Below are 113,740 nucleotides of genomic sequence, written 5' to 3'. Positions count from 1 at the left end.
TTAAAAAAAAAGCATTTTCAGAACGTTTTTTATATGTACGTTTGTAGATTCCACCGAGGACCTGGGAGAGACCGGGGTCGAAATTCTCCCACTGAACCATGAAGCTCACCGGGTGTGACTTTCGGACCAGTCGCTGCCTCTCAACCTAGCCTACTTTGCAGGGTTGTTGTGGGAAATAAATGAGGACTATGAGCTTGGAGGTAGGGACGCGGGTGGCGCTGTGGGTTAAACCACAGAGCCTAGGACTTGCCGATCAGAAGGCTGGCAGTTCGAATCCGCGTGACAGGGTGAGCTCCCGTTGCTTGGTCCCTGCTCCTGCCAACCTAACAGTTCAAAAGCACGAATCGCAAGTAGATAAATAGGTACCGCTCTGGCAGGAAGGTAAACGGCGTTTCCGTGCACTGCTCTGGTTCGCCAGAAGCGGCTTAATCCTGCTGGCCACATGACCCAGAAGCTGTACGCCAGCTCCCTAGGCCAGTAAAGCGAGATGAGCGCCGCAACCCCAGAGTCGGCCACGACTGGACCTAATGGTCAGGGGTCCCTTTACCTTTACCTAACTTTCAGATTGGGAAAGGTTATGGAAATGTGATTTGAAATTCCCGGCACATTGTACGCTGAAAGGAAACTATATGAAAATGATGTGCCGGTGGTATTTGACTCTTAGTAAGGTGGGGCACGGGTGGGGCTGTGGGTTAAACCACAGAGCCTAGGACTTGCCGATCAGAAGGTTGGAGGTTCGAATCCCCGCAACGGGGTCAGCTCCCGTTGCTCGGTCCCTGCTCCTGCCAACCTAGCAGTTCGAAAGCACGTCAAGTGCAAGTAGATAAATAGGTACCGCTCCAGCGGGAAGGTAAACAGCGGTTCCGTGTGCTGCTCTGGTTCGCCAGAAGCGGCTTAGTCATGTTGGCCACATGACCCGGAAAAACTGTCTCCCTCGGCCAGTAAAGCGAGATGAGCGTCGCAACCCCAGAGTCATCCGTGACTGGACCTAACGGTCAGGGGTCCCTTTACCTTAGGAGCTTGGAGAGTCCAGACTTCAAATTCCCTCGTCCAACCATGGAAGGGCAGACCTGGAGCTGGGGCTACTGAGCATGCACAGAGTGCCTTCCCACAGTAGTCCAACACAGCAAAGACAGCCAGGGTTAGAGAAATACACTGATTCCTGGAAGACCTCACACCTCTGCGCCGCCCCCCACAAAAAAATCACCTTTCATTTTGGAAATTAATAGCATTCAGGAATATTTTTCTTCCATGGTCTTCCAGGACATCCTCTCACCTCCCCCTACTTGAGAGTAGGAATTGGGGGGGGGGGAGCATGAGGGGACGAAATGTACCAGACAAGGGGCTGCGTTGTGAGTCTGAATTCGACAGCTGTGTCTCCTTCTCCCTCTGAGCACCTTAACAGATATTTTCATCAGCGTCTCCATGGCAACCGGCAGCACTCACATCTTCCATGACATTGCAGTTTCTTGTGCCCATGCTTCCTTGGAGAGGGGCTGCGGGGATAGGGGGGGGCGAAGTGTCTGGGGGATGGGGACTCCTGAATCCAATCACAGAATCGGGGAATTGTAGAGTCAGAAGGGGACCCCTGAGGGTCATCTAGTCCAACCCCCTGCAATGCAGGGATTGCCACTCAAGAATCCCTGACAGGCGACCTTCCAACTTGGATTGGCACAGCAGTTTCCTATTGCCTTATGGCTCTGGGGAGACATGCCAACCGGAGCTGACAGAAGTACTGTTTTGGGGGGACAGGGGGCGGGCAGGTTTGGGGGACTCCCTGGTCCTGAATGGGGTAACTGTGCCCCTGAAGGACCAGGTGCGGCTTAGTCATGTTGGCCACATGACTAAGCCTGGGAGTCATTTTGGACTCACAGCTGTCCACGGAGGCGCAGGTCAGTTCTGTGTCCAGGGCAGCTGTTTACCAGCTCCATCTGATACGCAGGATGAGACCCTCCCTGCCCGCAGACTGTCTCACCAGAGTGGTGCATGCTCTGGTTATCTCCCGCTTGGACTACTGCCATGTTCTCTATGTGAGGCTACCTTTGAAGGTGACCCGGAAACTACAACTAATCCAGAATGTGGCAGCTAGACTGGTGACGGGGAGCGGCCGCCAAGACCATATAACACCGGACTTGAAAGACCTACATTGGCTCCCAGACCGTTTCCGAGCACAATTCAAGTGTTGGTGCTGACCTTGAAAGCCCTAAACGGCCTCAGTCCTGTATACCTGAAGGAGCGTCTCCACCCCCATCGTTCAGCCCAGACACTGAGGTCCAGCGCCGAGGGCCTTCTGGCGGTTCCCTCCCTGTGAGAAGTGAGGTTACAGGGAACCAGGCAGAGGGCCTTCTCGGTAGTGGCGCCCACCCTGTGGAACACCCTCCCATCAGATGTCAAGGAAATAAACAACTATCTGACTTTTAGAAGGCATCTGAAGGCAGCCCTGGTTAGGGAAGCTTTTAATGTTTGATGTTTTATTGTGTTTTTAATATTCTGTTGGGAGCCGCCCAGAGTGGCTCGAGAGGCCTAACCCGGAAGTAGCATCCCGGGTGGTGAAACCCGGAAGTAGCGTGCTCTGTTACTTCCAGGTTGCCACGGAGCACAACCTGAAAGCGCTCAACCTGAAGCACAGTCAACCCGAGGTATGACTGTATATAGACGGCATAATTGGAAGTAATCACTTGCGGGCAGTGACTTTCCAGGGGGTTGGTCTAGATGACCTTTGGAGGTCCCTTCCAACTCTACACTTCTACGATTCCACTGGCAAGACCCAGCCGTAAGTGCAGCTCCGGGGTGTGGGGAGCACTTACAGTCTGCCCTGTCTACGCCCTGCTGCTTCCACAGGCTTTCCGAGTGTCCGAGGAGAACCATAGCGCCGTCAGAATCAGGGCGCCCATGAGCTCGCTAAGCAGCCTTTCCTTTGCTGAAAAATGCTTCCCCTGATGGGGAGAGATAGACGAGGCCCGGAGCAGACGGGGAAACTATTGCACGCCTCTCGCTGGCAACTTGGAGGCGGCTGGCTCACTGACAGCCCAAATCTCGACACTTTCACGCAGGCTCAAGTGCTCCTATTATTGGACCCTGACGTCTCCCACCTCCCGTTTGCCAAGCCCAGGTGTTGATTTATTCCAGCATGAATCCAGCCTTGAAAACGGCGTATCCTGGCTCACGCCGGAGTTCAGCTAAACGGAAATCCATATAGCTATTTTGCAAGCCGAAAACTGACCCCGCCGTGGCGCTTGAGAGCTGGAGAAGCAACGGTTTAGTGAATCTGTTTGACCCAGAAGGTGGGAAGAAAATTCTGAGGTCAAGTGTGCACAGACGGCGGCTTTTGAAACCTCACCGATGTAGAGCACTGGCTTCAGTCAATGGATTAACAAGGCCTCCCTGGTCTTTGGGCTCGGCGGCGGAGATTACAGAAATGTTTATGAGCATCCCAACTTCTCGGAAAGAAGGTCGCTTTTTTAATAAGAAGGAAAAACTGTCAGCACACACAAGTTGGAGAGGCAGAAGGACAGGAACGCAGTCGGTAGAGAAGGGAGCAGGTCGTGTGTTGTGTGAGCAGCTCGCACCTTGATGCATCAGTCAAGGTGGTAATAAAAGTGTTGGGATTGAGGGGTCAGTCTGGATGGCCCCCCGGGGTCCCTTCCCGACCTGCAACCCTGTTGGTGGTGAGGTTAGAATCTACAAGAGGAAACCTGGCGAAGCGGTTGTGATAAGAATTTTAAAGTCTTAGATATATAATAAATGCTCACAAATGTACCAACCAAGCGCGTACATAGATCAGCACAGGAAGACCGACCTGAAACCAATTTTGATTCCCAAACTGACCAAATGTTTTCTCTGCAAGGAAAATGGAAAAGCCTCCCCATTGTCTTTTCCTTCACAAATCCTGTCTTAAGGGTATGTCTATATATGAATAGGGTGAGCCTGTGACCTGGCCCAGGAACTAAGTATTTATCATTACAAAAGACTGGCCAGGCTCTCCAGGGTATCCAATCAAGTGAGCATTAACAGGTAACCTGCCAGACAGGAGGTAAACAAAGCATTCAGATTTCTGCTGTAGACCGCCCTTTCTGTGATGTAGGTATGATGTATGGAGGGGTGGTCTGGAGCTCCAGGGCAGGGAATTTAAAATGTCTATATAAGGGCAGACATACGTTTGTTCTGGATCCTCCTCCTTTCCTGCGTGTGAGGGGAGCACCCTGTTGCAACAGATCAATAAAGATCAGGCTTACTAGCTCCTCTGCTTCTCAATATTCTCTGCTTGGCCTCTGTTCTTTTCTCCTACCAATAGGGAACCTACCGTACGTAAGGACTCTGTATGGGCTCTTGCATACCCCATAAGCGAAAAAGGGCAGATTATGTTTACAACGGAAAGGGGACGCGGGTGGCGCTGTGGGTAAAAGCCTCAGCGCCTAGGGCTTGCCGATCGAAAGGTCGGCGGTTCGAATCCCCGCGGCGGGGTGCGCTCCCGCTGCTCGGTCCCAGCGCCTGCCAACCTAGCAGTTCGAAAGCACCTCCGGGTGCAAGTAGATAAATAGGGACCGCTTACCAGCGGGAAGGTAAACGGCGTTTCCGTGTGCGGCTCTGGCTCGCCAGATGCAGCTTTGTCACGCTGGCCACGTGACCCGGAAGTGTCTCCGGACAGCGCTGGCCCCATGCCTCTTGAGTGAGATGGGCGCACAACCCCAGAGTCTGTCAAGACTGGCCCGTACGGGCAGGGGTACCTTTACCTTTACCTTTATGTTTACAACACGGTCAGACTGGTTGCTTTATGAAGAGACTGCTGGATCAGGCCAATGGCTCACCCAGTCCAACATCAGTGTCAAGCAGATACCCAACAGGAAAACCGAAATCAGGATCTGAGCACAACAGTAATAATCTTCCCACCTCTGGTTTCAAGGCCAACAACTTGGAAGGCTTTAAAAGAGGAATGGAAAAGTTCATTTAGGAGGCTATCTAAGGCTACCACACACACACCCCTTATCCAATGAAAATAGGGGCATCCTATTTAATAATAATATGGGACGTGGGTGGCGCTGTGGGTAAAACCTCAGCGCCTAGGACTTGCCGATCGCATGGTCGGTGGTTCGAAATCCCGCGGAGGGGTGCGCTCCCATCGTTCGGTCCCAGTGCCTGCCAACCCAGCAGTTCGAAAGCACCTCCAGGTGCAAGTAGATAAATAGGTACCGCTTCTAGCGGGAAGGTAAACGGCGTTCTGTGTGCTGCGCTGGCTCGCCAGATGCAGCTTGTCACACTGGCCTGGTGACCCGGAAGTGTCTGCGGACAGCGCTGGCTCCCGGCCTCTAGAGTGAAATGAGCGCACAACCCTAGAGTCTGGCAAGACTGGCCCGTACGGGCAGGGGTACCTTTACCTTTATTTAATAATAATAATAATAATTTTGTTGTTTAGTGGTGTCCGACTCTTCGTGACCCCCTGGACCAGAGCACGCCAGGCACTCCTGTCTTCCACTGCCTCCAGCAGTTTGGTCAAACTCATGTTTGTAGCATTGAGAACACTGTCCCACCATCTCGTCCTCCGTCGTCCCCTTCTCCTTCTGCCCTCCATCTTTCCCAACATCAGGGGCTTTTCCAGGGAGTCTTCTCTTCTCCTGAGGTGGCCAAAGTCTTGGAGCCTCAGCTTCAGGATCTGTCCTTCCAGTGAGCACTCAGGGCTGATTTCCTTCCGAATGGAGAGGTCTGTTCTTCTTGCAGTCCATGGGACTCTCAAGAGTCTCCTCCAGCACCAGAATTCAAAAGCATCCATTCTTCGGCGATCAGCCTTCTTGATGGTCCAGCTCTCACTTCCATATATCACTACTGGGAAAACCAGAGCTTGAACTATGCGGACCTTTGCTGGCAAGGTGATGTCTCTGCTTTTTAAGATGCTGTCTAGGTTTGTCATTGCAAACGTGATTGCAAAGGTGATGTCTCTGCTAATAATATAATAATTATATTATTATATAATAGCAGTATTAGTAGTAGTAGTACAGCAACACCCTGCCCATCTGACTGTGTGGCCCCAGCCACTCTGAGCGGCTTCCAACATATATATAAAATCGTAGTAAAAGCTTCCCTGTGTCTTCTAAAGGTTGTACAGTGACTTATCTCCTTGGCTCGGGGCTCGCATAACAACTCCATGCCCTTCAACATTTCTCTCGTGAAAATAGGGATCTCGCCGCCCCCACAGTGCCCACCTCTTTCCCCTTCCACAAGAAAGGATCGCTCTCTCGCTCGCCGCGTCCTTCAGGAAATACGCCAAACTTCCAACACAGAGAAAACAGTTGTAAATAATCCTGCAGGTCTGGAAAAATAAACTGCACCAGTAAATCTGCCCGTCCGGGAGTCTATCGATGCTCACCTCTTTTTTTCCCCTGTCACAGACAGTAAATCATATTGACAGCTGAATAATAAGCAGCCGAGCGGCTATTAATGCAGACTGATAATTATTTGCTGCAAAAAACACACACACACAAAAACCCCAATTACGCTTGATTGCTATGGGCTTTTTTTTAAAAAAAGAAGGTGGGCGGTGATCAATCATTTTTCCTTTTCAAATGAACAAAGGAGGGGTCAGGTGCCCGCCTCTGCGCCAAGGTAGGTTCGCGACCCGTTGTTTATTGGGTGGGATGCTGAGTATATAGAGCCTGTACCACAGGGAGGAGAGGGAAATGGAGAAGGGCAATGACAGCCCTCTGTGAAAGGGGGTTGGGCTGGATGACCTTTGGGGGTCCCTTTCCAACTCTACAATTCTTGGAATACACTCACGAGCAACATTTCTACCCACTTCAAGTTCTGCACGATTCGATTAGAGCTCATCCAGACATTTGGAAGCCGGGTTTAAAAGGGATTGTTCTGTGGCCCTGTCCTCAGCGACAAAGCTCCCAGCATGCTCGGTTTGGGTTCCCACCCATCGGCATGGCTCACTCACTTGAGCCCGTAGCCGTCAACTTACAGATTTGAAAATAAGGGACCAGCAGCCTCGAGAATAAGGGATCAGCAGCCAAAATAAGGGATTTTCTGGCCAGAGGTATGTTCAACCTCTGAGCCCCTCCGAGCCAAAGGCAGAAAGACCGGCCAGCAGCCAAACGAAGCCTCAAGCAGTGGTTCCCACAGCGCAGCAACCCGGCAAAGGGGATGCAGCAAGGAAAACCACCGTCACCTCTCCGCTGGGAAGCGCTGAGCAAAGGCGAGTCCCCAGGCAACGTGGCCGATTTGGTTGGCACAAGGCATGCAAGCTCCACCCCCCAGTCGTTCTGAGACTCCTTATTGGGTGAGCAACGCAGCCAAGCAACACAGTTGGAGCCTCCCTCCTCCCTGGCCGGCAGGGAGGGAGGGAGGGAGAGGAGCTGCTTCCTTTGAAACCCGGGAAATTTAAGGGACATCATCGATAAGGGACAGTAGCTGGACACTGCGCTGGGATAAGGGACTTTCCCGCCAAATAAGGGACGGTTGACAGCTATGCTTGAGCCACCAAGATCCACTTGCACCTGGCTGCTGGATTAGGGCAGTGGTCCTTCCTGTTCTCACAACAGCCAACCAGGTGCCCCAATGGTAGGGTAGCCATACGTCCGGGATTTCCTGGACACGTTCTGTTTTGGGGGCGCAGCGTTCCCCTCTGGGTGGATTTTTGCAATTTACATGAAATGTCCGGAGGCTGTTATTTTTTATTTGGGGGGGAGGGGATTATGTGCTTTGGAATATGGCAACCCTAAAATGGGAAACCAGCAAGCATGACCCAAGCACAAGAATGACTCTCCCCTCCTGTGGTTATCTATTGTTTGTAAGCAGCTTTGGAATTATTATTATTATTATTATTATTATTATTATTATTATTATTATTATTATTACCCCGCCCATCAGGCGCGAGGCAGTGGAAGACAGGAGTGCCTGGCATGCTCTGGTCCATGGGGTCGTGAAGAGTTGGACACAACTAAACAACAACAACAATATCTATATATCTATATCTATCTATTTATCTGTCTATAGATATATCTATATATTTCAAATACAGTGGTACCTCTGGTTACGAACGCAATCTGTTCCGGAGGCCCGTTCGCAACATGAAAAGAGCGGAACCTGAAGAGCTGTATCTGTGCAGGCGCACGGTGCAATCTGGCGCTTGTGCGCATGCGCAAAGTGTGATTTAGCGCTTCTGCACATGCGCAAGCGGCGAGACCCGGAAGTAACCCTTTCCAGTACTTCTGGGTTGCCGCGAGACATAACCTGAAAGAACGTAACATGAAGCAAACGTAACATGAGGTATGACTTTTGACCCATAGAACAAATCTGTTGCCAACTTCCCAATCACACACAAACACGTTTAGCACCTGCCTCTCCAAAGCAAGCTGCCTCAGAAGGCAGCGGCCTCACCTTTACTGGAAAAATGTAAAGAGAGCTTGGATGACCACTTGTCAGAGATTCCTGCATTGCAGGTGTTATGTACTGAAGTTCTCACCCTGGGCCAGCAGGGGGATACTGTAGGTAGTTTTCACTCAGGTCCACATATGCAAATAAGGGATTGAAAGTGACGTTCAGTGATTGGATAGTTACAGAAAGCGGTTACTGTTGCGTTGTAGCGGAGCTCTATATAAGGAGGCTGGCTGAACCCTTCAGTCCAGTTCTGTTCTGGCCTGTGAATAAACAAGAGCTGTCTGAAGAATCGCTGTGTCGTCTGATATGTTCACCCACAACTTGACAGCAGGGGGTTGGACTAGATGACCCCCGGGTCCCTTCCAACCCTACAATTCTAGGATTCTAGTGTTGGCAAAGCTGGCCGCATTTCAACGCAGCCCCTGCCCCCTCTCTCCCACCAAAAAGTAAAATCCCTTTTCCTACTCCAAATGCATAATTCCTCCTGCTCTCTTGGCAGCTTGATGAATAGGGGTCTTTAGGACCTGACCTTCCCTCTATTTTTGCGGAAAGGACTCTTTCCTCAGATGCTCATCTGGGGTGGCAGGGCCATTTGCAGAGAACCTGTCCCTCGGGGGGGGGGGGGCAAAGAGAGAAGATGCTTCCATGATGTGGAGAGGGAGCTGGGCTGCACAACTGCAGGGAGACAGGAGTTGTAGCAAACCGCAAAGCGGAGGCGTTTGAGGCAGGAGAAATGGACCCGGAAGCAAAGTGGCGAATAAATTGTCCGCTGAGTCCTCTCCATCTCACAGGCTCCAACCAAATACGCACAAATTGTCTGGGGTTGTGCTCTCAGCTTGAGAGGAAACAGAGGCTCAGACATTGGAAAATGTGGCGGTGCCAATTTATAGCTCACCTTTTTCTGCAAATAGCTCAAAGCAGCAGACAGGGTCCACCGCCTCCCCATTTTTACCCTCCAAAGCAGCCCTGTGAGGCAGATTGGGCTGAGAGGCAGCAACTGGGCCTTCAAGGCCACCTGGAGAGCTTCATGGCTGTTGTGATTCCTGCATTTCAGGGGGTTGGACTAGATGGCCTTTGGGGGTCCCCTCCCAACTCTGCAATTATATGATTCTATAACATAACTGGTAGGAGCTGGCGTCTGCATGCAGAAGGGAGGTTGCCGTTCAGCCACAACAGCTTCTAGGACCCACGCACCTATTGAGCCGCCTCTCTTGGTCTGCCCCGTGGAGGACCTTAAAGTCCACAAATGACAACATTTTGGAGGTCCCAAGGTGGTTAGATTGGTCTCAACTAGGGCCAGGGCCTTTTCAGCACTGGCCCCGACTTGGTGGAACGCTCTGTCCCAAGCAGTGGCGTAGCGTGGGTTGTCAGCACCCGGGGCAAGGCAAGTAATTTGCACCCCCTAACCCGTGGATTTGCGCACCCTAACCCTAACCCCCAGATGTTGCGCCCGGTGTGGCAGGCCCCCCCTGCACCCCCCACGCTACGCCACTGGTCCCAAGAGACCAGGGTCCTGTGGGACTTTTCCGCAGGGCCTGCAAGACAGAGCTGTTCCGCCTGGCCTTTGGTTTGGACTCAGTCTGACCCTTATGTTTCCCTCCCCTTAGGGTTTTGATCTATGGGCTACTTTTAAAATGAGGCTGCATTTCAGTACTGGCCCCGATGTGGTGGAACACTCTGTCACAAGAGACTAGGGCCCTCTGGGACGTGACATCTTTCTTGACATCTGGGTTGGACTCAGTCTGACCCTTATGTTTCCCTCCCCTTATGGTTTTGATATATAAGACTGCATTTAAAATTGCATTTTAACCTGTATTTTAAATTATTATGTTTTTATTGTAATTGTATTGGTGTTAGCCGCCCTGAGCCCGGCTCTGGCTGGGGAGGGCTGGGGAGTACAAATAAGAATAATAATTATTATTAATTATTCTCCGATTTGCAAATGTGCCCTTGTGAGCCCAGCAAAGGCAAGCAATCCAAATATTTTGATTCAGACCTCCAGCGTAAGAAAGAGTCCACCTTCGCATGGTTTGTGCGTGTTTTATGCAACGCTAAGGCTTTGGGGTGTGAGAACTCAGGGATGCTTCTGACCATGTGCAAAGCGCTTCTCCTGTACACTGAGAGTAATGGGAAGATTTGTTGTATTTTTCTTTGTTTTTTTATTTTTGCTTAATGGATTTTAATTCTCTGTTCTTTCTTTATTTTTATTTTTTCCTTTTTGTATTTTATCTTATTTTTGTTTAAAATGATGTTTTTTGTTTTCTCTTTTTGTACCTCTAAAAATTTTAATAAATATCTTATAAAAGAGAGAGAGAGAGAAAGAGAGAGAGAGAGAGAGAGAGAGAGAGAGAGAGAGAGAGAGAAACTGCACCCAGAGCCAGAATCTGGAAATCTGGAAAGAAGTCTTTCATTCAGAGCCTTTGAAGGAGAAATGTGCTCAGAGGGAAGAAGAGTTAACAGAAGATCTAAGTTCCTCTAAGGTCTCAGGTTCCGCAAAGCCGCTGGACTCCCAATTTGAGCCTGAGCTGGCAAGCCCAGCATAGTTTATTGTCTTCCTTGGTCCTTTGGATTTATATTCCAGCTGCCAAATACAATGATTTTTCAGCTGTAATTCCTGCATTGCACGGGGTTGGACTAGATGACCCTTGGGTACCTTCTGACTCTTCAGTTCTGTGATTCTATACAAATGCACCTGGGTAGTGGGAATTCTCTGCCTCCGGGGTCTTTTTCTCCCCTGAAAGTAGGTCAAAAGCTTGCAGGGCAGCCGGGACATCGCCAGCCAGTTGCAGATCGCCACCACGAGCCACTCAGTGACCTGAATTTAAATGACAGGTGTCGGGGAAAGTGAGGGCTCAGTCTGATGATGGCAAGATCTGAGGGCGAAGGAGGAGATAAGAGAAACTAAACCAGGCCAGGCACTTTGGAGAGACGCAATCGTGGCAGAATTTGTCCTCTTTCTTTTGTTGCAGGAATTTATATATAGGTTGGGGGGGTTGCCCCTCCAGCAGATATCATGCCATTGCAGCCCACTACTAAAATCAGCACAATCTCTTTTGTGATTTGTCCCCACAAAACACTTGGTCACAGTTTCTTCCTATCTATTCAAAGGGCCTTTGCTGCATGATACCAAATGTAAGAATTCATTGATAAATGCATCTATGTACTGGCTCACTGGAAATTCATATATACATGTGAGCTCAGCTCCTCAGCAGCCCCTCTGCCTGAATGAATCCCTGGCATCCTGATACCTGAGTGCCAGACAGGTAGCCATTCCAGAAAGAACAAACCCAGATGAAGACAAAAGGGTTTGATGAACTTGGCTGGGAAACAGGGAAATGTAAAGATCTCTTTTGTTACACTTGATGGGTGTTTGGTGGAGGGCAAGAGGAACCATGGGGCAGGGTCCAGTATGCTCAGATTACTGCCACCAGACCTCCCCTTTCATGATGTAACCATGATGTAGTTGGGGGGGTGTAACATGGGGATTAGTAAAGGTAAAGTGACCCCTGACCATTAGGTCCAGTCGTGACCTAATGCTTTATTGGCCGAGGGAGCCAGCATACAACTTCTGGGTCATGTGGCCAGCATGACCAAGCCGCTTCTGGCGAACCAGAGCAGCGCACGGAAACATCGTTTACCTTCCCGCCAGAGTGGTACCTATTTATCTACTTGCACTTTGACTTGCTTTCAAACTGCTAGGTTGGCAGGAGCAGGGACCGAGCAACAGGAGCTCTCCTTGTTGCGGGGATTCGAACCGCCGACCTTCTGATCAGCAAGTCCTAGGCTCTGTGGTTTAACCCACAGTGCCACCCACGTCCCTAAAACATGGGGATTAGCAGCTAATAAAAGTTTGGGTTTTCTTTTGTTCGGGGCTTCCATCTTGTTCCACCTTGTGGCAGGTGGGAATCCTGTTGTGACAGTCTTCAATCAAGACCAAGCCTACTTGTATTCCTGGCTGGTGTCCTTGTTTTTTGTCCGAGGGAGCCCTCAGATTTCTCCGTTAACACATTCTAGAAACTGGAGTTTGGTTTGAAGAAGGAATCCGTTCATTTGTAGCCAGCCAGCCTTCCCCAGAAATTTTGGAGCTGAAAGGGAACCCAAAGGTCATTTAGCCCAACCCGCCTGCAATGCAGCACCCTCTTCTTCCAGTGGCCAACCAGCTTGCCAACCCAGCAAGCAGGATTCGACCACAAGAGCCCTTCCTGTTGTGGCATTTGAATATAGACTGCATTTTTAATCAAGACTTATATTGGCTTATATCTTGATCAGGTTCCTAAATTAAATGGGCTTAGATTTTCAAATGTTTCATGCCAGGCAGAAAGAACCTTGGCAAGAGGTTTTTCTCCTAAGACAAGGGGGCCCCACTGATTTATAGCAGAAAAACAATTCTCAAAGTCATAAAAAGGGAGAATTACATATGCTGCCCTTGCAGACTGAGAAAACACAATTAAAGGCAAGGGTAAATAGTAAAATAATACCAGTGTGCCTCCCAGTAAAATGAGCCAGATCTTCTTTCTAAGGTTGAAAGGCCAAGAGCAGTGAAAAAGGCAACTGGCTTGGCTAGAAGAAAAGAGAGCATTTTTGGGAAATTTTCTAAAGCTGTTGGGAAGAGCTAATGGGAGAAGCATCTAGCTGGCTGGGAAAGGAGGGGGAAAGGGGGGAGGTGTAAACTGAAGAGGCTTCTTTTTAAAAGCTGTTTTTACTGAGTTCCTTTTTACTTTACAAAGGCTTTATTCTTTTAAAAGGCTACCTATGATAAGTGAATGAAATATATTAGCTTAAATATATTGGCTTAAATGTAATTATGCAAAGGATTTAAGGAATGCTAGATTCTTATTTCATATGGTTGTAAGAGTTGTATTTATCCTGAAATTAAGTCAGCCACCAGCCTAGCCCCCCTGCCAGACAGAAGACGCCATCCAAGCACTCTTGAGATATATGGTTGTCAGGCATTTGTTTAGAAACTTTCAAATGAAGGAAATCTTTCAATATTGATGTGAAACTCAAGATCCTTGACATCTGTTGAACATAAAAATGTAAGATTAAACATTTGTTTTAGAAGGCAATAGGGCAAGGAGGGCAAGAGGTGAGCTAGTAATTAAGATTCCATGTAAGATATATTATTACTTATTTGTCACATATATAGCTCTTTGTCTCCCTTATAAGGGCAAGGAAGTGGGTGTATCTTTTGTGGGTGTATCTTTTGTGATTGGTTCTACCAAACAGCCAATAGGAATTTCAACCAGGCTGATTGGACAGAGGCAGCCACAGGAGGAGCAAAGGGGGCTGGATTAAGGGAATATAAGTGCTGGCCAGGATGGCAAGAGGCCAGGCCAGAGCTTGGTAACCATATACCACTGAGCCTCTCATTTATTTGTCTGACAAATAAATTATTATTTTAATTTCTCTATTGCTGCGTTGAATATTTCATTCCAGCTAAGCGTTAACCACAAGCAGGGTGCTACATTTTATGGTGCCTCTGTGACTCGGATAAGTGGTCTGCTGGAACGCAGCCCCTTCGCCCTACTGGGCAGGGTACAAGAGAGAGGACCACTGCTTACCCAGCGCGCACTGGTAAATTTTTCCAGGGGGAACGCAGAAGACTCGTCTGTCTGATACCCTGCTCACTGGCGGCGACGGACCGGGGGAAACAGGGAACCAACCAAGGGTAAGTGCACAAAGGGATTTTTGGCCCTCCAATTAATTGGGAGGAAGAGAAGTCTTGATCAAACTTCTGCGTCTCAGTAAGGGGAAACTGAGTACGCTAGGTGGTTGGGTACATCAGATGTTGGTCTGGTGGAGGAAAAGGGAAAATTGGGAGGTAGAGTGTGGTGAAGTATCTAGCGCATTGTATGTGTGAGAAAGTACAGAGCAATCTGTAGCTGACCTGAGTGTGGAGTGACTGAGTGGATACTTCACAGGGCCATACAATGGGAGTTGGGGGTTCAAAGGGGGAAAATACACCTCTTGAGTGTATGTTAAATAATTTTAAGAAAGCCTTCTCAGGGGCATATGGAGTCAAAATGACGCCAGAGCGCTTGAGAACGTTATGTGAACTAGAATGGCCAAAACAAAATACTGAATGGCCATCTCAGGGAACTTTTGATATAAATTTAGTAAGCAAACTTTGGTCTAACATCGCCAAAGAAACTGGAGGGTGCCCAGAACAATTTCCATATATAGATTCCTGGCTGAGCACATTAAATAAAAATCCTCCATGGATAAGGGAATGCAAAGTCAAACGATGCAAATTATTGGCTGTAAAAGCCGAAGCTAGGAAAGGAATCTTGCCAAATAAACTCAAACCCATTTTTGAGGGACCAGAGGAAGAGGTGCTTCCACCTCCACCCTATGCTCCACATCGAAGGGAGCTTAATTCAAACACTCCGCCAGTTGTAACCCCAAGGCAAGAAAGTGGAATGAATAATGGGAGTGGAGTCACAGAGCTTGATTCCTTGATAGATTATGATAAATATCTTCAGGAGGCATTGGAGTCCTATAATAAAGCCCAAGCAGAAGTGGTTATTCCACCTGTGACTCCTAATAGACCTGCATCTACAGTCTCCTTTAGTGGAACAACTGATTGCCCACCCCAAACCCCTGTACATCCAAGTCCCAGAGAAATATTACAGAAGTTACAGGGAGACCTTAATCGGTCAGCAAGCAATACAGCCAGGCGTATAAAGCTGCTAAAAGAACGCCTTGGGACAAATACCATCCCCTATGATTTGAGGCCCCTAGAGCAAAGCGAAGAGAAAGATCACGTAGTAGCCCCTCTTAGAAGAGTATTTGATGCACTTGAGGAGCCTGCGCTGGTTAATGGGCAACCCGGACCACGGCCACCTCGAACTTCGACCCTGCAATATATTCCATTCACAACTACAGATTTGATGAATTGGAAAACACACACCCCATCTTTTGCAGAAAAACCTCAGGCTATGATGGACTTGGTGACTTCAATAGTAAATACTCATAGTCCTACTTGGACAGATTGTCGCCAGCTCCTAAATACTCTTTTCACCACTGAGGAAAGGAGAGACATAATTGAAAAGGCACAGATATATTTGCGTGAGCAGGCCAGAGTGGGAAATATTTTTAATATTGACCGTCATCTCCAAGATAACTTTCCCTTGGAAGATCCTAATTGGGATCCAAACAATGGAATTCATCTGGCCAGACTTACCACCTACCGCCAGACACTTGTGCAAGGTATCCGCAGGGCATGCCAGAAGCCCACTAATATGTCTAAAGTCTCAGAAGTAGAACAGAAACCAAATGAGAGTCCAGGAGACTTTTTAGAGAGGCTGCAAGAAGCCTATCGTATATGGACTCCTTTTGACCCTGAAGCCCCTGAAAACAGCAGAATGATTACTGCTACATTTGTGGCCCAGTGCGCTTCTGATATTCATAAGAAAATTCAGAAATCAGAAGGATGGGAAGGGAAGTCCTACAAGTAAAATGGAGACTGCATGCAGCATATAGGCCTCAGAGTTCAGGGAAAACTGAAAGAATGAATCGGACTCTGAAAACCCAATTGGCAAAATTAACCCAGGAAACGGGATTGGGATGGGTAGATGTGTTACCCATAACACTGTTTCGTGTTCGGTGTGCACCCACAAAAAGACTTAAGTTGTCACCTTTTGAGCTCCTGTATGGGAGACCGCCCTCCTTTGTTCAGGATATTCCAGCTGACCTTAAACAAATAGGAGATCATGTGACACAGGGACAAGTGCAATCTCTCTCCCGTGTTTTTGTTTCTCTTAACAGGTGGGCCCTCGAACGCACGCCGTGCAGCATTGCCGAGCCGATTCATCAGTTCCAGGCTGGCGATAGCGTATGGGTGAAAGAGTGGAAACGTGATCCACTTGCACCTAAGTGGCGTGGACCTTACACCGTCTTGCTCTCTACTCCAACAGCGGTGAAGGTAGCTGAGGTGACCCCCTGGATTCATCACTCTCGTTTGAAGAAGTCCGAAGGCAGTTGGACGTGCAAAGGTGACCCCTCTAATCCTTTAAAACTAACTCTCTCCAAAAACCCCTGTATCTAGCCCTACCGGGAACGGGCTAGGTCACGGGCAACATTTGACGACCGGCCTGCTGCAGCCACAACCTGGAAGCTGGCTGACCTGCGCACGCCTGAAGCTTGAGGAGCGTCTGAACCAGCGACTGTGAACGGAAAGATTCTCTAATACAATTGATTGACTGCCCCCTTGTGGAACAATTATCAGAGATATTACTCATTGGGGATCCTCGGGATATATGTTTTGGTCTTGGTGGTACCCCATTTCTGTCACTGGGGGAATTATATTGGGGCTAATAATTATTTGCTATCACAATAAGGTAATCTTTTGTGGAAGGAATGCATATACTAGACATCAACATGATTTTATTATTAATCCTGATCCCTTGGGAAGGGGAAGGGTCCTTGAATCTGACCAAATTGGCTAAATATGGATTCAGCCATGACCACAATATGTGGGTAGGCTTAGCTGAGATGGTAGCCAATGTTGCAAATAGGACCAATTGCCTTGTTTGCTCTCTTGGGCCAGATGATTCAGAGGGAGGTATGCCCTTATTACCGATACCATTAGATGCCATTGGTATGGTAAGCGAAATGCCACACCAAACAGAAATACAGAATTTCCCCGGATGGAACTCAACTAAACCATTACGAGTTATACCTGTACAAGGGGAATTCTGTGTACATAAATCATCAGATGCAGCTGATTCTCCCATGATAGGCTCTTCTCATTGTCACTATACTTGGGATTATATTAAGAATAGTCATACCTGGGCACACGGTACTACCTATCGAACTCGGAATACCTTGCCCTGTGCACCTCCTTTTATTCACGCATGGAAAGTGGTGTGGAACATAACTGTGACAGAAAAAGGCAATCTAACATACTGCACTGTGAACTCTCTACCTCTTTTGGTATTTCGCCTTCTGTACTCCACGTACCAAAAACCTCAGACCCGATGGTTGTGGTGGATATGTGGAGAATGGGCATACAAAAAGCTCCCTTCCAAATGGAGTGGGACTTGTTTCTTGGGTTGGGTATTACCACCAATGTGGATTATGCCCACTAGTTCGGCCAGGCGAACACGAAGGAATGCTGATATTTCTCATATAGCAGGAGGAAGTACCCAAAGTTGGAGCGGTACTGATGATTGGCCGCCAGAGCGCATTATAGCCTATTATGATCCTGCCTCCTGGAATCCTGGTGAGCTCATACAAGGGGCACGGGATCCTATTTATAATCTAAACAGAATAATTCGATTGCAAGCAGTAGTGGAACTTGTAACCAATGCAACGGCCCAGAGTTTGAGACTTATTGCACAACAGTTGGATGAAAGTAGAGCCGCCATTTTGCAGCTGAAAATGGGAATGGATTATGTACTTGCCAGGCAGGGAGGCCTATGTGGAGTCTTGAACTTGACAAGGAATGCCTGTTGCTTTAACATTTCAGATAATGGTGAGGCAATCCGTGTGTTGGCCACAAAGATGGAGAATATAGCACATGTCCCAGTACAAACATGGGAAGGATGGGATATGGGATGGCTCACCAATTGGTTACCTAATGTCGCAGGACTCAAAGGGATACTATTGTCTTGCTTGTTTTTCTTGACAGTAGTGGTAATGGTTTTATGTATGATGCCATGTATCATTTCATGTTTTAGAAGTACAATTAGCAAGATGGTTTCAAATGAAACTCTACCTCATATCATGGCCCTATACAGAGCTTTACCTCAGGAATATGATGAAGGTCAAGCTATCAAGGACACTTGGGATGAAGGTCCTTGAGCTTGAAAGGGGGGAATGTGGCATTTGAATATAGACTGCATTTTTAATCAAGACTTATATTGGCTTATATCTTGATCAGGTTCCTAAATTAAATGGGCTTAGATTTTCAAATGTTTCATGCCAGGCAGAAAGAACCTTGGCAAGAGGTTTTTCTCCTAAGACAAGGGGGCCCCACTGATTTATAGCAGAAAAACAATTCTCAAAGTCATAAAAAGGGAGAATTACATATGCTGCCCTTGCAGACTGAGAAAACACAATTAAAGGCAAGGGTAAATAGTAAAATAATACCAGTGTGCCTCCCAGTAAAATGAGCCAGATCTTCTTTCTAAGGTTGAAAGGCCAAGAGCAGTGAAAAAGGCAACTGGCTTGGCTAGAAGAAAAGAGAGCATTTTTGGGAAATTTTCTAAAGCTGTTGGGAAGAGCTAATGGGAGAAGCATCTAGCTGGCTGGGAAAGGAGGGGGAAAGGGGGGAGGTGTAAACTGAAGAGGCTTCTTTTTAAAAGCTGTTTTTACTGAGTTCCTTTTTACTTTACAAAGGCTTTATTCTTTTAAAAGGCTACCTATGATAAGTGAATGAAATATATTAGCTTAAATATATTGGCTTAAATGTAATTATGCAAAGGATTTAAGGAATGCTAGATTCTTATTTCATATGGTTGTAAGAGTTGTATTTATCCTGAAATTAAGTCAGCCACCAGCCTAGCCCCCCTGCCAGACAGAAGACGCCATCCAAGCACTCTTGAGATATATGGTTGTCAGGCATTTGTTTAGAAACTTTCAAATGAAGGAAATCTTTCAATATTGATGTGAAACTCAAGATCCTTGACATCTGTTGAACATAAAAATGTAAGATTAAACATTTGTTTTAGAAGGCAATAGGGCAAGGAGGGCAAGAGGTGAGCTAGTAATTAAGATTCCATGTAAGATATATTATTACTTATTTGTCACATATATAGCTCTTTGTCTCCCTTATAAGGGCAAGGAAGTGGGTGTATCTTTTGTGGGTGTATCTTTTGTGATTGGTTCTACCAAACAGCCAATAGGAATTTCAACCAGGCTGATTGGACAGAGGCAGCCACAGGAGGAGCAAAGGGGGCTGGATTAAGGGAATATAAGTGCTGGCCAGGATGGCAAGAGGCCAGGCCAGAGCTTGGTAACCATATACCACTGAGCCTCTCATTTATTTGTCTGACAAATAAATTATTATTTTAATTTCTCTATTGCTGCGTTGAATATTTCATTCCAGCTAAGCGTTAACCACAAGCAGGGTGCTACACTGTGGTTTCCAGCAACTGGGATTCAGAAACACTGCTTTTAATTCCCGACTGTGGAATCCAAACTCCCTGAATTCAAAGCAAGGCAAGCAACAGTGTGGCTGAGCCCTTACTCAGAGTATGCCCTGTGGAATTGAATGGAGCTTGCTGCCAGGTGTCTTAAGGTTAGGATTCCAATCCTGGTTGCAGGATCCGACCAGTGCAAGGATTTCTTCTTGCCCATCAGGGATTTCTCCCTCTCCAGGGGAACCCCAGAACACATTTGGGGTTGGTGTTTGCAAGGTGAGGAAAGGGGGGGCGACCCCCATTGCACAACCAGAAATATCTGCGCTGATGGGACGCATTTTTACAGCGCTACGGTGGATGCAATCCTGATTCTTTTCAGTATCACCCAGAGATGGTAGCAACGCTGCGACGATGCCATTGCAGTAAACGCATGTAAAGGTCTTCTGGCCCCTTTCCAGCTACGTGCAACAGAAGCGAGGCCATTTTTCTCAGTCGCACTTCATCAAAAGAGGCAGGTTTTAGTCACCAAACATCTCTGCCGCAATAAATCTGCGGCTGTTTAAGGCTCCAGGGGCTCTCAGTTGCTTCAGTCTCCAGTCGTATTGATTTGGGTTCTGCTGCGTATATCTCTGCAGGAGCGGGGATGGAGATGCAGGATTAAATGCTTAATGACATAAGGAGAACCATGCAGGATCAGGCCCATTCAGCCCAGCATCCTCTTCTCACTGTGGCCAATCAGATGCCCGTAATGGGAAGCTCAACATCAAAAAAAGCTAAGATCGTGGCCACTGGTCCCATCCCCTCCTGGCAAATAGAAGGGGAAGAAATGGAGGCAGTGAGAGATTTGACTTTCTTGGGCTCCATGATCACTGCAGATGGTGACAGCAGTCACGAAATTAAAAGACGCCTGCTTCTTGGGAGAGGAATTATGCATTTGGAGTAGGAAAAGGGATTTTACTTTTTGGTGGGAGAGAGGGGGCAGGGGCTGCGTTGAAAGGCGGCCAGCTTTGCCAACACTAGAATCCTAGAATTGTAGGGTTGGAAGGGACCCGGGGGTCATCTAGTCCTTTTGATTTTTTTTATTCCTTTACTGTCTTCTACTCAGTGCAACCACAGAGACAGGGAACCAGGCAGAGGGCCTTCTCGGTGGTGGCGCCCGCCCTGTGGAACGCCCTCCCATCAGATGTCAAGGAAATAAAGAACTACCAGACTTTTAGAAGATATCTGAAGGCAGCCCTGTTCAGGGAAGCTTTTAATGTCTGATGTTTTATCATGTTTTTGATACTCTGTTGGAAGCCACCCAGAGTGGCTCGGGAGGCCCAGTCAGATGGGCAGGGTATAAATAAATAAATATCATCATCAGGGCCCTGCAGGATCTGATTTCTTTCCGCAGGGCCTGCAAGACAGAGTTGTTCCGACTGGCCTTTGGCTTGGAATCAACTTGATCCCCTTCCCCTCTTTCCTTTTCCCTTTCTCCTTCTGTGATGGAACTCCTATTTGGGGACTTCCCTGGCTTTTTTCTGGCCCATGTAGGACCAGTCTGGATAGTTGGCCTTGGTGAAGACTTGACGTTTTTCTCCCCAAAAAAGCTTTTGATTTGAGTTTCTGCTGAAATGAGGCTGCATTTTAATGTTGTATTTTAATCTTGTTTTTAAGTTGTATTTCAATCAATTGTTGAACCTGGTGTCGGCTGCCCTGAGCCCGATCTTGGCTGGGGAGGGCAGGGTATAAATAAATATTATTATTATCATCATCAAATCATAGAGTTAAAAGTTGGCACGCCTACTTATGGTTGGAGAAGAAAAAAACTCATAAGGGTTTTGATAATCACATTTTCAGGAGCTCCATATTAGAAATATGGGAGAGGTACAAAAATATACTGGAACCTAAAGTTCCGCACTGGTTGTCACCATTAGAGATATTGAGTGTAAAGAAAATTAATATGAGAGGAAATTGGATAACTTATGGTGAGTTAGTAATGAAAGAGGGGGAGAAATGGAAAATGAAGCCATATGAACAAGTTAAAGACTATGTGTATGATTGGTTGCATTATCTTCAGGTAAATGAAAGGTTCAAAATGGACCTCAAAGAGAGGGGATTTACAGAGAAAGAATCGAAATTTCAAACGGAGATAATTGATAATGATGTTAAGATATTGTCAAAAAATGTACAAAATACTTTTGGAATGGCAAACAAAAGATGAGGAGATAAAGTCGGTCATGATTCAATGGGCCAGAGATTTTGGTTATAATATACAATTGGATGATTGGGAAAAGGTATGGAATGATAATATGAAATTCACTGCATGTACGGCGTCAAAGGAGAATATTATGAAAGTGGTTTACAGATGGTATATTACACCCGTAAAGTTAGCAAAAATGTATAAAACATGTAATAAGTGTTGGAAATGTAAAGAAAAAGAAGGTTCATTTTTTCATATGTGGTGGGAATGTAAGAAGGTAAAGGGTTTCTGGGAAATGATATACAACGAATTGAAAAAGATGTTTAAATATACGTTTGTTAAAAAACCAGAAGCCTTTTTGTTAGGAATAACAGGAAGAGAGATAAAAAGATGTGATTATAAACTGTTTCAATATGCAGTTACAGCGGCAAGAATACTAATGGCCCAAAAATGGAAACAAGAGGAACTACCGACCTTGACTGAGTGGAGAATGAAACTTATGGATTATGCAGAATTGGATAAAATGACTGGAAAAATTAGATATCAGAAAGATCACAAATTCATTGAGGACTGGGGAAAGTTTACGGAATATCTGAAAACTGTATGTGATGAACAGACAACGCTAGTGGGTTTTAAAGAGGCTTTGTGATAAACCAAGGTATATTGTAAGAAAGAAACTGAGATGGAAGGTTATTATCAAATCGGCAATACTACATAGAAAATGTGTAAAGATATGAAAAATGGATGATTGAAGGAGGTACTGGTGGAAGTTCAAAAACTGTAAATTGGTAAACATGGTTGTCAAAATTATTTGTTAAAGAAAAACTTAATAAAAATTTATATATAAAAAAATAAAAAATAAACAGTGTAAGTGTTGTACCAAAAAATAAATAAATCATAGAGTTAAAAGGGACCCCATGGGTCATCTAGCCCAACTCCCTGAAATGCAAGAATATTTTTGCCCGGGGGGGGGGGCTCGAACCCCCAACCTTGTGACTGAGAATCTCACGCTCTACTGACTGAGCTCATAAAGTCCTGTGCACATTTTTGATAAGCCAACCCACGAAACCCCCATCCCGAACCGCTGTGTGTTTCTCCCAGCCTGGGCGCTGCCTTTCAGCATCCGAGCTGAAACCTGGCAAGACGGAAGGGATTTTTTTACTATTTGTCAGAGCCCTCCATTACATTTATTATTTGTTTAAAGCTTGCTTTATAGAGGCTGGCTCTGATGCAACTGCTCCGTTGCAGCGCTGCCTTTGGGGACTGGCTAGGAAACCAAATACATGATGGGCCACCTTAACTCCTGACACCGGGGAGGGGGGAGAGGAGGAAATGGGGGCAGCAGAAAACCCAGAGACTTTTCCTCGCCTTTTCCACCACGCTGGAACCATCACGCCTGTCAGCCCAGCTAATTCATCCAGACTGCTTGCGTTTCAAAGCCAACCAAGTCGAAGGAGGGCTGCCACCTCTGGGAACACCCCTCTCCCGCTCCCCACAGACCCCCTTGGGCTCTCCACCTGTCATGGCAAAGCTTTCTGTGGGGCTCTGGCCCCCATAGCTGCTCCGTTGCCTTAGAATCACAAAGTCAGAAGCGGAATCAGTGCGGGGGGGAGTATGCAACTTCAATGCCCAGAGCAGGAATTATCCTTCAAAACATCACGGGGTAGTAAGAGCCTAAAAGGGCCTGTGGACAACTTGGCGTGCGGTCCGTGCCAGGAAAACTCAGCCCCGGGTTCAAAATTCTGCGCAGAAGGAAAAAAAACGAAGTCTCGGTGGCGGGGAGAAGAAGAGAAGCTGGATCCTGTATTTACAGCAGCCTAATTTATTGCAAACATGAGCTGGATTATGGAGAAAGCTAGAGAGTTCCAGAAAGACATCTACTTCTGCTTCATTGACTATGCAAAAGCCTTTGACTGTGTCGACCACAGCAAACTATGGCAAGTTCTTAAAGAATTGGGAGTGCCTGATCACCTCATCTGTCTCCTGAGAAATCTCTATGTGGGACAAGAAGCTACAGTTAGAACTGGATATGGAACAACTGATTGGTTCAAAATTGGGAAAGGAGTACGACAAGGCTGTATATTGTCTCCCTGCTTATTTAACTTATATGCAGAATTCATCATGCGAAAGGCTGGGCTGGATGAATCCCAAACGGGAATTAAGATTGCCGGAAGAAATATCAACAACCTCAGATATGCAGATGACACAACCTGGATGGCAGAAAGTGAGGAGGAATTAAAGAACCTTTTAATGAGGGTGAAAGAGGAGAGCGCAAAATATGGTCTGAAGCTCAACATCAAAAAAACGAAGATCATGGCCACTGGTCCCATCACCTCCTGGCAAATAGAAGGGGAAGATATGGAGGCAGTGAGAGATTTGACTTTCTTGGGCTCCATGATCACTGCAGATGGTGACAGCAGTCACGAAATTAAAAGACGCCTGCTCCTTGGGAGAAAGGTGATGGCAAACCTAGACAGCATCTTAAAAAGCAGAGACATCACCTTGCCAGCAAAGGTCCGTATAGTTAAAGCCATGGTTTTCCCAGTAGTGATGTATGGAAGTGAGAGCTGGACCATAAAGAAGGTTGATCGCCGAAGAATGGATGCTTTTGAATTCTGGTGCTGGAGGAGACTCTTGAGAGTCCCACGGACTGAAAAAAAGATCAAACCTCTCCATTCTGAAGGAAATCAGCCCTGAGTGCTCACTGGAAGGACAGATCCTGAAGCTGAGGCTTCAAGACTTTGGCCACCTCAGGAGAAGAGAAGACTCCCTGGAGAAGACCCTGATGTTGGGAAAGATGGAGGGCAGAAGGAGAAGGGGACGACAGAGGACGAGATGGTGGGACAGTGTTCTCGAAGCTACCAGCATGAGTTTGACCAAACTGTGGGAGGCAGTGGAAGACTGGAGTGCCTGACGTGCTCTGGTCCAGGGGGTCATGAAGAGGCGGACACGACTCAATGACTAAACAACAACAATCCTTCCTTGTTTTGGGAACGCTATACTGTTGTCATCAGAAGAGTCCTTCACGATCACAGATCCTCCCAAGTGTCCCGATTTCCCAGGGACAGTCCCCGGAATTACAGAAGCCGTCCCGCTTCTGTGCTATTTCTTTGACCCCAGACTCTCTCTCTTTCCCTTTCAGAGGGGCATCCCTATTTTTTGTCTGAGAAATGTCGGAGAGGCTGCAATAGGGTGACTCTTATTTTCACCCGAGGAATATTGGAGAGGATGGTCTCATTCCAAGGGCCCATCGAGTCCAGCATTCTCTTTGCAGACCAGCTAACCAGAGGCCTGAGGGAAACCAGCAAGCAGAATTCGAACGCAAGACTCCACGCCTGCAGCTTCCAGCAACTGGCATTCGGTTGGTAGAGCATGAGACTCTCAATCTCAGGGTCCTGTGTTTGAGTCTCAGGTTGGGGAAAAGATTGCTGCATTGCAAGACGAGATTATTCTCGTGCCTCCTTCCAACTCTACAAATCTGTGATTCTGTAGAGTTGAGAAGCACTGCTGCCTTCTAGGCAAAACATAGCCATTGTGGCTAGTAATAGCCACTGATAGCCCTCTCCTCCATGAATTCTGTTAAACTCAATTCTTCTGTTAAAGTCACCTGAGGAATGTGGAGAAAGGCAGTGACTAAGGGAGTGCGGGACACTTTATAAGGTTGACAGTGGTATCTTGGTTCTCAAACACCTTGGTTCCCAAACGCCGAATAACCAGAAGTAAGTGTTCCAGTTTTCTGAACTTTTCCAGAAACCGAACATCTGGTGAAGCTGCTGGCTATTGTTTCCGGGGCACCTGCACCAATGAGAAACCGTGCCTTGGCTTTTGAACTTTTCGGAAGTCAAATGGACTTCCGGAACAGAAGTTATCTAGTTATCTCTAGTTATCTCCCACATGGACTACTGCAATGCGCTCTATATGGGGCTATCTTTGAAGGTGACTCGGAAACTACAACTAATCCAGAATGCGGCAGCTAGACTGGTGACTGGGGGCGGCCCCCAAGACCCCATAACATCAGTCTTGAAAGACCTACATTGGCTCCCAGTACGTTTCTGTCAGGGAACTGTCATCGGACAGACAGGAGGTGGAGAGGCTCTCAGAAGGCAGGAGAGAGTCAGCAGCGGAGGAAGGCACCAGTAGGGGGAAATCGGGAAGTCTTAAGGAGAGAGAGATGGAGGCATGGCTCAGGGACTCTTCTAGCAGTAACAGCGGAGGAGTTTCAGATCCTCCCATAAGCACCCCCACTCCTCGCCGGAAACTGTCGCGCCGAGAATCCAGACGACGCGTTTCCGTCAAGGAACTTTTATGTTGGAATAGATTCCGTAGACGCCCACTGTCGGATTCTACCAGCGACTGACGGAGCCATGCTTTGGGGGCTCCGTTAGAGACAGAGGTTGGTTGGCTAGCCAAAACCCAGAGGGATCAAGCTTTACGCACAAGCAGCTCATTATCCCATCATAGTTTCCAAGCACAATTCAAAGTGTTGGTGCTGACCTCTAAAGCCCTAAACGGCCTTGGCCCCATATACCTGAAGGAGCATCTCCACCCTCATCGTTCAGCCCAAGCACTGAGGTCCAGCTCCGAGGGCCTTCTGGCGGTTCCCTCACTGCAAGAAGCCAAGGTACAGGGAACCAGGCAGAGGGCCTTCTCGGTAGTGGCACCCGCCCTGTGGAACACCCTCCCATCAGATGTCAAGGAAATAAACAACTATTTTACTTTTAAAAGACAACTGAAGGCGGCCCTGTTTAGGGAAGCTTTTAATGTTTAATAGGTTATTGTATTTTAGTGTTCTGTTGGAAGCCGCCCAGATTGGCTGGGGAGACCCAGCCAGATGGGCGGGGTATAAATAAATTATTATTATTATTACTATTATTATTGGCGCTTTTGTTTTTGCTATCTATTTTGCATTTTCGTTTTAGACACTTTTTCGGTTAATTTGTTTTTGTGACTGTGCGGAACCAAGTTCAGCTACTGATGGATTGAATCTGCGACTGCGGAAATGGATAAAAAAAGCCCCCAATCCAAACAACGACAGGTAAGAAAAAGAATTATTTTTAATGTTTATCATCTACAATACTACCTTATTTATTTTATAGTACAGTACATTGTTTATTGCTTTCGTTTTAGGGATCGACGGCCTTGTTAGATAATAAAATTCATGTTAAATTGCTGTTTTGGGGGTTGTTTTTAAAAGTCTGGTACGGATTAATCTGTTTTGCGTTACTTTCTATGGCAAAGCGCGCCTTGGTTTTGGAAAGGACTTGTGGAACGGATTAAGTTTGAGAACCAAGGTACCACTGTACACAGCATGCTTTGTCACATGGCCAAACGGGGGTGTGGCCTACTGCAATGAACCCGCCCCCATTTTGGTCACATGCACAGGGCTGCAGTGTTTGGGAAACTTAGGAGGGAGGGAGAGAGAGAGGATGGCATTTTTGTGGACAGTGCTGATTTGGTTCCCCTTTTATTGCCAGGCTTCAGCCGACGGAGTTTGGGGGGTCATTATTAAGAAACGGCTTGGTTCATGTTATCCTTTACTCGTTCTGGAAAGAAGCATAGCTGTCAACTTACAGATTTGAAAATATATGCAGTAACAGCAGCAAGAGTGTTACTGGCCCAGAAATGGAAACAACAGGAAATACCGACTGTGGGAGAATGGAGAATGAAGCTGTTGGACTATGCGGAGCTAGACAAACTGACAGGAAAGCTCAGATACTTAAGAGACCAAAAGTTCATCGAGGACTGGGGGAAATTTGTGGAATATCTGGAACATATAAGTGAGGGACAGATAACGCTAGTGGGGTTTAAAGAAGCACTGTGAAAGATTAAGAAATATTGTCTAAAGGGAATAAAAAGAAAGATATAAATAATGTCAATATAAAATTAAGAAATGCGTAATTTAAATAACAACCATGGATGATTTACGGAAAAGCTGAAGTCCTGAAAAGGAATAAGTTGTGAAAGTTTGATGTGAAACTAATATGTTTTTTGTTTTTTTGTGTTTGATGTAAATTAATAAAAATTCATTTTTTATAAAAAAAACAGATTTGAAAATAAGGGACCAGCAGCCTCGAAAATAAGGGATCAGCAGCCAAATTAAGGGATTTTCAGAGCCCAGGTATGTTCAACTTCTGAACCCCTCTGAGCCAAAGGCAGAAAGCCCAGCCAGCAGCCAAACAAAGCCTCAAGCGGTGGTTCCCACAGCGCAGCAACCCGGCAAAGGGGATGCAGCAAGGAAAACCACCGTCACCTCTCTGCTGGGAAACGCTGAGCAAAGGCGAGTCCCCAAGCAAGGCGGCCAATTTGATCGGCACAAGGCATGCAAGCTCCACCCCCCAGTCGTTCTGAGACTCCTTATTGGGTGAGCAACGCAGCCAAGCAACACAGTTGGAGCCTCACTCCTCCCTGGCCGGCAGGGAGGGAGGGAGAGGAGCTGCTTCCTTTGAAACCCGGGAAATTTAAGGGACATCATCAATAAAGGACAGCAGCGGGACACAGCGCTGGGATAAGGGACTTTCCCGCCAAATAAGGGACGGTTGACAGCTATGGAAAGAAGCCACACAGACACAGACAGACACCCCTTTTTAGGGAGCTTCCCGGTGCCACCCTGTCCATCGCTGGTTTCCAACTCTGTTTATTAGAAAATTGCGGAACACGGTTTAGAAAAACGGGAGCGAGCTTCGTAGAAAAGAAAGGCGGGGGTCCACGAGTGAGAATCCAGTAGAAACAGCACATGGGTGAGACCTCGGCAAGCGCGGAGCGTAACTCTCCCACCCCGCGGGAGGCGTGAAGGAGGGTCCGGGGCAGGGGCTGCTGGCCCCACCCCTCAAATTGTTATGGGCAGCACCATTGTGAAGGGAGAGAGAGCGGAGGAGTGATGTGCAGTCCGGAAATTCAACCTGGGGAGGGAGAGAAAATAGGAAAAGGCCTTTAGATCCCGCGATGCTCTGAAATGCGGGCAAAAGTCACGGAAAGCAATTTTTGGGAGGCAAGATGAAAATCTTCCCCTATAAGAATCTGGGCTCTCCCTCTCTCCTATAGAGGCGATGCAATGAAGCTGAATGCTGAAATATTCAGGGCAGGTAGCACAAAGGAATTCTTCGCGGAGCACATAGTTGAACTATGGAACTCATTGCCACTGGAGGCAGTGACGGCCACCGGCCTGGATAGCTTTAGAAGAGAATTAGACATGTTCATAGAGGAGGCAGCTATGCTTCTGAACACGAGTTGTGGGAGAGCGTGGGATGTGTGGGATGTGAAACACAAGAGCAGTCAAGTACAGCCAAGAGAGGACAAAGGGACTGTCTCTTTATGAGATAGTTTCCAGGCGTATGTTACTTTTCTAAGCAAAGTCTGCCATCTGATTGTGAACAGAATGTGAGTAAATTCTTTTTTATACTTTTATAGAAGACTGTGTCGTGTCTTATCTTTTATGAGGGAATAAGGGGAAAATACCAGAACAGTTATTATAGCCTGAGCCTGAGCTAACGCATCCGCTGTCAGTTTAAAAAGGGGAATGTTACTCTGCTAAATTGTGAACTTGCTTATACTCTAGGAAGGTTGTACTTGACTGCTCTTGTGTTTCACATCCCACAAAACCATGCAATGAAACCATTAAAAAGATAAAAAAACAGGTTTCTTCATAAGGGAGCCGTTCCACTCCCTTTTTTTGTTTCGGTCACCCTTTTCTGAACCTTTGCCAACTCCACAATATTCTTTTTGAGATGAGGCGACCAGAACATTGCCCTCCATATTATTTTGGGCTACCACCAGCTGGCACTTGCCCCGAGGCATTGTGGGAAAAGAAACATGCCACGTAGCACAAGATGGCCGACAGAATGGTCAAAGCGGCCTCCGTGCTTTCTACCCACAATGCCATGGGGTGATGGAGCTGCTGGGGCACTGCGTTCGGGGCAGGATTCGCACTCGGCACCAAAATTGCCCTTCTGTGTGCCACAGCTGCAGAATCGCAGACCACCCAGGCGAACTGATGCGTCGCATTTCGAAAACGGGACCCGAACTCACCTCCCAGCCTCTTTGCGTGGCCCCCCCTGGCAGCCCCAGCTCAGCCCCCGATCCAGTCCACGAAGGCAGGACTTTGCTCCTGCTGCTGATTCGCTGCCTGGCGAGAGGCCGGGAGGTTGGAGGGACGCGCAGGAGGGGTGAGCTGCAAGTCCCAGCTCCGATCTGAGGAAAGAAAAAGAGAGAGCGCTTGTTTTAAATCTGGGAGTGGGGTGGCTTAATCCCCCTGGGAGACCGTTCCTCAAAAGCCATGTGCCCAGAACTGGCTACATCATCATCATCTATTAATTATACCCCACCCATCTGGCTGGGCCTCCCCAGCCACTCTGGGCGGCTCCCAACAGAATATTAAAAACACGAAAAAACATCAGACATTAAAAGCTTCCCTAAACAGGGCTGCCTTCAGATGTCTTCTAAAAGTTTGGTAGTTGTTCTTCTCTTTGACATCTGGTGGGGGGGGTGTTCCACAGGGAGGGCGCCACTACCGAGAAGGCCCTCTGCCTGGTTCCCTGTAGCTTTGCTTCTTGCAGGGAGGGAACCGCAAGAAGTCCCTCGGATCTGGACCTCCGTGTCCGGGCTGAACGATGGGGGTGGAGACGCTCCTTCAGATATACTGGACCGAGGCCATTTAGGGCTTTAAAGGTCAGTACCAAACTTTGAATTGTGCTCAGAAACAAACACATGTAGGTCTTTCAGAATTGGTGTTATGTGGTCTCGGCAGCTGCTCCCAGTCACCAGTCTAGCTGCCACATTCTGGATTAGTTGCAGTTTCCTGGTCACCTTCAAAGGTAGCCCCACGCAGAGCGCATTGCAATAGTCCAAGCGGGAGATAACCAGAGCATGCACCACTCTGGTGAGACAGTCTGCGGGCAGGGAGGGTCTCATCCTGCGTACCAGATGGAGCTGGTAGACAGCTGCCCTGGACACAGAACTGACCTGCGCCTCCATGGACAGGTGTGAGTCCAAAATGACTCGCAGGCTGCGTACCTAGTCCTTCAGGGACATAGTTACCCCATTCAGGACCAGGGAGTCCTCCACACCCGTCTGCCCCCTGTCCCCCAAAAACAGTCCTTCTGTCTTGTCAGGATTCAACCTCAATCTGTTACTCCTCAGTTAGGGAAAGGCACTCGGCACATGCCCAGATTTGCCTTAGACATGTGGAGTCGGTCGGGACCCCCAAAGTCATCTAGACCAACCCCCTGCCATGCAGGAACCATGGCTGAAGATTTCCTGACAACTCGTAGAATTCTGCCATTCTGCGATGTGTTTGATTTGCTTCAACAAAATCTTTGAAAAACCAATGAATATATTTTTTAAAAATTGTTTTTCCCCAACTGCAGTTTACCCCCCACAGTGCTATGGTTCCCACCCTTAGCAAAACTAGGATTCTTGGGAGAAAAAACGATATGCTTTAAGAGCATGGTCATCCCATGCCAGGCTCAATTCGGTTTAGCTTTTAATGCGTTCTTCTCTCACGAGGCTCTCTTCTGTTATTTGGGTTATACGGGTAAGATTTAATAAAAAAATGCTTTTTCCCTTTTTCTTTTAAAGGCCCAAAGGCAGGAACGGGCAAAGAGCTGCCTGGAGGCAGGCTTGAAACCAGTCCTGGTCTTCCATCCCTCTGCGAATACAGATGGCTGAAGCCTGCTGTATTCAATTACCCTGCAATAGCCCATCCGCTATTGATTTAGAAGCCAAGAGCGGGGTTGGTCTGGGCACTAAAACTCATATATATATGAGCAGCGAGCGCAATTCTCCACGTACTCATTTTCTGTGGACAAAATGATGTCACCAACCCACAATGGTGGGGGGGGGGGCATCAGCCTGCTAGGGGAAAAGAAACTCTGAAGTTTGCAGAAGTACAATGGATGGATGGTGGCTAACAGATTGAGGTTGAATCCTGACAAGACAGAAGTACTATTTTGGGGGGACAGGAGGCAGGCAGGTGTGGGGGACTCCCTGGTCCTGAATGGGGTAACTGTGCCCCTGAAGGACCAGGTGGGCAGCCCGAGAGTCATTTTGGACTCACCGCTGTCCGTGGAGGCGCAGGTCAATTCTGTGTCCAGGGCAGCTGTTTACCAGCTCCATCTGGTCCGCAGGATGAGACCCTACCTGCCCGCAGACTGTCTCACCAGTGGTGCATGCTCTGGTTATCTCTTGCTTGGACTACTGCAATGCGCTCTACGTGGGGCTACCTTTGAAGGTGACCCGGAAACTACAACTAATCCAGAATGCGGCAGCTAGACTGGTGACTGGGAGCGGCCGCCGAGACCACATAACACCGGTCTTGAAAGACCTACATTGGCTCCCAGTACGTTTCCGAGCACAATTCAAAGTGTTGGTGCTGACCTTTAAAGCTCTAAATGGCCTCAGTTCAGTATATCTGAAGGAGCGTCTCCACCCCCATCGTTCTGCCCGGACACTGAGGTCTATCGCCGAGGGCCTTCTGGCGGCTCCCTAACTGTGAGAAGCAACGTTACAGGGAACCAGACAGAGGGCCTTCTCGGTGGTGGCGCCCGCCCTGTGGAATGCCCTCCCATCAGATGTCAAGGAAATAAGCAGCTATCTTCTCTTTAAAAGACATCTGACGGCAGCCCTGTTCAGGGAAGTTTTTAATATTTGATGCTGTATTGTTTTTAACTCTTGATTGGGAGCCGCCCAGAGTGGCTGGGGAAACTCAGCCAGATGGGTGGGGTATAAATAAATAAATTACTATTATTAGTAGTAGTAGTAGTATTTATTACAAAAGCATATTTTAGAGGGAGGAAACTGGGGGGTGGGGGTGGGGAGACCCTATAAATCAGGGGTAAGCAAACTAAGGCGGGCTGGATCCGGCCCAATCGCCTTCTAAATCCAGCTCGCAGACGGTCCAGGAATCAGCGTGTTTTTATATGAGTAGAATGTGTCCTTTTATTTAAAATGCATCTCTGGGTTATTTGTGGGACATAAGAATTCGTTCTTTTTTCCCCCTTCAAAAATATAGTCCGGCCCCCAGCAAGGTCCGAGGGACAGTGGACCGGCCCCCTGCTGAAAAAGTTTGCTGACTCCTGCCCAAGAGGCTCAGTGGTTTAGACCACAGCGCCACCCGTGTCCCTCTATCTTAAAATATCCAAAGGACTGTCACATGGAAAACAGACCCGAACCAATGGATTCAAATGATGAGATTCTGACTACGCTACAGGAATGACTTTCTGCCAGCCGTTCGACGGTCAAACACCCTCAGAAAGCGGCAGACTCTCCTTCACTTTAGATTTTTAAACAATAGATTTCGTGTCCGAATGCCAAGGATTATTTAGGTCTGATTTCTGCGTCACAGGGGGGCTAGACTAGATGACCCTCGGGGTCACCCCCCCAACTCGGCAGTTCTAGGATTCCAAAATGCATTATCAGCAGCAGCTGCTGCTGCACACTGCACAATCCCTTAGTCTGCATGCACAGACATGCCCCACTCTGAAATTCAACTTCGGAAGGCTCCAGGGGACTTGATATTGTTAAGAGAAGTGCTGAGATATTGCAAATGGAAACGTCGGCAACAGGATTTGGGTTGCGGATGCTGTTGTTCCAAAGAACTTTATTGGATTTCCCCCAGCCATGGGTAAATCCAGATTAAATTGGTGGAGAGGGAAAGAAGCAGCGTTGTCTATTATTATTGTTTTATTGCATTTCTGTCCCAACTTTTCCTCCGAGTACCTCAAGGTGGTTTAACGTTGTTCTCCCTCTCCTCATTTTATCCCCACAACACCCCTGCGAGGTAGACTGGACTGAGAGGCATCAGCCGGACCAAGGTGGTCAATTTCATGGCTGAGGGGGGTGGGATTCGAACCCTGGCCTCCCATGTCCTAGTCCAGGGGTCAGCAAACTTTTTCAGCAGGGGGCCGGTCCCCTGTCCCTCAGACCTTGTGGGGGGCTGGACTATATTTTTTTTTGGGGGGTGAACAAATTCCTATGCCCCACAAATAACCCAGAGATGCATTTTCAATAAAAGGACACATTCTACTCATGTAAAAACACGTTGATTCCCGGACCGTCCGCGGGCCAGATTTAGAAGGCGATCGGGCCGCATCCGGCCCCCGGGCCTTAGTTTACCTACCCATGTCCTAGTTCAGGGGTGGCAAAGTTTACCGGCCATGGGCTGGATCACTCCCATGGCGATCATCCATGGGCCGGACCAGCACAGCGCAACGCAGGAAAATGCATCTGCGCATGTTGATGGTGCCGCAAATTGCGTCTGCGCATGCCTAGACGGCGGAAATTGCACCTGCACAGAAGCGATTTTTGGCGTCTGGACATGCGCAGACGGGATTTTTGGCGCCACTCGGCGAGTCCCCACACCACGCTGTGCCACGTTAGCGCAGTGCCGAGCAGGCGACTCAGTTCGGGGGCAGCTCGTGGGCCAGTAAAACTGTGTTTGTGGGCCGTATCTGGTCCATGGGCCGCATGTTGCTAACCCCTGTCCTAGTCCAACGATCTGACCACTGCAACACACAAGCCGGTTTTTTGTTGCCCAGAATAGCAAAACCCTTGTGCACTTGGGGAACATCCATCCCATTAAAAATTTAAAAAACTCATCTGTAGAGAATTTACCCCCTTCCCCAGGAGAAATGCAACTCACCCCAACAAATGGGGTTTAACAAAACAACTCTACGATTCTATGGCATTACTAAAAATATGGCATTTACTGAAAAAACCATGGGACTGTTCCTAATAAATGCATTTGGAAGATGGACAGAATAATGCTTTGATTGCTAAATTTATGGGACTCCGGCTGCTGCGAAAATGGATGGACGTGGGAAACAGACCTAGGATTTGGGCCCCTTGGAAGAAGAAGACCATCCCAGCCATGGGGAACATCATTAGAACATAGAGGAAGAGTCTATACTATGGCATCAGACAAATGGCCCAGCTAGTCAAGCCTCCTGTTCTCACAGTGGCCAAATACCCCTGAGAACCGAGGGATCCAGGTAGAATCATAGAATCATCGAGTTGGAAGAGACCACAAGGGCCATCGAGTCCAACCCCCTGCCAAGCAGGAAACACCATCAGAGCACTCCTGACATATGGTTGTCAAGCCTCTGCTTAAAGACCTCCAAAGAAGGAGACTCCACCACACTCCTTGGCAGCAAATTCCACTGTCAAACAGCTCTTACTGTCAGGAAGTTCTTCCTAATGTCTAGGTGGAATCTTCTTTCTTGTAGTTTGGATCCATTGCTCCGTGTCCGCTTCTCTTGAGCAGCAGAAAACAACCTTTCTCCCTCCTCTATGTGACATCCTTTTATATATTTGAGCATGGCTATCATATCACCCCTTAACCTCCTCTTCTCCAGGCTAAACATGCCCAGCTCCCTTAGCCGTTCCTCATAAGGCATCGTTTCCAGGCCTTTGACCATTTTGGTTGCCCTCCTCTGGACACGTTCCAGTTTGTCAGTGTCCTTCTTGAACTGTGGTGCCCAGAACTGGACACAGTACTCCAGGTGAGGTCTGACCAGAGCAGAATACAGTGGCACCATTACTTCCCTTGATCTAGATGCTATACTCCTATGGATGCAGCCCAGAATTCAATTGGCTTTTTTAGCTGCCGCGTCACACTGTTGGCTCATGTCAAGTTTGTGGTCAACCAAGACTCCTAGATCCTTTTCACATGTACTGCTCTCAAGCCAGGTGTCACCCATCTTGTATTTGTGCCTCTCATTTTTTTTGCCCAAGTGCAATACTTTACATTTCTCCCTGTTAAAATTCATCTTGTTTGTTTTGGCCCAGTTCTCTAATCTGTCAAGGTCGTTTTGAAGTGTGATCCTGTCCTCTGGGGTGTTAGCCACCCCTCCCAGTTTGGTGCAATCTGCAAATTTGATCAGGATGCCTGCGTTGAGACCTGGAGGTTCCATACGAAAGTAAGAAGAGTCTGGTTGCAAGCGCAGGCCAAAGGCCCACCTAGTCCAGTCTCCTGTTCCCACAGTGGCCAACCAGATGCCCCAATGGGAAACCCACAGGATTTGAACACAAGACCCTCTTCCCCTCCTGTGGCTTCTGGCAACACAGATGCAGAAGCATTGCTGCTTCTGACCATGGAAGCAGAGAACAGCCGTCCTGGCAAGCAGGGTGGATAAAAATCAATTTTTAAAAAATAAAAAATTGTATTTTTAACAAAAATTAATCCGATTTTTTAAAAAAATTAAACGGATTTTTTAAAATTTAATCTGATTTTTTTTAATCAGTGTTTTCTTTTTAAACGGATTTTTAAAATAAAAGGTTTTTGGAGGAAAAACATCTTTCTAAAGATTGTTTTCTATTTAAGTTCCATTGTAGTCCAAAGGCTATTCATCAGGAAATCAGGATTTGTTTTAAGTTTTCCTTGTGTGCTTAAAACTCAGTCTAAGGTGTGTCAGTTAACGTCAGTTAACAAACATGGATACACACACTATAATGTTATTGCTTTAGTTAAATGTTTAAATTGCTAGTAAGGAAATGGTTGTTTTTCTCCTTCCAACAAAGTACAGCAGAAAAGTTGTCCAAATATAAGCAGTTAACTTATTAAACCTTGCCATAATTTCATAATTATCTGGTCTACGTATTTCTAATCGTATAACCAAATCAGTAATTTTTGATAGAACCGTAAAAACTACTCTGAAAATTTATCGTTCCCTCATCTGGTTGTAAATATTAAGATTATACCAGCAAGAATGAGTCTGGGGAAAAAAAAAAGAGATTTAAATCAAGCCTTACTGACTAATGATTTAAAACGTGATTTAAAATGTGATTTCAATTGATTTGATTTAAATCAAATCCACCCTGCTTAGCCTTTGATAGTAGCCTCTCTTCCTCCATGGGTTTGTTTGATCCTCTTTTTAAGCTGCCCAGGTTGGTGGCCATTGCTGTTTCCTGTGGCAAGGAGTTCCGCAGTTCAACTACGCTCTGCAATTTTGCTCTGCAGTGGCGGATGGGATGTGGGGGGGGAGAGAGAGAGAACTTCCCACCTCAGGCTCCGGTCTGGCCATGCCTTGTTCCCACTGGGGGCCCCCAAACAGAGCTCAGATCTTGACGTCCGTCCATTCGCCGCCATTCTTCCTCTCGCCAGAAGGTGGAATCAGCTGGGGATCTGCAGGGAACAGAGACAACCGGGGGGGGGGGGCGTGTTAGAGGAGAAGCCTTGGGTGCCCCCCCCCCTTTGAAGGGTACACCCGCTCCTCTGATGTGTGCCAGGCAGGTCTGTATGCTGGACTTGCAGCTTCTCCCCCTTTGCACGGTAAAAGAAACAGCACCTGATGAACTTCTGCCTGCCTTACAGCAGTTAAAGATTCAAGAGAGCTCTTCAAGCCAGGAAGCCACACAAACATCAAGTTTCGGGTCCATAAGCCCCGGGGATCTCTTCCCCCTCGTCTATCCTTCTCACTTCTTCCATCCCTGGCCAAAGAATCGCATCCCATTTTCTCTCTGCCGCCACCCCAATCCTACACTTTGCAACAATTTCAATCAGCTGCAATCAGCTCCAATTTTCATTAAGCTGCCTTGGCTGGGACGGGATGATATGGGATGGGGGGGGGGCAACTCCAATCTCTTGCGGGAGTGCAATTAGTGCCAGCACCCTCCGTTAAGAGTTTGGGCGTAATCTTTGACACCTCCCTTTCCATGGAGGTGCAGATTGCGGCTATAACAAAGGCGGCATTTTTTCATCTCCGCCAAACTAAGCAGTTGGCTCCTTACCTCTCTCACCCTGACCTAGCCACTGTGATCCACGCGACGGTCACCTCCAGACTGGATTATTGTAACTCGCTCTACGTGGGGCTGCCCTTGAGACTGACCCAGAAACTCCAGAGGGTGCAGAATGTCGCAGCGAGACTCCTTACGGGGTCCTCGCTGCAGGATCACATTCACCCGGTGCTATACCAGCTGCACTGGCTCCCGGTGGAGTACAGGATCAGGTTTAAGGTGCTGGTTTTAACCTTTAAAGCCCTATACGGCCTAAGACCCTCGTATCTATGGGACCGCCTCTCCTGGTACGTCCCATGGAGGACCTTACGGTCTGCAAACAAAAACATCTTGGAGGTCCCGGGCCACAGGGAGGTTAGGCTGGCCTCAACTAGAGCCAGGGCTTTTTCGGCCGTGGCCCCGGCCTGGTGGAACGCTCTGTCACAAGAGACTAGGGCCCTGCAGGACTTGAGATCTTTCCGCAGGGCCTGCAAGACGGAGCTGTTCCACCAGGCCTTTGGTCAGGGCACAGCCTGACCCCCCTCCTTTGGCAATCTTTGCAGAGCTCTGGCCCAGTGGTTGCCATCAGTTTGATTTGAGTTAATTTTATAATGAATGATTTTGGTATGTTGTACTATTTTATTGTTGTTAGCCGCCCTGAGCCCGGCTTCGGCTGGGGAGGGCGGGTTATAAATAAAAATTATTATTATTATTATTATTATTACTTTTGGTGTGGCTTTTCCTCTCCACAAGCAGAACTGCATTGCTTCTAGAAAATCAGTTCTGTGAAATGCTCAGAGCAGCCGCAGGTATTTAAAATCACAACGGAAAAGCAAAAACGTTCGGATTTTGAACCTGATTTTCCTCCAAATGCAAATGTACAAATGCAAATGTTTGAGAGGCTTAGCCTTGCAGGCCTCTCATGAATAGTTTGGGCAAGATTCACATATAAAACCTTGCACGCGGTCGGGTGCTCAAATTCCGGATGCCATTGCATGTCAGTCATTAAAAAAAATATGAAACCCAATATCACTGCAGGTCAAATGCAGCCATCAAAAACTGAGTGAATGCCTTTCCCGCAGCAGTGCGTGGAAGGTCTGAAGAACGGGGAAAAGGAGGAGAAGGAAAGTGTAAAAGGAAAGGGAGCAGCCATATTCCACATCTCCAATTGCAGCCAGCCGTTCAAAACCACTTGCCTTGGGACGAGGGGAAGAGAGCCATTCAGAGACGGCCAAATTTTGGGCAGAGCCCGCTGGTTGCAAACCCCCTGAACCAAGAAAGAATCATGTGAGAGACAGTGTGACTCTTCTCCTGTCACAGGTGAGTGCCGGTCAGCAAGCACACAGTTCAAAGACGGAGCTACCGTATTTTTCACTCTATAAGACACACCAGACCACAAGACGCACCTAGTTTTTGGAGGAGGAAAACAAGAAAAAAAATATTCTGAATCTCAGAAGCCAGAACAGCAAGAGGGATGAAAGCAGCAATCCCTCTTGCTGTTCTGGCTTCTGGGATAGCTGCGCAGCCTGCATTTCCTCCATAAGACGCACACTTACTTTTATTTGGGGGGGGGGGGAGTGAGTCTTATAGAGCAAAAAATATGGTAATTCTTTATTAGCAAAATAAATATATATATCCACAGACTTGGTTGAGTGTCAGGAACTAATGAGCAGAGCAGCTCATTCCTCCATGAAAATCAGTTGCTGATACTGAAAGACCTAGCCTCTCCACAGCCATCTAAGTCCCCTCCTCTCTGGGGCTTCCCCCAAGCAAGCGAAGATTGCGCCTGCATGAAGCCAACCTCTCCTACGCCCTTTTCATGCCTCTCCTGGTTCTGGGAGACCAGCCGGGAGGGGAGCTTGTTGCAGCAGGAGGGGGAGACACCTTTGACTCTTCCCCAGCAAGACTCTGTTAGTTTCTGTTTGTGCCACTGGTGCAGTGCTTGGAGTCACAGGACTCTGTTCACATTCCAGAGGCATTCCAGACTGTTGGAAGTCTCACGGAAGACAGGAGACGGATATGATGTTTACTGGTTTCCTGTTCCTTTGTTTTTCAGTTGCTCTCTGCTTTCACAGAGAGAGCATGTTTATTTCTTTTCTGTCTGCATAGTTAGGAATAAAATTCTTTGCAATGTAGCTCATACTATCTCGTCCTTCCCTGTGCTGGATACTCTGCAAATGGGGGAACGTGCTTGGAGCCTTATCAGAGGCTCAGGTTGTTAATCACGTCGGAGGTGATTCCAGAGGACTTGAGCTCGGAGGAGCTTGGTCAAACGCAAGTCCGACAGACTCATCCCTGCTTCTTGGTCTCTCCTCTCCAGCCTCTGCCTCTGATTCTAAGTCCTGTTGCCCTTTCATCTTCTAACACGTCCTCCGCCCCATCTTCTCCCTCTTACCACTCATTTTCATCCCACCACCACTCTCCAGGCTCTGAGCCTTCTCCCTTTGGGGGTTCCCCAGCTGGTTCATCCCACCATTTCTCTGCATCCTGTGGGCATTTATATATATACAGTGGCACCCCAGGTTACAGACGCTTCAGGTTACAGACTCCGCTAACCCAAAAATGGTACCTCGGGTTAAGAACTTTGCTTCAGGATGAGAACAGAAATCGTGTGGTGGTGGCAGCGGGAGGCCCCATTAGCTAAAGTGGTACCTCGGGTTAAGAACAGTTTCAGGTTAAGAACGGACCTCCGGAACGAATTAAGTTCTTAACTCGAGGTACCACTGTATATAATAAGGTAAAGGACCCCTGGACGGTTAAGTCCAGTCCAATGCAACTATGGGGTGCGGCCCTCATCTTGCTTTTCAGGCCGAGGGAGCCGGCGTTTGTCCACAGACAGCTTTCCAGGTCATGTGGCCAGCAGGACTAAACTGCTTTGGGCACAACGGGACACTGTGACAGGAACCAGAGCACACAGAAACACCGTTTACCTTCCTGTCGGAGCAGTACCTATTTATCTACTTGCAATGGCGTGCTTTCTAACAGCTAGGTTGGCAGGAGCTGGGACCAAGCAACGGGAGCTCACCCTGTTGTGCAGATTTGAGGCAAGCCCAAGAGGCTCAGTGGTTTAGACCACAGCGCCACCCGCATCCTTTGGGCATTTACAACGCAGTCAAACCAGCAATGCACATTTGTTAGATAGGCACATGACAGGAGCTGACACTCACAGGCTTTTCCTGTAAGTTTGCTAGAGGGAATTCTGTCAGAGTGTCCCTGACAGAAGGAGGGCACAGCTATCTATATTTTCTTACCTGTCTTTTCTTCTCTTAAAGGTAAAGGTAAAGGGACCCCTGACCATTAGGTCCAGTCGCAGATGACTCTGGGGTTGCAGCGCTCATCTCGCTTTACAGGCTGAGGGAGCTGGCGTTTCTCCCCTTCTGCAGACAGTTTTTCCGGGTCATGTGGCCAGCAGGACTAAGCCGCTTCTGGTGAACCAGAGCATCACACGGAAACGCCGTTTACCTTCCTGCCGGAGTGGTACCTATTTATCTACTTGCACTTTGACGTGCTTTCGAACTGCTAGGTGGGCAGGAGCAGGGGCCGAGCAATAGGAGCTCACCCCGTTGCGGGGATTCGAACCGCCGACCTTCTGATCGGCACGTCCTAGGCTCTGTGGTTTAACCCACAGCGCCACCCGCATCCTTCTCTTACTCTTCACCAAATCATCAATCCAGGCGTGTGAGAACAAATGCTAAGGCTCAGCCTCCATCTTAAGCAAGATTAAAGCATTTCTTTGTAATTGAATTACCATTTTAAGTTTACCCGAAATGAGCTGCTGCATCTGCTACTCTCCAACAAGTATTCTGAGTGAGCAAACGTTATTTTTACCTTTTACACGGCTGTTGGTGCGATTGTTGTTCTAAGGGGGAGGAAAGGTGGGGGGGGGGGGGACGAGAGAGACCAGGAAAATCCAGCCTGCCTTAGGGTTGCCATATTTCAAGAAGTAAACAAATCCGGACACAAAAAGTTATTGAGCTTTTTTGGGGGAAATTGTTGCAATTTTCTTGGGAAAGTTTCAAAAACAAACCTGGACGTTTTGCTGATTTCCAGAAATTCCACCCCCCCCCCCCGCTAATTCCGTCATTAGAATCCCGGACATGTCTGGGGAAATCTGGTGTGTGGCATGTGGGATGTTACATCACTGTAGCAGTCAAGTTCAACATTTCCTGTTTGCCCAGAGTGGACACACAGGGGGATGTTACTGCAGACAGGAGAACTTCCTGTCACACCTGGTCTGGAGCATCCTCCCCCTGCCTGTGACCAGGTAGATGGGTGTGTGACCCTGGGGACCCCATAAAAGGACTGGTCACACAGACATCTGCCTTCTCTTGAAGCTCTTCATTTCTTCTCCAGATTTTCTTTTGCAGTCTGCTGGTTCTCAGCCAGCAGTACATGGGCTCAATCCCCAAATGGAATAGAATCACACTCTCTTCTGTGTTGTTGTTGTTTAGTCGTTTAGTCGTGTCCGCCTCTTTGTGACCCCCTGGACCAGAGCACGCCAGGCACTCCTGTCTTCCACTGCCTCCCGCAGTTGGGTCAGAATCATGCTGGTAGCTTCGAGAACACTGTCCCACCATCTCGTCCTCTGCTGTCCCCTTCTCCTTGTGCCCTCCATCTTTCCCAACATCAGGGTCTTTCCCAAGGAGTCTTCTCTTCTCTTCTCCTGAGGTGGCCAAAGTCTTGGAGCCTCAGCTTCAGGATCTGTCCTTCCAGGGAGCACTCAGGGCTGATTTCCTTCAGAATGGAGGGGTAACTACAAGCTAAAGCCTGCCTTCAGGATCATACTGTGAACTGAATGTAAGTAAACTTCTCATCATTACTTTTAAAGAAGACAGTTGTGTCCTTATTGTTTTTGAGAGGGAATAAAGGGGAATTTACCAGGAATAATCCAATCTGGACAAGAGAGATTCAAATGAATCTACCAACTAGCTTCTAGCAACATACAGGTGAATGTACTCTGCTACCAGCTCAGTGTAGAGAGTGAGGAAGGATAATATTTAATCAACATATCCTCTCCTACTATCCGCAACATTCCCACATGGCAAACATAGCATCCCGGGTTTCATAGACCAAAAGGCTAAACTATCCTATGCAAGCTTCTCTTTTAAGCTGAAAAGCGATGCAACCTGCTGAACCCACAAGCGCAAGGAAGGAAGGATAATTATCTAAGAAATCCTGGCACCTATTCACATCCCTACACATCTAACAAGACCATGACAGTAACCCAGTGAGGAACGTCTTGCTGCCTTAATGTCACCGCTGGTACAGATCACACCCCCTACTGCCTGGTCCTCGCTTGGAAAGGCAATGTAAGGGCCTGCCCCGAAATTGCAACCCTATTCCCTGTGGGATGTGATCCATGAAAGGCAGTCAAGTACAACATTCCTTGTAATGCTAGAGAAAACATGCGAGGGAATGTTTGGTCCAGCCAGTCGAAACTTCCTGTTCCTCCTGGAGCATCCTTCCTTTTGCATGTGATAGAAGGTGGGCGTGACCTAACCGGTCCAGGTAACAAAAGGACGAGTCACGCAGCACCCCTCTCCTGCGGTACTTGAGGGTCGATTCCAAAAGATCCCGCCTGAGAAACGTCTTTGCCCCTGTGGAGACGGCAGCACCGAAACAGCGGCCCACGTCCTCCTGTCTTGCGCTCTCTACAAAGACCTGAGGAACGAGATCACCACCCCACTCGTACTAACCATCCCAGGGCGCTCAGCCACTGCTGCAATGTTCTTTCTGCTATCAGATCAAAACGAGCAGATAACAGCAAAGGTTACTAGGTTCATAGCAGGGGCAATCAGAATAAGGGCCACTATCTGACGGCTGATTCAGGACTTTAAATTGTGCTCTTATATCAAATTCCTTTTTCTGCGTATACTGTCATGTTTTACTGTTGCTATGGCCATTGGCTAATGCAAATAAAGTTTTATCTATCTACATTTGCAGCACCCCTCTCTCTTTTTTCCATCTCCTTTTCATTCTGCAAACTTCCTGGGATGTACTGCTGGCTGCCAGCCAAGCAGTCCCTCTGGTCATCTCCCTTACGGGGTAAACCTGTTTTTATACATTTGTAACTTTAGGCAAACCTCTCCATTCCTAAGGAAACCAGCCTTGAGTGCTCACTGGAAGGACAGATTGTGAAGCTGAGGCTCCAAGACTTTGGCCACCTCATGAGAAGAGAAGACTCCCTGGAAAAGACCCTGATTTGGGAAAGATGGAGGGCACAAGGAGAAGGGGACGACAGAGGACGAGATGGTGGGACAGTGTTCTGGAAGCTACAAACATGAGTTTGACCAAACTGCAGGAGGCAGTGGAAGACAGGAGTGCCTGGCGTGCTCTGGTCCAGGGGGTTACGAAGAGGCGGACACGACTAAACAACTAAACAACAAACTTTAAGCCTAAAGCCTGCCTTCAGGGATCGCACTGTGAGTAAACTTTCTTTTTATTGTATATGAATAAGACTGTGGTGTCTTTATTCTTTTAAGAGGGATTCGAGGGAACTTGCCAGAAACGTACAATTCAATCTGAGACAGACTGGATTGTATAATAGTGAGAGGCTCACACGAGCCTGCGACCAGCTATCTGCTGTGCGTGTAAAAAGGGGAATGTAAACTCTGCTAAGTAAAGGAACTTGCTAGAGCAAGTTAGGAAGAATATTAATAAACAACATATCCTCTCCACATTCCCGACTCGCTTACCTTGCTCTTCTGCTCTGGACACCTCTCCCCCAGGCCCAGAGGGGTTGCTATGGAGGTCCACATTAGTTCGTGACCACCTCCTTCTCCGGGGAGACGGCGCCTCCTCGGCTCCCGTCTCCGAGGGGTGGCTCCTGGGGCCTTTCTCGCTGTCCTTGCCCAAAGCCACCACGCTGCAGTCCCTCCTCACCCGGGCGGCCCCCGAGACATCTGCGACCCCCCACCCCTCGGGTCTGGAGGCCGAGCAGGGCAGGCCGGCTCCGTGGGGCTGGTTCCCGTTGGTCTGCGAGTAGACGTTGCTGACTTTGGCTTTCTTGTGCTCCTCCTGCCCGCTGTAGACTTTGTACCGGATCATGAGGATGATGATGAAGACCAGGACGGAGGCCACGATGATGCCCCCGATGATGATGATCATGGTGCCCCCCAGGAACTGGGTGTGCAGCGAGTGGCACTGGGGGGCGTCCTGGGGGGTGCTGAACTGCACGCAGCCCAGGCTGCGGGTGGCCGTCAGAGATGTCACCCCGTCATTGTAGACTGCCAGAACGCACAAGTTGTAGTCCCGCCCAGCGGCCAGGTCCTTCACCAGGAAGGCTTTGGTGGACGAAGGGATCATTCTGAGATAGGGGGGGGGGGGAGAGAGAGAAAAGGAGTTATCAGGGCTCATCCAAACTTACCTTTTACCCCGCACCATCTAGGCACAGGTCCGCACCTTCCTGGTTTGTGGCCAAGCGTTGTTGTATTATTATTATTATTATTATTACAATTATTTTCAAAAATAGACAAACAAACAGACATTTGACAATCTCACATACATAAACACAAATGAGGAAAAAAGAAAATAATACACTCCTGAGCCAGTGTGGTGTAGTGGTTAAGAGCGATAGACTCGTAATCTGGGGAACCGGGTTCGCTTCCCCGCTCCTCCACATGCAGCTGCTGGGTGACCTTGGGTCAGTCACACTTCTCTGAAGTCTCTCAGCCCCACTCACCTCACAGAGTGTTTGTTGTGGGGTAGGAAGGGAAAGGAGAATGTTAGCCGCTTTGAGACTCCTTCGGGTAGTGATAAAGCGGGATATCGAACCCAAACTCCTCCTCTTCCTCTTCCTCTTCTTCTTCTTCTTCTTCTTCTTCTTCTTCTTCTTCTTCTTCTTCTTCTTCTTCCTCTTCCTCTTCCCTCTCCCACAGCTCGTAGTCTCTTAAACTTAGAGCTCTTATTGTATATTGCATCTTATATATCTTAACGTTAATGTTCTTAATACAGTGGTACCTCTGGTTGCGAAAGGGATCCCTTCTGGAGCTCCATTCACAACATGAGCAGAACATAACCCACGTCTGCGCATGCATGTGTTGCGATTTGCCACTTCTGCACATGCGCATGATGTCATTTTGAGCGTCTGCGCATGCGCGAAAGGCAAAACCTGGAAGTAATGCATTCTGTTACTTCCGGGTTGCCGCAAGACACAACCTGAAAACACACAACCTGAAGCAACTTTAACCCAAGGTATGACTGTATAGTTAATTTTTTCTTATTTTCCTCTACAGTGTTTCCTTAGAACAGTGTTTAGTCATGTACTCTACATAGCATTTCCATTCTGCCTTCAGTTTCTGATTTGTCTGGTACCTTATGACTGCTGTTAGTCTCGCCATATCAATAAATTAAGATAATTTACAAATCCAGTCCTCTTTTGTGGGTATGGTGTTTCCGTTTCAATTCTTTGCAAGTACAGTGGTACCTCCATTTATATACGCTTCAGGTTACAGACTCTGCTAACCCAGAAATAGTGCTTTAGGTTAAGAACTTTGCTTCAGGATGATCAGAAATCACACGGTGGCGGCAGCGGGAGGCCCCATTAGCTAAAGTGGTGCTTCAGGTTAAGAACAGTTTCAGGTTAAGTACGGACCTCCTGAACGAATTAAGTACTTAACCTGAGGTACCACTATACAAGTCTAGCTGCAGCTATTGCATAAAAAATAACCCTTTCTTATCTTCTTCTTCTTCTTCTTGTTGTTACACCATCACTTTCCCCAGGAAAACCTGCTCTTTAATGCTGAATTGGAGCAAAAGGCAATTCAAGTTTTTCTGCAGGTTGCCGAGAGAGTTAAAGAGCGGCTGACTCGAAAACTCAGGAACCAAGAGGACAAAAACTTTACAAAAGAATGGGAAATATATATAACTTATCTAAGAGACCACTGTAAGCAGATGGAAACATTGGCAGGATTTTGATTTCACTTGCAGTGTAACAATTACCATGGATAATATAGATTGATATAAAAGTTAAGAGTTTGGAAAATGCGGTTTTAAATGGGACTCCAGGGGTGGGGTGGGGGAAAGTCCTGAGATCAGGGAAATCTCAGGATATTTTTATATATTTGGAGGGCCAAGTTTGGCCGTACCTGCCCTAAGAGGAAGGCACGCTTGGCAAACGCTCACCGGGATCAACTCCCGCCGGGAAACCAGTGTCCCCACTGTGGAAGTACGTGTGGATCCAGAATCGGCCTCCACAGCCACTTACAGACACACTGTTAAAACCGTGTTTATGGAAGACAATCTTGCTCAGCTACAAGAAATCGCAGAAGAAGAAGAAGAAGAAGAAGAAGAAGAAGAAGAAGAAGAAGAAGAAGAAGAAGAAGAAGACACTTTTTCTCTTAGCTACAGAAGTCCCAAGTGCTACAACCTTTCCTCCTAGTAGAGCCTCTCCATAACCCTCGATCAATTTAGTCACCCTTTCATGAACCTGTACCAGGGGGTGAGACAAGCTAGAGCCATCAACATCTCTCTAAGTTTTAATGTTTTCAAGTTGTATTTTAATCTTGTTTTTCAAGTTGTATTTCAATCAATTTGTTTTTGTATCGGTTGTTAGCTGCCCTGAGCCCCGTCTTGGCTGGGGAGGGCAGGGTATAAATAAAATTTATTATTATATTATTATTATTATTATTATAAGCCTCATGCATCTTGTGGCAGGTAAAGGTAAAGGGACCCCTGACCATTAGGTCCAGTCGTGGCCGACTCTGGGGTTGCAGCGTTCATCTCGCTTTACTGGCCGAGGGAGCCGGTGTACAGCTTCCGGGACATGTGGCCAGCATGACTAAGCCGCTTCTGGCGAACCAGAGCAGCGCATGGAAACGCTGTTTACCTTCCTGCTGGAGTGGTACCTATTTATCTACTTGCACTTTGACATGCTTTTGAACTGCTAGGTTGGCAGGAGCAGGGACTGAGCAATGGGAGCTCACCCAGTCACGGGGATTCGAACCGCCGACCTTCTGATCGGCAAGCCCTAGGCTCTGCGGTTTAACCCACAGCGCCACCCGCGTCCCATCTTGTGGCAGAGAGATCTGCAAATCCATTGTACCCTGCTCAAAGGGAGAGTTCCCTTTCGACTCTCCTGCCTGGATGTCCACGTTGGAGTCTTGCTTCACAAGAGAGGAGGGGAATGACTTCTCCCTGGACATTTTCCAGCTCCACAATGCCCTTTTCTGAGGCCGGGCGACCGGGTCTCCCCCATGCCTGGCCTGCCTCCCTCCCCACCGCCTCGCATCAACACAGCCTCCAGAGTTCTGCGTTCCCACGCCTGCAAGTGGGATTTGGAGAGCCGTGCAGGCAACATGGCTGCGTTCCGCATCGTAAGTAGGTCACTTAACATTAGCCGTTTCTTTCCGGCCAGCCAGGCTAGTTCTGGGCCATCTGCCAGGGCACGGGGAGACGGGGGGGGAAGGGGAGGCATGGCTACCCAGGGGACAGGTTCTGACAGCCTCTCTGCCTCCTTGCAAATAAGAGGAGCAACTCAGCAGCTTCAAGGGGGGATGCGTGCAGGAAGAAGGAAAAACAGAAGAGGAGGACGGTGCAGGGAGGCGAGGTTGTATATTCCACGAAAGTCTGGGCAAAGGCGGGATGGGTGGGAGAGCGCACCTGCCTTGCATCTAGAACGCCCCGGGTCCAGTCCCCGTTGGCAGCCTCTAGCTCCTGGTCTGAAATCCTAGGCAATTCTCTCTCAGTTCGTGCAGTCGCTACTGGAACAACAGAGTGACATGCTCTAAGGTCACGTCCCCTGTTCCTCTCAACTATTAATGGAGGAATCTGAGGGCTCCCTTGGACATAAAAACAAGGACACCAGCCAGGAATACCAGAAGAAAACAGCAGCCAGTAGGCTTGGTCTTTATTGAAGACTGTCGTGACAGGACTCTCACCTGCCACAAGGTGGAACAAGGTGGAAGCCCTGAACAAAAGAGAACCCAGACTTTTCTTAGTTGGGTGGCACTGTGGGTTAAACCACAGAGCCTAGGACTTGCCGATCAGAAGGTCGGCGGTTCAAATCCCCGCGACGGGGTGAGCTCCCGTTGCTTGGTCCCTGCTCCTGCCAACCTAGCAGTTCGAAAGCACGTCAAAGTGCAAGTAGATAAATAGGTACCACTCTGGCGGGAAGGTAAATGGCGTTTCCATGCGCTGCTCTGGTTCGCCAGAAGTGGCTCAGTCATGCTGGCCACATGACCCGGAAGCTGTACGCCGGCTCCCTCGGCCAATAAAGCGAGATGAGGCCGCAACCCCAGAGTCGGCCACGACTGCACCTAATGGTAAGGGGTCCCTTTACCTTTACCTAACCCCCATGTTACCCCCCCCAAACTACATCACTCATCCATCATGGTTACATCATGAAAGGGGAGGTCTGGTGGCCGTAATCTGAGCATCCTGGACCCTGCCCCATGGTTCCCCTTGCCCTCCACCAAACACCCATCAAGTGTAACAAAAGAGATATTTGCATTTCCCTGTTTCCCAGCCAAGTTCATCACACCCTTTTGTCTTCATCTGGGTTTGTTGTTTCTGGAATGGCTACCTGTCTGGCACTCAGGTGTCAGGATGCCAGGAGGGGTCAAGTTCACTGCATGTATGGTGTTAAATGAAAATGTTATGAAAATGATGTATAGATGGTACTTAACCTCTGTAAAACTAGCAGAGATCTACCATAAAAGTGATAATCTATGTTGGAAAGGTAAAGAAAAAGAAGGTAAAAGACTTCTGGGGAAAGATTTATAATGAATAAAAAAAAATGTTGAAATATACATTTATCAAGAAACCAGAGGCCTTTCTTCTTGGAATAATGGGTTTGGTATTGCCCAAGAAAGATGTTAGATTGTTTTTGTATGCCACAACTGCAGCTAGAATTTTGTTGGCCAAAAATTGGAAATTACAAGACGTACCAAGAGTGGAGGAATGGCAGATGAAGATGGTGGACTTTTGGGAGCTAGCTGACCTGACCAGAAGAGTCCGCGACCAGAAGGAGGAGGAGTACCAGGAGGTATGGAAGAAAATTAAAGACTATTAAAGACTATTTATCTAAATGTGCTAAGATAATCTAAATAGAATTGCTTGCCAGTATCAGATTGGCCTAGGATTTAAATATGGGATGTTATAGAATAATATGTTTAAAGTTAAAATGAAAAGAAAGAAAGATGTTAATTGACTGTGTAAATTTTATGTGAAAATTGTTTTGGAAAACTGCTACAATGATATATATGGAAACTCAGCCAGGGGGATTTGAGGAAGTCACCTAACAATGTTAACAAAAGAGGAATTATTACAGTCAGGATCTATGTTTGTTTGTTTGTTTTTTGATGTTTTCTTTTTATATTTGTTGATATGTTTGCTATAAATTTGGAAAATTAATAAAAATTTTGGAAGGAAAAAAAAAAGGAAGATGATTTCAGGATCCGGGTAGGTTCATATGTAAAGAGGCGGTCCTTGAGGTATTGCGGTCCTGATCCGTTTAACATGCGCTGGCCCCCCAATCTTGGGGACAACCCGGCACCTCTGCCTCCACAAATTTGCCCAGCTCTCTTTAAAGCCATCCATATTTGCTGGCCATCCCTGCCTCCTGTGGCAGAGAGTTCCGCAGGTTAACGAAACATTAACCTTCCTTTTCTCTGCCCTGAATCTTGCAACGTAAAATCCAGGAGTTCTGGTGTCACGAGAGAGGGAGAAAAGGGGCTCTTTTTTTCCATTCCAGGCATATCCAGCTGAGAAACGACTGAGTTGTCGGCATCACGGAATCGCTGCATCGCTCTCTAAGGAGACGGAATGAGCCACCTGTTGGGTCTCTGACTGAGTCACTCTTCCTGTCAGGAGGCACATCCGACAGGTGACTCACACAGACAGAGGGGGTGGGACGCTCTGGGGAGATGTTGTTTTCGTCCTCACCACACTTCAGAAGCAACCAGTTTCAGGTTTTAAGGGTGACGAGGGACCGATAATTTCGACGCACAGTAGATCAATCCCAACGCCGCCATCTGAAGTTCAGGGAATGCTACCTGAAATCACTCCATACTGGGGGTCATTAGAAAAGAAATTGAAAATAAAACTGCCAATAACATAATGACTAATTCAGCCAGCTAGCCCTGGTGATTATCTAATGCTTATTAGATGGATTTCCCCTAAATTGATTTCTGAACTTTGAATTTTATTGTTATTCGTGTTTTTATACTGTATTTTATGCTGCATTTACAATAAATTTGTTGTTAGCTGCTCTGAGCCCGGTTTTTGAACCAGAAGGGCAGGGTATAAATAAAAATTATTATTATTATTATTATTATTATTATTATTATTATTATTATACAAATCTCCGGTGAGACTGCATTTGGAGAACTTTGCACATAATTCTGGTCGCCTCCCCTCAGAAAGGATATTCTAGAGTTGGGAAAGTTTCAGAAAAGGGCGACCAAAATGATGGAGGGAGTGGAGGGATTCCTCTGTTAAGAACAGTTGTATCATTTGGGACTTTTTAGTTTAGATAAAAGGAGAAAGGGGCGACAAGATGGAAGTTTATTAAATCATGGCTGGAGCAGAGAAAGAGAGGCGTTTTTCTCCCTCTCTCCTCTAGAGGAGGCGCAATGAAGCTGAATGCTGAAATATTCAGGACAGGTAGTGCAAAGGAAATCTTCACAGAGCACAAACTATGTAACTCATTGCCACAGGAGGTGGTGATGGCCACCGACCTGGATAGCTTTATAAGAGAATTAGACATGTTCATAGAGGAGGCAGCTCTGCTTATGAACATGAGTTGCTGGAAACCGAAGAGGAGAATGTGGGATGTGAAACACAAGAGCAGTCAAGAACAACCTTCCTAGAGGGAACATGTTTACACATGGGGAGGGATGTTTGTCCAGCCGGCAGGTAAACTTCCTGTTTCCTTCTGGGCTGGGACAGACTTCCTCTGCATGTGACTAGAGGTGGGCGTGGCCTCACCTGTGCAGGTAACAACAAAAGCACAGGACAGGGCAGCCATCTCTCTCTCTTTGACTAAATGCATCGAAGAAGCAACATCTGCTTAGCCAAAGATACTCTCTTGGGCCCCAGCCAAGAGAGGACAAAGGGACTGTCTCCTTATGAGATAGTTTCCCGGTGTATGTTACTTTTCTAAGCAAAGCCTGCCTTCTGGAATCCGATTGTGAACAGAATGTGAGTGAGTAAACTCTTTTTATACTTTTATAGAAGACTGTGCCGTGTCTTCTCTTCTATGAGGGAATAAGGGGGAAATACCAGAACAGTTATTCTAGAGGCTTTGGCGAGCCTGAGCAAACGCATCCGCTGCGAGTTTAAAAAGGGGAATGTTACTCTGCTAAATTGTGGAACTTGTTTACACAAGTTGGAAAGGCTATAATCAGACAATATATCCTCTCCTGCAACCCTGAACATTCCCACAGGAAGGGACCCTGAGGATCATCTAGTCCAACCCCCCGCAATGCAGGAATTTGAAGCAGCCCCATACTGTGGGAATGTTGAGGATAGGAGGAGAGGCTATATTGATTGAATATTATCCTTCCTCACTCACGCTAGTGAGCTGGTAGCAGAGTACGTTCCCCTGTATATTGCAGGAAGCTAGTTGATGGATTTGTTAGATTCACATGATGGATGGATTCACATCCGCTGTGAGTTTAAAAGGGGGAATGTTACTCTGCTAAATTGTGAACTTGTTTACACATGTTGGAAAGGCTATAATCAGACAATATATCCTCTCCTGCATCCCTGAACATTCCCACAGAGGGGGCTCTTGTGCTCAAATCTGGAATAAGGGTTTCCCACTAGATGGGCCATTGACTTGATCAAGTACCCAGGCTCTTCTTATAGAACCTCCAGGTCCAGAGGCAGTCTATCTTGATTCTAGGTTGTTTGGGGTTTTTGGCCCCCATGAGAACAGGATGCTGGACCGACCCAGTACCCAGGGCCGTCTTATGGAACCTCCATGTGCAGAGTCAGTCTATCAACATTCCTAGATTCTTAGATGTATTAGGCTGGGCCAGATGGGCCCTTGGCGTGATCCAACGGGCTTTTCTTATCTTCTTATCTTATCTTAAGCTCCCACTATACGTTTTCTCTGTTCCTGCAGAGCTGCCTTCATAATTTAATAAGCCTCCGCCGTGTGCTCCCTGCCTGCCCCGATCAATGCCGCCTTCTCTCGGAAGGAGCAAGGAGACCCTGGTTCCAATTAGTTTATTTAAGAGCTGGGCTATTATCAGGACCGATCGCAGCAGCTGCTTGTCTCTGATACGCTCTTCTCTCTCTCGGCTGCTGAAATCTGCCTTTTTTGTGGGGCATCTGTTTTATTTATGCTTATTCCTCTTCTAATGTTTAGCGTCCTATTGTTTCCCCCCAGCTGTCTCTCTAAGTCACCTTGAAGACTTTTTTGCACGCTGTCAGAAGTAAGGGGAGCAGGCTCCACAACTTGGCCAGGAGGAAAGTGCCTTTGGGAGAGTCAACGCGGGAAGCTAGGGAGATCCTTCATGCTGAATCAGAACACTGGTCCATAAAGCCCAATACTGCCAACACGGGCTGGCAGAAGCTGTCCAGGATTTCAGGAAGGAGCCTGTGCTGGTCCTGTGGTTTTGCGTGAGGTGTGGTCTGAGTCCAGTCTGAGGTCGGCGGTGCAATATTGTGGCCGTCCGTCAAAGCTCAAGCTGGGTCCAAGCAGGGAGTCAGGCGAGGTCAGAAGCTCCGGCAGGACAGGGTTCAGACAGGAACTGGCTACCAACAATGTTGCTCCCGCAACCTGGGACTGGGGCTGGCTGGCTTTTATCTGCCCCGAGGCATAGGGCGGCCCCGGTCCACAGGTGACTCACCTCTCCTGGCCTGGAGGCGAGCACTCCTCCTGCGGGAACTTACTTCCCTCCGCCTCTCTGCCCTGAGCCTCTGCAGCTCAGGAGAGGCTGGAGGGTTCCTGGACCCAGAGGCAACCTCAGCTTCCCCTGACGGGGCTGAGAGTGGAGGACCTGCAGGCAATGGGTCCTCCATCACCTCCGGAGCCAGAGCAGACTCAGCTAGTGCCTGCGCCTGAGGATCCAGCACAGGTGTGGACCCTTCAGGCTCATGCCCCAGCCCTGGCTCAGCTGGTTCTGGAGGCGGAGAATCCTGTGCAGGCTGGGATTCCTCAGGTTCAGCCTCCGAGTCCGAATACCAGGCCATCACAGAGCCCCTGCCATCGTTACCTGGAGATTCCAGCAGGAATTGAACTTGGAACCGTCCTTCTTGCAAGACAGTTTCTCTGCCACTGAGCCACCGGTGCCCTGTGTGCGATTGTGCGCGTGTGTTCAGCAATTTCCCAGAAGCCGCGATCAAATTCCATGCCTAAATCCAGCACCGTGATGAAGCTTGATATGGTGACCTGCATTAAAATCGTGCAAATCAAGGCCCTGATTGCCTTTGCATGAATTATCCTTCCTTTTCTTCTCGGCTTCTTTGCATAATTCATTCTGCCTCTGAAGCGCCAGGAGAAGGAGAATCACAGTCTCCTGACCCCCAACCACGAAGCTTACATAAACAGTTCCTCCTCAGGGCATCTGAGATTCAAAGCCTGCTTCTGCAAACCTAGGGACTAGAAGCTTTGTCTTGTTTTTTTAAAGGGGCCGAGATCCTTCGGAAACCGAACTGCTGCAGTTGCCCCTCAAATCTTGGCATGTGCCAGCAGCATAAGAACATGGGTAGAGCCTGTATGGTCCGTATAGTGAAAGCTATGGTTTTCCCAGTAGTGATGTATGGAAGAGAGAGCTGGACCATCAAGAAGGCTGATCGCCGAAGAATGGATGCTTTTGAATTCTGGTGCTGGAGGAGACTCTTGAGAGTCCCATGGACTGCAAGAAGATCAAACATATCCATTCTGAAGGAAACCAGCCCTCAGTGCTCACTGGAAGGACAGATCCTGAAGCTGAGGCTCCAAGACTTTGGCCACCTCATGAGAAGAGAAGACTCCCTGGAAAAGACCCTGATGCTGGGAAAGATGGAGGGCGCAAGGAGAAGGGGACGACAGAGGACGAGATGGTGGGACAGTGTTCTCGAAGCTACCAGCATGAGGGAGGCAGTGGAAGACAGGAGTGCCTGGCGTGCTCTGGTCCAGGGGGCCACGAAGAGTCGGACACGACTAAACAACTAAACAACAAGAGCCTGTATACTGGATCAGGCCAATGGCCCATCTCATCCAGCATCCTGCTCTCGCAGTGGCCAAATACTCCTAAGAACCAAGAGATCCAGATAGACTGTCTGGAGGCTCCGTAAGAAACTAAGAAGAGTCTGATTGCTAGCTCAGGCCAAGGGCGCATCTAGTCCACCGTCCTTTTCCAGTGGCAGAGTTGGTTAGAGCATGGTGCTCATAACGCAAAGGTTGCAGGTTCACTCCCTGTATGTGAGGGATGTAATATCAGTCAAATACAACATTTCCTGTTTGCCCAGAGTGGACATGCAGGGGAATATTGCTGAAGGGCTTCCTGCCACACCTGTTTGGGAGTATCCTTCCTCTGCATGTAACTCGCTCTACGTGGGGCTGCCCTTGAGACTGACCCAGAAACTCCAGCGGGTGCAGAATGTCGCAGCGAGACTCCTTACGGGGTCCTCGCTGCGGGATCACATTCACCCGGTGCTATATCAGCTGCACTGGCTCCTGGTGGAGTACAGGATCAGGTTTAAGGTGCTGGTTTGAACCTTTATAACCCAATACGGCCTAGGACCCTCGTACCTATGGGACCGCCTCTCCTGGTATGCTCCACAGAGGACCTTACGGTCTTCAAACAAAAACATATTGGAAGTCCCAGGCCACAGGAAGGTTAGGCTGGCCTTGATCAGAGCCAGGGCCTTTTCGGCCGTGGCCCCGGCCTGGTGGAACGCTCTGTCACAAGAGACTAGGGCCGTGCAGGACTTGACATCTTTCTGCAGGGCCTGCAAGACGGAGCTGTTCCACCAGGCCTTTGGCCAAGGCACTGTCTGACCCGCTCCTTTGGCAATCCTCACACAACTCTAGCCCAATGGTTGCCATTAATAATAATAATAATAATAATAATAATAATTTATTTATACTCTGCCCATCTGGCTGAGTTTCCCCAGCCACTCTGGGCGGCTCCCAATCAGTGTTAAAAACAGTACAGCATTACATATTAAAAACCTCCCTGAACATTAATCTGATTTGAACTGATTTTATAATGGAACGATTTTAGAATGTTGTATCATTTTACTGTTGTTAGCCGCTCTGAGCCCAGCTACGGTTGGGGAGGGCAGGATATAAATAATTTATTATTATTATTATTATTATTATTATTATTATTATTATTATTATGTGACCAGGTAGATAGGTGTGACCTGGGAGACCCCATAAAGGAGCTAGTCTTGAGAACATCTCTTGTTGTTTTTTGTTTTTTGAATAATAAATTTTATTAGTATTTTCCACACAACAACAAAATAACAGAAAATAACAATACACAAAACACAAAAACAAGCATGCAAAAAAAAACACAAATCCAAATCCTATAAGTTAGTAATATAAACACTAAAAAGAAAAAGAAATATTGACTTCCACCAATCCCACAGCACCTCCTTTACCTCTCATTGTGACTTCCTGTTTTCCTGATCATCTCTATCCTAGCATCTAGATATAAATCCCTCTTTCTTCTCCTTTCACTTCACAAGGTTATTCCAGACTCAGCCAGATTTCTGTCCTCGAACCTTGGCTTTTAAGGTATTCATTTAGGCACTCCCATTCCTTTTCCACTTCACTTTTTGGTTTTGTCTTATTATATCTGTCAATTCGGTTAATTCTAAATATTCTGAAAGCTTACATCTCCCCTTGATGCCTTTTGCTGTGTGCTGGCTCTTACCTTTCCCGCCCCGACCTGGCCACAGTGATCCATGCGACGGTCACCTCCAGGCTTGATTACTGTAATTCGCTCTATGTGGGGCTGCCTTTGAGACTGACCCAGAAACTCCAGTGGGTGCAGAATGCTGCAGCGAGACTCCTCACGGGGTCCTTGCCACAGGAGCACATTCATCCAGTGCTTTACCAGCTGCACTGGCTCCCGGTGGAATACAGGATGAGGGATAAATACGCTTCAGAGTAAGTATTTTCAGGTTGCGCTCTGCAGCAACCCGGAAGTAACGGAGCACGTTATTTCCAGGTTTTGCTGCTCGCGCACTTGCAGACGGTCAAAATGACGTCACGCACATGTGCGGAAGCGCAGTTGCGTCTTACGTTCTGTTCAGGATGCGAACGGGGCTCTGGAACAGATCCCGTTCGCATCCCAAGGTACCACTGTACACCTGGAAACTATCTCATAAGGAGACAGTCCCTTTGTCCTCTCTGGGCTGGAAGCCAAGACAGCATCTTTGGCTAAGCAGATGTTGCTTCTTCGACGAAAATAGTCATAGAGAAAGAGATGGTGGCCAGTCCTATGCTTTTGTTACCTGCACAGGTGAGGCCACACCCACCTCTAGTCACACGCAGAGGAAGTGTGTCCCAGCCCAGAAGGAAACAGGAAGTTTACCTGCTGGCTGGACAAACATTCCTCCCCATGTGTAAACATGTTCACTCTAGGAAGGTTGTACTTGACTGCTCTTGGGTTTCAGAAGGAAACAGGAAGTTTACCTGCTGGCTGGACAAACATTCCTCCCCATGTGTAAACATGTTCACTCTAGGAAGGTTGTACTTGACTGCTCTTGGGTTTCACATCCCACATTTCCAACTCTGCAGTTTTATGAGAGCCAGTGTGGTGTAGTGGTTAAGAGCAGTAGTCTTGTAATCTGGTGAACCGGGTTCGCTTCCCCGCTCCTCCACATGCAGCTGCTGGGTGACCTTGGGCCAGTCACACTTCTCCGAAATCTCTCAGCCCCACTCACCTCACAGAGTGTTTGTTGTGGGGGAGGAAGGGAAAGGAGATTGCTAGCCGCTTTGAGACTCCTGAAGGGGAGTGAAAGGCGGGATATCAAATCCAAACTCTTCTTCTTATGATTCTATAATTCTATATGATTATTTCAGTGGCCAAATACCCCAAAGAACCTGGGGATCTAGACAGACTGCCTCTAGACCTGCAGGTTCCGTAAGGAAAGTTTAAAAAGCCTGGCTGCTAGATCAGGCCACTGGCTGTTCTCACAGGGGCCAAATTGATGCCCAAAAGGGAAGCAGGATACGACCACAGGAACACTCTCATCTCCTGCAGTTTCCAGAAACTGCCATTCAGAAGTGTCGCACAGCATAGCCCTGTCCACAGTTCTTGGCATTTGCTGGATCCTTTCAGTGCTGACCGAAGCCAAAAATCCAGCTGGCTGACCGCACAACCTGCCCTTCCCCTCCGGCAAGGATAAACAATCACAAACACGGAGATGTCTTTGAGATGAAAAGGCCCCTGGAGCTCCCCCGCTACCGGATTTCCACTGATCGCAGCGTGGTTCCCCTGCTCCGGCAGCTTATGAATTATTCTCCTTCAGCCTCCAGAGGGGAGGATTTCAGAAGGTAAAACAGCAACTTTATCTGAGGCCAACTTCAAAAGGCAGGAACTGGGCACCCAAAGGATGACGGGTACTCGCTCCTCTCGTTCGCAGGCTGCCACGGTCGGCGGAGCCAAGGTGAAATCGCACAAGGCGGAAAGGGGAAAGCCGTATTTCGGTGGTGGGGAAACTTAGCCAGCATGGGGCACCCACAGGTTCTGACTGTGTGACAGTTTTTTCACCAGCGACGGCTTCTGTGTCTCTAAGCAGAAAAACCTGGCCTTCTGCTGATGGCAAGAAGGGGCAAGGGCTTTCCTCTCGGTTGCAAAAAGTGTCGCCTCGAATAAGATTCGGGACAGGTAAAAGAAGCAACCTGTTCATGCAGCACAGAGTTAAACTGTGGAACTCACTGCCATAGGAAGCACTGTAGGAATGATCACTGGGTTGCGGAGCACACTCCCGCCCATGGGGAGCCTCAGCTGTATGCACCATAGCTGTCAACCGTCCCTTATTTGGTGGGAAACTCCCTTATCCCAGCGCCGTGTCCCGCTGCTGTCCCTTATTGATGATGTCCCTTCAATTTCCCGGGTTTCAAAGGAAGCAGCTCCTCTCCCTCCCTCTCTGCCGGCCAGGGAGGAGGGAGGCTCCAACTGGGTTGCTTGGCTGCGTTGCTCACCCAATAAGGAGTCTGAGAACGACTGGGGAGTGGAGCTTGCATGCCTTGTGCGGATCAAATCGGCCGCCTTGCCTGGGGACTCGCCTTTGCTCAGCGCTTCCCAGCGGAGAGGTGACGGTGGTTTTCCTTGCTGCATCCCCTTTGCCGGGTTGCTGCGCTGTGGGAACCACCGCTTGAGGCTTCGTTGGGCTGCTGGCTGGGCTTTCCGCCTTTGCCTCAGAGGGGCTCAGAAGTTGAACATACCTGTGCCCTGAAAATCCCTTATTTTGGCTGCTGATCCCTTATTTTTGAGGCTGCTGGTGCCTTATGTCCAAATCTGTAAGTTGACAGCTATGGTCTGCACGTGTGACCTTGGGGTGTGGTGCACCCCCCCCCTCACAGATAAGGCCACAGCTGTCTGAACATCTTGCCCTCTGTCTAACCTTTTGCCGTCTCAGTAGTCTGCCGTGTCCTGTCTGTGACCTTTGTCTCTGAGACCTTTCCCCTGTGCAAGGGGAAAATGACGGGGTGGAAACGGGTGCCAAAATAACTTTGTACCACCCCATGGTCTCGGGACTGGAAGATGTGCAAAGGTCACAGCCCAAAAATGTACCGTACTTTTCGCTCCATAAGGCGCACCAGACCACAGGGCACACCTAGTTTTTAGAGGGGGAAATCAGGGGGGGGAATCCGCTTCTCCCAGAGCTGCTGGGGAACCCCATGTTCCCCCCACCCCTGCCCCAAAGAGCAAAGAAGCCAAGACAATTTTCGCGGCAATTCGAACTACTGACCTTCTGATCGGCAAGTCCTAGGCGCTGTGGTTTAACCCACAGCGCCACCCACATCCCTTAGGTAGTCGGTCTATAAGGTGCTACTTATTATTATTATTATTATTACTATTATTATTATTATTATTATTATTATTATTATTATTTCGACTATGTGAACAGCGTATCACATCAAATGCAACTCTATGAATGAAAAACAGAGATGCTATATAGGTACCTTTGTTATCCATGAAAATCTTTCAGTAAAAGCATAAGGTAAAGGTAAAGGTACCCCTGCCCGTACGGGCCAGTCTTGACAGACTCTGGGGTTGTGCGCCCATCTCACTCAAGAGGCCAGGGGCCAGCGCTGTCCGGAGACACTTCCGGGTCACGTGGCCAGCGTGACATCGCTGCTCTGGCGAGCCATTTACCTTCCCGTTTACCTTCCCGCTGGTAACGCCGTTTACCTTCCCGCTGGTAAGCGGTCCCTATTTATCTACTTGCACCCGGAGGTGCTTTCGAACTGCTAGGTTGGCAGGCGCTGGGACCGAGCAGTGGGAGCGCACCCCGCCGCAGGGATTCGAACCGCCGACCTTTCGATCGGCAAGTCCTAGGCGCTGAGGCTTTAACCCACAGCGCCACCTGCGTCCCAATCAGTAAAAGCATACACGCACACAAATATATATATATATATATATCTCCTCTCCTAATGTCTAAATCCTCTCACTTATATGCTGCCTCTCCTCATTTAACTGCCAGAGATTTTGCCTGCCTCTCAACAAGAACTGCCACTTTAGGGAACCCAGCGATGCTCACCTGTAGACTAAGGTATCGTCCGAAGAGCTGTTGTATTGGATCTGGTACATCCGAATACCGGGCACGTGCCACTGGGGGTACCAGCGGATCAGCACCGAGGAGGCCGACACCTCCGAGGCCGCCACCCCCTTGTCCTGAGAGGCCCCCGTTTCGTTGGCACCGGCGGGGAGGGCGCCCTTAGCCGGAGTCAAGATATCTGAGGGCCCCGCCGCCTCGGGGAGTTTGGGGGCTGTGCCGTTGGCGAGGTGCGGCAAAGGGTTGACCACCAGCTCGATGGACGTGGTGGCCTCCCCGGCGGCGTTGGAGGCGATGCAGGTGAAGGCCCCAGTGTCCTGGACGGTGGCGATGAGCACCTCGAGCGTGCCGTTCTCGTAGGACGTCGTCCGAGAGGTGTTGGCCACCACTTTGCCTTCTGGCGAGACCCAGTGGATGGAGGGCTCGGGGTCGCCCACGCCGCGGCACCGAAGAACCGCCTCCTCGCCTTCCGTCACTACCAGCCGGCCAGTGTATCGGGTGATGACCGGCGGCTCGCAGATGAACTCCTCCTCCGGGATGGTCCAGAAGTATTTCCCCAGCAGGTCCGGCGGAGAGGCGCAGGTCTCCAAGTCGTCCTCGCGGGTGAGCCTCCGCAGCCACAGCAGCTCACAGTTGCAGTGCAGAGGGTTGCCGCCGAAGCTGAGGACCAGCGAGGACAGAGGAGACCCCTTGGATTTGGCGTAGACAGGAATGCGGAGGAAAAGAGGGTCCGGGGGAATTTTCTTGAGCTTGTTGGACGTCATGTCCAAGCGGGCCAGCTTGAGAAGGTTTGTGAACACCCCCTCGGGGACGTAGTCGATCAAGTTGTGGTCCAAGTTGAGGGAGTTGACGTTGTTGAGCCGGCGGATGGTGTCCCAAGGGACTTGCACCAGGTTGTTGTAGGAGAGGTCCAGGTCTTCCAGGGTGCCAGCAAAGTCGTCGAAGGCCCCGGGAGAGATGTCCTGGAGTTGGTTGTTGCTGAGGATGAGGTGGCGAAGGTTGGGCAGCCCCTTCAGCTGCTCGGCGCCGATCAACAGCAGGCGGTTGTTGTCCAGGTGTAGCGCGCGGAGGCTGCGGAGGTCGGCGAAGGCGTAGGGCAGGATCTGGCTGATGGTGTTGCGGGAGAGGGTGAGGTGGACCAAGCTGGTCATGTTGGAGAAGTCCTTGCGGCGGACGACAGTGATGAAGTTGTCCGTCAGACGCAGCTCCACCGTCCGCCGGTCGATGACGGTGGGCACAAAGAGGAGGCCCGTCCGGGTGCAGAGGATGGCCAGGGAGGGAGAGAGGTTCTGGCACATGCAGCGCTTGGGGCACACCTGGGCACGGCCCAGGCTGGTGCTGAGCACCACCAGGACGCAGAGCAGGAGCCGCTCCATGGTGCTGCCGTCAGAGGGAGGAACTGCGGAGAAAACAGAGGGGGGGGGAGAGGGGAGAAGTTAGAAGGGGTCGACACCATGGCAGCTCACAGGACTTTACAAGGAAGGGAGCTCAGCTGGGTCACATAATTAATAAATAATAATAATAATAATAATAACAACAATAATAAGAATAATTTATTTATACCCTGCCCATTTGGCTGTGTTTCCCCAGCCACTCTGAGCGGCTCCCAACATAATATTAAAAACGATAAAACATCAGACATTAAAAGCTTCCCTAAACAGGGCTGCCTTCAGATGTCTTCTAAAGGTCAGACAGTTGTTTATTTCCTTGACGTCTGATGGGATGGCGTTCCACAAGGCGGGCACCACCACCGAGAAGGCCCTCTGCCTGGTTGTGGCGTTTGCCCACCTAGGTGTGTGACGTCATACTGGGGTCATAAGGAAAGGGGTTAACTAATTGTAAAATGGCTAACCTGTAGGAACCCAAGGGGAGCACTTAGAGTTAGAGTTGTTAAGAAGTCAGTCTGGAGTTAGAGAAAAGAGAGGGAGGATAAACCTGTGGGTTGGGCTAGTTTGATGCGAGAGGGTGTGAGAATCTGTTAAGAGGAATCAGTCAAACAGTTGAGATAATTAGTCAGAAGGTATTAGGAAGGTATAGGCCGGTAAAGAAACTAAGGTTAAGAAACTGACAAGAAAATTATCTGAGAAACCATAAACTTGTTAATGCTTATAAAATAAACTGGTTTATTTGGTTTAATTTTAACAACTGTCTGGACTCAGTGTGTACCCGAGAGTAATGGGTTGGTGGCAGTGGTGGGATGCGAGCACAGGGATCAATAGACCGTCAAACATCCGGGGACCCTGTGAGATTGCCACCCTGGTTCCCTGCAACCTCACTTCTCTCAGTGAGGGAACCGCCAGAAGACCCTTGGATCTGGACCTCAGTGTCTGGGCTGAACGAAGGGGGTGGAGATGCTCCTTCAGTATTCCAGAGTTTTAGGGGTGGAAGGTTCCCCCAAGAATCATCTATTCCAACCTCCTGCAAGGAATCGCAGCTATAGGTTCGCTTAAAGATGGCATCCAACCTCTGCTTAACAACCTCCAATGATTTGTAGAATCGTACGGTTGGAAGGGACCCCAAACGTCATCTAGTCAGAACCCTTTGCAATGTGGGAATCAAAGCCGAAGAATCGTATCCATCCAAGCTCTGCTTAAAAACCTCCAAATTGTTCTATATTATCCCAAAGGGGGGAGGTTTCTACACCAGCCTAGGGACAGGGTTTTTTCTGTTGCTTAAATGTTACAGTAAAATGGGCCTCTCTTTGGAATGTCTGGCTTAGGCGGGTAAAAGATAAGAGCAAGGTTGAATGGGTGTTATTGTGGCCCCAGACCGGGGGGGGGGGGGGAGACTGAAGACAAGGAGGCGAGTTGAAAGGGAGGAGGGTAACGCAGGAGACAAAGCCCCATCTTAATGCTATTAGTATAAATCACATAGAATCATAGAATAGAATCATAGAATCATAGAGTTGGAAGAGACCACAAGGGCCATCGAGTCCAACCCCCTGCCAAGCAGGAAACACCATCAGAGCACTCCTGACATATGGTTGTCAAGCCTCTGCTTAAAGACCTCCAAAGAAGGAGACTCCACCACACTCCTTGGCAGCAAATTCCACTGTCGAACAGCTCTTACTGTCAGGAAGTTCTTCCTAATGTTTAGGTGGAATCTTCTTTCTTGTAGTTTGGAACCATTGCTCCGTGTCCGCTTCTCTGGAGCAGCAGAAAACAACCTTTCTCCCTCCTCTATGTGACATCCTTTTATATATTTGAACATGGCTATCATATCACCCCTTCACCTCCTCTTCTCCAGGCTAAACATGCCCAGCTCTCTTAGCCGTTCCTCAAAAGGCATCGTTTCCAGGCCTTTGACCATTTTGGTTGCCCTCCTCTGGACACGTTCCAGTTTGTCAGTGTCCTTCTTGAACTGTGGTGCCCAGAACTGGACACAGTACTCCAGGTGAGCTCTGTTTTACATGTGAACATGTGTCAAGGTTCATAGCGTGGCGAGGCTGGTGCAGGAAGGAAAGGGGGGGCAAGCCCATGTAAGGACATAGGAAGTTGCCATAACTTTCGGTTTACAAGAAATCAGGTGGTATTGTATTCTGCAAATCTATAAAAAGGGGGCGCACCCTGACTGGGTGTGCAGGTTGCGAACCTATCGCCCTGTACCTTTGTTCTGCATATATGCACTTCAAATAAAATCCTGTTAATAACCTGCAAGGATGTTTTGCCGCTTTGTGTGAATCTGTGTTCCGGGGACCCAATAGCAGATGTGGTTGGTCCTTCACAACTAATCATAGAATTGCACAACTGAAAGGGACCCAAAGGCCATCTATTCAACCTACTGCAATGCAAGCAGCATAGCTAATCACAGTCAGGCCAAAAACTGGGAACCTCTCAGTGGAAAATAGCCCCAAATCTTACACCGGGCGCTTGTTATCACTCACTCTGGAATTTAGCTATAAGGGATAATTTGAGGTTTCAGCAGGGACTAGAAAATGCATGCACTTTTTATACAATTGAATATAGAGTGAGGTCCTGATTTTTGAGCCAACACTCATCACAGCCTGGCAAAAATATTCCCCACTTGGCCTTTGTTATTTTAACTCATGAGCAACTGTACTCATCCTATATCCCTGTTTGACAGCTTTGTTTTTCATTTTCAAAATTTTCATCTGTTGTTCTAACCCTTCTCTCTGTTTTATACACATTACAAAAGGAAACTTCAAAACTTTACCAAAAAACATTTTAAAAGAGAGAAGAATCCAGCTGGTTCATAGAGTTGGAAGGGATTCAAAGGGTCATTATCATTTATTATATTTTTTTTCCTATTTATTATATTTGTATTCCAGCCTTCACCCACAGATCGCAGGGCCCTTTGCAGCAGCATAAAAATACAAGATAAAAACACAAAATACAGAATCAGTTTCAAAAACGGCACTTTGAATTGGGCCCGGAAGCTAATCGGCAGCCAGTGCGGTCAGGTCAGGATCGGTGCGATATGCTCAGACCGTCTTGACCCGGTGAGCAACCTGGCCGCTGAATTCTGCACCAGCTGAAGTTTCCGAACTGTCTTCGGGGGCAGCCCCATGTATAGCACATTGCAGTAATCTAACCAGAGCATGGACAACATAAGTTAAACTATCCCTGTCCAGATAGGGGCACACCTGGGACACCAGCCAAAGCTGATGGAAGGCCACTGAGCCTCAAGCAACAGCAAAGGGTCCAGGACAGGGGTCAACAAACTTACCGCACCTCAGGCCGGTGTCTCCAGCGCCGATTGCGCGGCGGGCCGGATGGTAGGAGAGCGCGTGCCCAAATGTGTGCACATACGCCATTTCCGGCGCACTTCCGGTTCGGAGGAGCACTGGAAATAGCTTGTGCGCATGTGCACGGGCCTCCTCCGACCCGGATGTGCACCGGAAATAACGGCCGCGCATGCGCAAATAATGCTTGCGCATGCACACAAGCTATTTCCAGTGCTCCTCCGAACCGGAAGCGGGGGTCGCTGCGAGCTGGATAAACGAGTCCCTTGGGCCTCATCCGGCCCACAGGCCTTAGTTTGGAGACCCCTGATCCAGGAGGACCCCCAAGCTAAGCACCTGCTCTTTCAAGAGCAGGCGACCTCCCATTCATGCGGTAGGGAAAGTTCTTCCAGATATTTACAGTGGTCCCTTGGTTCTCAAACGCCTTGGCACTCAAACAACTGAAAACCCGGAAGTAAGTGTTCCGGTTTGCGAACTTCTTTCGGAAGCCGAACGTGCTCCGTTTTGAGTGCCAAGCTTCTGATTTGAGTGCCACACTTCCATTTTGAGGGTTATGCTGAGCTCTGTCTGTTGCTATTTATTTTGCGGTTTTGTTCTGGCTGCTCTTTTCGGTTTTGTGATTGTGTGGAACCCAGTTTTATTGCTTTCGTTTTATGGATCAATGGTCTTGTTAGATAGTAAAATTCATGTTAAATTGCTGTTTTAGAGGTTGTTTTTAAAAGTCTGGAACAGATTAATCCATTTTGCATTACTTTCTATGGGAAAGCGTGCCTTGGTTTTGGAATGCTTTGGTTTCGGAATGGACCTCTGGAACGGATTGTTTGAGAACCAAGGTACCGCTGTAGTCGGAATCTCTTTTCTTACTCCACTTTCCACGTGGCAGACCTTCAGATATTTGAAGACAGCTGGACGTGGGTGACGCTGTGGGTTAAACCACAGAGCCCAAGACTTGCCGATCAGGCGGTTTGAATCCCCACAATGTGGTGAGCTCTCGTTGCTCGGTCCCTGCTCCTGCCAACCTAGCAGTTAAAACGCATGTCAAAGTACAAGTAGATAAATAGGTACCACTCCAGCGGGAAGGTAAACGGCGTTTCTGTGCGCTGCTCTGGTTTGCCAGAAGCAGCTTAGTCATGCTAGCCACATAACCCGGAAAAACTGTCTGCAGACAAATGTCGGCTCCCTGTGCCAGTAAAGCGAGATGAGCGCCGCAACCCCGGAGTCGGTCAGGGGCATAGCTGTCAACTTACAGATTTGAAAATAAGGGACCAGCACCCTCAAAAATAAGGAATCAGCAGCCAAAATAAGGGATTTTCCAAGTACAGGTATGTTCAACTTCTGAGCCCCTCCAAGCCAAAGGCAGAAAGCTGAGCCAGCAGCCAAACGAAGCCTCAAGCAGTGGTTTCCACAGCGCAGCAACCCAGCAAAGGGGATGCAGCAAGGAAAACCACCGTCACCTCTCCGCTGGGAAGCGCTGAGCAAAGGCGAGTCCCCAGGCAACGCAGCCGATTTGATTGGCACAAGGCATGCAAGCTCCACCCCCCAGTCGTTCTTAGACTCCTTGTTGGGTGAGCAGCGCAGCCAAGCAACACAGTTGGAGCCTCCCTCCTCCCTGGCCGGCAGAGAGTGAGGGAGGGAGAGGAGCTGCTTCCTTTGAAACCCGGGAAATTTAAGGGACATCATCAGTAGGGGACAGCAGTGGGACACGGCGCTGGGATAAGGGAGTTTCCCGCCAAATAAGGGACGGTTGACAGCTATGGTCAGGGGTCCCTTTACCTTTACCTATCCCAGCCATCTTCTGTCCCAGCCACACCCTGGAGCGTTCGGCATGCCAAGCAAGTGTTCCACTGTTTAGAAAGGCAGAGAAGGGGTGGGGGAGGCGTTGCTGCACTTTCATCCCAGACATCCATTTAGCAGCTCTCTATTTCTCTTTCCCAAGAATCTGCGTAATCCTTTTCTAAAGCCATGGGAGCCAGAGGCCATCAACACATCTTGTCATAATGGAATCCCGTAACTTAATTACGTGTCGGGTAGAGAAATTCTTCTTTATGCCTGTCCTGAACCCGCCGTTGCTTCAGTTGTGCCGCGTGACCCTGAGGTCTAGCATTATCAAAGAGGGAGAGAGGAAAATTCCTTCTACTCCACATCATTTACAATTCGACAAAGCTCTCATCTCCGGCTTTTTATATCTTTCCACACACACACACAAAAACCTGACGCTTCCTCTAGCCTGCTTTTCTGAATTGCTAAATTGGATTTCAAGATTCACTCCTATTGACACGGCTCTCCATTCAAAACGTTTGTTTATCCCGCAACGCTCATTCCTCTCATCCCATCTGCAGGGCCTTGACATCATTGGCAACGCTTTTCAAACCAGCAAACAGCGGAGCGCAAACAGAGGCTCGGAACAATCGCCAGGTGTGACCTTTGCCGATCGATTCCCCGACACACCTCTCCCACAACACCCTTTGTAATTGTTCGGCTGCCTTCCCCGCCCACCATAAACTCCCCAGTTAAGTGCTCCAATTTATAAACAGCTCAAATCAACAGGAGATGATGCTCCTTAGGCATGGGAGGCTGTGAGGCAGGAGGCCGACAGCAGGGGGAGCCAGAGTCAATGAGTGGAAGGGCCATGTCATTCAGCCAGGACGCTGAGGTCCAGCGCCGAGGGCCTTCTGGCAGTTCCCTCATTGCGAGAAGTGGGGTTACAGGGAACCAGACACAGGGCCTTCTCGGCGGTGGCGCCTGCCCTGTGGAACGCCCTCCCAGCAGATGTGAAGGAAATAATCTTTTCTTTAAAAGACATCTGAAGGCAGCCCTGTTCAGGGAAGTTTTTAATATTTAATTCTGTATTGTTTTAGAACTTGATTGGAAGCCGGCCAGGTGGGCGGGTATTAATAATAATAATAATAATAATAATAATAATAATAATAATAATAATTAACATTAGAGCCAAGGCTCCATAATAAATAAGAATAATAGATTTTATTTATACCCCACCCTCCCTGGCTAGAGCCTGGCTCAGGGCGGCTAACATCAGTAAAATTACAGTAAAAAACATAATTTAAAATACAGGTTAAAATGCAATTTAAAATGCAGCCTCATTTTAAAAGTAGCCCATAGATCAAGACCATAAGGGGAGGGAAGCATAAGGGTCAGACTGAGTCCAAACCAAAGGCCAGGCGGAACAGCTCTGTCTTGCAGGCCCTGCGGAAAGATGTCAAGTCCCGCAGGGCCCTAGTCTCCTGTGACAGAGCGTTCCACCAAGTCGGGGCCAGTACTGAAAAGGCCCTGGCCCTAGTTGAGACCAATCTAACCACCTTGCGACCTGGGACCTGCAACATGTTGCCATTTGTGGACCTTAAGGTCCTCTGTGGGGCATAACATCAAGTCCAGTGTCCTGTTCTCCGGGTGGTGAAATACCCCTAATGTCAGGGACTGAGGGGAGGGAGGACACAGAAGATGATGACTTAGATCCCGGGTCGTGGTGGTGGGGACACGGCGGAGCAGTCTGGGGAAGGAATGAGCTAGGATCATAAATTTTGTAGTTAGAAGGGACCCCTGGGGTCATCTAGTCCAAACAACTGCAAGGCAGAAATCTCAGCTAACGCATCCATGACTGGTGGCCATCCGATCTCTGCTTTAAAATCTCCAAGAAAGGAGAGTCCCCCACTTCCCAAGGGAGTCCATTCCACTGCCAAACAGCTGGGAGGTGCTAGAAGCAAGGGGACTGAGTGATGGGGGTGGGAGGTGAGGGTTCAGAAGGAGAGTCTTCCATGACAGGGCTAGAGGCTGAGAGTCACAGTGGTGTTAGAATTCCTGCTCCGTGATTGCAGTCATGGGATTGTTGTCTATCACATGACGGTGTATGTTTTGACTCTACCGAGTGGGAAGTGACGGAGACAGGGTGTTTGTGTTTCTGTGTTCCATGAAGTGGGACTATTGTCCTTTGTTCTTTTTCTCTTTGCTGTCTGATGCTAGAGAGAGAGGGAGCCATGTTGCAGTGCTCCGTGTGTGTTTAAATGGATGCTTTTGAATTCTGGTGCTGGAGGAGACTCTTGAGAGTCCCATGGACTGCAAGAAGATTGAACCTCTCCATTCTGAAGGAAATCAGCCCTGAGTGCTGACTGGAAGGACACATCCTGAAGCTGAGGCTCCAAGACTTCAGCCACCTCATGAGAAGAGAAGACTCCCTGGAAAAGACCCTGATGTTGGGAAAGATGGAGGGCACAAGGAGAAGGGGATGACAGAGGACGAGATGGTGGGACAGTGTTCTCGAAGCTACCAGCATGAGTTTGACCAAACTGCGGGAGGCAGTGGAAGACAGGAGTGCCTGGAGTGCTCTGGTCCAGGGGGCCACGAAGAGTTGGACACGACTAAACAACAACAACAGCAAAGTAGATTAGCCAAAATGCTGAATTGCTGAGGTCTGTCACGCACATGGTACGCAGACTCTACCGGCACACTGAGGATCCCTAAGTGTGTCGGTGTCGGTTGGCATTGGTTGCTGTGATGTTCAGGCTGAAGAAAGCTTTTGAAGCTCCCGAACGATCGACCACGAGGGAGAGAACATGCCAGTCGGGCATGTGTCTCTGCCAGGGTCCTACTCGAGTGTAGGCTGAACTCCTGACAAGTGGGAGCGTAGACTCAGACAAAGAGGAATCGGCCTTGCTACACAGCAGCAGGGCAAGGCCAGTCCTGCTGGCTCTCCTCCCACTCTGGCACCCCGTTCGAGTCCTGCCCTTGCTGAGCAAAGGTCCAGGCAGGCCCAGAGGAGGAGCCCACTCTCTCGAGCCTCTGGAGCTAGTGGCTAGAAGAGGAAGGGCAGGGCCAGTGGTCAGTTTCAGTGCCCAGAAGAGAAACCTGCTCCAACATATTAGAATCATAGAATGGTAAAGTCGTGAGGGACTCCCAGGGCTCATTTAGTCCACCCGCTCTGCAATGCCAGATTCCTGCCCACAGCCATCCCCCTAGCTGTCAACCGTCCCTTATTTGGCGGGAAAGTCCCTTATCCCAGCGCCGTGTCCCGCTGCTGTCCCTCATTGATGATGTCCCTTAAATTTCCCAGGTTTCAAAGGAATCAGCTCCTCTCCCTTCCTCCCTGCTGGCCAGGGAGGAGGAAGGCTCCAATAGTGTTGCTTGGCTGCGTTGCTCACCCAATAAGGAGTCTAAGAACGACTGGGGGGGTGGAGCTTGCATGCCTTGTGCCAATCAAATTGGCTGCGTTCCCTGTGGCCTCGCCTTTGCTCAGCGCTTCCCAGCGGAGAGGTGACGGTGGTTTTCCTTGCTGCATCCCCTTTGCCGGGTTGCTGCACTGTGGGAACCACCGCTTGAGGCTTCGTTTGGCTGCTGGTTGACTAAAATCCCTTATTTTGGCTGCTGATCCCTTATTTTCGAGGCTGCTGGTCCCTTATTTTCAAATCTGTAAGTTGACAGCTATGGCCACCCCTGGGTGGACTCGAACCACCAACCTCCTGGTTAATAGCCAGACACACTGAGCCACTGCACCACTGAAAGTGGATATCAAAGCCAAGGGTCCTGGCAAACCAGAAGCTTCTAAGGAGGCCGCTTGCCTGAACGTACCTCAAGTTCATTTCTTTTCTTATCGAGTTTTATCTGATTCGCTCGCAAATTGGCAAAGCTCAATTTCCCTGCAAATCTACGCGTTCCTGCGCCTTAATTGGATAACCCATTTGTTTCTTTCCACGATAACAAAAACAGATTATCCAAAAGCGGCTCCGACTTCGCAAATAGGTATATAAATAACCCCAAGGAAATTTAAAGGACACCCAAGCTCACAGCGTCTTTATCCCAGCTGCTGGAATAGTTGTGGTTAAGGACATAGGAAGGGCCTGGCTGCTGGATCAGGCCCAAGGGGGCCCATCTAGGACACCATCCTGACCTCACAGGGGCCAACCCATTATGGGAAACCTGCAAGCAGGACCCGAGTGCGAGAGCAGCTCTTCTCAGTTGCGATTCCCAGCAACTGCCCTTCAGAGGCATACAGTTTCAGACGGTGGAGGAATAATATAGCCGTCAAGGCAAGTGAGGTAGAAATTCTGAAACATCCATTATCAGAGGCCACTTTTCACGTACACAAGGGTACCCCACAAAACTAGTGGGAGTCGGTTTTAGCAGGAGCCTAACGCTGAATGCAAGGGACGCGGGTGGCGCTGTGGGTTAAACCACAGAGCCTAGGGCTTGCCGATCAGAAGGTCGGCGGTTCAAATCCCCGCGAGGGGGTGAGCTCCCATTGCTCGGTCCCTGCTCCTGCCCACCTAGCAGTTCGAAAGCACGTCAAAGTGCAAGTAGATAAATAGGTATTGCTCCGGCGGGAAGGTAAACGGCGTTTCCGTGCGCTGGTCTGGTTCGCCAGAAGCGGCTTAGTCATGCTGGCCACGTGACCCGGAAGCTGTACGCCAGCTCCCTCAGACAGTAAAGTGAGATGAGCGCCGCAGCCCCAGAGTCGGCCACGACTGGACCTAATGCTCAGGGGTCCCTTCACCTTTACCTAACACTGAATGCTAGAGCGGCGGGCAAAAAATTCTGATAAGGTGCAAGAAGGGTTCTGCACTTACAGGGGGGAAAAAATGGGTTGAGTAAGGTGGAATCTAGACCCATAATTGTGGGGAACCCAGTTTTACTGCTTTCATTTTATGGGATCAATGGTCTCGCTAGATAGTAAAATTCATGTTAAATTGCCGTTTTAGGGGTTGTTTTTAAAAGTCTGGAATAGATTAATCCATTTTGCATTGCTTTCTATGGAAAAGCGCGGCTTGGTTTTGAAACGCTTTGGTTTCGGAACGGACTTCCGGAACGGATTGAGTTTGAGAACCAAGGTACCACTGTATTCTGTTGGGAGCCACCCAGAACGGGCGGGGTATAAATAAATATTCGTTGTTGTTGTTTCCAGATCCAGTTCCCAGCATCTAAGCAGGCCTTGGAAGCCACAACATCATTAAAAATATCCGCCATCGCGGAACAGCAAACACCAAGCCAGCGAACATCCAGGGAGATTACTATTTCATGACCAAACAGTCGGAGAACAAACACAAGAGGAGGAATCTAGCAAATACCCATTATCGATTTAATTAATCTCAAATTACCCAATATCAAATATTTATTTATTTATTTTTAAAGATCAAACTCTGCTCCCCGGCGTTGTCTAAGTACACAGAACGGCATTTGCAGGCTTTCCCTGCCTTTCCCTCTGCATTCTCCTCCTAGTCAAAGTTTTATTTATTTACGCCTGGTTTGATTTTCTTTAAAAATGCAATTACAGAGAAAGGTTTGTTCCGCCCCCTCGTTCCTTTGGAAGTCCTACCCATCCTCTGTATCCGAGATCATGAGCTGTATGGTTACGCACACTTTTCATAAATAAGTACAGTGGTACCTCAGGTTACATACGCTTCAGGTTACAGACTCCGCTAACCCAGAAATACTACCTTGGGTTAAGAACTTTACTCCAGGATGAGAACAGAAATCGTGCTCCGGCGGTGCAGCAGCAGCAGGAGGCCCCATTAGCTGAAGTGGTGCTTCAGGTTAAGAACAGTTTCAGGTTAAGTACGGACCTCCGGAACAAATTAAGTACTTAACCTGAGGTACCACTGTATCCTGCACTCTGTGTCTTTTGAAGAAGCCGTTCTAGTATGCCAAGAATTAACCATATTTATTTTTATTTATTGCATTTAGATCCTACCTCCAAGGAGCTCAAGGGGACATGGTCCTCCCTCTCCGCACTCCTCATTTAATCCCCACAACGACCCTGTGAGGAAGGCTAGGTGGAGAGGCAGTGACTTCATGGCCGAGTGGGGCAATTTGAACCCTAGTGTCCGGAGGTGGAGTCAGGCATGGGTCAGCAACAGAACAATAAAACGCCCAATGTCCATGAAGTTAACTCTTTATTCAAAGCAACTGAACAGCTCGGTCCTAGTGGTCACAGCAGCCCTTCCCAGTGGCCTTTGCCTCAATGAGGCAGTTGGGGGGCTGGAGGTCCTTGCCTTCCCACTGCTCTCTAAGACTCCTCCTCCCCTGGGTCCTTCCCAATCTGAGACTTCTTTGCCTTGTCTGCCTATGCTCCACCCTCTTCATATCTCTTCTGGTTCTGGGTGACCAGTGGGGATGGGAGCCAGTCGCAGCAGGAGGGGGAGACTCCCTGGATTCTTCAGCAGAGATGCTTCATCTGTCTCCTGGCCTGGGATGGCCTGGGATTCGGACTCGGATACTGAACCCGAGGGATCCCATCCTGCACAGGATTCCCCGCCTCCAGAACCAGCTGAGCCAGGGCTGGGGCATGAGCCTGAAGGGTCCTCACCTGTGCTGGGTCCTCAGGTGCAGGCATCAGCTGAGTCTGCTCTGGCTCCGGAGGTGATGGAGGACCCATTGCCTGCAGGTCCTCCACTCTCAGCCCCGTCAGAGGAAACTGAGGTTGCCTCTGGGTCCAGTAACCCTCCAGCCTCTCCTGAGCTGCAGAGGCTCAGGGCAGAGAGGCGGAGGGAACTAAGTTCTCACAGGAGGAGGGCTCGCCTCCAGGCCAGGAGAGGCGGGTCTCCTGGGGGCTGGGACCGCCCCTGGCCTCAGAGGAGATAAAGGCCAGTCAGCCCCAGTCCCAGGTTGTGGGAGCAACATTGTTGGTAGCCTGTTCCTGCCTGAACCCTGTCCTGCTCTTCTGCCAGAGTTCCTGACCTCACCCGATTCCCTGCCTTGGACCCAGCTTCAGCTGTGACGGACAGCCTCCATACCGCACCCTCGACCTTGGACTGAACTCGGACCTCGCCGCACGGTTAGCCCTCAGGACCAGCACATGGCCCCTCAGCCTCTTCCTGCTCACTGAACCCTACTGCCCCTTTGGCTTCCAACACCTCCTGCTCCCTCTTCTCCCTCTGATCCTTCATTGCCATCCCACCACCAATCCCCTGGCTCTGAGCCTTCTTCCCCTGGGGGCTCCCAGCTCTCCCACCACTCCTCTGCATCCAGCCAGCCTCTCCCAGGAACACTCTAACCACTGCACCACACTGTCTCTCTCTCTGTTACTTTATCATGCCTTCTTTCAAGCCTCTTATGCAGCCTGGAGCGATTTGTCAGAATGGCATTCTCCAAAGAAGGGCAGCCACCAACCCCCTGGACAGGAACCTGCCCTACACCAAGGAAGACCACTGGTTCATCTCGCTCAGTACTGTCCACAGCTGTCAACTTACAGATTTGAAAATAAGGGACCAGCAGCCTCGAAAATAAGGGATCAGCAGCCAAAATAAGGGATTTTAGTCAACCAGCTGAAATACAAAGTTAAAAGGGACCAGATAATTTGGGAGAGGAGCGCCAGTTTTTAGTCCTTCGTTTCCAGAGGTTGCTGCTCAAGACACCAGCTGATGAAACACTGCAATTAAAGAATTACACGCAGCAACCACTTTTCGCACAAAACAAAGTCCAAGTTATGAAGATGCTGCTGCAGTTCTGTATCTTTTCTCTCGTGCTCCATCTGCAGCTCTCAATTCCATCAGGTGGGGCTGGGGGAAGGGGGGGAAATAGCGCCCGAAATAAACCCGCAGATCAGACCATCTATGCTAGTCTACCACTACAAATCTATGGGAGAAGCGTTTGCGGTCCTTCCCTTGTAGCCCTTGGAACACCTGCCTGCACCTCCGCCTCCTCCTCTCTCTGAACTGCTTTCTCTATGGTTGCCCTCGCTCTCCTCTCAAGGCTCCACAGCAATTCATAGGCCGTGCCAGGCTGCCCATCTCATTCAGGTCATTCAGCGGCGCAGCTGCAGTACGGCCTAGTGGGAGCAATGGCGGCGGCAGCAGGCAGAGGGGAGGCCCCAGGCAGAGATGCTCAGTTTGGCGACAGCGAGGAGGATGGTGGTAGAAGGGCCTGAGGCTCCCAGCGGGAAGGGGCTCCCGGGGGCCGAGGCTGGTGAGAGGAGGCCGGAGGGGGGCGGTCCGGGCAGCCAAGCAACACAGTTGGAGCCTCCCTCCTGCCTGGCCGGCAGGGAGGAAGGGAGAGGAGCTGCTTCCTTTGAAACCCGGGAAATTTAAGGGACATCATCAATAAGGGACAGCAGCGGGACACGGTGCTGGGATAAGGGACTTTCCCACCAAATAAGGGACGATTGACGGCTATGGTACTACACTGCTATGGTACTTACTTGACAGCTATGGTACTACACTGACTGGCAGCAGCTGGTTGCAGGCAGGGATCTCTCCCAGCTCTACCTGGAGATGTCTGGGGTTGAGCCCAGGACCTTTTGCATGCAAGCCAAGTGCACTACAGCCCTCGCCACCACCCCAGATTACAATTCCCATCCTCCTGGACGTTTACTAAGGTGGATGGGAGATATAGGTTTCCTACAACTCTGATTCCGGCCCAACAGGGATGCCAGGCTTTCTCCAATATTTCTCGTAACAGGAGTCAGGTGGCAACGGTCCCAGACAATATTAGTTCTCTCGCAATGCACAGATGCCATCTTTGCACGAGTCGATAAGAGCAAGATTGATTCACATTCGCGGCTCCGGCATCCATCGTCTAAATTCATATGAATCACATGGAGATTCTCCGGTGTCATGTACCATTAGCATTTCGAGACGGCTTTTTTGGGTAGCCTGGCCTGCGATGAAAAATTATGCCTGTGTGCTGGCCCCGGGGGGAGGTAACCGTGAGGCGTGGCCAGAGTCCAGTCCTGGGTTGAGGGTCTGGAGACTGTCCAGCAAGGGCGAAGTGGGGTCCAAAGTGAGGAGCCGGGCAAGGTCGGGAACTCTGGAAGAACAGGTCTGGGTGCTGGCAGAAACAGGTTTCCAACGACGTTGCTCCCGCAACCTGGGACTGTGCTGACTGGCCTTTATTTCCTCTGAGGCCAGGGGTGGCCCCGGCCCACAGGTGACTCGCCTCTCCTGGCCTGGAGGCGAGGACGCCTCCTGCGGGAACTTAGTTCCCTCCGCCTCTCTGCCCTGAGCCTCTGCAGCTCAGGAGAGGCTGGAGGGTTACCAGACTCAGAGGCAACCTCAGCTTCCTCTGACGGGGCTGAGAGTGGAGGACCTGAGGGCAATGGGTCCTCCATCACCTCCGGAGCCAGAGTGGATACATCTGGTGTCTGCCCCTGAGGATCCGGCACAGGTGAGGGCCCTTCAGGTTCAAGCCCCAGCCCCGGCTCAGCCGGCCCTGGAGGCGGGGACTCCTGTGCAGGCTGGGACTCCTCAGGTTCAGTTTCTGAATCAGACACCCAGGCCATCACAGCCCGTTTCCAAACATACTCCCAGATCTCTGAACAACTATGGTTACTCTAGAGATCAGGTCTCCAACGCAGGAGACATTTTCTACAGAAGGAAGCGCACATGCAACGCACCAATAGAGTTGCCAGACTTCCAGGCCTGACCCGGAGCGCTTGACTTTACGGATGAGAAAATATATATATACATGAAAGATTGATTCCACACAGCTTGCAAGTTCAGCTCAGTGGGAGCTAGCTGCAAATTACAGCATAGACTCTCTGGGTTCTGCCTTTCTCTACTACCCTCTCCCAATTAATTTCCATCACCACTGGGGGGTCCTCATCACCAGGGGCTGCCCCCCCCCCTAGATCTCAGGTTTGGTCCCTGAAATCTCAGGATATGGGCAGTGGCAGACTTGGGGCTCTGAAATTCCAGCAACGTGCAACGCCCAACCTGCGACGCCTCCCATCTTTCGGTCCTTCGCTCTGGCAAACGAGCGTAGGGGAGCAAAATTGGGATGTTTGGGATCGGGAACAGAAGCCAGGTGATGTCCCGAATAAATCGGGAGATTTGAGGGGTCTGGGAGGCCGCCACAGCACCCTCTTGACTTGGCACCCAGTGAAGGCAAACCAATTACACTCCCCAAAATCCATATCTTGAAAGACCTACAATGGTGCCCAGTACGTTTCCGAGCACAATTCAAAAGTGTTGCTGATGACCTTTCAAGCCCTAAATGGCCTCAAAGGCCCAGTATACTTGAAGGAGCGTCTCCACCCCCATCGTTCAGCCCGGACACTGAGGTCCAGCTCCAAGGGCCTTCTGGCAGTTCCCTCATTACAAGAAGTGAGGTTGCAGGGAACCAGACAGAGGACCTTCTCAGTAGTGGCGCCCGCCCTGTGGAACGCCCTCCCATCAAATGTCAAGGAAATAAGCAGCTATCTTATTTGTAAAAGACATCTGAAGGCAGTCCTGTTTAGGGAAGTTTTTAATGTTTGATGCTGTATTGTTTTGAACACTCGATTGGGAGCTGCCCAGAGTGGCTGGGGAAGAGAAGAAGAGGAGGAGTTTGGATTTGATATCCCGCTTTATCACTACCCGAAGGAGTCTCAAAGCGGCTCACATTCTCCTTTCCCTTTCTCCCCCACAACAAACACTCTGTGAGGTGAGTGGGGCTGAGAGACTGAGTGTGAATGGCCCAAGGTCACCCAGCAGCTGCATGTGGAGGAGCAGGGAAGCGAACCTGGTTCACCACTCTTAACCACTACACCACACTGCCAGGGAGAAGAGTCGGCGGAAGAAGATTGGAAGAAATGTAAAGACTATCTACAGAAATACTGCAAAATTAATGAATGTTAGAATGATGTTGGATAGAAATTAAGTGGTTTCCAGCTGCAATGCTTTAAGAGAATATGGGGGGGGGGAAGGGTTTAGAAATAGGCTAAAATTTATTAATAAGGATTTGCTGAACTAATAATTCGAATTGGAATACAAAAAAGGGAGGTATGAGGAGGTCTGGGAAATAAGTTAATGAAAAATAAGCCATGGAAATTTTATGTGTTTTTAATTATTTTTATTTTTGTTTTTGTATTTTTGTTATCTTTTTTTTCCCTTTGTCTTTTTATTTTTTGATCTTTATTGTATTATTATTGAAAACCTTAATAAATATTCTTGGGGGGGGGGACCACTACACCACACTGGCTCTCAGTGGGGAGACTCAGCTAGATGCGCAAGGTATAAATAATAAATTATTTAATAATAATAATAATAATAATAATAATAATAATAATAATAATAGACCAAGGGGATGGTGGCACTCCAAACTCCCGGTTTAGACTGAGGAGGAGAACATGAAAGAGACAGCAGTGGAAGCTGCTGCAAGTATATATCTTGCTTTTGTTACCTGCAACGAGGACGATAGGCCAAGGTTTTCGCAGAAAGGAGGGGAAGGCTTGAATCTGCCTGTGGGCAGGTGATGCCCAACAGTGAGTGGCACCCTCATCTCTCCCCCCGCCACAGCGGCGGCTGAGTCACCAGCTCTCTTCGCGAAGAGGCCTCCCCTTCCTGCCTTGTCCTCCCTCCTTCGCCGTCGCCACTGGCAATGCAATGCACCACAAGGATGCCAAAGAAAGCAAAAGAGGGCAGGGAGCCACGTGAGAAGAGCATCTGGAACAAAAGGCACAGGCATTCACATGCCAAGGCCGCCATCAATCGCACAATCGCACCAAGACCCTGGGCTAGGAGGACCCGGCAGGTGAACTGCGCTCTGCACGAGCCCCAGAAAATCTGGATCCAGCGATGCAGTGAAGCTGAAGGTGTGGGAATGTTCAGGGATGCAGGAGAGGATATATTGTCTGATTATAGCCTTTCCAACATGTGTAAACAAGTTCACAATTTAGCAGAGTAACATTTCCCCTTTTTAAACTCGCAGAGGATGCGTTTGCTCAGGCTCGCCAAAGCCTCTATAATAACCATTCTGGTATTTCCCCCTTATTCCCTCATAAAAGACAAGACACGACACAGTCTTCTATAAAAGTATAAAAAGAGTTTACTCACTCACATTCTGTTCACAATCGGATCCCAGAAGGCAGACTTTGCTTAGAAAAGTAACAAACACCTGGAAACTATCTCATAAGGAGACAGTCCCTTTGTCCTCTCTTGGCTGAAAGAGAGTATCTTTGGCTAAGCAGATGTTGCTTCTTTGATGCATGTAGTCAGAGAGAGAGAGATGGCTGCCCTGCCCTGTGCTTTTGTCGTTACCTGCACAGGTGAGGCCATGCCCACCTCTAATCACATGCAGAGGAAGTCTGTCCCAGCCCAGAAGGAAACACGAAGTTTACCTGCTGGCTGGACAAACATTCCTCCCCATGTGTAAACATGTTCACTCTAGGAAGGTTGTACTTGATTGCTCTTGTGTTTCACATCCCACAGAAGGGAGGAAGGAATTCTTTATGCAGCACATAGTTAAACTGTGGAACTCCCTCCCACTGGAGGCAGGGGTGGCCAAAACTTGGACTTCTTAGAAAGGGGATTTGACACATTTATGGAGAGCTATCAAAGGTTATAAGGGACATGGGTGGTGCTGTGGGTTAAACCACAGAGCCTAGGACTTGCCGATCAGAAGGTCGGCGGTTCGAATCCCCGCGACAGGGTGAGCTCCCATTGCTCGGTCCCTGTTCCTGCCCACCTAACAGTTCGAAAGCACGTTAAAGTGCAAGTAGATAAATAGGTACCTCTCCGGCGGGAAGGTAAATGGCGTTTCCGTGCGCTGCTCTGGTTCGCCAGAAGCGGCTTAGTCCTGCTGGCCACATGACCCGGAAGCTGTACGCCGGCTCCCTCAGCCAGTAAAGCGAAATGAGCGCCACAACCCCAGAGTTGGCCATGACTGGACCTAATGGTCAAGGGTCCCTTTACCTTTACCTTTATCAAAGGTTATGCTCTGCTCTGACTGATGGAGGCAGCAATTTTTCCGAATTGTGCTTGCTGGTTTCCCCAAAGGCATCAAGTTGGCCACTGTGAAAACAGGATGCTGGACTAAACAGGCCCCCTTTGGCCTGATCCAGCAGGCTCCTCTTGTTCTTGTTGTTGAGTCGTTGAGTCGTGTCCGCCTCTTCGTGACCCCCTGGACCAGACCACACCAGGCACTCCTGTCTTCCACTGCCTCCTGCAGTTTGGTCAGACTCATGTTCATAGCTTCGAGAACACTGTCCCACCATCTCATCCTCTGTCGTCCCCTTCTCCTTGTGCCCTCCATCTTTCCCAACATCAGGGTCTTCTCATGAGGTGGCCAAAGTCTTGGAGTCTCAGCTTCAGGATCTGTCCTCTTATGCAGATTAAATGAACTTACATCCTCTTGCCTATTTTTGCACAATTTATTCGTCTCAAGGCGGGCAAACCAATAGCTACTGGAATTCCTGTTAGTCCCCTTGGCCAGCTTTTTGAGACGGTCCCAAGCTTATTTTGGACATCATAAGGACTAGAATCATAGAACTGGAGAGTTGGAAGGGACCCTGTGGATCATCTAGTCCCATAGCTGTCAACTTTTCCCTTTTCTCGCGAGGAATCCTATTCGGAATAAGGGAATTTCCCTTTAAAAAAAGGAAAACGTTGACAGCTATGTCTAGTCCAGGGGTGGCCAATGTCCAAGAGAATGTGATCTACTCACAGAGTTAAAAACTGGCAGTGATCTATCCCTTTTGGGGGGTTCAAGTCAAAGTTGATGACCTTCTATGCTTTTTTTTAGGAAGGAGGAAGGCCCATTTAGGGGGGGTTCAGGTTCAATCCGTTGAGCTTTTTTTTAGGGAGGAGAAAGCCACGTTTTTTAGGGACCCAGGGCAAAAATATTGAACTTAAATGTTAAATGTTACAAATATTGTGCCTGAATGTTTCCTTTCAACTTGACAGCTCAGGGAAGTTACCTAGCTTTAAAAATAATATAAAATCAACTCCTTTGCCACTTTCCTTCCTTCATTCATTCATTTTCCCCTTGAAAAGGGACTCCAGGAAGTTCCCAGAGGTGACAATTGCTGGGCTCAATGTTAGCTATGGTTTTCCCAGTAGTGATGTATGGAAGTGAGAGCTGGACCATAAAGAAGGCTGATCGCAGAAGAATGGATGCTTCTGAATTCTGGTGCTGGAGGAGACTCTGGAGGGTCCCATGGACTGCAAGAAGATCCAACCTCTCCATTCTGAAGGAAATCAGCCCTGAGTGCTCACTGGAAGGACAGATCCTGAAGCTGAGGCTCCAAGACTTTGGCCACCTCATGAGAAGAGAAGACTCCCTGGAAAAGACCCTGATGTTGGGCAAGATGGAGGGCACAAGGAGAAGGGGACGACAGAGGACGAGATGGTGGGACAGTGTTCTCGAAGTTACCAGCCTGAGTTTGACCAAACTGCGGGAGGCAGTGGAAGTCAGGAGTGCCTGGCGTGCTCTGGTCCAGGGGGTCACGAAGCGTCAGACACAACTAAACAACTAAACAACAACAATTGTTAGCCAAGGGAAGCCAAATCTCATCCCCTGACTCGCCTCAGGCTCCAGACATGCAAAGGAACTTCGATTGTACTTTTGGGTGGTGGGACTTCAGAGGTGTTTGCCATGCTAATCTTATACCTGGGTCTTGCCCTGCTGTGTCTGCTTATGCTAATCTTGTACCAAGGATTTGTCTGGACATGTTTGCCAAGGTGAAACTAGTGTAACCCCTGTCTACCCCTCCCCTTTTGTGACATGTCAGTGATGTAGCAATGATGCTGTACGAACTGTATTCTGGGATATGGTGGGAAAGTTTTAAAAGTCCTTGTCACCCCATCCTCGGGGTTCAAAATTCCTCTTTGAACCTGTTGCACAATAAAATTTGGTCTACAGCTCTTTGCTCCAGTTGGTGGCTGGACTCCTTCCTTTATTCCGCAGGGACCCGCGGGCTCTGCCCGACCAGCTGGGGGACTGAGCAGCCTCGCTCCTAGATTTTTCCGTAACAGGGGGGGAGCCAAACTTGTTGAGCTTCCTAGGGGTGCCCAGTGATCTACCACAGACGTCCAGCGGTAGACCACGATCTACCTGTTGGACGTGCCTAATCTAGTCCAGCCTCCTGCAATAGCAGGAATATGCAGCTGTTCTTTATGGGAATCGAACCTTTGACCTTGGCCTTATCAGCAGCACGCTCTAACCAACTGAGCTATCCAGCTGGATCTTTTTAAAACAAAGTAGAACAAGAGATTCTCCAGTTTCTGAATTCCCCAACCAACAGCGCAAGGGCACACACAGAGAACCTCACCGGAAAATAACTGCAATATCTGGGAGCAAGGCACAGGATTTATAGATCATATTGTGAGAGCGCTGGCAGGCGTAAGCTCAGCAAACCCTCCTGAGTGCTTGGGGGAGGCTGTGCATTGAAATCCGTTCAGATATCAATGACACAAGCATCTGCTTTTGGCGCCACTGCTATCTGACGTGACATATTTAATGAGGACTAGCTCCCCAGAGGGGCTGAGGAAACACTGGAGATGGCCTGAGGAGATGGGGGAAATGTCACCTGGAGGCTGCTGGAACCCTGAACCCACAAGGCCGATCATGCAGCCAAAAGTGGCATCCATCTGGGCTTTTTAGCCCCTGAACCTGTTTCAGCCAGAGGGCTGAACCCCAGAATGGATGAAGCCGCCAGAGCAATAAAGGCTGTCAGCCGATTAAATAATTTCCAGCAGATTCATGTCGAGATTCTTCCGCGCAATCGCCCGATATTTCATATTTTGGCGCATTACCAGAGCTCAATCTAGCTAATGTGAAGTGTTGACGGAAAAAGCAATATCCTTCCGAAACAAAAAACCTACTTTGTTTTTAAATAGCCTCTTTCGTTATTCCACGGGGGCTTCCAAATGAATCAGGGGAAGGGAGAAAAAAGAGAGCAGCATTTCGATTTCCCCCAGAAAGGGGCAAATCTAGATTTAAAAAGGGTGAATGCAGGCTGGAATTTTGATGTCAAGGACATGGGGAACTTGCACGCACAAGATATATTTAAGGAGGGATGCAAGCCTAACCTGAGGGGCCCAGGATCGCTGAAAGATTCAGGACGGAGAAAATAAAGCCCTTTTTCGGGCAGCTTGCACACCAACTTGCACAGCCGTAGAAAAGGATTCGACAAATTCACGGAGGGCTATTAATGGCTAGTAGCCAGGATCCACATTTGAAGGCAGCAATGCTTCTGAAAGCCAGCTGCTAGAATACATGGAAGGGGAGAGGGCTCTGTGTTTGAATCCTGCTTTCAGACTTTGGGGCATCTGTGTGGTCACTGTAAGAACAGGTTGCTGGACTATGATTCCTGCACCAACTATGCAGATTTCTGCAGCACTAGAATTTATGCATTGTAGGGGGGTTGGACTATATGGCCTTTGGGGGTCCCTTCCAACTCCTTGGCCTGATCCCCCAATCCCCCACAAAACACCCACTCGAAAGCCGCCGCTCCCCGCACACCGCATTAGAGTAATGGAGAAAAAAATTAGGAGGGAATTAAAGCCCCACAAATTAACATCTGTCTTTGCTGGAAATGACAGCCTATCGATTAGGGGCTGCTCCCCAATGTGTTATGTCGATAAGCAGTGTTCTCACATGCTCAAGCCGCTTTGCAAAGATATTATATGAGCAAGCATATAACAAGAACCCTGCAGAGTAGGTCAGCCTAGAGGTCCTACTTTGGGCGGGCGGGAAAGCAAAGAAAATTTTAAAAAATGGATTGCTTGCCTAAAGCTGCCGAAAGATTTAATGACTAGTGAGGCATGTAAACCCCGGGTCTCTGCCCTGGCTTTGTAGCATGTTGGAGCCTCTGAGCATGTGCAAAGAGCTTTTGCAAAATGACCGTAACCTCCACACACACAAACACACCTCCAACTCTACAATTTTCTGGTTCTGTGATCCTGTGGTTCCTTCTCGCTTGAAACGAAATGATAATTATGGGAGTCGGAATAAGCCTTGGGTTCGGCTCCTGGCTGAACGCTGAGTTTCTGGAGGCTGTTGGGGGATGGATGGCGGCTAACAGATTGAGGTTGAATCCTGACAAGACAGAAGGACTGTTTTGGGGGGACAGGAGGCGGGCGGATGTGGAGGACTCCCTGGTCCTGAATGGGGCAACTGTGCCCCTGAAGGACCAGGTGCGCAACCTGGGAGTTGTTTTGGACTCACAGCTGTCCATGGAGGCGCAGGTCCGTTCTGAGTCCAGGGCGGCTGTCTGCTAGCTCCATCTGGTACGCAGGATGAGACCCTATCTGCCTGTGGACTGCCTCGCCAGAGTGGTGCATGCTCTGGTTATCTCTCGCTTGGACTACTGCAATGCGCTCTACGTGGGGCTACCTTTGAAGGTGACCTGGAAACTACAACTAATCCAGAATGCGGCAGCTAGACTGGTGACTGGGAGCGGCCGCTGGGGCCACATAACACCAGTCTTGAAAGACCTACATTGGCTCCCAGTACATTTCCGAGCACAATTCAAAGTGTTGGTGCTGACCTTGAAAACCCTAAACGGCCTCAAAGGCCCAGTATACCTGAAGGAGCGTCTCCACCCCCATCGTTCTGCCCGGACACTGAGGTCCAGCGCCAAGGGCCTTCTGGCGGTTCCCTCACTGAGAGAAGCCCCATTACAGGGAACCAGGCAGAGGGCCTTCTCGGTGGTGGCACCCGCCCTGTGGAACGCCCTCCCACCAGATGTCAAAGAGAACAACAACTACCAGACTTTTAGAAGCACATCTGAAGGCAGCCCTGTTTAGGGAAGCTTTTAATGTTTGATGTATTACGATATTTTAATATTTTGTTGGAAGTTGCCCAGAGTGGCTGGGGAAGCCCAGCCAGATGGGTGGAGTATAAATAAATTATTATTATTATTATTATTATTATTATTATTATTATTATTATTATTCCCAACACACACCAGGAAGAGAAAGACAATTGACATGGAGCACCTCTGAGCTGTTCCTGTCTCATCTTGAGTCCTCTCTTTGCAGCTGAACTCCTTGCTGCAATCTGCAAATCTGACTCTGTTAAAATAAGGGGCACTAAGAGTGCAGAGGTCAAAGCTGCAATCTCATCCGGTCCAGACATGCAGCGGTTAATAGGTCTTCCCATCTGAGTGTCCAAAGCGGAGAGAGATATTTCCAGAAGGAAAAATTACTTTGGTGCTGCTCTTCCGCATAGTTTGTTACAATTAAGAGCAACGAGGTAGGGAATTAAATCCGGGGGTGGATGGCAAGCTACCTCCAGCCATCACCAGCTAATTAATAAATGAAGAGCATAATTAGGAGCTATTTTGCTTTCGCTGACGGCCTGGGAATCAAAAAGTTCAATAGAAGTTCAAACAAAGAGGCAGATTTCTCCCTTTGTTAAGTCGATTTGCTCCAGCCTACACACGCAAACGTTTTCTAAAATGATGGAATTCAAGACCACTGGGGGAAAGGATAATTATGGTCACATTAAAAAAAAAAACTTGAGATTTCAATTCTGGAAAAACCGCCAAGCAGTCTGGGGGAAGAATATCAGGAGATCTTAAACCAGGGTTCAAGTATACCTTCTTGGTTCTGGCCCATGTCCAAAAAAGGAAGTCTGTGAGTGGCTGTGTGTGTGACCTTTATTGTACAAAGACGGTCCCTCGGTGTGTCTTTCTATCGCTATCACACACCAGTGCCGGATTTACATATAAGCTAAACAAGCGATAGCTTAGGGGCCCACTCTCTTGGGGGGCCCAAAAAAAATTAAAAGGAAAAAAACCTGTATGTACATTTCCAAAATATAAGATAAAAAACAAATAAAATAAAACTTACATACAGCAACCGTGTTTTGTGTTGTGTAGGCTCCTATTTTGTGATGCGCAAATGGCTTTATTGGGTCCATCAATTACCATATAACATATGTTCAACACAAAAAACAGCGACAATTTGTTGTTGACAAAGGACAGCTGGACATATAAAGGGCCCCATTACCTTCAGTAGCTTAGGGCCTCGTCAAACCTCAATCTGGCCCTCACACACACACACACACACACACACACACACCCCCATCAAAATCTGGCATGAAATTTTGCAGAGGCTAAGGAGTTAAGAGAGAGTGTTTTTGTCACAGTTCATGAGGACTAGGAACTTAAGTGGAAGGAAAAGGCAGAGAGGCTGGATTTTGCCTCAAGCTCTCTGTCCCAGGGGACACGGGTGGCGCTGTGGGTTAAACCACAGAGCCTAGGACTTGCCGATCAGAAGGTCGGCGGTTCAAATCCCCGCGACGGGGTGAGCTCCCATTGCTCAGTCCCTGCTCCTGCCATCCTAGCAGTTCGAAATCATGTCAAAGTGCAAGTAGATCAATAGGTACTGCTCCGGCGGGAAGGTAAACGGCGTTTCCGTGCGCTGCTCTGGTTTGCCAGAAGCGGCTTAGTCCTGCTGGCCACATGACCCGGAAGCGGTACGCTGGCTCCCTCGACCAGTAAAGCGAGATGAGCACCACAACCCCAGAGTCGGTCACGACTGGACCTAATGGTCAGGGGTCCCTTTACCTTTACCTCTGTCCCAGCACAACCCGAACCTGAGATAAAGGGGTTGAGGTTCCACACTATGGGTGGCACACCAGCTTGTATTTTCATGCAGTAACACAAGCTTTGAAAACAGGCCAATTGTTTCCCACCTTCTCCTGTGTCCCAAGATGCATCACCTGGAGGAGCTAGATTTCTGGGGGCGGGGAGCTCCTTTTCACAGAACAAAAACCCAGGGAGGACATGAGTTCACCGTCAGCAACACTGCATTGCAGGGGGGGTGGACTAGATCGCCTTTGGGGAGCCTTCCAGCCTTACAGTTCCAAGACTCTATTATCCTAACACAGAACTGTGGCCAGTTCTGCTTGCTGCTAGCGTGTTTTTGCAAGGCACAGCAACTTTGCAAACCCATTTGCCGCATCCGTGCATGCAAACCATTATTAGGAGTCATGTCTAGAGTGGACTTTGGGGGGAGGGTTTGGAAGCACAGTCACTCCCTGCCCCATGGCAAAAAGGGGTCGTGTGGGGCAACAGTCACACAGTGCTCTGGGAGGAGCGGCCGCACCCTGGCTCTTTCGCAAGCGAAGAACAAGTTCCAGATGGTGCAAGGCAGCTGCGAGGGATGGAAGAGACAGCCCTGAGATAGAAGAGAACCACAAAATTGTAGAGTTCGAAGGGCACCCCAAATGTCATCTAGACCAACCCCCTGCAATGCGGAGTTCACAGCAAAAGACTACATGATGGGTGACTATCCAAACCCCAACTGAAGCAGCCATTATTATTCTTTCTATTACTATTTCTATTATTACAGGGACTCACCTGAGGTTGTTAGCACCCAGACAGGTTCATAGAGGGAAAGGTGATATTTCAGGTATTCTGGGCCCAATTCATATAGAGGGCTTCATAGGTCATAACCAGCACTTTGAATTGTACCCGGAAACAGACCAGTAGCCAGTGAAGTTGTTTTATAGAATCATAGGAAGGGATCCCAAAAGCCTCAGTCTGCTGCTCTTTTCCAGGCTAAACATAACCATCTCCTTCAACCGCTCCTCATAAGGCTTGGTTTCTGGACCCTTGATCATCTTAGTTTCTCTCCTCTGCACACGTTCCAGCTTATCAACATCCTTCAGGGAGAAATGTAAAGTATTGCACTTGGGCAAAAAAAATGAGAGGCACAAATACAAGATGGGTGACACCTGGCTTGAGATCAGTACATGTGAAAAGGATCTAGGAGTCTTGGTTGACCACAAACTTGACATGAGCCAACAGTGCCAAGCAGGAAACACCATCAGAGCACTCCTGACATATGGCTGTCAAGCCTCTGCTTAAAGACATCCAAAGAAGAAGACTCCACCACACTCCTTGGCAGCAAATTCCACTGTCGAACAGCTCTTACTGTCAGGAAGTTCTTCCTAATGTTTAGGTGGAATCTTCTTTCTTGTAGTTTGGAACCATTGCTCCGTGTCCGCTTCTCTGGAGCAGCAGAAAACAACCTTTCTCCCTCCTCTATGTGACATATCCTTTTATATATTTGAACATGGCTATCATATCACCCCTTAACCGCCTCTTCTCCAGGCTAAACATGCCCAGCTCCCTTAGCCGTTCCTCATAAGGCATCGTTTCCAGGCCTTTGACCATTTTGGTTGCCCTCCTCTGGACACGTTCCAGTTTGTCAGTGTCCTTCTTGAACTGTGGTGCCCAGAACTGGACACAGTACTCCAGGTGAGGTCTGACCAGAGCAGAATACAGTGGCACTATTACTTCCCTTGATCTAGATGCTATACTCCTATTGATGCAGAAATGTTCAAAGACTCACTGTTTAATTATCCATTCTAGGACCTTTTATGGTGCTGGAGGAGGCTCTTGAGAGTCCCATGCCAAGTCTTATCCTGCCAAGAAAATTCCATGGACAAAAAGGTCCGTATAGTTAAAGCCATGGTTTTCCCAGTGGTGATGTATGGAAGTGAGAGCTGGACCATAAAGAAGGCTGATCGTCAAAGAATGGATGCTTTTGAATGCTGGTGCTGGAGGAGACTCTTGAGAGTCCCATGGACTGCAAGAAGATCAAACCTCTCCATTCTGAAGGAAATCAGCCCTGAGTGCTCACTGGAAGGACAGATCCTGAAGCTGAGGCTCCAATACTTTGGCCACCTCATGAGAAGAGAAGACTCCCTGGAAAAGACCCTGATGTTGGGAAAGATGGAGGGCACAAGGAGAAGGGGACGACAGAGGACAAGATGGTGGGACAGTGTTCTTGAAGCGACCAGCATGAGTTTGACCAAACTGCGGGAGGCAGTGGAAGACAGGAGTGCCTGGCGTGCTCTGGTCCAGGGGGTCACGAAGAGGCGGACACAACTAAACAACAAAACAACAACAAGGACCTTTTCTGTTATCGACACCAAGCTGACAAGTCAGTAGTTATCTGGGTCTCCTTTTTTCCTCCTTTTAAAGTTGGGGACAACATTTACCTGCCTCCAGTCTGCAGGGACCTCATGTATTCCCCAAGAATTCTCAAATATTATACACAGAGGCTCGGAGATTATATCCGCAAGCTTCTTTATTACCCATGGGTGCATCTCATCAGACCCTGGTGATTTGAATTCACTTAAAGTAGCTTGGTAGTAACCAATAGCATGGAGAAAGTCTTTCTTAAGACAGGAACCCGTAGCTACCCAAGGAAGCTGAATGCTGGAAGATTTGAGCCCGATAAAGGGAAATCCTCCACACAGCTGAACCTAGATGGCTTTAAAAGGGAATAAGACAAATTCAGGGAGGACTATTGATGGCTACCAACCATGATGACTACACCCTGCCTCTACTGTCAGAGGCAGAAATACTTCTTAAGTTCAGCAGCTGGAAACAGCTGGGGAGGGAGGAGAGAATGCAATGCTGGACTAGGTGGCCTTCTTCCCTGATCAAGCAAGCTCTTCTTATGTCTTTATTCAACATGCCCCCTGTTGTTGTCATTTAGTTGTGTCCGACTCTTCGTGACCCCCTGGACCAGAGCACGCCAGGCACTCCTGTCTTCCACTGCCTCCCGCAGTTTGGTCAAACTCATGTTGGTCGCTTCCAGAACACTATCCAACCATCTCATCCTCTGTCGTCCCTTTTTCCTTGTGCCCTCCATCTTTCCCAACATCAGGGTCTTTTCCAGGGAGTCTTCTCTTCTCCTGAGGTGGCCAAAGTCTTGGAGCCTCAGCTTCACGGTCTGTCCTTCCAGTGAGCACTCAGGGCTGATTTCCTTCAGAATGGAGAGGTCTGATCTTCTTGCAGTCCATGGGACTCTCAAGAGTCTCCTCCAGCACCAGAATTCAAAAGCATCAATTCTTCGGCGATCAGCCTTCTTTATGCTCCAACTCTCACTTCCATACATCACTACTGGAAAAGAAGACTCCCTGGAAAAGACCCTGATATTGGGAAAGATGGAGGGCACAAGGAGAAGGGGACGACAGAGGATGAGATGCTGTCTAGGTTTGTCATCACTTTTCTCCCAAGAAGCAGGCGTCTTTTAATTTCGTGGCTGCTGTCACCATCTGCAGTTATCATGGAACCCAAGAAAGTGAAATCTCTCACTGCCTCCACTTCTTCATGTATCCAGAGGTCTGGCTGTCGCTTTCAGAAGGAGCTGGAGCTGCTGAACACTTTTCAAAGACAGCCCACCTCCAAGCGTGTTGTAGTAGCCCAACCCGGAGCTAACTAAGGCATGCGTCACCATGGCCAGATCCAACATCTGCTCGGGTGGGCGGGCGGGCAGGCAGGGGGCAAGCCCTATGAACGTGGTGCTTTGGCGCATCTGGGACCAAATGCCAGCCCACATCGAGGGCACCCCATTGAGCCAGGCCAAGGCTGGGGCTCGTCATGGAGGGAGAGAGCTGAGTCAACTGGCATTAAGGCCCACTGGTCTCCTCCTCCTCCTCCCCTGGTAGCAAATTGCTTTTGCCAGGATCCCAGCGCTTCGTTTGGGAGGCTGGATAACTGCCCTTTCCCCCGCCCGCACCCCCACCTGCTGTCATTAATTTCAGAGCCAACAGCAGTCATTATGAGCAATGCCTCCAGCTATAGACGGCCTGTTCTGATGACTCGAGCCTTGCGGGCAAAAGCGAGATGAGGGGAGGCTGGGGGGGGGGGGATGACACACAATTAGGTTCAGAATTAGGGCACACCCCTCCTTGCTTTTTTCCACTTTAGGCCTCCTCCTCCTATTTGGGAGCTCTGAGGGATTCAAGGCCATCTGACCAATCATAGAATTCTACACATGGAAATGTTGCAGGAATTTATGTATAGGTTGGGGGGGGGTTGCCCCTCCAGCAGATATCCTGCACATGCAGCCCACTACCAAAACCAGCACAATCACTTTTGTGACATGTCCCCACAAAACGCTTCATCGCAGTTTCTTCCTATCTAATTCAAAGGGCCTCTGCTGCAGGACACCAAATGTAAGAATTCACTGATAAATGTATCTCTGTACTGGCTCACTGGGAAAACTTCAGAAAGTCATCTAGACCTGTGAGCTCAGCTCCTCAGCAGCCCCTCTGCCTGAGTGATGATCCCTGGCATCCGGATACCTGAGTGCCAGACAGGTAGCCATTCCAGAAATAACAAACCCAGATGAAGACAAAAGGGTGTGATTAACTTGGCTGGGAAACAGGGAAATGTAAATATCTCTTTTGTTACACTTGATGGGTGTTTGGTGGAGGGCAAGGGGAACCATGGTGCAGGGTCCAGGATGCTCAGATAACTGCTACCAGACCTCCCCTTTCATGATGTAACCGTGATGTAGTTTGGGGGGGGGTGTAACATGGGGATTAGCAGCTAATAAAAGTTTGGGTTCTCTTTTGTTCGGGACTTCCATCTTGTTCCACCTGGTGGCAGGTGGGAGTCCTGTCGCGACAGTCTTTAATCAAGACCAAGCCTACTGGCTGCTGTTTTGCTCTGGTATTCCTGGCTGGTGTCCCTGGGGTTTTTTTGGCCAAGAGAGCCCTTAGATTTCTCCGTTAACAGAAAAAACACCCAAAGATCATCTAGCCCAACCCGCTGCAATGCAGGGGGCGTTTGGCTGGGGCATTTGGAGCAGGGGCTCCTCCAGATGGCCGGTTTATTGAGAATTTGTCCTGATTTCCTTGCACCACGTCCAGCCTTCATGATTCATTTTTTCTAATTTAATCATATAATTGAAGAGGTGGAAAAGGTCTCCCAGGGGTCATCTAGTCCAACCCCCTGCAATGCAGGAATCACAGCGAATGCCTCCCTGGCAAGTGGCTATCTAGCCTCCAATGAAAGAGATTACACCAACTTCCTAAGGGATCTGTTTCCCTCTCAAACGGCTCTTGCTCTCAGAAAGTAACTCCTAATGTTTAGTCGGGATAATCATAATCATCATCATCATCATCATCCCATCTGGCCGGATTTCCCCAGCCACTCTGGGTGGCTCCCAACAGATTAAAAACAGAATAAAACATCAAATATTAAAAGCTTCCCTAAGGGCTGCCTTCAGATTTCTTCTAAAAGTCAGGTAGTTGTTTGTTTCCTTTACATCTGGTGGGAGGGAGTTCCACAGGGCAGAGGGGTTACCAAATGCATGACTGAGTTGAAGGTTGGGGCTCCGAGGTCGAATCTAGGTGGCACCCTCCAGCTGCTACTAAACTACAATTCCCATCAGCCCCAGCATGCACGGCCAGTCGCCATGGGAGTTGTAGTCTGGCAACACCAAGAGGACCAAAAGTTCACCATGCCCTATCTAATCCAACCTCCCTCTCTCCCCAAAACTCTTTGGGGGCTTCAGAGAGTAGATGCGAATTTAATTGGTTATTACTGACAATTGTCAGTTTATCTACCCAGGGCAGCTGTTGAGAACGTAGATTTGAAGCGAATCGTTTTGCCTGCCTCCTTTAAAATTTTATGCGCCAGATGTCAAGGCCTGTTGGTGAATATTTAGTTTGCCACTTTTGATGTACGGTTGGCTGATAACTTCAGAAGCGCTGACCTTAACGTGCCCTTCATTTATTTTTATTTTATTGGTACAGGTTTGCTGTGTTTCCTAACGTTGTATTAAGCAACTGATGAAGACCTCATGCAAAAGGAAGCTGGTTTAGCTCACGCTGAAACACCTTGCGTAAAATGTGGCCTATATCAGATCTGTTAACAGGATGCTTGAATAAATATATGATCTTTATTCTGCTGCAATAAAGAGTTCTGTATTCTCTCTGCATTTTTGGTCTTTCGTTGATGAGGTAACTCGAACAAGTAAGCCAAGCTGCAAGGCAGGGGGGAATAAAGAACCACTCTCTCTTTGGGTCTGTTGTGCAAAACGGGACACAGAGCTTGTTCAGAGCTCCGCTGAGGAAAACAACTTGCGGGTTACTGAATCCATAATGCATACGCTACACTCGGATTTCTGCTCAGAGAAAGTCCAGATTCGCTCTGCTCCAACTAATTTATGCAAAACAGCATTAATTTACATGACGTATTAATATTGCAAGGCTTTGGGCTTGTTTGTTTGTTTGTTGCAGAATTTATTTAGCTCACATTAGCAAGTGAAACAAGGGCATGGGACAAGGGGGGGCAGGAGAATCAAACACCCACCCAAAAAAGAGGGCCAGGGAAGGGTTCAAAACGTCCCACCCCTTTACCGCTTGAATGTTTCTGCCTGCCTCTTGCAGAATGACTATTTCTGGTGCAGAGTCAAAATGGGGGGGACGGGGACACACAAAAACCTTGGGGGAAAGTTCACATGTTCTGCGAAAAAAGTTCCAAGTCCGTGCTCAGTGCGGACCCCTAAACTCCTTTCCGCCTTTCTTGAGGACTAGAGACTTGAGAAAGGAAATGAAAGAGAAACAAATGGATATTCCCTATCCACTCCATGGGTAGCCAACCCTTTGGATATTCTGGACTACAATTCCCATCAGCCTGTGGCTAATTGTCAGGGTGATGGGAGCCCCCCACAACATCTGGAGAGGATCGCTGCTGGATACCCCAGATTCCCAACTCGAGGTGTGCCCAGAACGAAGATGTTTGGATTGTGTCCCTATACAAATGTTTCTCATACTTGGTTCTCTGGCTTTTTTTGGACTACAACTCCCATCATCCCTAGTTGCAAGAGCAGTGGTCAGGGATGATGGGAATTGTAGTCCCTAAGCAGCTGGAGAAACCAAGTTTGGGAAACACTGATCTATACCCTCTTGTCCCTGTCAGAGGAAAGAACCAGGCAGCCTCTTCTCTTAACCCATCGTTTGCCAACCTGGCACCCTCCAGATGTGCGCTACAACTCCCAGCAGTTTACAGGAGTTGTTGCCCAGAACATCTGGATGGCACCAGATGTTGGAATGAAGTTATGTGGTTTTAGCAGAAAGGATATAAAGGATTAAGTAAAAATTGATTTTTTAATTGGTGAAAGACGAGAATGTAAAATTACTGTATATTAAGATAAATTATTAGGATAAAAACAAAGCTGGAAAGGATTTGCTGAAATGTCTAATTGAACTAGAATACAAAAAAGGGAGGTGTGAGGAGGTCAAGGAAATAAGGAAAGGAAAGAAAGTTATGTAAAGGTTTGAGCTGTTTTTTCTTTTCTTTTTTAACTGTTTGTATTTTTGTATTGTATTTTCTATATTTTATTTTATCTTTCTTTTTTTGCTTTTTTCTAATTTTCTTTTTGTAATCTTTAAAATTTGAATAAATATTATTTATTTTTTAAAAAGAACATCTGGATGGCACCAGATTAGCAAAGCCTGCCTTAAACTAGCTGCTCAACAGTGTACATTCCCAAAATACTTACAGCCCAAGATTCTTGCCCCCTGCTTGTAGGAAATTTGAGATTGGGGGTGGAAATTGCAAGCCCCTTCGCCCTGGCTTTAGACACTTGGGGTGTATATTTTTAGGACCCGCCTGATTTTTGTGATTGCAAGTTTATTATTATTTATTTGTTGGTTGCATTCATATCCTTTTTTCTCCCATGAGTTCAAGGTGATGTAATATATGGTTCTCCTCTTTATTTAACAACCTTGTGCCGGAGGGTCAGCTGAGAGGCAGTGATTGCGCGCGCGCGCGCACACACACACACACACACACACACACGGTCACAGCCACTCATGTCTTGTGGGAGATTTGAACCCTGGTCTCCCAGCTCCTACTCCAACACGCTAACCACTACACCCCACTGTTTTAAACTCTTTTAAATATTGTGTTTTATCCTTGCAACCCATCCTGAGACTTTAGGATGAAGGGTGGGTTAATAATAATAATAATAATAATAATAATAATAATAATGCAAAAGTCACTAGGTCCCAAATGGCTGAAATTAAAAAAAAAAAAATCAGTGTTTGTGGGAGAAATAGAGTTGGAGCCATCCAAACGAAGCTGCGAGATGGAAACCTGGGCTCAGGAACAGGGGGGGAAACCCTTTCAGTCACTTGCCACACCTTATATCACACAGATATAGAGACAGCACGCTCCTGAAATCTCGTAAATTTCCTTAATCTCGCTTCATTGGCTCAGCTCTCCTAGCAACTCCGGCAAGAGTGGGCAGCGAATTTCGGGGTGCCAGGAAGGCGCAAACACATACACACGTCACTCCCACACTGCAAGGGTTTTTGGGGTTCACCCCACGCAGTGGGGGGAGGGCAGTGCAATTTCACAGTCCGGAGGAAGCGATGTTTTTCCTTCTAGCTTGTTTTAAAAGGGGGCAAAGCAACTTCTCTCTGGCAGCGCACGCTGGGCGAGGCAGCCACAAAAAGGGGAGACCATATTATTATGAATCACTGTGCGCTCCCATCGCCTCGCTCAAAGGGCTTTGGAGGAATGATCTCACAACAAAACCCAAGAGTTCAATAATTAAAACCCCCCCATTTTACGGCGGGGGGGGTGATCTCTAAAGCATCTTAATCACTCCTCTTTGTTAAGAAGACAGTCGCTGTAAAGCACTTGGGCATGCAAATTACATCCCATAGTAATCGATAGCAATATCATCCTCGGGAGCCAATGGTTTGATGGCCATTTGGAGAGTTCTTATTTGTGTCTAATTTTCTTTTCTTTTAATCTCCACTGATCCGTCTCCTTAGTGTGTGACACACACACCCATCGTGAAAGAGTAGATTAGAATAATTCTGTTTTTAATGAACAGGGCAGGAAGGCGGGGGATGGACTGCGAAAAGAAAATCAAGGGGACAGGAAGGGATGAGGTGGTATAAGACTTCCCCATCACTTCCCATGGCCCTTGCAAGAATAACTGAGCCGTGATGGGGAAAGGCACTCTGCACATGCTCTACTTCTTCTTCCTCATCTTCCAGATTTTTTTTTTAAAAAATGGCCAAAGTCGGGCGAGGCCTCAGTAGGCACAGGAATTCAGTGGCAAAGCAAATGCACTCTGCACATGCTCAGAAAAACCACCTTTATCTGGTTAAAATCCTGGTTCTTCCTCCAACTCCTCAAAAAATAAAAACCAAATCTATCACAAATCCACCCCCCCCCCAAATGTTTCTAGCGGATAGATGCAACTGAGAGCTCTTTAGCAACATAGATTTCTATTTGGGCAAGGTTTTGTAAGACCCACAAGGCAGAGCATGCTACAAATATATTTCATTTTTACTTTTTTACAACATTGTCTCCAGAGCCAATACTCCACCCAGCTCCCTCGGGATCCCAGACAGGTCGCCTTCCGCCCCAAAAATCCGGAGGAGTCTCTGGGTGCCAAGAAGCCTCGACAGCCCAGCAACGTACCTTGCTCTGCAGCTCCAGGGACCCACAGACGTTGGGGTTCACTCCCCACGGCGGCCGGTTCCTAGGGCAGCTGCTCCACCATCCATCCCAGTTCCTCCAAGTCCGTAGAACTGGAAGCCCGGCTCCCATCGGGGAAACCGATGTGCCCGTTCGGAGGAGAGGATTGCACCGCCAGGGACGCCAGGCAGCGTGCCCATTGGCACCCCGGTTGGCCAAAATCCCCTGCGATGAAATAAGATCTGTAGAGCTACAGAGCGGGGAGAGGGGAGTTCGAAACCCACCGCGCCAGCCTCGCTGCCTTCTGCCAGGCTCTCGGTGCAAAAGATGGGCTGGAGGTCCCCAGGCAGCGGTCTTCTCGCCGCCGCTTCACATCCTGAAACGATGCTGTCCAGAACAAAGAGGAAAGCCCATCTCCTTCTTGCAAGATCTTCCTAGGTTCACCTTTCGGAAGCGATCCTCAAGCCCTGGGAGCCATCCGACGGAGGGATTCCTTTTGCTTTCCTTCAGCTGGTCTCCAGTGAGGAAGATGGAGATGCGGGAAGGGATCTCTCTCTCTTTCTCTCGATCTCTCTCTCTCCACCAGGGCGTGGAGCTTGCAAAACTGCCCAGAGGTGTCTCTTCGCAAAGGCAGCGGCCATCCAGGGGACCCCCAGAAAACACCTTTTTTTCTCTCGTTAGGTTAGCAGCCCCGGATAGCAGAGAAGATATACGCGCACTAATAAAATCAACCAGCGGCGACCACCATCTCTTCCGTCTGCAATCCCGCCGCGGCGGAGGACAAAGAGTTAATATTGCACGGGGTGCGCGTTCCCCCGGGGGGCTCTCCTGTCCTCTGCCCCCCCTCCCCACAGCGCCGCTCCTTTATCGCCCTTGCAGATCTCTCTAGAAGCCAATGAGGGCGGCTTGGGCGCTGCCGGGCAAAGGGACTGCTCCGTTGGGGGATGGGCGGCCCACGCCCACCGTGGGCATCACAGCTTGGAGCGGGGTGGGGGGATACAGCGGCGAGCCCCTCTCCGCCGGGCGCTGCATGTGAAGAAAGCCCCCCGAGCAGGGAAGAGGAAAAAAATCCCGGCGGTTCTAGGGCTCGAGGTCGGCGGGGCAAGAGCGGAGCATCCGCAGAGGATGGAGGATGCAGGTTGCCAGGCGATGGGTACCAGATGCGGGGGATGGAGAGAGGGATGCAGGGAGCGCGCCGGCAGGATGGCCCCGCCGAGGGCAGATGGAGAGGGCCGGAGCCGGCAGCCTGCAAGACCCGGCGCGGGCTCCCTGGCCCAGGATGCCCGGCGCCAGCAACCGCGCCTTCAGGGAGCGCCTCCTTCTGGCTTGCGCCGGCGAAGAAGCAGGGCGGCTTCTGGGCTCCGGACCAGGCACCGGGCGCCCCGCCCCGCCGGCTCTTAAAGGCGCAGCAGAAGCCCCACCCAGGTTAGGGGGCTAGCTGGCTTGCACGCTCACACGCACCCATCATTGGCACCCAGCGCAGGCTGGTTGCCGCGTTTCTTCTCCCTAAGGTCCCATACCCCTTCATGGATCACTGCCTTGCCGTGGGGAAGGGGCTTGAATAGCTCAGAGAAGCTATGAGCTATGCCGTGCAGGGCCACCCAAGACGGACAGGTCATAGTGGAGAGTTTTGACCCAACGTGATCCACCTGGAGCAAGCCACTCCAGTATCCCTGCCAAGAAAATTCCATGGACAATAAGGTCCATATAGTTAAAGCTCTGGTTTTCCCAGTAGTGATGTATGGAAGTGAGAGCTGGACCATAAAGAAGGCTGATCGCCGAAGAATGGATGCTTTTGAATTCTGGTGCTGGAGGAGACTCTTGAGAGTCCCATGGACTGCAAGAATATCAAACCTCTCCATTCTGAAGGAAATCAGCCCTGAGTGCTCACTGGAAGGACAGATCCTGAAGCTGAGGCTCCAAGACTTTGGCCACCTCATGAGAAGAGAAGAGAAAACTCCCTGGAAAAGACCCTGATGTTGGGAAAGATGGAGGGCACAAGGAGGAGGGGACGACAGAGGACGAGATGGTGGGACAGTGTTCTCAAAGCTACCAGCATGAGTTTGACCAAACTGCGGGAGGCAGTGGAAGACAGGAGTGCCTGGCGTGCTCTGGTCCAGGGGGTCATGAAGAGGCAGACACCACTAAACAACAAAACAACAAGAACCTTTTCTGTTATCGACACCAAGCTGACAAGTCAGTAGTTACCTGAAGAGTCAGACAAGACTAAACAACAACAAAGGTCCCAGAGCGGGTTATTGAAACACAATGTTAGAATAATAGAATAGGAGGGATCTCTAGGGTCATTTAGTCCAACCCCCTGCAATGCAAGAATCTCAACGCATGGTCTCCCATCCAGCTTGAAACCAGACCGGACCCTGCTTAGCTTTGCAAATGTGCTAGCATTAGGACCATTAGGAACAATTTAACTTACATAAGAACATGATATAAGTAGATGGATCAGCATCTTGGTCTCACAGCAGCCAACCAGACAGAGAAACCTTTGAGCAGAACACGAGCACAAGAACCTGCAGCCATTGAAATAGCCCATATTTTCCTCCCAGGAGCTCAAGGTAGAATGCATGGTTCTCCTCATTTAAACCCCACAAAAGGGTTAGACCCTCTTCTAACCCTCAAGGTCACCTCCAGCGAGTTTCATGGTCAAGTGGCGGGATTTGAACTCTGGCCTCGCCCAGGCCCTAGTCCAACACTTGAACCACTACACTGGCTCTTTCTATGCAAAAATTCACCCAGGCTAGGCTTGCCATTCCTGACATGTCTTGGTTTTCGGGTGTGAAAATGGCATCAGGAAAGGATTCTGCCAAATAGGCAAAATGTCAGGGGAAACCCGGGTGTATGTCAATGCGATGGAAAAAGCAGCGGAAACAGCTTAAAACAGGGGCCAGCAAACTTTTTCAGCAGGGGGCCGGTCCAGTGTCCCTCAGACCTTGTGGGGGGCCGGACTATATTTCTTTTGGGGGGGGGGAGAACGACTTCCCATGCCCCACAAATAACCCAGAGATGCATTTTAAATAAAAGGACACATTCTACTCTTGTAAAAAACACGCTGATTCCTGGACCGTCCGCAGGCTGGATTGAGAAGGCGATTGGGCTGGATCTGACCCCGGGCCTTAGTTTGCCTACCCATGGCTTAAAATCACAATTTTCAGTGGAAGTCTCCCCAAAAAGCTCAAAATTTTGGTGGTTTCCTAAAATAAAAGGGGGGAAAAACTCAACAGCTTTCCAAATCTACAATTCTATGATTCTAACTTTCAGCCCTGAGATCTGAGGTGTCCTCTCCCTGCCCGCTGCTCTACGGCAACAGATTTATAAGCAGCGTAGTTTGCCCAGCATCTCTTTCCGGAAATGCAGGATGAGGCCTCTTCTGCCCCCCCCCCCGCTTTTCTTCCCAATGTGAAGGAACTCAGCCATGGCAGTAACCCAGTTTTGGGGTAGGTTTGGGGGAGTCAGCACTTCATGCCAGGATTAAGCCTGGCCGGCTGGCTCAGCAAATATATTAATAGATCCTCTCCCTTCCCCCCCCCCCCCAGCACCTCCTGGCCGCAACCTGTATGTGGCACAGAAATGGGAAAGAGGGTGGTGGTTCTGTGTAGCTCAGAAGCTTGCTAGCATAAACACAATGGGTCCTATCTGAAGCATCCAATTTTATTTGGGCATTGAAACCTGCAACGTCCTAACGGCGGCGTCACGTGGGGATGCAGATATTGCAAAATCTTGAGTGCTCTCATAAGCACCGCTATGGGGGGGGGTCTGTCTTCTGCCTCCCCCTGCGTGGGAATATTCATCAGAATCAGGAATCGGCTTAGCTTAGCTCAGCAGGGAAGCAGACTTCGCTTGCAGAAATATTCCTTAATCGTAAAAAGGATCTCCGGGGTGGGAGTTCATAAGAAAATAAAAAGAGCATGATGGATTAGACCATGGGTAGGCAAACTAAGGCCCGGGGGCCGGATCCAGCCCAATCACCTTCTCAATCCGGCCTGCAGACGGTCCGGGAATCAGCGTGTTTTTACAAGAGTAGAATGTGCCCTTTTATTTAAAATGCATCTCTGGGTTATATGTGGGGCATAGGAATTCATTCTTCCCCCCCCCAAACAAATATAGTCTGGCCCCCCCCACAAGGTGTGAGGGACAATGGACTGGCCCCCTGCTGAAAAAGTTTGCTGACCCCTGGATTAGACCAAGGCCCACCTAGTCTAGCATCCTCTTATCACTGTGGCTGCGGGGAACCAGAAAGCAGGATTTGAGCCCCAGAGCAACTCTGCTCTCCTGCGATTTCCTGCAGCCAGAATTCAGAAGCATCGCTGCCTCTGACCGTGGAGGCAGAACAGAGCCATCCTGGCTAGGAGCCATTGTCAGCCATCCTCTCTGTGATTTTTTCTCCTCCTCCATGAAAGCCATCCAAGTTCATGGCCAACCAGCACTGTGGCAGTGAGTTCCATAGTTTAACTATGTTCTGTGTGAAGAAGTACTGGGAATTAACGACAGGAGAGCCAGTCTCCTGATAGCTGAGGACCTCTCTCTGTTGCTTGAAATGAGATCCCCAGCGCAGATTGCTTCTCCAGATGAGAGGAAGGCAATTTGCATCTGAGCTGAATGGGAGAAGCTGAGCAGAGAAGTTCTTGCAGGAAAGTTAGCAGGAACTGAGCGGGGGGCGAGGGTGTTTCGGTATATTGCTCCCTGGGAAATCTGCTGCAAGAAGGCTTTTTTGCTTCCAATACGCTCTGCATGCATATTGGGAAACAAAGAAAAAAATATCTATTTTTTTTATCAAGCTCTCTTATTGTAAAGAAGCCAAATTCTGTATATCCAGGACAGATAAACAATAGGATTTCTTCACGCAGTGGATAGCTAAAGTGAGGGATTTCTTCCCACAGGAGACTGTGATGGACTCGGATGCTGGACTAAGTGGATTTAGGTTCTTATCCACCTTGCTATTCGGATCTGAGGACCAGATACCAGCATCCTTCATCTTGTCTCTGTGCAGTGGCATAGCGTGGGGGGTGCAGGGGGGCCGGGCGCACCGGGCGCAACATCTGGGGGTTAGGGTTAGGGGGTGCAAATCCACGGGTTAGGGGGCGCAAATCCACAGGTTAGGGGGCGCAAATTACTTGCCTTGCCCCGGGTGCTGACAACCCACGCTACGCCACTGTCTCTGTGTTAATGAATTTTCCCTGCCATCTCAAGGAACAAGAAGTGGAGGAGCGCTTGCATATGGACGCACTCCCACTCAAAGCTGCAAATAAAGTTTTGTCTAATTTTTGCATTGGGGGAAAAAAAGATTGCACAGCGTTATGCACAGCAAAGTGATGGTAACTGCAAGGCGATTGGGCCAGTAGTGAATGTGTTTGGTCTGAAGCTGCTGCCTGTTGGGGACACCTCCAGCGCTGCTTTGACCTGTGTCATTTAATAATAATAATAATAATAATAATAATAATAATAATAATAATAATAATAATAATAATTTATTTATACCTAGCCACTCTGGGCAGCTTCCAAAAAAATATTAAAATACTGTAATACATCAAACATCAAAAGCTTCCCTAAACAGGGCTGTCTTCAGATGTCTTCTAAAAGTCTGGTAGTTGTTGTTCTCTTTGACATTTGGTGGGAGGGCGTTCCATAGTGCGGGCGCCACTACTGAGAAGGCCCTCTGCCTGGTTCCCTGAAACTTGGCTTCTCGCAGCGAGGGAACTGCCAGAAGGCCCTTGGCGCTGGACCTCAGTGTCCGGGCAGAACGATGGGGGGTGGAGACTTTTTTTGGGTATACTGGGCCTTTGAGGCCATTTGGGGCTTGAAAGGTCAGCACCAACACTTTGAATTGTGCTCGGAAATGTACTGGGAGCCAATGTAGGTCTTTCAAGACCGGTGTTATATGGTCTCGGCGGCCGCTCCCAGTTACCGCATTCTGGATTAGTTGTAGTTTCCGGGTCACCTTCAAAGGTAGCCACACGTAGAGCGCATTGCAGTAGTCCAAGCAAGAGATAACCAGAGCATGCACCACTCTGGAGAGACAGTCTGTAGGCAGCTAGGGCTGGAAGAAGACTGGGAGAAGTTTAAGGAATGTTTGAAAAAATATGTTAATATTTAAATCTTAGAATAGCTTTGGAAGTGGATATAGGCTGTGGGGTTAGAAGTAGGAGATAGGGTATTTTAAAATACAGTGGTATCTTGGGTTAAGTACTTAATTCGTTCCGGAGGTCTGTTCTTCACCTGAAACTGTTCTTAACCTGAAGCACCACTTTAGCTAATGGGGCCTCCGCCTACTGCCGCACCGCTGGAGCACGATTTCTGTTCTCATCCTGAAGCAAAGTTCTTAACCCGAGGTACTATTTCTGGGTTAGCGGATTCTGTAACCTGAATCATCTGTAACCTGAAGCGTATATAACCTGAGGTATCACTGTAGTATTATTTGTAAGTGATAAAAGGTGAAGTGATTTTAAGTGTGATTTTTAAAAAGCTGGTTAGAAATTATGATATATGTAAACTGCTAAAGGGAACGCGGGTGGCGCTGTGGGTTAAACCACAGAGCCTAGGACTTGCCGATCAGAAGGTCGGCGGTTCGAATCCCTGCGATGGGGTGAGCTCCCGTTACTGGGTCCCTGCTCCTGCCAACCTAGCAGTTCAAAAGCACCTCAAAGTGCAAGTAGATAAACAGGTACCCCTCTGGTGGGAAGCTAAACGGTGTTTCCGTGCGCTGCTCTGGTTCGCCAGAAGCGGCTTCGTCCTGCTGGCCACATGACCCAGAAGCTGTACGCCGGCTCCCTCGGCCAGTAAAGCGAGATGAGCACCGCAACCCCAAAGCCGGCCACGACTGGACCTCTAATGGTCAGGGGTCCCTTTACCTTTTTTAAACTGCTAAAAGATGAAAATGCAAATCAGATAGGTGGGACTTGGGGAAGCCCACTTAATGTTTAGAAAAATAAGGATATGTCAAGAATTTGTTTGTACTGTTTGTCTTTTCTGTTGTTGTTTTTTTAAAAAATTGTCTTATAAAATGAATAAAAAAAGAGAAATGTAATAGATAAATACATACAACTCCCATCAGCCCTGGGACACCCCCCCCCTCCTTTCTGCCTCACAGCCTCCTCCTCTTCTCCCCCCTCCCCTCCCTTTTCCTAGCCAGGGAAATAATTGCTAAGTTCTAAAGAGATCTCCCTCCTTTTCCCCTTGCCCTCCATCCCTCCCAATTTAATATCGGCAGCTGCACCAAGCTGGCCTCTGGGAGAAGAGGCCGTGAGTGGGATTAATAACCCAGCGTCCATAGCAAGGCGCATGAGATGGGTTGTCTGGGAAATGTGCTGCATTGGGGGCAGGGGGGGAGAGAGAGAGAGAAACAGAGGCTGGCTCCACGAGACCCAAATAATCCTGTATAAAGCATGTCTGATTAGGAAGCTCGGGGAGATGGGAATAATAGGCCTGTCAGTTGCTCTTAATAAAACAGGTACTCTGCGGGCAAAAATGTGCCTGTTCTGCGCAAGTTTCTGGCTAGTTAGTCCTGGGGCATTTGAGAGGTTTAACTTTGCAAGCGTCCCAGGCTGACACACTTTCTGCCTCACAAGCTCCTCCGCTCCATTCTGCTCATGCGCTTTGTTCATGCTCAGATGCACCGTCATCTTTGTTACTGTTGCAGGAACCCCCCCCCAATCATTCAGTTTGTACAAACCACACACACACACACTACATACACTACGCTTCTGTTATAAATTCATAGAAAATCAACCATACATTGGATCCAGCGGCATAGCGTGGGTTGTCAGCACCCGGGGCAAGGCAAGTAATTTGCGCCCCTAACCCCTAACCTGCCGCCGCTGCCAGCTTCCTCTTGCTGCTGCCTGGGCTGGGGTATTTACAGTAAGGTAGCCACGGCAGTGGCGGCACGTCCGTGTCAGGTGATCTGAGGCGAGTTGCCGCTGGCGCTACTGCCCAAACGACGCCGCTTGTCCGGAGGAGGAGGAGGGCAGAGAGGCGAGGAAAATGCAACATGGCCCAGCAGCTGCAGCAGCAGTGGCAGTGGGGCTGTGAGAAGGGGCTGCCTGGCGCGCCTTCCGCGGCCCTGACGCGCGGGGAGCGCTGAGAGCCGCTGCCTGCCGGACGCCTTCAGCCCGGACGCGTGCACAGCTCGTCGGTTCCGCGAGACATGGGGCTCTGCTACAGCCTGCGCCCAAGGCTCTTCGGTGACTCTGGAGGCAGCGAGCGCGCCCCCCCCCCAGATATTGCGCCCGGTGCGGCCGGCCCCCCCTGCCCCCCCCACGCTACGCCACTGATTGGATCTGCACTGTTCCACTTTTATTTTACTCCATGAAGGAAGGACTACAAAATGGGGAAGGTTTGATACAGGGCAGCCATAATCCCTTGACCATCCCAGCACATCCACAGGAGCCCTGCCCAGTTGCTATGCCAACCCTGATGGTCCTAGACAGAAGACCATCAAGATCACAAAGAACTTGCATATGGGAGTGGATTCAGCACGGACTGAGACAAAGGACAATGATCAGCTCTTCCCTCTGGGGGCAGGAAACTGCAAACTCCCCTTTGTCACCTGGAAAGTACTCATGGGGAGGGGGAAAGGGGGAAGCAGCCAGGTGACAGGACAGTCAGGTTACCACCACAACTCCTCCCCCAACCCCTCCTTTTTGGGATGTAGTTGTGATGTAGTCTTAGGGGTGTAGTTTGGCGGATTAGTAAGTAATAAAAGTTGGCGTCTTCTTTTGTTCTGAACTACCATTTTGCTTCATCTTGTTGCGGGTGGGAGTCCTGTCGTGACAGTATTCAGTAAAGACCAAGCCTACAGGCTGCTGTTTTGCTCCAAGTGATCCTGGTTGGTGTCTTTTTTTGGTCCAAGGGAGCCCTCGGATTTTCCCGTTAACATTACTGCATTTCATCCCTTTGCACTGGAGTCAGGTTCTGGGGCGATGCCTCTGTTGAATGCTGGACTCATAGAACCACAGGATTGTATCTATTCCAGCCCATCTTGGCTTCCAGATCTGTGCTTTATTTGTTTTTGTTAAGATCTGTAAAACTCAATAAAAAATGATTTAATCAAACACAGTCAACATTATCTCAAAAACAAAACAGGATATAAATCCCCAACCCTCTTTCCCCTCTCCACGACTTCCCTCAACTTCATTTTCTGGTTCTTTGAATATTTGCTTCCCCTCCTTGTTTTATTCTTAGTATGCAGTCTTTAACTTAAGTATTATTATATTCTTAGCATTTTTATACCCTTCTTATTTTCATATTTCCTCTTGTACTTTCCTATTTTCCCATTTTCCCATTTTAATTTCTATGCTGTTAATTGTAAATGTTTACTGAGTCTTTACGGTTTTTCTGTAGGTGCAACATAAATGGTTCCCAGTCTTTTTATAAAAAAAATAACCTCTATTATCCTTGTCTCTAAGTTTTCCAGTTAACTTCGCCATTTCAGCATATTCCATCAGTTTTTCTTGCCATTCTTCTTTTGTTGGTATCTTGGCTTCCAGACCTGTGGTCACTTTGATCGCCCTCCTCTGCCCACGTTTCAGCTTGTCAATGCCCTTCTTAAACTGTGGTGTCCACAGGATTCCAGATAGGGTGTGGTCAGAGCGGTGCCATTACAGTGGTACCTTGGTTCTCAAACTTAATCCATTCCGGAAGTCCGTTCCAAAACCAAAGCGTTCCAAAACCAAGGCGTGTTGCTTTCCCATAGAAAGTAATGCAAAACAGATTAATCCCTTCCAGACTTTTAAAAACAACACCTAAAACGGCAACTGAACATGAATTTTTACGATTTAACGAGACCATTGATCCATAAAATGAAAGCAGTAAACAATGTACTGAAGTCACACAATCAATCAATCAGTAGCTGAACTGGGTTCCACACGAACACAAAAATAAAACAAAAAGAGCCGCTAAAACAAAAACGCAAAATAAGTACCAGAAACAGAGAGACATCAGTGTAACACTCAAAACGGAAGTGTGACACTTAAGTCAGAAGTGTAACACTCAAAACGGAGCATGTTCAGCTTCGGGGGAAACGTTCGCAAACCGGAACACTTACTTCCGAATTTGCAGTGTTTGGGCTCCAAGTTGTTTGAGTACCAAGGCGTTTGAGAACCAAGGGACCACTGTACTTCTGTGTACAGTGCTACCTCTTGTTGTGAACGGGATCCGTTCTGGAGCCCCGTTCGCAACATGAGCAGAACGCAACCCGCTTCTGCGCATGCGCGTGACGTCATTTTGAGCATCCCTTTCCCGTTCTTCCAGGTCGCTGCGGGACGCAACCTGAAAAGATTTAACCTGAAGCAAACGTAACAAGAGGTATGACTGTATGCGGATACCGTCATTTACTATGGCACCATCTACTGGTGGCCTCCCAGCCTTGTACCCTATGACCCCTGCCTGTGACCTTCCTAAGTCACCATCATTCAGGGTAGAAGATGTTGGGGCAGACGCTGGTCTGAGTTAATATAACGCAGCTCGCTTCATATGCTCAATATCTTCTTTAATATCCTATTTTCCCAGGGCACCTGGTTGGGAGCTCCCTCCAGCAGACTGGATCCTTGTAGCGAGGATTTCTTGAAGCCTTGAATTTCGAAGACCGTGACTCGGCAGCGCTGCCTCTGGGACCAGCTGACAAGGAAGACGACGAACCCTCTTAATTTGGGATAACGTTTTGGGGCTGGCAGGCATACGCCTGTTTTTGCTCGACATAACAAATTAAAATATGGAGAGTTATTCTTCCCCCTTCGCGTTGTCTTATGCTTTATAGTAAAAAAAAGCGCCGCCCAACCCCGGGCGCTTTTCCGTCGAGTTATAAATTAAATGCATTTTTAAAAGATGTGTACACTCACATCATGCAAATGTGTGAACGGGAGATTACACAAATAAATTCAATGATGGCTTCAAGATGCAGATTTAACACCAGGGCCGTCCTGTAAACGGAGAGGATTAAAGGGGATCTTTCTGCGCGCAGACAGCGACAGGCGCGCGCAGAGACATTCCAAGTGTATTGTGACGGTGTCCAAGTCGCTGTTTTTCAAATCCAGGAGCTTTGTAGTTCCCAGGGAATCGGGCGCCAGTCATCTCCACAGCCAGGGGCTCCACCACAGCACAGCCACTGTTGAGGCAGAGTGCAAGAATGGCTAAGTTAGCCGCTTAACCGTTGAAGTCGCAAGGACTGGCACATTGCAAATGCATGAGGAGAGAAGAAATGACAGTGTCATTTCCATTCCACCAGAGCCTGCTGAGGCTCTCCCAGAGCCTCCAATTCATTATTTGAGGAGGAGGCTGTGGGATGTGCCAATCTCCGCTGCTTGATTTCTCAAGCAAAGAGGTGCCGGGGCTCAACGCTCCGGGAAAGTCAAGGTTTCTGCTTCAGAAGACACCCCCTCACTTCCTAATCCCAGATGTGCAGAGGAACTCCAGCTAAGCTTAATATTGGCTAAGCAGGGGCTCTCCAGGATTTCAGGCATATGGGCAGGGCCAGATTGAGGTTTGATGAAACTACAACTAATCCAGAATGCAGCAGCTAGACTGGGGACTGGGAGCGGCCGCCGAGACCACAGAACACCAGTCCTGAAAGACCTACATTGGCTCCCAGGAAAGCCCTAAACGGCCTCGGTCCAGTATACCTGAAGGAGCGTCTCCACCCCCATCGTTTTACCCGGACACTGAGGTCCAGGGCCGAGGGCCTTCTGGCGGTTCCCTCATTGCGAGAAGCGAGGTTACATGGAACTAGGCAGAGGGCCTTCTCTGTGGTGGCGCCTACCCTGTAGAACGCCCTCCCATCAGATGTCAAGGAAATAAACAACTATTAGAAGACATCTGAAGGCAGCCCTGTTTAGGGAAGCTTTTAATGTTTAACAGACCACTGTATTTTAATATTTTGTTGGAAGCCACCCAGAGTGGCTGGAGAAAGCCAGCCAGATGGGCGGGGTATAAATAATATGTTATTGTAGTTTTTGTATGATGAGGCCCTCAGCTCCTGAAGGTAATGGGACCTTTGCTATGTCCAGCTGTCCTTTCTCAACAACAATTTGTCCCGTTGTTTTTTTTTTATGTTGAATATGCTATATGGTCATTGATGGACCTAATAGGTATCTCAAGCCATATGCACATAGGAGCCTATACAACACGAACCACTGTTGCTGTACGTAGGTTTTATTTTATTTGTTTTTTATCTTATATTTTGGAAATGTACAATCAGGGGGTTTTTCCCCCCTTAAATTTTTTTGGGGCCCCCAAGAAAGTGGAGCCCTAAACTAAACCTTGTTCAGCTTATACGTAAATCCGGCACTGCCCACAAGTGAGCTATGGCCCTCTCTCACAGAGACACTAGCTATAGAATGAGAAGGAACCATGGAATCATAGAACTGTAGAATTGGAAGGGACCCCCAAAGGTCATCTAGTCCAACCCCCTGCGATGCTGAAAGAAATCGAGCACACATGCTGCTCAAAAGCCCTTTCATTTTCTAGTGCTTTAGATTTTCAAGCAATCAAGGCCTGCCGTTCCAGCTGCCAAGCCCTCGACACTAATTAAAACCTGGATGGCTCTTCTTCCAGGAGGATTTTCTCTACTAGAATCCTGTTACTTTGCATACCGCCAAAGTCTCACTTTTCTGCCTGCCGTAACGCAATTATCTCCACTAGAAAGAAACATTGGTGGAGCATCAGAAGCAAAGCGGAACGATGTGCGGATGCTCCAGGACAAATCCAACACTCATGTGTTGCATGCATATCACGTAGCATAATGCACCTGCAAGAACAAAGCAGGCCATGGAGCATGTGCAGAGTGCTTTTCCCTTTCCCGATGGGGATACATAGCCAGCCTCCTATAGACATTCAAAATTAAGGAAGTGACAGCTGGACTGGACTCCAAGTTCAAAAAATGAATAATGAAACATCCCATCATCTTCTGTTGAGTAATGGCAGCACTTTCCGCTACCCATTGTTGTTGTTGTTTAGTCATTTAGTCGTGTCCGACTCTTCGTGACCCCCTGGACCAGAGCATGTGCGAAAGTTCAGGGTGGCAGGAGAGGATATATTGTTTATGAATATCCTTCCTAACTTGCCCTAGCAAGTTCCTTTTTTTAGCAGAGTGCATTCCCCTTTATGCAGCAAAAAACCCCAGAGTCGGTCACGATTGGACCTAATAGTCAGGGGTCCCTTTACCTTTATCTATAGGTATAAATGGTAAAGGTACCCCTGCCCGTATGGGCCAGTCTTGCCAGACTCTAGGGTTGTGCGCTCATCTCACTCCATGGGCTGGGAGCCAGCACTGTCCGCAGACACTTCCGGGTCACGTGGCCAGTGTGACGAAGCTGCATCTGGCGAGCTGGTGCAGCACACGGAACACAGTTTACCTTCCCGCTGGTAAGCGGTCCCTATTTATCTACTTGCACCCGGAGGTGCTTTCGAACTGCTAGGTTGGCAGGCACTGGGACCAAACGACGGGAGCACACCCCGCCACGGGGATTCGAACCGCCGACCATGCATTCGGCAAGTCCTGGGCGCTGAGGTTTTACCCACAGCGCCACCTGCGTCCCCCACCTATAGGTATATCAGCACTCAAATCTGAAATGTTAAATTGTGTTATTAGTGTCATTGTGGTTTTTGTTGCGTGTGGTTTTTGTGGTTGTTGTTTGTATTGAAAAAAATGATTAAATAAATTGAAAACAACAGTGGTGTCCGTAGTGGGATACTAAATAAATAAATAAGTAAGTAAGTAAGTAAGTAAGTAAATAAATAAATAAATAAATAAATAAATAAATAAAGCATGCAGGCAAGGAAGGAAGGAAGAAATCTGGACACAGAGCCTCTTCTTCTCCTGCCCGGCGAGAATGGCTGAACCTGGCAGTGCCAAGACAAATCTGGGAATGTGTGCGATTTGCAGACACCTTCTCCTGCTGGTTTTGCTGACAGATCTGAAAATGCCTGAGGAAGCCCGAGGCGTTTCGAAGGCATACCTGGCAGGGGAGCAGATCAGAAAAACTTCCGCTCCATGCCACTCAAGAAGGAGGTTAGGCGGAAGAGACAGCTGTCAACAGCTGCCAAGTCCCCGAGTCTCTTCCCAAGTTGCCCTAGAAACCTGCAAGAAGCGTCTCTCTCTCTCTCTGGGTTTCCTAAAAGAAGGGGAGGGCGGGGGGAACCCGCCCCATGACAGGGTTTTGCTTCTTGATCTCAGCCTGATAGGGAAGAGGAGATGAAAGGTTCATTACCGCCTCAGCAAATTTGAAAGAAGATTAACCCCTTTGAATTTCTGAGTCTCCATCTCTGTTGCCAGGAAGACTTAAAAGATATGAAGAACCGGGGAAGGGGGGTGTTGCAAAGAGCAGAGAGCTTTACAGAAACTTTACTCCCCAAATTGACTTTGGCGATCACTCGTAGCTGAGTAGGATTGTCTTCCATGAACACGGTTTTCACAGTGAATCTGTAAGTGACTGTGGAGGCCAATTCTGGACCCACAGGTCCTTCCACAGTGAGGATATAGGTTTCGGGGGGGGGGGGGGAGAGAGTTGATCACAATGTGGATTTGCCCAGTGTGCCTTCCTCTTAGCACGTTTCTCCCTTGCGTCCTGAGTTCAAGTGTCTTCAAAGCCCAGGACACCTTTGGTAAAGGCTGTTCTCCAACTGGAGCGCTCGCAGGCCAGTGTTTCCCAGTTGTCAGTGTTTATAGAACTGGGATGTTTTGCCCCTATACTTCTGGAAGTTTGTTTCAATGTCAAAGTCCTTCAATGGCTGCGCTCGTTTCTCTCTAGTTGGGGGGTGGAGGGTGGCGCTGAACTGTCATCGCGCCACTCCTTGGTGTGTGGAGTGCCACGGGGGCGATACTCTCCCCGATGCTTTTTAACATCTTTATGCGCCCCCTCGCCCAGCTTGTCTGGAGTTTTGGTTTGGGCTGCCATCAGTATGCTGATGACACCCAACTCTATCTATTGATGGATGGCCATCCTGACTCAGCCCCAGACACACTGATCAGATATTTGGAAGCTTTGGCTGGATGGTTACGTGGGAGCCGGTTGAAGTTAAATCCTTGGAAGATAGAGGTCCTTTGGCTGGATTGGGATGATATGGGATTGGGGGGGCAACTCCCATCTCTTGCGGGGGCGCAATCAGTGCCAGCACCATCCATTAAGCATTTGGGTGTAATCTTTGACACCTCCCTTTCCATGGAGGTGCAGATTGCAGCTATAACAAAGGCAGCATTTTTTCATCTCCGCCAAGCTAAGCAGTTGGCTCCTTATCTCTCTCGCCCTGACCTAGCCACTGTGATCCACGCGATGGTCACCTCCAGATTGGATTATTGTAACTCGCTCTACGTGGGGCTGCCCTTGAGACTGACCCAGAAACTCCAGCGGGTGCAGAATGCCGCGGCGAGACTCCTTACGGGGTCCTCGCTGCAGGATCACATTCACCCGGTGCGATACCAGCTGCACTGGCTTCCGGTGGAGTACAGGATCAGGTTTAAGGTGCTGGTTTTAACCTTTAAAGTCCTTCATGGCCTAGGACCCTCGTACCTACGGGACCGCCTCTCCTGGTATGCCCCACAGAGGAACTTACGGTCTTCAAACAAAAACATCTTGGAGGTCCCGGGCCACAGGGAGGTTAGGCTGGGCTCAACCAGAGCCAGGGCTTTTTCGGCTGTGGCCCCGATCTGGTGGAACGCTCTGTTCCAAGAGACTAGGGCCCTGCGGGACTTGACATCTTTCCGCAGGGCCTGCAAGACAGAGCTGTTCCACCAGGCCTTTGGCCAAGACACAGTCTGACCTCCTCTCTCCTTCTGTAATCCTCATAGAACTCTAGCCCAACGGTTGCCATGAATTTGATTCTGAACTGATTTTAGAATGTATTTCAATTAATTGATTGTGATTTTATGTAAACCATGTTATTTTTACTGTTGTTAGCCACTCTGAGCCCGGCTTTGGCTGGGGAGGGCGGGATATAAATAAAATATTATTATTATTATTAGTCTTTAATAAAGCTGAAGGGGAAATAGTAAATGTTTTAAAGAAACATAAGCAGTGTTTGCAGGGTCAGGGCAGAAGGGGCCCATCTAGTATAGCATCCTCTTCTCACCTGATGCCTGTGGGAAACCCACAAGCAGGATTCAAACACAAGAGCTCTGTCCCCCTCCTGCGATTTCCGGCAACTGCTATTCCAACTGTGGAGGGCAGCGCATAGCCATCATGACTGGTAGCCATTGATAGCTCTCTCCTCCTCCATGAATTTGTCCAATCCCCTTTTAAAGCCATCCAAGAGGGTCGCCATCACTTCCTCCTGTGGCAATGAGTTCCATAGTTTAACAATGCGCTGCTTGGTCAAGGACCTCCTTTTCTCTTCCAGCATTCAGCTTCATTGGAGGTCCATCAGTTCTCATGTCCTAGGCTGGCATGTTTGCTAAACGGGTTGGGAATCTTTTCTCAGCTACTACTTTTATACTAGAGCCCACAAAAGACATTGGTGCATCCTCAACGGAGACGCTTTGCGATAAATTTTTTAAAAGAAACACCAGCTACAAATCATATACACATAGGTAAAAATTGTGGTCTGTGTGGGTGGCAAGAGTTTGGGGGTGGGAAAGCAAGCTCCCCCCCCCCCCCGCTCCCCGAGGGAATGCTGTCTCAGAATTAAGTTTACTGCTGTCGGTTTCACTAAAACAATGAATAATCTACTGTTACTCAATGGATGTGCCGCGTTTACATATATTTTTTACGGAAATGCGACGAGAGAAACCAGGCCTCATCTTGCGAGCCCAGTTTCTTTAATAGCTAGCGAGGCATCAGATCTCTTCGTTTGTTCATTTATATACCGGGTTTCCACTTTAAAGAAATGCCAAAAGCAGCAGACAATATTGAAAAGCAAATAAATCAGGGGAGGCGGAGGCGTGCTGCAAAATGGAAAACGGGGCTGGGGGCAGGAGGCAGAGGGGGGAGTCGGGATGGAGGGGGGAGCAGATAAGCAGTGGAGGGTGACTCCTTTGTGGGGTGCAAGCCTGGGAAGCGTGTCTGGGGGTCCTGGGCTGCCCAGACAACAAGACCCCCCCCCGTGGGGTAGCGTGGGTTGTCAGCACCCGGGGCAAGGCAAGTAATTTGCGCCCCCTAACCTGTGGATTTGCGCCCCCTAACCCTAACCCCCAGATGTTGCGCACAGTGTGGCCGGCCCCCCTGCACCCCCCACGCTACGCCACTGCCCCCCCCAGCTTTGCTGAGGTGGTCCTAAGGAAAGCAGAGCGAGACATCGGGAGCGAGCTAGGCTGCAGGACTTAGATGCCCTCTAGCATTTGTCCAATGAAAATATTCTATTATTATTATTATTATTATTATTATTACCCCACTCGTTGAAAAGCAAGGTGTTGGCAAGGTGATGTCTCTACTGGAGACTTTTTAAAAGTCATAATTAGGAAAAATTGTAATAATCACATATAAAAGAAACAGTATAAAGTCATACCTCGGGTTGAAGTAGCTTCGAGATAAGTATTTTCGTGTTGCGCGCTACGGCGACCCGGAAGTAATGGAGCGCATTACTTCCGGGTTTCACCGCTTGCGCATGCGCAGACAGTCAAAATGACATTGTGCGCATGCGCAGAAGCGGCAAATTGTGACCCGTGGACTTGGGTTGCGTTTGCTTTTGGATGCAAACGAGGCTCCAGAACGGATCCTGTTCGCATCCAGAGGTACCGCTGTACAAGAAGTAAATAAGGGGGGCATTTACAGCATAAAGAAAGTCTTTTACAGTGGTGCCTCGCAAGATGAAAAGAATCCGTTCCGCGAGTCTCTTCGTCTAGCGGTTTTTTCGTCTTGCGAAGCAAGCCCATTGACGGCTTAGCAGATTAGCGCTATTAGCGGCTTTTAGGTGCTCATCGGCTTAGCGGATAAGCGGATAAGCTGCTTAACGGCTTAGAAAAAGGGGGGAGGGGAAAAAACCCGCAGGAACTCACAAGACATTTTCGTCTTGCGAAGCAAGCCCATGGGAAATTCGTTTTGCGAAGCACCTCCAAAACGGAAAACTCTTTCGTCTAGCGAGTTTTCCGTCTTGCGAGGCATTCGTCTTGCGGGGCACCCCTGTATTTTTATGTTATGTTTTCTTTGTGTAAGGGGATAGGAGTTTAATTTTGATAATTAAAT

General features: G+C 48.7%; 1 protein-coding gene across 1 annotated transcript; it reads right to left on the bottom strand.

Moving 5' to 3' along the window:
* Positions 1 to 28,212: 28,212 nt before the first annotated feature.
* Positions 28,213 to 95,980, bottom strand: LOC310851433 (leucine-rich repeat and fibronectin type III domain-containing protein 1-like protein). Its single transcript, XM_083753845.1, has 6 exons — positions 95,622 to 95,980; positions 60,001 to 61,414; positions 44,040 to 44,650; positions 36,633 to 36,754; positions 29,665 to 29,826; positions 28,213 to 28,538 (listed from the first exon to the last, which is right to left on the bottom strand). Exons 2-4 carry the CDS (start codon positions 61,389 to 61,391, stop codon positions 36,687 to 36,689), a joined length of 2,070 nt encoding a protein of 689 aa, XP_083609971.1. The 5' UTR covers positions 61,392 to 61,414; positions 95,622 to 95,980; the 3' UTR covers positions 28,213 to 28,538; positions 29,665 to 29,826; positions 36,633 to 36,686.
* Between the last annotated feature and the right edge of the window lie 17,760 nt (positions 95,981 to 113,740).

The sequence above is a fragment of the Podarcis gaigeae genome, assembly GCF_964106915.1.
Source record: "Podarcis gaigeae genome assembly, chromosome: 8".
NCBI lineage: Eukaryota > Metazoa > Chordata > Lepidosauria > Squamata > Lacertidae > Podarcis > Podarcis gaigeae.
Note: the sequence above shows the minus strand (reverse complement) of the source record. Positions and strands in the feature narration are given on the sequence as shown.

Bases quoted from the DNA above. Each gene is read 5' to 3' on its own strand.
- LOC310851433 (XM_083753845.1), bottom strand. From the start codon at position 61,391: ATGGAGCGGCTCCTGCTCTGCGTCCTGGTGGTGCTCAGCACCAGCCTG. The intron at 44,651-60,000 runs GTGAGCATCGCT...CCCCTATCTCAG, and splicing joins GACGATACCTTAGTCTACAG to AATGATCCCTTCGTCCACCA. The intron at 36,755-44,039 runs GTAAGCGAGTCG...TGTTCCCTGCAG, and splicing joins GTCCAGAGCAGAAGAGCAAG to ATCCCCAGCTGATTCCACCT.